The sequence below is a fragment of the Arachis hypogaea genome, chromosome 11 (assembly GCF_003086295.3).
Source record: "Arachis hypogaea cultivar Tifrunner chromosome 11, arahy.Tifrunner.gnm2.J5K5, whole genome shotgun sequence".
Lineage (NCBI taxonomy): Eukaryota > Viridiplantae > Streptophyta > Magnoliopsida > Fabales > Fabaceae > Arachis > Arachis hypogaea.
The window spans coordinates 137,299,370-137,443,548 of NC_092046.1; the positions used below are offsets into that span (position 1 = coordinate 137,299,370).

Sequence of the window (144,179 nt, forward strand, 5' to 3'; positions counted from 1 at the left end):
TAATTTTAGTCTTTTGATTAGTTGAATAAATAAAAAATTTACCTCTAAAATTATAGATTAGGTGCTGTGATATAAAATTTATTGAAATCCTTCAAAATTTTAAAATCTTAAATATAAAATTATAAGACTGCAAGGTTTTTTTTTTTTTTTTAATGTGATTATATACAAGTATATGTATATAGTCTATATAATCGGCATAATAATGTAATAATAATAATTCAGTTATGAAGAGGTTATGAAATATTTGATTATACAGCATGAAATGTAGAGAAAGCACAAAAAGAAAGCAAAGCAAATAAAGAAAAAGAATAGAACTAATGAAGGTTTATCAGTAATATAATGATTACAATAATATTTTTTTATTAATCATTTCTAGTATATACTCTTTATATACTACTAATACTCTATATAGATTAATTATTTCTAGAACTAAATACTCAATAATCAATTATGCTGGAAAAAAAATTCAACTATTCTTGGATTTTTTTTTTTTTTGAATTTTAATCAAATTTAACTTCTCTTATCTTTATATCTTTTTTCAAACTCAAAATTGGTTTAGAAATAAGGCTTTTTTTTTTTTATGAAACTAAAATTAGCGATATATTATAATTTTTGGTTTTTTTAAAATTATAAAAGGTACACAAATTGGAGGATTCGATTTTTGTACCTCAATTTTTTTTATTTTTTAACACAAATCGGATGGTTCGATTTCTGTATCTTTCATAAATTAGACGGTTCGATTTCTACTTCTCTAATTAAACGGTTTCACATTTAAGAGTAACACCCCAACCGTCCATATTTTAAAAAAATACCATTGCCATTCCAATATCAAAAACAAAAATGTAAGAATAACTCAAAATTTGACCTTAAACATAAAAAAAAATTGGAGCAGATAATGGAGTGAATCCTCAAAGTGGTCCTTGAGATTGATGTCGTGCACCAAAATCTTCCTTGAGATTTCAATTACACCAATTACGTCCCTGAGATTGGAAAAATTGCACCATATTAGGCCCTGATTCCTTTTCCGTTAACGATGCGCTAACGTGGCTTGATGACGTGGATCTTTGGTGACACGTGTCACCTCATGGTTTGGACACATATAATAGTATGATGATGTGTCAGTCAACGACACGTGCATGCTGATGTGGATGGTTATACCATGTGTCACAATGCTATTTTGACACGTGGCAGATTATGCCACATGTCACAATGTTATTTGTTCACGTGTTATCCACTGTCATCATTGCATAGGCACCAAATTAGTCCCTTAATTTGCATCAAATGACTCATTTTAGTCCTTGAAATTGAATATCGTGCACCAAATCGGTCCTTTTATCAGTTTGTTCTTATTTATTTTTTTGTAAATTTAAAACTCTCAATATTTTTTGATACACTAATTTTAATTTTATTTTTTATTATAATATTTTTTATAACAAATTTTTTAATTAATAATTTTAACTTGTATCATTAGAGCACATGTTAGCTAAATCTAAAATTTTATTATTACCTCTTGTATTTATTTGTATCTGTTTTTGGCCCAATTTGGGTAAACAATTTAATTAAGCTTCTTTTGAAAAAATAATTTAAACAATAAATGCTTATATTAAAAGTAACTTATAAATAAGTTATTTTGTGTTTGATTTTTTAGTTCTAAAAATGCTTATTTTAAGATAAGAGCGATAACAAGCTTTTTATTATGAGAGAAATCTTTTTTTTTTTTTTTAACTTCTCCATAAGCACTAAAATAACTTTTTAGAAAGTTGCAATTTGGTGTTGAAATTGTACCAGACATGAATACTATACATTTTTATAAATTAAAAGTAAAAAATAAGTAACTTATGAACCTATTCAAACGGGACTTTAATATTGTTCAAGCCATGGTTACAATAAGTGCTTATATTAATTAATAGTGTCATATACGAAAAGGCCGCCTAGTTAATAATTGATAGTATAAATCTATCTTATTAATTTAGTGAGAAGTCAATTATATAGGAATTGAACATCTTAAAACGGATGCGAATAATGAATTTATATTAGTTAACAAGTGCTTTATCAAGTATTCTTAAAATATTTATTAAGGTGTTAAATATTAAAAAGTTTGTATTAAAAAATATTATTATACTCTTAACTTACACTCTTTACTAAATTAATATTAATATTTTATATAATTCTTTTAATAAAATATTGTAGAAAAAAAAGTGTATAATTAAAACTAAAATTTTTAAAATATTTTATAAAAATACTTGTATTTAAATAATTTGTGAAAAGATAAAATTAAAATTAGTGTATTTAAATATATAAAAAAAATTGAATTTATAAAAAAAAGAGAACAAACTGATGAAGAGATTAATTTGGTGCGCGACATTCAATTTTTGGGACTAAAAGGAGTCATTTGATGTAAAGTAAGGGACTAATTAAATGCATATGTAATGATGACATAGTGGATAACATATGGACAAATAAAATTGTGACACGTGGCATAACCATCCACGTCAGCATGTCACGTGTCACTGACCGACATGTCATCATACCGTTATACGTGACCAAACCATGAGGTGACATGTGTCACCAAAGGTCCACCCCATCGAATCACGTCATTGCGTCGTTAACGAAAAATTGATCAGGGATTAATATTATGCAATTTTTTTAATCTCAAAAACATAATTAGTGCGATTAGAATCTCAAAGACAATTTTAATGCACGACATCAATATCAGAAACCACTTTAAGAATTTAATCGCAGATAATGACTTGGTCAACAAATCTGCTACTTGCTCTCATACCAACTATGATGCACGACACTGACATAGACACAGGACACGTCGATACGCGAATTTTAAAATCTTATAACACACGGGACATGCATACATATAAAATATAAGGTGTTTTTTTAGATAAATCGTAATAATATTTTAATAAATAATAATATATACTATATATAAATTTATTTAAAAAATATATATTAAGAATAAGACTGGACACGCTGACACATGATGATATTTAAGTGTGTCCAAGCGTGTCCGATGAAATTTTTTTATTTTTTATTAAGACACGGTTTGGACATAGCAGACACGCGTGTCGAACGAGTGTCGGTGAGTGTCGTGTCCGAAATATATCCGACACACGAACACGACAATTCAGCAAAATATCCGTACTTCATTGCATACCAAAGATTATAAAGTATTTGGTTCTGCAATATAAAAGCAGAGGAGGTAAAAAAAAACATATAGAGAAAAAGAATAAAACTATTTATGGTAGCAATAAAATGAATACAACACTTTTTCATTTCTAGTACTCTGTATATACTACTAATACTCTAATTAATTATTTTTAAAACTAAAGACTCAACAACCAATTATACAAGAAAAAAAACCTTAGCTATTTTTGGATTTTTTGTTTTGCCGAATTTTAATCTACTCTAACTTCTCTCATTTCTACAAATTTATGCTACAATTTCTTTAATTACAATTCTAAGCAAATTATGATTGTTTAACTAGCACATAATACAAAACATAATAATCAAAGCCTCGATCTGCTAATTAACTGCTTAGGATCAGGTTGAAAATGTATAATAAAAAATTGGGTTTTAATTTATAAAGAGGAATCGTAACACGCATTATAAATAATTGAACATAAGAATGTGTCACAAAAAATTTATAGATACTCCAGTTTTATATAGGCTTAATTATTTTATTTGTTTTCATAATTTTATTAAACTTTTAATTAAATTTTTATAATTTAAAATTTTTAATTGAATCTCTATCTTAAATAATAACTTTTAATTAAATTCCTTCATACTATTTTTTATTTTAAAAATACAAAATACTTTTGAAATGTTCATTTTTATTTATATTTGATATAAAATAAATTATAGAATATTCTAAAAATAAAATTTTAATATTATTAAGTTTTTTAAAATTTAATTTAATTATAAATTTTATCTGAAAATAATGTTAGATGGCTAGTGAATATTATTATTTTTTGTCAATACTTGGTTAGCAATAATTTATACTTATATTTATAAACGTTTTGCATATAAAAAAGCATATAATTTGCACATATATTTATCAAAATTTTATACACATAAATTAATACAGTTTATACCCACGTTTTTCAGAGTTTGTACACATAATTAGTAAAATTTATTTATTAAAAATAATTTAATGTTTGTGCTGGCTCACCAAAAATACCAAAAATTGTTGGTTTTCAAAATTTTTTTTATTTGTTTTAGAAACTGATTATAAACTTTTGAAGACCTAATAAAAAATTTAATAAAATTATAAAATTTAATAGAATAATTAAACCTCCTTTACAAAAATTAATGAAATGATAGTTATTATTAGCTGAAGAAACGAAAAACCATGCATTAAACTTAAAAAGACATTATTATTAATATATATTACATTAAGATGGTAGTATCATCACACAACACCACAAATAGAATTATATAAAGAGTGATGAGATTGAATTTTTTAAAATTTTTTATTTGAGAGTAAAATATGAGAAGGTATGGAAAAAAAATTAAAAGTTAAAAATTATATTTTACATCCTCAATTAAAAAAAAGAGAGAGAATTCATTTCTAAATTAAATCTTGCTCTATATAAATTTTATACTGGAATCCATTGAACCACGTTGCTATATATAAATTTTAATCATATCAAAAAATAAAGAAAAATATGTAGATTAGGGAAAAACAACAAAGAAATTGAAGAGCTAACCTGACGTAGAATTATCCACGACCATGAACAATGAAGGTTATATTTATACTACAATTATATATAATTTAAGGACTTGCCTACAGTATCAAAACACATCCATTCAGCGCAAAACATTTTATGAATCTTCTTCAAGGACTTGTCTCTAGTATCAGAACACGTCCATTCGATATAAAACATTTTATTTATTCAAGGACTTGCTTCCAGTATCAGAACACGTGTAATTAGGGTAAAATATTTCATGAACCTTTCAAGAACTTGCATTGTGTACATGAACTGGAGGCAATCTACACAATGCCAAAAGCAATATTGGCTCAGCATCAAGGTTTTACTTTTATCACCATGTACATATTGTTTCATACCAGATTTTTGTCATTGAACTTTGTTGTTCTTTCTAGATGATTCTTTCAGCACTAGAGTTTCAAATGCATTGGGAACTGGAAGTCCAAGAGAGGCACAAGTGGCGGATGTAGCTGCCATGACTCGTGCAGGCTCACAGACTCCTCTGGTGAACTCAATCATTTTTTGGTGCCAAAATATTTTAAAGTATGTTTTTAGCTATGAGCATGATTTGTTGGATTATGTTACAGATATGACTCCCTTAATATGTGTCTCTATTATATTAGACACCTTACATGGTACCTTTTCAGGTTGGCACTTTTTTTTTTCTCTTGTCATTATTATTCAATGAACAATTCATGTCTTTCTATGAAATATAACACGTGGTTATGTTAGTATATAGGCATTGTTAGAGGATGTGGTTGCCAGAAATTTGGAATATATGTAAACCTAGGAGCTTATTATGTTTTGGAAATTTCACTTGTTGTTATATTGGATTTTTGGATACAATTGAGAGGAAAAGGCTTGTGAATTAGAATAATGAGTGGTAACTTCTGCCAAAAAATTCTGCTTTCTCACATTACAAGAAGTACAAATTAGAAAAAATATGTTTGTCCTCATTCTCCTATTTCTTAGGGTCCGTTTAGTTGATTGGCTTCTTTTCTATTATTTAGAATATTTGGTTGAGTGGTTTCATGACATGATACCAGAGTTCTATATGCAAAGGGTCTAGAATTCGATCTTTGGTAAACTCTAAAAGTGAAAAAATAGCATAAGACAAAAAAAATAAAAGGAGAAAAGAAAGCCTATGAAAAAATCAAGCAAATCCAAAAGAGGCTTTTACTTGAGGGAAGTGTTAGAGATATAACCATTTATATTGCCTTCTTCTATTAGCTTAAATTTTTGGAATGAATGGTAACATGACAGAAAAAAATGAGAGCATTTTTCAAAATAAAATAGTAGAGGTCACTGATATTAAGAACAAGTTATTCAAAAACTCATGTTTGATTCCATTAGTTGTTGATAAAAATATTTTTTAATTGTTACTTCATGCTATATGTTTTTTTGTTTCTTTGCATTGATATAGTCCAACACACCACTTTAATTTCTTTCATTAAGTAATGTTCCTGGTCTCAAGAAATAATGTCAAGCAAACAAATCTAATTATATTTACAGAGTTGCATCTAAAGTCATGAAATTTTTAGTTGTCTGATAGTGCAGACAATAAAGGCAAAGAAAAGGGTGTTTGAAGGAAGATTTTCTATTGAACATGTATTAGCATGAGGGGTTGGATTGGAGCAAATAAAGTAAAATCCTTGAAGCTAAATCATTGTTCATTTGGCACTTAATAAATATTAAATGTTTGAGCTGATATTTGGTATAAACATTTGTTAGCAGAATTGTCATGTGTTAGGACAAAATATTTCATGAACCTTCTTCAAGGACTGCCTCTAATATCAGAACACCTGCACCAACCATGGTGGTCAGGTTGTAAAATTTGGAGTACTACCATTTCGCATTTTTCTGGTTGAAGTCGGCACCTGCATTGTATACATGATCACTGGAGGCAATATTTGTTGAAGTCGGAAAAATATTTCATGAACCTTCTTCAAGAACTTGCCTCCAGTATTAGAACACGTTCATTCAGTGTAAAACATTTCATTTCTTCAAGAACTTACCTCCAGTATCAAAACACGTGCATGCATTCAGGGCAAAACATTTCATGAACCTTATTCAAGGACTTGCCTCCAGTATCAGATCACGTCCATTCAACGTAAAACATTTCATTTCTTCAAGAACTTGCCTCTAGTATCAGAACATGTGCATTCAGTGCAAAACATTTCATGAACCTTTTTCAAGGACTTACCTTCAGTATCAGAACACGTGCATTCATGACAAAAATATTTTATGAACCTTCTGCAAGGACTTGCCTCTGGTATCAGAATACCTACACCAACCATGGCGGTCAGGTTGTGAAAAATGGAGTACTGCTATTTCACATTTTGCTGTTTGAAGTCAGCACCTGCATTGTGTACATGATCAGTGGATGCAATCTACACAATGCCAGAAGCAATTGTCTCAGCAGCACAGTTTTACTTTTATCATCATGTACATATTGTTTCATACCAGTTACAAATTTTTTTTCTTTTTGTTATTGAACTTTGTTGTTCTTTCTAGGTGATTCTTTTAGCACTAGAATTTCAAATGCATTGGGAGCTGGAACTCCAGGAGAGGCACGAGTGGCGGTCATAGCTGCCATGACTCTTGCAGGCTCACAGGATCTTTTGGTGAGCTCAATCATTTTTAGATGCCAAAATATTTTAAATTATATTTTTAGCTATGAGTAGGATGGTTAGATTATGTCACAGATATGCCTCCCTTAATATGTGTTTCTATTATATTAGACACCTTACATGGTACCCTTTTAGGTTGGCACTTTTCTTTTTCGTCTTAGCATTATTATTCAATGCATAATTCTTGTCTTTCTATGAAGTGTAATACTTAGTCATGTTAATATATAGGTATTGCTAGAAGATATGGTTGCCAGAAGTTAGGAACATATGTAAACCTTGTAGCTTATTATGTTTTGGGAATTCCACTTGCTGCTATATTAGGTTTTTAGGTACAGTTGAGAGAAAAAGACTTGTAGATTAGAAGAATGAGTGGTACTTTCTGCCAAACAATTCTTCTTTCTCTCATTAGAAGAAGTATAAATTAAAAAAAGTAGGTTTGTTCTCATTCTCCTAGTTCTTAGGATCTGTTTAGTTGATTGGCTTCTTTTCTATTATTTAGAATGTTTGGTTGAGTGGTTTCATGATATAATACCAGAACTTTATGTCCGAAAGATCTAGAATTCGATCTTTGGTAAACTTCAAAAGTGAAAAAATAGCATAAGACAAAAAAAAAATAAAAGGAAAAAAGAAAGCCTATGTAAAAAACAAGCAAATCCAAAAGAGGCTCTTACTTGAGAGAAGTGTTAAAGATATAACCATTCATATTGCCTTCTTCTATTAGCTTAAACTTTTAGGATAAATGGTATCATGATAGAAAAGAATGTGAGTATTTTTCAAAATAAAACAGTAGAGGTCACTGATATTAAAATCAAGTCATTCAAAAACTCATGTTTGATTCCATTAGTTATTGATAAAAATATTTTTTAATTGTTAGTTCATGTTATATGTTCTTTTGTTTCATTGCATTGATATAGTCCAACACACCACTTTAATTTCTTTCATTAAGCAATGTTTCTTGGTTTTAAGAAATGATGTCAAGCAAACAAATCTGATTATATTTGCAGAGTTGCATCTAAAGTTATGAAATTTTTGATTGTGTGATATTGCAAGCAATAAAGGCAAGAAAAAAAGTATTTGAAGGAAGATTTTCTGTGAAACATGCATTAGTGTGAAGGATTGGATTAGAGCAAATAGAATAAAATCATTGAAACTAAATCATTGTAACCAATATTAAATGTTTGAGCTGATATTTAGTATGAACATGTGTTAGCAAAATTGTCATGTGTTAGGATAAAATATTTCATGAACCTTCTTCAAGAACTTGCCTCTAGTATCAGAACACCCGCATCGACGTTAAGTTGTGAAAAGTGGAGTACTACTATTTCACATTTTGTTGGTTGAAGCCAGCACCTGGATTGTGTACATGATCACTGGAGGTAATAGTTGTTGAAGTCGGCAAAATATTTCATGAACTTTCTTCCAGGACTTGCCTCCAGTATCAGAACTTAGGGGTGTTCAAAACCGATGCAAACCAAACAAAACCGATCAATCGACCCGAAAAAACCGAAAACCGGATAAACCGAAAATTAAAAAACCGAAAAAATGATTTTTTGCTGTTTTTTGCGGTTCGGTTCGGTTTTCGGTTTTGTTAGTGAAAACCCTAACCAAACCGAACCGAACCGGTTTATTTAAAAACCCTAATATAAATAAGCGAAACCCCCCTTTCCCTTAGATGACCTAGCCGCCATTCACCGTAAAGCCCCTATTCCCTGACTCTCTCCACTCCCCATTCTCCACACTCTCTTCCCACCATTCACAAAGTCGCCGTCCTCTCAGCCCCTGGAATCGCGGATAGCACCTTCGCGGCGGCCCTTCCTCGTCGCGGTTCCATCTTCTCGGCGCGGTCCTCCCTCAGTCCCTCCCTTCCTCGGCGCGGCTCTTTTTCTCCCTCCGTTCGTCGTCCTCAATGCACTGCAGCCGCCGTCTCCTCTACGCCGTGTCTCTCTAGCCTCCTCGCACCAGGAGCCTTTGTCTTCCTCCACGCACTGGAGCCACCGTCTCCTCCACGCACAAGCAGGCGCCGTCGTCGTCCATGACATTGCCTCCAAGTTAGGTATTCAATTTCTGTTTTTATTATTCTGTTGGTCATTTTATTTTGTTGTGCTTCTGCCTCTGTTTTTCTATGATTCTATGTTTACATTTTTTATTTTTAATTCTATTTTATGATTCTGTTAGTGATTTTACTTTTTGTGCTTCTGCATCTATTTTTCTATGATTTTATTTTGGTTGCTCATTCTTTTGTTTTTCTATGATTTTGTTTTTACAAGTAATCATTAATTCTGTTTTTGTGATTTTGTGAATTGCGTAATTATGCAGTTTGTTGCTCACTGTGTCCTGCTCAGTGCTCAGCTTCACCACCGCCTCTGCCTCTGGTCTGCCTCTGTTTCGCCGTTGTCAATGATTTTAATACATGTTTTGATTTTTGATTGATGAAATTGCTATGGGTTGAATTCTGTTAATGTAAAATTAGGATTAGGTTTATGGTTTGAATTTTGTAATTGATAAATTTGGATCGAGTTAGATTCTAGGGTTTGTGAAATTGAGGCTAGGGTTTGTGAAATTGGGACATTTGTATCATAATAATGAATTTAGGGTTTGGTCTCTGTTAATATAGATAAAGCAGAAGCTAAAGTCTTCGTAGCTTATTTCAGACCTCAGATTTTGCTCTTCTATTTTGTTTCAACGGATTAGGTTGTTCTTTTTTTCATTAATGCCTATGAATCATGATGACGATGATACAAAATCTTCCATTGGGCTTATTTTGGGCCACCCATATGGGCCTTTTCTTCACTGTTGAATGTAGCCTAAGTTTCATATGTTTTTTTCATGCATTTTTGTTGGTTTAATTAAAAATTGCTTGAATATTTATCATTTCCCCAATTTATTATATATTTAGTACTATTAAACGTAGTTTTTTTTTATTTTTTTTTGTTTATTTAAAATCTTTTTGAATAATTAAAAAAACCGAATAAACCGAACCAAACCAAACCGAAATTAATTGGTTTGGTTTGGTTCGGATGGTCTCGGCAAAAAAACCGAACCAAACCGAACCACAGATTTAATAAACGATCGGATCGGATGGCTTTTTCCTAAATAATCGAACCAAACCGCACCGTGAACACCCCTATCAGAACTCATGTATTTAAGGCAAAATATTGATGATTCTTTTTCAAGAACTTACCTCCAGTATTAAAATACTCACATCAACTATAGCTTTTTTTCTTTGATCAAATTCCTTTTCCAAAATTTTTTATTAATGAATATAGCAATAAATTTAAGTTTCTATACTACTCCAATTTTAAAGATGATTGCATTGCGTTTCTTTTTATAGTAACAAGTTACTAGTACTTCAAATTTAATTAATATGTTCTTTTACTATTTGAGCAAATTACAACATAATTAAATCTTTTAATTAGTATATATTTATGCATGAATATATATTATTTAATTTATTTTTAATATATATTTTATATTTTAATATATTATTATATATAGTAACTGATTTATAACTAATATATATCATAGTTTATGTATTAATAAAATATTTCTGTGTGTAATTAATTGTCATTATTATTTAATAACTAGCTAAAGACTCGATTTAATTCCTCGATAAATTGAAAAATATACACGTTTATTTAAAAGTTAAACTATTAAATTAATTAAATATAGTGTATTGATATATTAGCATGGGATTAATGTAAATTGGGTAGAAGGGGATGAGGTCATGGAAGAGGGGCATCCGGGTTTATTTGTTGGGCATATGGAATGTAATGTGGCCCTAATTTATATAAAAAGTATTATAAAAGAAATTGATTTTTTATTTTCTTCTACGAGTTATTTAATGAGGGACAGAAGACAATTCCGAGCCTTGGTCGATTATGCACAAGGGAAGAAGATCAAAACTTTGACTACTATCGAATGATTCGAGACTTCGAGATAAAAGTGGCTCTAAAGCAGATGAAAAATGGTAGGGCAGTAGGACCTGATAATATCCCGATTGAGGTTTGGAAGGGTCTTGGAGAAAAAGGCATCAACTGGTTAACCATGTTTTTTAATGAGATTTTAAGGTCAAAGAAGATGCCTGATGAGAGGAGAAAGAGCACCTTGGTACCTATCTACAAGAATAAGGGGGATATACAAAGTTGCGGAAACTATAGAGGGATTAATCTTATGAGTCATACTATGAAGTTATGGGAAAGGGTGATAGAACGGAGGTTGAGAAAAGAGACACAAGTAACAGAGAACCAATTTGGATTTATGCCAGGCAGATCTACCACTGAAGCGATATACCTATTAAGAAGGATGATGGAGAGGTATCGTAATAATAAAAGGGATCTACATATGGTGTTTATTGATTTAGAAAAAGCGTATGATAGGGTGCCAAGGGAGGTCTTATGGAAGGTTTTAAAAAAGAGGAGAGTAAGGATCACATATATCCGGGCAATTAAAGACATGTATGATGGGGCCACAACTAGTGTGAAGACTCAAGGTGGTGTGACAGAGGAATTCCCTATTGGTATAGGATTACACCAGGGATCATCCTTAAGTCCATACCTTTTCACATTAGTCTTGGAAGTACTCACAGAGCACATCCAAGAGCCTGTGCCATGGTGCATGCTTTTTGCCGATGATATCGTCCTTATGGGAGAGTCAAGGGAAGACCTAAATAAGAAGTTGGAGTTATGGAGAGAAGCTCTAGAAGTGTATGGTCTGCGCATAAGCCGTAGCAAGACGGAATATATAGAATGTAAGTTCAGTCTAAGAAGGGAAAACCCCAATATAGAGGTGAAGATTGGAGAAAACATCCTACGAAAAGTTAAAAGTTTTAAGTATCTTGGGTGCATCATACAGGATAATGGAGAGATTGAACAGGATGTAAATCATAGGATCCAAGCAGGTTGGTCAAAATGGCGGAGCGCATCTGGTTTTATATGCGACAAAAAAGTGCCTTTAAAACTTAAAGGTAAATTCTATCGCACCGCTATAAGACCGGCTATGTTGTATGGTACGGAGTGTTGGGCGGCTAAAGGGGAGCACGAACATAAGCTGAGTGTGGCAGAGATAAAGATGTTGAGATGGATGAGTGGTCATACGCGATTGGATAAAATAAGAAATGAAGATATAAGGGAGAGAGTTGGAGTAGCACTCATTGTGGAAAAGATGGTTGAATCGCGTCTTAGGTGGTTTGGACATGTGAGACGAAGACCGATAGAACATCCAGTCAGGAGGGTGGATGAGATGGAAGATGGACAAAGGGCGAAAGGCAGAGGAAGACCTAAGAAGACCATCCATGAGGTGGTCAAACGAGATCTACATGTAAACGGTCTCTCTGTAGACATGATACATGACAGAGCACAATGTCGTCGTTTGATTCATGTAGCCGACCCCACTTAGTGGGATAAGGCTTTGTTGTTGTTGTTGTACTACAATTTAGAGGGGAAGAGTAAAAAAATGGATGAATCAACAATGAAGAAGAACAAGTGATCATCGCACTGGGCAATTGTATTATATATCATAAAGATTAAGTATAGAAAAGTTAATTTTTAATTAATTAATTTTAATTAGATATTTTTATTTTAAAATTATTTTTCAATTTTTATTTTTTTGGAGGATTAAAATTTAATATTTAAATTTAGGATTTAAAATCTAGAGTTTAAAATTTAGTTGATAGTAATAAAAAAATAGTTGGTTGTCTAGTTGAATCTATTATTAAATTATATTATACTAGATTAGAATATTAATCTCCATCCTTAGGCCAGTTTATTGATATTTTTAAATTCTCGAAACGTTATGGCACGCAATCCTGATATAAATTGGCTGAACTCGTTCTAGCATATTGTGAGAGCTATCGACTTCGAGGTTGGTTATAAATTGGCTGAACTCGTTCTAGCATATTGTGAGAGCTATCGACTTCGAGGTTGGTGCTATCTTTTGTAGTTCAAATTAATAATTGGTTGTCTTTTAATTAGTGAATAGACGGGATAGATGGAATGATATTTAAGGAACACAGAGTATATCAGTTGGCAAATATGGATTACAACATTTATAAGTAGTTAAGTTATAGTGAACTTTTTATTCATAGGAAAGGCTTGTTGATAACTTAGTTAGTAGAAGTTAAGTTTATTCATAGTGAAAATTTGATAAATATGTTAGTTAGCAAATAAGAATTCTAAGTGCTATTTTTTCTGATATTTATCTGGTGGTTATCTGAATTGCATATTATATTTTTTAGAATAAATCTGAACATGCTAAAGAAGTTAGTTTAAAGTCTTATATTTGTAACTTTTTTTTATCTTTAACCAAAGGCATCGCCTTTTATTGCCTAGGCGGGTTAGTCACACACTTACACCCTCAAATGCCATCGTCCCTTATCTGAGGGAAGCCGGGTTTGACGACACGGTGCATCTCAGAGACTTTGTCTTTGAATTTAATGTCAAAGGGTGAAAGAACGCTGGAGAAAAGATAGTTATTTGTTTTATTATTATTATTATTATTATTATTATTATTATTATTATTATTATTATTATGACGAAAAAAATTCTACACAACCAACATATATATGATCATTCAAAGCAATACATATGTATTTTTTTCTCTTGATTAATTATCTTAAATTTGAGCTCAAGGTATGAAATAATCAGTCTTGAAATAGCTATTTCCTTGAAAAGAAATTTCAAAGAAGTAGATGTGTATTACTTTTTTTCTATTAATTATCTTAAATTTAAGTTCACCAAGCTAAGAAATAATCAGTTTAGGAAAAGATATTTTTTTATAAAATAATTTAATGCTCCAATTTGATTATCTCCACCTTCTCTTCATTTTTTTTGAGTCCCTCTCTTTATAAATTCGTTTAAATTAAATTGTGATGCTAATTTGAATGTTGAAAATAAATATGCTAACTTTAGATGCATCATCTATAATTTGGATGGCCTTTAGTTAAAAGGATATACAAAAAAGGTTCAGAATGTTAGTATTTTTCGCACAAAAAATACATATAATTCTAAAAATATTAAAATAAAGAAACACATCCGACGTGTGTGCTTCATTTCTTCATGAAATGACTCAATATCCTCCTTTTCACGTTCTCAATATTTATTGTGTATAAAGTTATGACCCAATGACCCATATATATCATTCATTCACAGCTATAAAGTAAATATATTATCAAAGTGGTTGACAAGATTAAAAATTAAATAAAGTTGGAGACACATAGGTAGATTTACCTAATATGTCTCTCATAGTCCTTTTATAATAATTAACTCCATTTTCATAATTTCATTCCCACTTTAACTAATTTGTCCTTTTTTTCAAAAGGCTAATTAAAATACTAAGGTCTAATTAAGATATTGCTGCCAACGATTAACAAACATAGAGAACAACCTAATAAATTAAACTAAATGCTACTCATTATTGTTCTTATTATATTTACTAATTGAAAAAATATTTTATGAATCTTTTTCAAGGACTTGCTTCGAGTAACATTTAGGGTAAAAAATTTTATTTCTTCAAGAACTTGCCTTCAGTATCAGAACACATGCATTCAGGACAAAATATTTCATAACCCTTCTTCAAGGACTTGCCTCCAATATCAGAACACGTGCACCAACCATTTTGTGAACCTTCTTCAAGAACTTGTCTTCAGTATCAAAACACCCCGCATTAACTATGATGATCAGATTGTGGAAAGCGAAGTACCACCATTTCGCATTTTACTAGTTGAAGATAGTACCCACAACTAGAAAATGAATTAATACAGACAGATTTACAAACAGATTAAGTCTTTATTACAGAAAGATTTTTGGTTACCGACGAAATTATCGACGAATTTTGTCCCTTTGTAAAAGTCCCGTCGGAAATTATTTACCGACGAATTTTTTCCGTCGGAAAATTACTGACGGATTTTTACCAGTTACCGACAAATTTTTCCTCTGTAAATTCTTCATCCATTTCCCGAAGACAACAAACTTTCCGACGGATCAGATGGATTTTCCGACGGATTTTCCGTCTGTAATTTGCATCTTGGAAAACCATCTTACACTCTGATTCCTGATGAGCGGATAATTTATACGCTTTTTGGCATTGTTTTTACATAGTTTTCAGTATGTTTTAGTTAATTTTTAGTCTGTTTTTATTAGTTTTTAAATAAAAATCACATTTCTGGATTTTACTATGAATTTGTGTGCTTTTCTGTGATTTCAGGTAATTTCTGGCTTAAATTGAGGGATTTGAGCAAAAATCTGATTCAGATGCTGAAGAAGGATTGCAGATGCTGTTGGATTATGACCTCTCTGCACTCAAAATGGATTTTCTGGAGCTACAGAAACCCAATTGGCGCGCTCTCAATTGCGTTGGAAAGTAGACATCCAGGAATTTTCAGCAATATATAATAGTCCATACTTTGCCTGAGTTCTGATGACACAAACTGGTGTTCAAACACCAACTTTCTGCCCTATTCTGGAGTTAAACGCTAGAAACAGGCTACAACCTGGCGTTTAACTCCAAAAAGAGTCTCTACACATGAAAGCTCAATGCTCAGCCCAAGCACACACCAAGTGGGTCCGGAAGTGGATTTCTGCATCATTTACTTATCTTATGTAACCCTAGCTATTAGTTTAGTATAAAAACTACTTTTAGTGATTTATTTCACGTCTTTTGACCGATCTTTGATTAGTTTTATGCTATCTTAGACTTTCATAGGGCTGGCCATTCGGCCATGCCTGGACCATTATCACTTATGTATTTTCAACGGTGGAGTTTCTACACACCATAGATTAAGGTGTGGAGCTTTGCTGTTCCTCGAGTATTAATGCAAAGTACTATTGTTTTTCTATTCAATTCAAGCTTATTCCTATTCTAAGATATTCGCTTGCACTTCAACATGATGAATGTGATGATCTGTGACACTCATCACTATTCTCAACCTATGAACGCGTGCCTGACAACTACTTTCGTTCTACCTTAGACTGAGCGTTTATCTCTTAGCCTCCATTCCGAAAGATCGGAGTCTTCGTGGTATAAGCTAGAATTATTGGCGGTCATTCTTGAGATCCGAAAAGTCTAAACCTTGTCTGTGGTATTCTGAGTAGGATCCGGGATGGGATGACTGTGACGAACTTCAAAATCGCGAGTGTTGGGCGTAGTAACAGACGCAAAAGGATCACTGGATCCTATTCCAACATGATCGAGAACCGACAGATGATTAGCCGTGCGGTGACAGCGCATTTGGACCATTTTCACTGAGAGGACGGGAAGTAGCCATTGACAACGGTGATGCCCAACATACAGCTTGCCATGGAAAGGAGTATGAATGATTGAATGAAGGCAGTAGAAAAGCGGAGAGTCAGAAGGAACAAAACACCTCCATACGCTTATCTGAAATTCTCATCAATGAATTACATAAGTATCTCTATCCTATTTTATATTTTATTTATATTTAAATTATCAAAATTCCATAACAATTTAAATCTGCCTGACTGAGATTTACAAGATGACCATAGCTTGCTTCAAGCCGACAATCTCCGTGGGATTGACCCTTACTCACGTAAGGTTTATTACTTGGACGACCCAGTGCACTTGCTAGTTAGTTGTGCGAAGTTGTGAAGAAGAATTGAGATTATGATCGTGCGTACCAAGTTTTTGGTGCCATTGAGATCGCAATTTCGTACACCAGGTTTTTGGCGCCGTTTCCGGGGATTGTTCGAGTTTGGACAACTGATGGTTCATCTTGTTGCTCAGATTAGGTAATTTTATTTTATTTTTATTTTCGAAAAATTTCAAAAAAATTTTATTCTATTTTATTCTTCAGAATTTTTAAGAATGAATTCTAGAGTTTCATCATGATTTGTTGAAGCCTGGCTGGTTGTTGAGCCATGTCTAATTTTTAGACTGAGGCTTCCACTTATCATGGCAAGAGCCCTTGGACTCTCATCTAATCAGCTGTTGTATGTCTGATTTGTATGCTAAAGCTTGGCTGACCATTAGCCGTGTCTAGTGTTTTGGACCAAAGCTTTCACTGAAAGCTTGGCTGGCTAGTAAGCCATGTCTAATTCCTGGACCGGAGTTTTAGACTAACATTGCATGATTCATGGAATTCTTATTAGAAATTTTGAATTTTTTTATTTTTCTTTTCCTAATTAATTTTCGAAAATCCAAAAAAATTTAATAAAACCATAAAAACCAAAAATAATTCTGTGTTTTTGTTTGAGTCTTATGTCAAATTTTAAGTTTGGTGTCAATTACACGTTTTAATTTTCCTAAAAATTTTCGAAAAACTCATGCATGGTGTTCTTCATGATCTTCAAGTTGTTCTTGATGATCTTCCTTGTTTGATCTTTGCATTTTCATGTTTTATGTCTTTTCTTGTTTTTCATATGCATTTTTGAATTATTAGTGTCTAAGGTTTGAAAATTTCTAAGTTTGGTGTCTTGCATATTTTTCCTTTCTTAAAAATTTTCAAAAATAAGTTCTTGATGTTCATCTTGACATTCAAAGGGTTCTTGGTGTTCATCTTGACATTCAAAGTGTTCTTGCATGCATTGTGTGTTTTAATTCATAATTTTCATGTTTTAAGTCTTTTTGTTGTTTTTCTCTTTCTTCATTAAAAATTTAAAAATAAAAAATATATATTTCCCTTATTCTTCTCATAAATTTCGAATATTTGAGTTGACTTTTTTAAAATTTTTTAAAATTTAGTTGTTTCTTATGAGTCAAGTCAAATTTTCAATTTAAAAATCCTATCTTTTCAAAACTTTTTCAAAAATCAAATCTTTTTCATTTTTCTTAATATTTTCGAAAATTTTAAAAATGATTTTCAAAATCTTTTTCTTAATTTCATTTCATAATTTCAAAATCTTTACTAACAATTAATGTGATTGATTCAAAAATTTTAAAGTTTGTTACTTGCCTATTAAAAAAGGTTCAATCTTTAAATTCTAGAATCAATTCTTTTAGTTTCTTGTTAGTCAAGTAATCAACTTTAATTTTCAAAATCAAATCTTTTTAAATTTCTTTTTCAAAATAAATTTCAAATCATATCTTTTTCAAAATCTTTTCCAACTTCTTATCTTTTCAAAATTGATTTTCAAATCTTTTTCAATTAATCTTATCTTTTTGTTTGATTCTTATCTTTTTCAAACCTAACTAATTTTCTGTCTTTAATTTTCGAAAACTCCTCACCCTTTTTTCAAAATTCTTTTCATTAACTAATTGTTTTAAATTTTAATTTAATTCTATTTTCCTTCTTAATTTTCGAATACTAACTAATAATTAAAATAAAAACAAAAATATTTTCCTTTTATTTTTAATTTAAATTCGAATTCTCTCTCCCTCTCTCATCTCCTTCCATTTATTAATCTACTAACACTCCTCTCCCACTCAAAATTCGAACCCCCTCTTCTTCTCTGTGTTCAAATTTTTCTCATCTCCTTCTTCTATTCTTCTCTTCTTCTACTCACATAAAGGAATCTCTATACTGTGACATAGAGGATTCCATATTTTTTCTGTTCTCTTCTTTTTCATATGAGCAGGAACAAGGATAAGAATATTCTTGTTGAAGCTGACCCTGAACTTGAAAGGACTCTGAAGAGGAAGCTAAGGGAAGCGAAGGCACAACTCTCTGGAGAGGACCTGACAGAAATTTTCGAAAAAGAAGGAGATATGGCTGAACCCAACAACAATGGTGGAGATGCAAGGAAGATGCTTGGTGACTTTATTGCACCCTTTTCCAACTTCTATGGAAGAAGCATCTCACTTCCTGCAATTGGAGCAAACAACTTTGAGTTTAAGCCTCAATTGGTTTCTCTAATGCAGCAGAATTGCAAGTTTCATGGACTTCCAATGGAAGATCCTCATCAGTTTTTGGCTGAATTCTCGCAAATCTGTGACACTGTCAAGACCAATGGAGTTGATCCCGAGGTCTACAGGCTTCTGCTTTTCCCTTTTGCTGTAAGAGACAGAGCTAGAACATGGTTGGATTCACAACTCAAGGATAGCCTGAACTCTTGGGATAAGCTGGTCAGTGCTTTCCTTGCCAAATTCTTTCCACCTCAAAAGATGAGCAAGCTTAGAGTGGAAATCCAAACCTTCAGACAGAAGGAAGGAGAATCCCTCTATGAAGCTTGGGAAATATACAAGTAACTGATCAAAATGTGTCCTACTGACATGCTTCCAGAATGGAGCATCATAAGTATATTCTATGATGGTCTGTCTGAGTTGTCAAAAATGTCATTGGACCATTCTGCATGAGGATCTCTTCATGTGAAAACCCCTGCAGAAGCTCAGGAACTCATTGAAATGGTTGCAAATAACCAGTTCATGTACACCTCTGAGAGGAATCCTGTGAATAATGGGACGTCCTAGAAGAAGGGAGTTCTTGAAATTGATACTCTGAATGCCATATTAGCTCAGAACAAAATATTGACTCAACAAGTCAATATGATTTCTCAGAGTCTAAATGGATTGCAAGCTGCATCCAACAGTACTAAAGAAACATCTTCTGAAGAAGAAGCTTATGATCTTGAGAATCCTGCAATGGCAGAGGTGAATTACATGGGAGAACCCTATGGAAACACCTATAATCTTTCATGGAGAAATCACCCAAATTTCTCATAAAAGGATCAACAAAAGCCTAATCAAGGCTTTAACAATAATAATGGTGGAAGAAATAGGTTTAGCAATAGCAAGCCTTTTCCATCATCTTCTCAGCAACAGGCAGAAAATTCTGATCATAGTCATTCTGGCCTGGCAGCCATAGTCTCTGATCTATCCAAGATCACACTAAGTTTCATGAATGAAACAAGGTCCTCCATTAGAAATTTGGAGGCACAGGTGGGTCAGCTGAGTAAGAAGATTACTGAAACTCCTCCCAGTACTCTCCCAAGCAATACAGAAGAAAACCCCAAGAGAGAGTGCAAGGCCATAACCATGACCAACATGGCCGAATCTGGAGAGAGTGAGGAGGACGTGAATTCCAATAAGAAAAGCCTCATGGGACGTCCTCTGGACAGAAAGGAGTTCCCCTTTAAGGAACCAAAGGAATCTGAGGCTCATACAGAGACCATAGAGATTCCATTGAACTTCCTTCTACCATTCATGAGCTCGGATGAATACTCTTCCTCTGAAGAGGATGAAGACATCATTGAAGAGCAAGTTGCTAAGTATCTAGGAGCAATCATGAAGTTGAATGCCAGTTTATTTGGCAATGAGACTTGAGAGGATGAACCCCCCTTGTTCACCAATGAACTGAGTGCATTAATGAGGCAGACATTACCTCAGAAGAAATTGGATTCTGAAAAATTCTTTATACCTTGTACCATAGGCACCATGACCTTTGAGAAGGCTCTGTGTGACCTGGGGTCAGGGATAAACCTCATACCACTCTCTGTAATGGAGAAACTGGGAATCTTTGAGGTACAAGCTGCAAGAATCTCACTAGAGATGGCAGACAAATCAATGAAACAGGCTTATGGACTAGTAGAGGACGTGTTAGTAAAGGTTAAAGGCCTTTACATCCTTGCTGATTTCATAATCCTAGACACTGGGAAGGATGAGGATGAATCTATCATCCTTGGCAGATCCTTCCTAGCCACAGCACAAGCTGTGATTGATGTTGACAGAGGAGAGTTGGTCCTTCAGTTGAATGAGGACTACCTTGTATTTAAGACTCAAGGTTCTCCTTCTGTAACCATGGAGAGGAAGCATGAAAAGCTTCTCTCAATACAGAGTCAAACAAAACCCCTACATTCAAACTCTAAGTTTGGTGTTGAGAGGCCACAACATTACTCTGATTATCTGTGAGGCTCCATGAGAGCTCACTGTCAAGCTATTGACATTAAAGAAGCATTTGTTGGGAGGCAACCCAATGTTAATTAATTATATCTATTTATTTTCAATTGCTATTTTATGTTTTCTTTAGGTTGATGATCATGTGGAGTCACAAAAACAACTGAAAAATAAAAAACAGAATGAAAAATAGCATGAAAAACAGCTCATCCTGGAGGAAGAGCTTACTGGCATTTAAACGCCAGTAAGAAGCATCAAACTGGCGTTTAACACTAGAAAGAAGCATCAAGCTGGCGTTAAACGCCAAAAACAAGCATCAAACTAGCATTTAACGCCAGAACAGAGCATCTAAGTGGCGTTTAACGCCAAGAATGGGAGAAAAGCTGGCGTTAAACGCCATAAACAAGCAGCAACCTGGCGTTTAACGCCAGAAGTGCACTCTGAGGGCGTTCACACGCCTAAATGGAGCAGGGATGATAAATCCTTGACCCCTCAGGATCTGTGGGCCCCACAGGATCCCCACCTACCTCACCTCTTCTTCTCTCACCTTCACACCCTTTCATAATACTCTTCCCCAAATACCCTTCACCAATCACATCCATATCTTTTTCCTAAATACTCTTCACCACTCACATCCATCCACTCTTCCCCAAAAACCCCACTACCTCCAAATTCAAAAATCCTTTCCCTCCCAAACCCAACCCTAATACACGAAACCTAACCCCTCCCCCACCTCTATATAAACCCCTCAACACTACCCCATTTTCACACATTACAAACACTTCTTCCCCCCTTGTGGCCGAATACACACTTCCCCCTATCTCCTCCATTTTCTTCTTCTTCTACTACTTTCTTTCTTCTTTTGCTCGAGGACGAGCAAACATTTTAAGTTTGGTGTGGTAAAAGCGTTGCTTTTTATTTTTCCATAACCATTAAATGGCACCTAAGGCCAGAGAAACCTCAAGAAAGAGGAAAAGGAAGGCAATTGCTTCCACCTCTGAGTCATGGAAGATGGAGAGATTCATCTCAAAGATCCATCAAGACCACTTCTATGAAGTTGTGGCCAAGAAAAAGGTGATCCCTGAGGTCCCTTTTAAGCTCAAAAAGGGCGAGTATCCGGAGATCCGACAAGAGATTAGAAGAAGAGGATGGGAAGTTCTCTCTAATCCTATTCAACAAGTCGGAATCTTAATGGTTCAAGAGTTCTATGCAAACTCATGGATCACTAGAAACCACGATCAAAGTATGAACCCAAATCCAAAGAATTGGCTTACAATGGTTCGGGGGAAATACTTAGATTTCAGTCCGGAAAATGTAAGGTTGGCGTTCAACTTGCCAATGATGCAAGAAAACGCATGCCCCTACACTAGAAGGGTCAACTTTGATCAAAGGTTGGACCAAGTCCTCATGGACATATGTGTGGAAGGAGCTCAATGGAAAGCTGACTCAAGAAGCAAGCCGGTTCAATTGAGAAGACTGGACCTTAAGCCTGTAGCTAGAGGATGGTTAGAGTTCATCCAATGCTCTATCATTTCTACTAGCAACCGATCTGAAGTAACTGTGGATCGGGCCATCATGATCCATATTATCATGATTGGAGAAGAAGTGAAAGTTCATGAGATTATACCTCAAGAACTCTACAAGGTGGCTGACAAGTCCTCCACTTTGGCAAGGTTAGCTTTTCCTCACCTCATTTGCCACCTCTGCAATTCGGCTGGGATTGACATAGAGGGAGACATCCTCATTGAAGAGGACAAGCCCATCACTAAAAAAAGGATGGAGCAAACAAGAGAGCCCACTCATGGACCTCAACAAGAGCATGAGGAAATTCCTCATCATGAAATCTCTGAGATGCCTCAAGGGATGCACTTTTCTCCACAAAACTATTGGGAGCAAATCAGCACCTTCCTAGGAGAATTAAGTTCCAACATGGGACAACTAAGGATGGAGCACCAAGTGCACTCCATCATCCTCCATGAAATTAGAGAAGATCAAAGAGCTATGAGGGAGGAGCAACAAAGGCAAGGAAGAGACATAGAGGAGCTCAAGAACATCATTGGTTTTTCAAGAGGAAGAAGACGCCACCCTCACTAAGGTGGACCCGTTCCTTAATCTCCTTGTTCTTATTTTTCTGTTTTTGTTCTCTATGCTTTATTTTTATTTAAGTTTGTGTCTTTACTACATGATCATTAGTGTCTAGTGTCTATGCCTTAAGGCTATGAATGTCCTATGAATCCATCACCTTTCTTAAATGAAAACTGTTCTAAAAAAAATAAAAGAAGAAGAAGTACATGAATTTCGAATTCATCCTTGAGATTAGTTTAATTATATTGATGTGGTGGCAATACTTTTGTTTTCTGAATGAATGCTTGAACAGTGCATATTTTTGAATTTGTTATTTATGAATGTTAAAATTGTTGGCTCTTGAAAGAATAATGAAAAAGGAGAAATGTTATTGATTATCTGAAAAATCATAAAATTGATTCTTGAAACAAGAAAAAGCAGTGAAAAAGCAAAAGCTTGCGAAAAAAATGGCAAAAATAAAAAAAGAAAGAAAGAAAAAAAAAAGCAAGCAGAAAAATCCAAAAGCTCTTTAAACCAAAAGGCAAGAGCAAAAAGCCAGTAACCCTTTAAACCAAAAGGCAAGGGTAAAAAGGATCCAAGGCTTTGAGCATCAGTGGATAGGAGGGCCCAAAGGAATAAGATCCTGGCCTAAGCGGCTAAACCAAGCTGTCCCTAACCATGTGCTTGTGGTGTGAAGGTGTCAAGTGAAAAGCTTGAGACTGAGCGGTTAAAGTCATGATCCAAAGCAAAAAGAGTGTGCTTAAGAACCCTGGACACCTCTAATTGGGGACTCTAGCAAAGTTGAGTCACAATCTGAAAAGGTTCACCCAGTTATGTGTCTGTGGCATTTATGTATCCGGTGGTAATACTGGAAAACAAAGTGCTTAGGGCCACAGCCAAGACTCATAAAGTAGTTGTGTTCAAGAATCAACATACTGAACTAGGAGAATCAATAACACTATCTAAATTCTGAGTTCCTATAGATGTCAATCATTCTGAACTTCAAAGGATAAAGTGAGATGCCAAAACTGTTCAGAGGCAAAAAGCTACTAGTCCCGCTCATCTAATTGGAGCTAAGTTTCATTGATATTTTGGAATTTATAGTATATTCTCTTCTTTTTATCCTATTTGATTTTCAGTTGCTTGGGGACAAGCAACAATTTAAGTTTGGTGTTGTGATGAGCGGATAATTTATACGCTTTTTGGCATTGTTTTTACATAGTTTTCAGTATGTTTTAGTTAATTTTTAGTATATTTTTATTAGTTCTTAAATAAAAATCACATTTTTGGATTTTACTACGAGTTTTTGTGTTTTTCTATGATTTCAGGTAATTTCTGGCTGAAATTGAGGGACTTGAGCAAAAATCTGATTCAGAAGCTGAAGAAGGACTGCAGATGCTGTTGGATTCTGACCTCCATGCACTCAAAATGAATTTTCTGGAGCTACGGAAACCCAATTGGCGCGCTCTCAATTGCGTTAGAAAGTAGACATTCAGGGCTTTCCAGAAATATATAATAGTACATACTTTGCCCGAGTTTTAATGATGCAAACTGGTGTTCAAACGCCAACTTCCTGCCCTATTCTGGAGTTAAACACCAGAAACAGGTTGCAAATCAGAGTTAAATGCCAGAAACAGGCTACAACCTGGCGTTTAACTCCAAAAAGAGTCTCTACACATGAAAGCTCAATGCTCAGCCCAAGCACACACCAAGTGGGTCCGGAAGTGGATTTCTGCATCATTTACTTATCTTATGTAACCCTAGCTATTAGTTTAGTATAAAAACTACTTTTAGTGATTTATTTCACGTCTTTTGACCGATCTTTGATTAGTTTTATGCTATCTTAGACTTTCATGGGGGCTGGCCATTCGGCCATGCCTGGACCATTATCACTTATGTATTTTCAACGGTGGAGTTTCTACACACCATAGATTAAGGTGTGGAGCTCTGCTGTTCCTCGAGTATTAATGCAAAGTACTATTGTTTTTCTATTCAATTCAAGCTTATTCCTATTCTAAGATATTCGCTTGGACTTCAACATGATGAATCTGATGATCCGTGACACTCATCACTATTCTCAACCTATGAACGCGTGCCTGACAACCACTTCCGTTCTACCTTAGACTGAGCGTTTATCTCTTTGCCTCCATTCTGAAAGATCGGAGTCTTCGTGGTATAAGCTAGAATTATTGGCGGCCATTCTTGAGATCCGAAAAGTCTAGACCTTGTCTGTGGTATTCCGAGTAGGATCCGGAATGGGATGACTGTGACGAACTTCAAACTCGCAAGTGTTGGGCGTAGTGACAGACGCAAAAGGATCACTGGATCCTATTCAAACATGATCGAGAACCGACAGATGATTAGCCGTGCGGTGACAGCGCATTTGGACCATTTTCACTGAGAGGACAGGAAGTAGCCATTGACAACGGTGATGCCCAACATACAGCTTGCCATGGAAAGGAGTATGAATGATTGAATGAAGGCAGTAGGAAAGCAGAGAGTCAGAAGGAACAAAGCACCTCCATCCGCTTATCTGAAATTCTCATCAATGAATTACATAAGTATCTCTATCCTATTTTATATTTTATTTATATTTAAATTATCAAAATTTCATAACCATTTGAATCTGCCTGACTGAGATTTACAAGATGACCATAGCTTGCTTCAAGCCGACAATCTCCGTGAGATCGACCCTTACTCACGTAAGGTTTATTACTTGGACGACCCAGTGCACTTGCTGGTTAGTTGTGCGAAGTTGTGAAGAAGAATTGAGATTATGATCGTGCGTACCAAGTTTTTGGCGCCGTTGAGATCGCAATTTCGTGCACCAATTACAGACAGAAAATCCGTCTGTAAATCCGTCGGTAAGGTAAAATAATTTTTTTTAGATTTTTCTATTAAACCTGTTTTCATGCAAAATAAATATAAATTTAATAAATACAATTTTTTTTATCTATTTTGTATTCGAATATTTATAATATTTCAAAAAATAAACAAGTTCATCGTATTATCAAACTAAAAGAAAAGTACTATAAACAAACAAGTTAATATAATTAAAAATATAAACAAAATGTATTGATACATCAACTATAATAATAAATAACAACTATACATCAACAAAGTGTATTGATACATCAACTATAATTCAAAACCTAAACTCAATGTATTGTTCAACCATACTAAATTTATCATGTATTCAAAACATAAACTTTAATGTATTCTTCTGATAGAAGAGCGCCATTGTGAATCGACTCCTGAGCTGCCTTTGCAGCAGCTAACATTCTTGAAAATAATAGCCGTGTCTCCCTTGAGTAATGATCCTTTTCTTTCTCTTGGACTTTCTATGTTGCTATTGAATTCCTCAACAGTCCAATCCTCACTTTCAAAATCACCCTTCAGGACACACAGCTGGACCTTCAAGGAGGGACCATCTCTTGTAACTAGTTTTAGAGAAAAAGGAACAATCAATAACACTTTCTTTTCTTTCAAAAGCTCAAGTTTAAGTTTCTCAATATGAAAATACACAAACAAACAACTCACTTCAGCTAGAAACAGATAATAGATTAAATACTCACCACTTTTCGAATTGCAGGTTCCAAGATCAACACCATGTCATTGGTGGAACCACTATTGGAAAAAGGGCAAAGACGTTAAGAGGTGTAAAGTGCATAAAAGAAAGGTGAATCAAGAGAAGAGAGGTACCGGGTGTTTGGTAGTGCTGCTTTTTGTTTACAAAGAGGGAGCTGAAGGTCTCTTTCATCATTACCCTCATCATAAACTATACAAGATGGGACACTAGGAGAGACAAATAAAAGTTAGCACATCAGCAGAAAAGCTCACTCATACAGGAAGCCCAATAATGCAATCACACAGCAATATATTATCAAAATGAGCCAAATGTTAATGTTGACTTGAGATGAGAGTATGTCAAGAAGCAACAGCCAACTTAAAAAGAATATTAAGTAGAATTAAGAAAGATATGCAGCAGACACTGAAGGCAAGTAGATTGCCTGAGACCAACAGATAGCTATGTCATAACCTGCTGGAATTCCAGTAACACAAATCGTCAATCCGGAGAAAGGAAGGACCTTGTATGACTCCTGAGGAACAACACGATGCTCCTCTGAGCATTGCTTTAACTATTGGTTTCTTCACTATATTCAAATCCCACTGCAAGACACATAAAGGATATTTGTAAGACGTATATCATGAATATCCAAACCTCCACAAAGAGTGGATGAGGGATAATGGGTTTTTCAAATTTTATAAAAGAAGAATGGACATCCTGAATAATTATAATTGTCAAACAAGTTTTTGAAATGGCTATATTTCCACAATCAAGTAGACCCCTAGATTCGGTGTTTGAGATTTGAGAGGGAGTCAGATAGACCAATATTAAACATATGATCATAAAAATCTAGCTAGCTAATTAACCAATATTAGTAGATGTCATAATAATGTTGTCATGGAATTTAATTATACTAGAATAAGATTAATAATGAGATGACCTTGTAACTTGTATCATAGTTGCTACTTCCTTTGTTGTATTTATAAATTATAAGTAGGCTTAAATGTCAATGTTCCCTCACAGAAGCCATTGAATATTTGTCCACGCCCAGCTTCTTGTAAAAGCTGATCTTTTCCATGCAGCCTCTGAAATGAAAAATAATTAAAAGGGACTAATTATTTTATTTTATTTTGATTCATGGTAGCAATTTTGTTGTGTACTATATGGTGCATCTATATATGCATTATTTAGTTCTGCAAGAAAATGTATTAATTACAAATCCTATATTTTTAAGAATATAGTCTATATTTTAATGAGTTATGTTGACCACCAACTCCTTGTTGCTCTGCTCTTGCTCCGTCAGAGCTATGATGTAATCATAAGTGCTGATTCCCTAAGTAACTCAGCAATAACCATAACATTTGGCACAAAAAATGTACACTTAATGAGAATTACCAGAAAGATGAACTTGTAGAGGATTCAGAAAAGGGTACACAAATATCAGAATATTTTTCAATTAGCTTCCATCATTTTCTTTTTGCTTTCTTTTTTCCTCTTAATGCCTAATGTTTTACAAATGAAATAACACATTGAACCAGATTAATGATGTAGCAAGCAACTGCCAAGTTACCTTTTCAACAAGGAGGATGTGAAAGAAGAAAAGCTGTGCAACAGGCAAGGTAGCAATCATAGTCAGAATGGTACAAACAGACTGAAAACAAAAGAAATGAAATATATTTCGATTTCCGAACACGTAATAAAGTAATATGTTATAGCAGTATAATAGCCATGTACTAAGATAAGAGAAAGACAAGGCAGAATGCTTACCACCACAATGACAAAGGGATTAGAAACTACTTCCCAACTTGGAGGAGATGTCAGCAGAAAACTGCTTTCTCTCAACAAAACCATAGATAAGCACAAATATCCCAGTCAACCATTGATAAGAAATTAAAATTGTATCAAAATTATCATGAAAAAGAGATAGGGATAGAAATTAAATGATAAGATAAAACTCTTGTATTATTATTTGAACCATTCTCGAATGTGATTCCGTTAGCTTGTGTTAAAGTTGTAATTAACTAGTCCAAGGGGTTTCTACCTTTTTCATTGCATGACACTATTCATCTTTTGCTTTTGCTTTTTTTTTTTTTAATCTTATCTAAAAGTCTAAAACATTATTTTCTTCAATCAATAATGTGTAATAATCACTAACCACATTAATAACCAACCACCCCAAAATTCAAAATCCCTGAAAAAGTATTTTGGCCTGTAGATCAGAGTAAAGGCTAGAGCATATTATATATAGCAAATAACTATCGTGTGTTACTTTCAAAAACTCCTTTTATACGAAATGGGGAATTATTTATTTTCATAGATTAGGTTGTTAGCCCTTGAAGAAAGGATCGGATAATGTTTACAATACAAGAAGAATCATAGAGATCAGAGGGAAGGTCCCTAAAAAGTTTATGAACTATAAATATAAGAGTATTACATTGGAACAACTGAATTGTTAAAGAAAAGAAAAGAGACATTGGAAAGCTTATTACCTGATCGAAGTCCTTGTTTATAGTTTTTAGCATATGATCTGAGGGGTTTTGAAGAGCAGGACAAGGAAACCATTGGAAGCGAAAAACTACATACAAGATGATGTTCTTATGATAGTATTATAGAAATGATGGGCATTGAAAATATGAACTAGTTAGTTAGTTGGTTCTTAATTGTATATTAACCTGAATTGCAGCAGAAGCAGGTCCAAAGTAAACTGTTTTGCCAGCAGAGAGCAAACAGAGATTATCAAAGAATTGAAAAACTTCAGCACTAGGCTGATGGATTGATGCAATAACTGTCCTTTGAATGACATCTTTATGATCAAGGGATTTAATTCTTTTCATGACATAGTAAGAGGCAGCACTGTCAAGTCCCCTTGTTGGTTCATCAAGAAATAAGAGTGTTGAGGAGTCTTTTAAATACAAAGCAATTGTGATATCAAAAATGCTTTGCAAATCAGAATTTAACACATGCAAGCAATGAAAACAAATCTAATAAGCATCGACATTAATGAAAGACAAGAACTGATGGGAAGAGGAATTAGAAAGAACGTAGCGGTAAAACCTACCTTTAACTTTGTAAGAAAGCTCTTCGGAAATGAGGGCGCCAAGTAGTGGAAACAGAGTATATCTTCTTCTTAGCCTCTTCCTCACTACATAGTTAGCAGAAAACTCAAAAATCAAAACAGGAGGAAAGAAAAAAGAAGCAAATTAGGCATTGAGATTGAGAAAGAAGGACCTTCCAAGAACTTGAGCTAGTTGTTTCATATGCTATTTATATAAGCTTTCTCTTGATCCGATCTTGAATAATTCCATTAACCATATGAAATGAATAGTTTGATGAGGAAATAATTTTGCTACACTTGACCACCATTTCCCCACACACCAGGCCTGAAAAATAGCACATTACTGCATATGAAAATCATGTAAATATTTTAAAGCTCATACCTTCCAAGAAGAACCTCTGAATTTACAGCACCTAGAGCAAGCTGAAACAAAGAACACAGTTTATTAACATCAACTGATATTTGCCAAAGTAATCAGATTTATGAGATGGTTTACGATATTGATAGGGCACAAAATTATTGCTGTTAATCTCATTCTAATCAGTCACAGAGTAATTTCAATCTATGTACTTAGCAGATTGCATTTCATGAACTGGTATTTATAGTTCCTTCAAATGTAAAATTCAAACAACAAATCTTCCAATTCCTTTTTCCAATTTAAGACTATGGTAATCTCTCCATCTTACCTCAGAAGCAGAACGGCAGAAGGCACAATACATTATCTTCAACGCAAAACTTTTAGCCATAACAATTAATGGAGCTACTTTCAAAACCAAATTCGAACCTTGAAGAAGATTCAAGAACAAAAATCTAAACCATAAAACAAAAGTGGAATAGATCGAGTTTTAGATGCAACAATAACGTATGAACATTTGAATTCAACAAAAAAATATAGCTTAATAGCAATTCCAGAATCTAAAATAGATAAAGAGGTACATGTAGGTTTCAAATCTGGTGACACGATGACTCGACGAGGCTGTGAACGGCGAGGATGGATGGCGCGAGACAGAGAGAGACATAAGCTGAGAGGCGGCAGAGGGAGCTCGTGCAAGCGAGCAGTGACAGAAGGAGCTCGTGCGACGCGTGTGGCGACAAAGCAGAAACGACGGAGAAGTCACACTTGCCCTATTTTCAACTCGAATCAAAGAGAGAGGAGAAGAGCAAGCTTAAAGGAAGGATAGGAGAAGATGAACGGTGATTTGTGTTGAATAAAGTTTCATCATGGTGTGTTCCATCAGGGTTTAACTTATTTTAAATTTGCGAGGGATTTATTAGATGTTACAGAGGGATTTTGTTATCGGTGATAGTTTCAAATTTCAATTTCAATTTTATCGACAAAGTTACCGAGAAATGTTAAAATTTGTCGGTGAAAAAAATTTTTATTTTTTATAGATGAAAAATTTGTCGAAAATCTGTTGGTATTTTCGATAGTAAAATTCTGTCAGAAAAATTTGTCTGTAATCTGTTGTTTTCTAGTAGTGACCTGCATTGTGGACATGATTACTGGAGGCAATAGTCGTTGAAGTCGGCAAAACATTTTAAGAACCTTCTTCAAGAACTTGCCTCCAGTATCAGAACACGTACATTCAGGACAAAACATTTTATAAACCTTCTTCAAGAATTTGTCTCCAATATCAGAACACCCACACCAACCATGACCAATATACTACTTTTTTTTTTTTATTCTCTACATCATTGCTTTCCATCATTGCAACTCTCTCTTTCTTTTATCATATGCATATGCATGTCTTATGTATGTATATTTATATGTATAAATGAGTTGGTTTTAGATTCATGGTATCAAGAACTTTGTTTCTAATAATGTGAGTTTAATTTTGTCAATCTTTCACATTCATCATCTTTTTTGTGTCATTATGCTCATGAACATATTTACTTATATGATGTAGGGAGGGATTTACCTAGTAGGCAGTAGCTATATATATGAATCAACTTTAATTTGTTGCATGCATTATTTATTTGTTATGGAGTTAGGTTGTATACTAGCTAGCTAGCAATGAGACCCATTATATTTTACATTCATTATATTACATATTTGGCCAAACAAAATATGTATAAATCCATCATATGCTTAGGTCTAGCTAGATTTGTGTTACATATGCACATCTTCTTTCAAATATATTAATCTAATGATCATATTATCAAATACAAACATCTATTCACACACTAAAATTAGTCATATCATATATTTATGTATTATATATGTAATTTAATTCATTTTTAACACAAATTTTATATTTTGATGATTGATTTTTGTAACTAATTTTAATATATATTATTAATGATAACACTGAATTAATTAGTACTGACAGCTAGTTAGTTAGTATACTAGTCAATGTAACTACTATGACACCAGAATCTGTTATTGCTGTTAAAAGAGAGCTATCTCTTTTAGCTTTCTATAGGATATGTATATATAATATAGAGCAGTGTGCTGTATTAAAAAATGAATTGAAAATTGACTTTGTATTCATTCAATAAAATTCACTCTATTAGCATTCATTCTTTGAATCCTGCTTTACTGTTACTCTTTCTGTTTCATATTTTTTTGCTGTCCAAAAACTAGTGCTTCAACAATCTTTTTATGGTATCAAGAGCCTTGTTTTTGTACATGATTCATAGCTTCAAATGCTACTAATTTACATTCCTCGATATCTTCATCTTCCTCCTCATCATCCAATTCAACATTCAATCCACAATCATTTGACTATTCCATAAATGACAAACTCAGTAAACACAATCATAAGATTTGGCAACAACAAACTTCAGTTGAGATTAAAATCTATTAAATATAAAATTAAGCAATTAAAATCACAGTTGAAGATTACAAAAAAGCATGGTTGAGAATTGAGATGCACGAGATGAGACACAAAAATAAAAAAATTGTAATAAATATCGTCGCTATCGGGTATCGATACCCAGTCAATCGAGTAACAAGCGAAAGTACTCACCACTATACTACAACGACTTCTTGTTCCAAGCCCTTATTACAATTAATTTAACCGATTAACTCTTTACGATTGTTCGTGAGATCAAAACCCGGAGTGAGTAGTGTCTCCAACTCACCATTGTTGAAGGTGAGAGTAACATGGAAGCAGCCTTCTGTTCAACATTTTAGAGATCTTCTCGTGCTGGTGTGCTTCTATTTTCAATCTCTGATTTCTCAATTGATTGTTTTTATCAACGGCATCTTGCATGCATTTAGAAATGTATAAGTAAACAAGAATATCTCTGTTTTTGTGATTGTTTTAGTGTAATTATTGGGTAGCAAAAAATGATTCCGATGGCGAACTCCCACTGTTTTTAGCAACAATGGTTCTGTGGCAATGATAAAGCAAAAGTGAAGAAGAAAGCTTGAAACCCATTAGGACCCGGAATTTTAAAAGAATTCATGTGAAAAATAGCTGTTTTGACTTCCTACATAGTAATTGGAGCAGTAAGATCATTGTAAGCTTCCTCATTCAAAGAAAGAAGAGACACATCACCAAGGCAACCCAAATCAACATCATCCAAATAACAGAATAAGTTTTTGTGGAAAGACTCTGCTTCCTGACTCAAAACCTCCGGATCAGTTTTCCACACTTCATCCTTAAAAAAAAGGCCATAAATCTTATTATGCTTCATTCGCACAAGAGTTTGAACATAAAAAAAATCTTGTATTCCTATCCCCAAATCTTACCCACTGCTATCTGGACTTTTGGAACCATAGGAGCTCTTCTTGCACTAGAGTATTATTATAATCAACAAGCGATTGTTGCTCTTTCTGACACAAATAAATGCTATTCACCACTTTCAAATGCTTCTGCAAATAATTAATCTAGTGCTCTAATTCACATTTCTTAAAAAAAATATTACCAAACACCTTCGAGTTAAACTCTAAGAAATTTTTCTGCATTTTTAAAAACTTACCATGAATTTCTCTATTACCAAACCACCATGACAGGTTCACAATATCCTTATATCCAAGATAAATAGCCCAAATAACAACAAATCGAAAAGATCGATTCTCTTTAGACCGAGGACGCCCACCTATTTAAATATTTATATTCGTCTTGAATATTTATGCATTGTCCCAACTTTTGTTATCTATGAATATTTTAATTTTTTTTTCCATATCTATCGTGACCCATGAGTATGTACGGTCCCGTATTCAATTACGATTCGTTTCGGAACTTAATTAATTTATAATTTTTCTCTTAACATAAATTTATGGTGAATTCTACCATGTAGAGCATGGATTTTTTCTACATGTGTAGAATGATGCTGGCATTACTAAAACTTGACAAGTGTCTCTAGCAAGAGATCATTTCTGTCAAAAACAGTAAAACTAACAACTTGTGCAGACACTGTCCAACTTTCATCACGTCAGTGAATTGAGATTAACAATAGACAATTATCATAATGACACTGAGTGAGATTAAAGTTAATGATGGATTGTTATTGGGTGTTGGACTTAGTCACTGATGGACCTTGGATGTTTTTGCAATTAGGCTTGAAGACAATAGAATGAGAGTTTTTGGAATTTTATTGTGTGGGCTTAGGGTTATGGCCTCTAATATATAATTTGAACAATTTATCAACGAAATAAAATAAAAAAAACAAAACCAACAACCCAAAATCAAATCAGATTTGTAACCACTCAACATAAACATATACACTTGAACGGTCTATTTTTATTCCACTCTCATAGTGCTTCACCTTACTTCATCCTCTCAAAATTCATCTCCTCTTTATTGAATATTTTATTATTCCCAATTTTCCATATACACCAAATAACAGCGAAAAAAAAAATCATAATAAAATAAAAAAATCATCCATACTTCTTTCATGATTTTTCTCGGGATGCCTTACATTCGTATATATACAAAGATAAATACGTATATGAATAAAATATCAACATGTATATATCTTAATAACAAGTAAATATTTTTTTCGACAAATTATCAACGTGCATATAATGGTAGAGTAATAAAATAAATAACCCAGCCATATACATGTATATATATATATATATATATACTTTTAAATATAATAAAATATTAAATATTCATATATACATATCAATCAATCAACTTTAATTCTGTAGCACGCTTAATATACACCAACAAAAAAAAATAAAAAATCAGATTATGCCATCAAAACATGTCATACCTACTCTTTTTATTTTTATTATACTTTTTTCCCTGTTATTTGGTGTATATGGAAAATTAGGAATAATAAAATATTCAATAAAAAGGAGATGAACTTTGACAGGACGAAGCAAAGTTATGCGCTAGGGGAGAGGAATAAAAATAGAACAGTTCAACAACATTGAACAAAGTAGGTTTATATGTTTATGTTGAGTGGTTACAGATGTGATTTAATTTTGTGTCATTGGGTTGGTTTTGTTTTTTTTTTTTTTATTCGTTAGTAAATTGTCCAAATTATAATATTAGAGGCCATAAATCTTATTACAATTTTAATTTTTTTTTTGGCAAAATTACAACTTTAATTTTGCTTTCAAAAATTTCAAAACTGAATACTAAGCCCGCATAATAAAATTTCAAAAACTCTCCTTCTATTGTCTTCAAAGCCTTCTTGCAAAAACATCCAAGGCCCATCAATGACTAAGCCCAACACCCAATAACAATCCATCATTAACTTTAATTTCACTCATTATCCTTATGATAATTGTCTATTGTTAATCTTAATGAAAGTTGGACAGCGCCTGTACAAATTGTCATTTTTACTGTTTTTGACAGAAATGGTCTCTTAAGAGAGACACTTGTCAATTTTTAGTAATGCCACCATCATTCTACACATGTAGAAAAAATCCATGCTCTACATGGTAGAATTCACCTAAATTTATAATATGAAGATAAACAAATTAAATTGAACTCATCAATAAAATTTCAAACATAATTAAGTACCTCAAAAACATAATTAAATAGAAAAATAATTCTAAATTATTCACAATAATACATAACATATAAATAGGGAGGAGCAAATACTCACTTATCAATAAATGGTTTGCTAAGGTCCCTATCAAGATTCCCACGGCCTCTGAATGATTCTGAGCCCAGGCATGGATTAATGGATTAATGCATTGGACGTAGTATCAACTATTCATATTCATAATCAGTAGTATATATTGGCACATAGGACATATCTAGAATGTTTCTTTCTTTTTGGAGATTAGAAAATTGCAAACAAAACTTTGAACTTATGAAAACAATCAAATGCTCCAAAAAAAACACAGTTTAGTGTCTGCTGGTAGTTTTAGCATCAACTGCTATAACTCTTGCCTTCTGAGAACTAAAGTGGTGATCACCAGCTTGTAAAAAAGCCAGTCGAAACCTTCAATGAAGGACACAGATGATTGTTTTATGAGAATGAGACTAATGGCAGGACACAAACTCATGATGACAAAAATGAATGTTATATAGATTAAGAGCTAGATCATTTTCCAATAAAAAGAACCAAGAAATGCAGAGTACAAAACCATAGTCTTCTTTCTCTCTATCAAATCAAGTACCTTTACAAAGTTTTTAGTCCATACTTAAGACCCTTGGAACTTTAATATACGGCTCCTCATAGCTTGGAACAGCACCAATCATCGCATCCCTGTGAAGCACAGACCGAAAACCAACACATTTGAATCAATAGTTTTTCAACTATGTCCAATTGAAACATAATGATTAATGGATAACTTCATTTTCACCTGTGATCAAATGTTTCCGGGACATTGTCGCGCAAATTGTTTTCGGTCTCTGCAGATATCATTAGAAAAAACAAGTTTAAGAACTACCAATTATGAAGGCAAGCCAATGATCAATCCTATTTCCATTCCTAGTTTGCTCTCGTGTAAAAAGAACACATATCATGGAATGAAAAATTTATTGAGAACAGGAAAACACTCTTAAATGATTGAAAAGAAAAGGATGTATTATATGAACAGCATCAATCACTCCACCATGTAAAACTAGTTGAAAAATTTGGCTAAATGACATCAATAGCATCAAACTTGCAGTTCCAACAAATGAATGTAAAGTAGTAACTGCACACATGATAAATAATAGGACGCAATAGCATTATTCGACATATGTAGCCGACCTTATCTAGTTAGTGGGATAAAGTTTTGCTGCTATTGTCGTTTAATATTAAGCAGTAACAATTTATGATGGAATTGGAACCGGACAACTATAAGATATCCTTTTCATCATAAACTGTAAACATGCTTTTTACATTCTAAATTAAGTCGTATTTACTCTCCATGTCTTGAATTATTAAAAGGCAATAAATTTTATTTCATTTAGTAATTATTAGGATGCTTAAGAGAATCAATTAGGATAAACCATTTCTTAAGCTGCATTATGTTTTGCAATCTGGGTGGAAAAATGATCTTTAAATGCCAAATTCTTGTACTCGGTGGCAACACCTACTTTATCACTAGCGGATTTTAATCCGGCATCCATTTAACACTGAAAACTTCTATTTTTCACCATTGGATTAGATTTGGTGTTCAAAAACACCATATTTTTTGGTGTGCAAATATTGCAACTCATCAAAGTGAATGCTATCAAAGATAAGCATGTGAACACTAGTAGCTGAAAAGTAATGATGAAGGATATTGAGAACCTGCTCTAATGGAGGGCTCAACGCTTTGGAGATCAACATCATGAAGTTGCCCAAACCTGCAACACAAACCAGTTGCTCAATTCCTCCTTGGGTTTTAGCTATACCATAACTGAATGTTTTGTTCCGCACTTTGATGTTTTCAAAGAATTTAACACATAAGAAACATAGTTTAAAGAAAAGTAGCAAATTCTTTGGCTAAACCAATGAATTGTTGAACAACCAAATTTACAAACCCTCATAATTTGAATTCAAATGAGTTATATATACCAAAGATTAAGATTATCAATCAAACTAAATTCAAATTCCAACATACTAAAACCTAAATTCTAACCGATGTTATCATTGCTTTATCAACAATAGTAAGATTCCGGGAACATACTTACCAGTCAATCACCTGTTGAATCTTTGGAGCAAATTCTTCAATCTGCAAATAACAAACTAATAAAAAAAAATGCCAAACCCCAAAATAGTGAAACATAAAACACGTGATACCACAAAGAAAGAAAACAAACCTCATCTGGGGTGAGAGAAATTTGAGCTGTTTTTGCCAAACGAGACACATCTGGTGGTTGGAGAGAGGGACATGTGCTCTTAGATGAGAAGCTCCTGAACTTCAACAACTTCTCCTTCTTGTTATGAATGCTAAAGCTTAACCTCGGAGACCTCAAAAAGCTACCACAAAACACAGCATATGAATATGAAGCTCCCTTCACCATAGCACCAACGCCACCCATCTTCCTCCAAAATTCTCTAACCCCCTTGCTCTATCCTCAAAAGCTTCGAAACAACATCGGTTATCAAACTTTTCCAAAATTTTCATTTTAGTCCCTCGGGTAAAAGCCAAAATTACCCCTTTGGTCCTTATATAAATAGAAAATCTTTTTTATTTTCAAAAGGGCAACTTTTTTTATTTTTCTCAATTGTTGTTTGGTTTCCATTTGAAAAAACCGAAAAAGCTCTAATTTTTCTTGAGCTCCATCAAAAAGGGGATTGCAGGAAAGAGCATCATCGTTGCCATGTCGCGGCATAGATCCAGAAGATTAGAACTACCTCCGGCTCAAGAGGTACGATACCCATCAATCTTCTCTTTTCATTTTTGGGTCCAAACTGAACAAAAGTGAAAATCTCATCATAGTAATTTAGCCCTTTTCATGGTTTCATCTTGTGTAGTCTAAGTGAAACGAAAAGTTTTGTTTTTTATAATTCTAATGCTTATTGATTTTATATTGGTTTTGTTTCTTTAACAACAAAAATGGAAACTTTTGTTGTAACGCTTTTTCTGCTGCAGTACCCGATGTTGCATTTGGCTGAAAAATCATGTTTTTGGATGATTTTGATTTGCTTGAATCACAAACACATTGTTTTGATTTATTATTACTATTATTATATTAATTTTTATTTCTAGCGGGTATGGTTTTGTTGCTACTATATAAAAGGGAAACAGATTCTGCATAGCATGAGTTACGTTTTACTCATTTACTTCACTTTTGAATCGTTCTCTGGTTTTCTTAAGCCCTTTTATCTTCTTAGTTACTGTTGAATCCTGTGTTTGGTATTCCCCATTTCCTTCCCATTATCCTTGTTTGCACCATGGAGCAGTAGCAGTATTCTACAGTAGTGACAATTGCACACTCTTGACGTATTTTCATGCAAAACAATTGGATAAATAATACTGTGGTCCCATTGTGACTTCTTATTTGCATCTTTGGTTGTTCATATTACCTCACACAGTTTCTGCAAATGTCTCTGTTTTTTTAAGGGCTAGGTCTTCTTATAAGCATTGTGTTGCCTATGCTCTTCTTTTATTGTCATTTTTCTTTAAGGATTTTCCTATTTCTTATGCTGAAATGCAGAATATTGAAAAATTGGAGAAAGTTATAAATGAGGGCAACTGTTATGGAGCTTAACAAATGTACAAATCGATTAGTGCCAGGTTCATACAGTTTCTAACTTTTACTTATTAGTTATTACCACTAATTGTATTCGACTCTCTTTTAAACCACGAGTAATTAGTTTTGCAGTTGTTATTCTCTTTCGTTTTCAAGTGTATACTTTATAACAGTAGCTCATAAAGCAATCAGATAGCCAGTTCCTCATTGGTGTAGTTGATAGCCTAGAATAGCTAATCCTTTTCAGCTTAATGGAAGGAAGATTTTAACATCAGTAGGAGGCAATTCAGCAGAGATAGAACCATAAATTACTCTCCTTTCAAGAACTGGATAATGTAGTTTCATGTGGTGAACGCTTTTGCTATTTTTGGTGAATCATGAATTTGCTATTAGAGTTTGGAATATATTCTTATATGCCACTTTAGACTTTAGGGAGGAGAAAAGAAGGTAATTTTTGGTGCCGATAGGTAGGTTTAGTTGCTGGATTTTTCATGGATCTATAGTTTTTTCCCTGTTATGTCCCTTGTGTAACATAGTCTTTAATCTTTTAACTCTCTACGGTGCTTTGCTAGTCTTTTACTTGATGTTCTTCTTTCTTCTTTTTCTTTTTTGTATTGTTATTTTAGGATAGAACTTCCCTATGCTTATGTATTTTTGTTCTCCAATAAAACCTGTTGTTCTTCTAATATGTGGAGTGTACTTTTCTTATATCGTCCAAATAGATATGTGCTTGTTTAAGTCACAAGTGAATAATTTTGAGAAGTTTCATTACTTTGGTCTCCAACTCTCCACTAACTAATACATGTGCATCAATTTTAAGTTGTTAACATTGATGAAGAAAAAATGTTTTGCTGCAGATTTGTATCTGCTGAGAGGTATTCTGAAGCATTAGATATCCTACATTCAGGAGCTTGCCTTCAATTGACTCATGGGCAGGTTGTACATCTTCTATGTCAATGCCTTTCTAGATATACTTTTATGACCTTTATTTAGGAATATAGGATAACTATTATCTAGTTTCCTTGCAAGTGTATCAGACAAGTAGATGTTGATTGTGCATGACTGTTTCCTTTGTTGTGATGTTTGTGAGAGATTCTATGAGCTCATTTTTTTGTTTTTTCATTTTTGGTGTGGGAAAGGGAAAATGGTTGATGGAGGATCATCAGTCCTTTTATTTAGATTGATTGCTCTATTTAATTTTCACATATTTTAAAATCAGGAATCAAATTTTAATTTTTATGATGAATTGTTCTTCAATAATTTTTACATTTGACAAACGACAAAGCCTAATGCTCCATTTCTCTATATTTAAGGTTACATGCGGAGCAGAGCTTGCTTCAATGTATGTGGAGACCTTAGTGAAAGGGAAAATTCCTTATGATGAAAAAACACTTGGTGCGCTCTAATCTTGTCTTTTATCAGTGTTTTATTACTCTTTTGTGTCTATGTATGTCGAAATTTAAATCTCTCTCTCTCTCTCTCTAGTATTTAACCATGAAATCTGCTACTTATTACTGATGAATCTCAATGATAGATCTTGTCAAGAAAATCTATCAGGCATTTCCTCGGGTTCCACTGCCACAACACTTGTGGGATGTTGATGACGTGCAGCAGCTTTCTGAAGACATCGGAACGGCAAAGGCACGTGTTGAAGGCTGTTCCTCATTCTTAAAAGCTGCTATCAGGTGAGACTTCACAAAATAGAAATATCCAGCATATGTGCTGTTTAAGATTATCCCATATATAAAAATCACATGTTCCTTCTGAGTAATATTTTTGGCTTGCTTGGTATTGTATTCACTATTCAGATGGTCAGCCGAATATGGAGCAGATAGTAATGGATCTCCTGAACTGCACATTATGCTAGCCGAATACATATATTCGGAAAGTCCTGAGGCGGTATGTTTCAAAATGGTGCTTCAAGTGCTTGTTCATTGTCACTCCTCTTAAATCTAATGACCATACCTGTGTCTCTAGAGTTTGTTTCAAGCCCCTTTTGCTTTGCCAACATCTGTTTGAATTTTGTCTTGTGCATGATTTTTGGTGGGGGGAAACCCATGTCAGTGGAGATATGTAAAAGTTCTTTTAGTTTGAATATTTAAAAAATTAACGTGACACAAATAAACATTGATGATTTGGGATGATTTGGTTTACTGTCCGTCATAGAAATTTGGCAGATGTTATAATTAAAAAAGAAATTAGGTATAAGATGAGAGGAAGAAATATAAACTTCACCAATGTACTCTCAGTTTGTTTGAAGAAAGTATTTTTGGAACACAGTTTAGATAATAATAATGTAAATGCTCATTGCAGAGCAGATAAAGCGGTGGCTAATGTCTGAAAAGTAAGAAATGGTGGCTCGTTTTTAATTGGATTTTGAAATAAAATATAATTGACGGTTTTGGGGTTTAGATAGAATTCCTTTTTTCTGGAAGAGGGAAGCAGCTCCATTTTTATTCTTCTTTGGAGCCGATAGATCTATGAATTTCCATTCCGCCCTGGAAAGCTTCACTTACACTTGAATGAATATCAATAAACTTTTTAAATGCAGGATATAGGTAAAGTAACATATCATTTTACGAGAGGAAATGATCCAAAGAAGTTTGCTTCTACTCTGGTGAACTTTCTGGGCAAGGTACACACCTCCATGCCTTTTTTATTTTTTCTCCTTGTTGGGAGCTTCACAAATTCTGTTGAGACATGCAAACTTGCAAGCAATTTTGCACTTATCCTTTCTGGAAAAATTAAACATTCTTGGCATAAGCTTAGGAGGAAGGTTAAACTGATATGCTTTCCATAATATTATAGTGCTATCCTGGTGAAGATGATCTGGCGATTGCTCGAGTGGTTTTAAGGTAAAGGCACTAAGAAATTAATTCTCACTTAGGATTCCTTGCCTATGTGATCATTTTTCTCTCTCCCTTATGATACTTATACAACGTTTGCTTTTTGCATTGCAATTCTAGTCCGTAGATATTTTTTTTCCCTTTTCTTTTTATGATTATTTATTTATTTATTTTTTCTGTGGTTTCCTAATGCATGACAGGTATTTTGTCAAGGTAATTTGAGAGATGCCAACCTACTAGTTGAAGAGGTAAAGACACAAATCGAATCCACCGAGATCGAGTTCCCAAAGTCAGAGTTAATGCAGTTCATCACTTATCTTTTGCAAACGTAAGCTGCCTGTGATCCTTCATTGATTCATTGAGCAATTTGTGTTCTATGTTTAGAAATAATGAAGCATAGTTTCTATTGTAGTGTTTCATTGGTCATGCTACATGCGAACTTTTCTGAATTTTCGTAACTTTCTAATTTGGTGTAGGATGGAGAGAGATGCTTTGCCTCTTTTTAATATGTTGAGATAAAATTAATTATAAGTCAAGTATTGACAGGGAACCTGCATTCCATGAGGTCAGCTAACTCACAATACCAAGCCATTTTTAGTTTTATCATCTTTTGTTGTCGGCTAACTTGCATGATCCTCAAACACATTTAATATGTGTTCTATGAGTATGTGCAACCAGTGATCCTTACTTTTTTTTTTTTTTTAAATATAATGTTGATATTGTAAATAAAAGTGAGTGGTTGCGAATGATTTTGGACCACACATCCAATACACTCGAACTCATACTTATTGATCGTTTTTGTCTTGGCACGATGCTAGAATGCTGCAATTGACATGCAAAAATTGTGATTTAGATGCTAGATGACATTGCAGAGAAGTTTTTTGGAGTGCAGAGAAGGAATCCCATGGGGATGTTGGGAGATATATTCAAGGTGAGAGACACTACTCATCATACCTTTTGATAGTTCAAAACAAGCCACATTGGCACATGCAAAAGTACAAATATTTTAGTATAAATATCCTCTCAAATGAATTATAGAGTTCCATCTTAATTTCTTGTTTTGCAGTTGATGGGGTCTGCTGAATGAGTTACTCATTGTTGAAACACTGCCAGATAGGACAGCAACTTCTATTGAAAATTCTGATAATTATAACACCTTTATTTTCATTCTTTTTTAGGATAGAGCAATCCATCTCAGTAAACAAAAGCTGTGTGATCTCTTGATATAGTTTATTTTTGGTGAATTTATTGTGATTTATAAATACTAGATTCACAAATTTGCATAGTACTCATTTCAAGAGTTATTTGCTGTAAAAACTTCTACAGTGGAGATTGATTGCTTTTTATTATTCTTTCATTTCCATGTCACAGCAACAATTTTCTTCTCATAGCAACGTATTATGGCATTCTACTTCAGATTATGTGCTCTGGAAATAAATCAAAGTAGAACATCTCTTTCCAATATTCATCTTGCAATAAAGTAAGGCTTTGATTTGATCACTTTTTCAAAACTACTGTTATCCACATGTTTTGAGAAAGTTTATCTTGATACTAAAACAAAATTGTATCCTTCAATATATTATATTATGAATTTTGTGAATGACCCATTTCTAAATTCTATCATAATCAGGGATTCTTTTTCACCATAGACAAGCTCAGTGTTTATTGATGGCAAATCAGAATATACTCTTATTTAAATAGTCAACAACCTCCTAGGAAAGCATTTGCTCATGTAAAATGGAAACACCAATTAAAGCACAATACTAAAATTTCATAAATTGTACTACAGTATCATGAGTGGTATTATACTCTTATTACATTATACACAGTATACATAATCAGTTGAAATGCTTTGAGGAAGCTATGATATTAATCATCGATCAAAAAGACCACTCCATTATCTTTCTTGAAGCTGTGTGTGGTATGATCAATCACCTGTACATAGAATTAAGTCACATGAAAAATCTACCTTATGCATGAACAAAAAGATAAAATAAAACAATCAAACTTGGCTTCATTTCCCTCTAAATCTGGTGGCTAATCTCAAGCAGAAGTGAAGTCTCAGTTTTAGTGGAAATCCAAAAACTTACATTTGTATTGCTCAATTCCAGATTGTAGAAGTCCATTGCATCTTCTTTAAATATAGGGCCAGCAATATTTGGACATCATCAATGGCAGGAGGCGCGTACGAATGGCCACATCGTGATTGCACAATCTTCTTTCCGGTGTTATCCTTGAGTTCATCTGATTCAACAATGGATGGCTTAGCAACTCCAAGATACCAAGCATGGCCACCAATAGAACCAAGGCATTGTGTCACACTTGCATGATGTGTAATATTCGAAAACTTCAGCGGACGATTTTCGATATGCATGATGTAAAACCTGTTATATACAAAGTCATTTCAAGAAGTTGGAGCTCAAAATCACCCTCAAAGTCATTTCAAGAAGTTAACTAATCTATAGTTGAATAAAACCTCTAATAATACTCATAATCCAAGATTTGCACTTTATATATAGCTAATTAGGCAGACAGAAAAAGATCCAACCAGAATAAACAAGGAGCAAAAGGGTGTATGAAAAGGGAATTAGAATACTTGTGAGCTGATAAAAATTGAAGCTTGATTAGAGAGTAAAAAATTGGTGATGGTAAAGGGAAAGGTCCAACTGAGCATCATGGGGGCCGAACTCGTCGCCGTCCGGCGAAGCCTCAATGACCTGACCGTAGTCTTTGAAGGTCGACGGAGTTGCTTCGATTGGCTTCAGCGTCACCGCCTTCGTCTCCTCCATAGGAACTTCTGGTTTTCATTCGCTTTGTCTCCTTTTTTTTTTTTTTTTTTAAATATTTTAGAGGATAAAATGGAATATTCCTATGTACCACAGTTTTTTTTATAGAATATTAGTGTTTTGGAGAGTATTGTAACTTTATTAATAAATTGAATAAATAAAATAAGGGAAGCTCCTTCCCCGTTTAGCTCATCAGCACCATAAACCCTAATGCCATAAAGATGACTACCACCACCACCACCGACGCAGCCTCATCGGAAGCTCAGCTGCTGAAAACGGTGACCACCATCCTCACCAGCCACCGTGACCCCCACACCGCACTCAAACCCTTAATCCAAAATCTCACCCTCCCCACCGTGCTTTCCGTCCTCTCCTCCACCCAACTCCACCGCACCCACTCCGCCACCCTCCTCTCCTTCTTCCACATCCTCCGCCACTCTCCCCACCCTTCTCTCTCCTCCTCCCCTGAGCTCCTACTCGCCCTCCTTCCCGGCCTCCTCGTCCACCGCCGCTACTCCTCCGCCCGTTCCCTCCTCCTCAACTTCATCTCCTCCGACCACCCCCGCCACTCCCTCCACCAGCTCCTCCTCCGCCGCCCGCGTCTCCCGCAGCCACTCCTCGACACCTCCCTCTCCGCCTACGCCCTCTCCCACTACCCCGACCTCGCCTTCCAGCTCTTCAACAAGATGAAGCGCCTCCGCATTAAACCCAACCTCCTCACCTGTCACTCCCTCCTCTCCTCCCTCATCCGCCAGCACCCTCATTCCTCCCACTCCATTCACCTCTCCAAACAAGTCTTCAACGATTCCCTTAAGCTCGGTATAATCCCAAATACCACCACCTTCAACATCTTGATCCATGGTTCTTGTCTTGATAATAATTTTAATGATGCTCTTGGCTTCATGAACCAAATGTCTGATTTTGCTTGTTCTCCTGATAATATCACTTACAATACTATTCTTGATGCATTGTGTAGAAAGGGCCAATTGAGTAAGGTTAGGGAGGTTTTGCTAGAGATGAAAGGTAGCGGGGTTTCCCCAAATAGGAACACCTATAATATCTTGGTTAATGGCTATTGTAAGTTGAGGTGGTTGAAGGAGGCTGCTGAGGTTGTCGAGTTGATGAAAGCGAACGGCATGGTACCGGATATTTGGACTTATAATACAATCATGAGGGGTTTGTGCGACGAGGGGAAGGTCAAGGAGGCGATTAGCCTAAGGGATGAGATGGAGAGCCTGAGAGTGATGCCGGATGAGGTTACCTACAATACTCTGATTGACGGGTGTTTTCAGTGGAAGGGGAGTGTGGAAGCATTCAAGTTGGTTGAGGAAATGAAGGGAAAGGGAGTCAAGCCAAACGCGGTGACTCACAATATAATGGTGAAGTGGTATTGTAAGGAAGGTAAGATGGATGAAGCCGGCTGTGTCGTGGCGAAGATGGTGGAGAGTGGGTTTTCACCGGACTGTTTTACTTATAATACTATGATCAATGGTTATTGTAAGGCAGGAAATCTGGGAGAAGCTTTTAAGATGATGGATGAAATGGGGAGGAAAGGTTTAAAGATGGATACTTTTACTCTGAACACTATAGTGCACAAATTGTGCACGGAGAAGCTGCTCAAAGAGGCATACGAGTTGACTGTGAAGGCCGCAAAGCGAGGTTATATTCTCGATGAGGTAACCTATGGAACTCTAATCATGGGATACTTTAAAAATGAACAAACAAACAAAGCTCTGAAGCTTTGGGATGAGATGAAGGAGAAGGGGATCATTCCTAGTGTTGTCACTTATAACACTATAATTAGGGGGTTGTGCCATTCTTTAAAAACTGATCAGGCTGTAGATAAATTGAATGAGCTTCTAGATAAAGGTTTGGCCCCCGATGAAGCTACGTGTAACATAATTATTCATGGTTACTGCTGGGAGGGAGCAGTGGAGAAAGCATTCTTGTTCTATAACAGAATGGTTGAGAACTCATTCAAGCCGGATGTTATTACATGTAACATTCTTCTTCGAGGGCTTTGCAAACATGGTATGTTCGAGAAGGCCTTTAATTTATTTAACACATGGATCGTTAAAGGTAAGCCCGTTGATGCAGTTACGTACAACACGTTGATTTCCGTCCTTTGCAAAGAAGGGAAACTTGATGAAGCATTTGACCTCATGACTGAGATGGAGAAGAAAAAATTGGGGCCGGACCGATATACTTATACTGCCATCATTGGTGCACTTACTCATGCTGGGAGAACTGAGGAAGCAAAGAAATTCATGTCAAAACTCCTAGAGACAAGTCCAAATATGATAAGTGAAGACACTTCACAAATGCTTGGTTCAGGCAACATGGATTACTCAGAACAGATAAGTAATTTTTGTACTCAAGGGAAGTACAAAGAGGCAATGAAACTATTTCAAGAATCAGAGCAGAAAGGAGTTAGTTTGAATAAATCTGCGTATTTCAAGTTAATGGATGGGCTATTGAAGAGGCGAAAAAGCATATCGAAGGAATGTATTCTTATATGCCACTTTAGACTTTAGGGAGGAGAAAAGAAGGTAATTTTTGGTGCTGATAGGTAGATTGAGTTGCTGAAATTTTCATGGATCTATAGTTTTTTCCCTGTTATGTCCCTTGTGTAACATAGTCTTTAATTTTTTAACTCTCTACGGTGCTTCGCTAGTCTTTTGCTTGATGTTCTTCTTTCTTTTTTTCTTTTTTTGTATTGTTATTGATTCTTTTAGGATATAACTTCCCCTATGCTTATGTATTTTTATTCTCCAATAAAACCTGTTGTTCTTCTAATATGTGGAGTGTACTTTTCTTATATCGTCCAAATAGATATGTGCTTGTTTAAGTCACAAGTGAATAATTTTGAGAAGTTTCATTACTTTGGTCTCCAACTCTCCACTAACTAATACATGTGCATCAATTTTAAGTTGTTAACATTGATGAAGAAAAAATGTTTTGCTGCAGATATGTATCTGCTGAGAGGTATTCTGAAGCATTAGATATCCTACATTCAGGAGCTTGCCTTCAATTGACTCATGGGCAGGTTGTACATCTTCTATGTCAATGCCTTTCTAGATATACTTTTATGACCTTTATTTAGGAATATAGGATAACTATTATCTAGTTTCCTTGCAAGTGTATCAGACAAGTAGATGTTGATTGTGCATGACTGTTTCCTTTGTTGTGATGTTTGTGAGAGACTCTATGAGCTCATTTTTCTGTTTTTTCATTTTTGGTGTGGGAAAGGGAAAATGGTTGATGGAGGATCATGAGTCCTTTTATTTAGATTGATTGCTCTATTTAATTTTCACATATTTTAAAATCAGGAATCAAATTTTAATTTCTATGATGAATTGTTCTTCAATGATTTTTACATTTGACAAAAGACAGCCTAATGCTCCATTTCTCTATATTTAAGGTTACATGCGGAGCAGAGCTTGCTTCAATGTATGTGGAGACCTTAGTGAAAGGGAAAATTCCTTATGATGAAAAAACACTTGGTGCGCTCTAATCTTGTCTTTTATCAGTGTTTTATTGCTCTTGTGTCTATGTATGTCGAAATTTAAATGATTTTAAGGTCTCCCTTTGTCAGTGTAGAAAAGAAATATGCATACCTCTCTCTCTCAATATTTAACCATGAAATCTGCTACTTATTACTGATGAATCTCAATGATAGATCTTGTCAAGAAAATCTATCAGGCGTTTCCTCGGGTTCCACTGCCACAACACTTGTGGGATGTTGATGATGTGCAGCAGCTTTCTGAAGACATCGGAACGGCAAAGGCACGTGTTGAAGGCTGTTCCTCATTCTTAAAAGCTGCTATCAGGTGAGACTTCACAAAATAGAAATCTTATTAGTTCCTCATTTACTTCACCTTTGAATCGTTCTCTGGTTTTCTTAAGCCCTTTTATTTTCTTAGTTACTGTTGAATCCTGTGTTTGGTATTCTCCATTTCCTTCCCGTTATCCTTGTTTGCACCATGGAGCTGTAGCAGTATTCTACAGTAGTGACAATTGCACACTCTTGACGTATTTTCATGCAAAACAATTGGATAAATAATACTGTGGTCCCATTGTGACTTCTTATTTGCATCTTTGGTTGTTCATATTACCTCACACAGTTTCTGCAAATGTCTCTGTTTTTTTAAGGGCTAGGTCTTCTTATAAGCATTGTGTTGCCTATGCTCTTCTTTTATTGTCATTTTTCTTTAAGGATTTTCCTATTTCTTATGCTGAAATGCAGAATATTGAAAAATTGGAGAAAGTTATAAATGAGGGCAACTGTTATGGAGCTTAACAAATGTACAAATCGATTAGTGCCAGGTTCATACAGTTTCTAACTTTTACTTATTAGTTATTACCACTAATTGTATTCGACTCTCTTTTAAACCACGAGTAATTAGTTTTGCAGTTGTTATTCTCTTTCGTTTTCAAGTGTATACTTTATAACAGTAGCTCATAAAGCAATCAGATAGCCAGTTCCTCATTGGTGTAGTTGATAGCCTAGAATAGCTAATCCTTTTCAGCTTAATGGAAGGAAGATTTTAACATCAGTAGGAGGCAATTCAGCAGAGATAGAACCATAAATTACTCTCCTTTCAAGAACTGGATAATGTAGTTTCATGTGGTGAACGCTTTTGCTATTTTTGGTGAATCATGAATTTGCTATTAGAGTTTGGAATATATTCTTATATGCCACTTTAGACTTTAGGGAGGAGAAAAGAAGGTAATTTTTGGTGCCGATAGGTAGGTTTAGTTGCTGGATTTTTCATGGATCTATAGTTTTTTCCCTGTTATGTCCCTTGTGTAACATAGTCTTTAATCTTTTAACTCTCTACGGTGCTTTGCTAGTCTTTTACTTGATGTTCTTCTTTCTTCTTTTTCTTTTTTGTATTGTTATTTTAGGATAGAACTTCCCTATGCTTATGTATTTTTGTTCTCCAATAAAACCTGTTGTTCTTCTAATATGTGGAGTGTACTTTTCTTATATCGTCCAAATAGATATGTGCTTGTTTAAGTCACAAGTGAATAATTTTGAGAAGTTTCATTACTTTGGTCTCCAACTCTCCACTAACTAATACATGTGCATCAATTTTAAGTTGTTAACATTGATGAAGAAAAAATGTTTTGCTGCAGATTTGTATCTGCTGAGAGGTATTCTGAAGCATTAGATATCCTACATTCAGGAGCTTGCCTTCAATTGACTCATGGGCAGGTTGTACATCTTCTATGTCAATGCCTTTCTAGATATACTTTTATGACCTTTATTTAGGAATATAGGATAACTATTATCTAGTTTCCTTGCAAGTGTATCAGACAAGTAGATGTTGATTGTGCATGACTGTTTCCTTTGTTGTGATGTTTGTGAGAGATTCTATGAGCTCATTTTTTTGTTTTTTCATTTTTGGTGTGGGAAAGGGAAAATGGTTGATGGAGGATCATCAGTCCTTTTATTTAGATTGATTGCTCTATTTAATTTTCACATATTTTAAAATCAGGAATCAAATTTTAATTTTTATGATGAATTGTTCTTCAATAATTTTTACATTTGACAAACGACAAAGCCTAATGCTCCATTTCTCTATATTTAAGGTTACATGCGGAGCAGAGCTTGCTTCAATGTATGTGGAGACCTTAGTGAAAGGGAAAATTCCTTATGATGAAAAAACACTTGGTGCGCTCTAATCTTGTCTTTTATCAGTGTTTTATTACTCTTTTGTGTCTATGTATGTCGAAATTTAAATCTCTCTCTCTCTCTCTCTCTAGTATTTAACCATGAAATCTGCTACTTATTACTGATGAATCTCAATGATAGATCTTGTCAAGAAAATCTATCAGGCATTTCCTCGGGTTCCACTGCCACAACACTTGTGGGATGTTGATGACGTGCAGCAGCTTTCTGAAGACATCGGAACGGCAAAGGCACGTGTTGAAGGCTGTTCCTCATTCTTAAAAGCTGCTATCAGGTGAGACTTCACAAAATAGAAATATCCAGCATATGTGCTGTTTAAGATTATCCCATATATAAAAATCACATGTTCCTTCTGAGTAATATTTTTGGCTTGCTTGGTATTGTATTCACTATTCAGATGGTCAGCCGAATATGGAGCAGATAGTAATGGATCTCCTGAACTGCACATTATGCTAGCCGAATACATATATTCGGAAAGTCCTGAGGCGGTATGTTTCAAAATGGTGCTTCAAGTGCTTGTTCATTGTCACTCCTCTTAAATCTAATGACCATACCTGTGTCTCTAGAGTTTGTTTCAAGCCCCTTTTGCTTTGCCAACATCTGTTTGAATTTTGTCTTGTGCATGATTTTTGGTGGGGGGAAACCCATGTCAGTGGAGATATGTAAAAGTTCTTTTAGTTTGAATATTTAAAAAATTAACGTGACACAAATAAACATTGATGATTTGGGATGATTTGGTTTACTGTCCGTCATAGAAATTTGGCAGATGTTATAATTAAAAAAGAAATTAGGTATAAGATGAGAGGAAGAAATATAAACTTCACCAATGTACTCTCAGTTTGTTTGAAGAAAGTATTTTTGGAACACAGTTTAGATAATAATAATGTAAATGCTCATTGCAGAGCAGATAAAGCGGTGGCTAATGTCTGAAAAGTAAGAAATGGTGGCTCGTTTTTAATTGGATTTTGAAATAAAATATAATTGACGGTTTTGGGGTTTAGATAGAATTCCTTTTTTCTGGAAGAGGGAAGCAGCTCCATTTTTATTCTTCTTTGGAGCCGATAGATCTATGAATTTCCATTCCGCCCTGGAAAGCTTCACTTACACTTGAATGAATATCAATAAACTTTTTAAATGCAGGATATAGGTAAAGTAACATATCATTTTACGAGAGGAAATGATCCAAAGAAGTTTGCTTCTACTCTGGTGAACTTTCTGGGCAAGGTACACACCTCCATGCCTTTTTTATTTTTTCTCCTTGTTGGGAGCTTCACAAATTCTGTTGAGACATGCAAACTTGCAAGCAATTTTGCACTTATCCTTTCTGGAAAAATTAAACATTCTTGGCATAAGCTTAGGAGGAAGGTTAAACTGATATGCTTTCCATAATATTATAGTGCTATCCTGGTGAAGATGATCTGGCGATTGCTCGAGTGGTTTTAAGGTAAAGGCACTAAGAAATTAATTCTCACTTAGGATTCCTTGCCTATGTGATCATTTTTCTCTCTCCCTTATGATACTTATACAACGTTTGCTTTTTGCATTGCAATTCTAGTCCGTAGATATTTTTTTTCCCTTTTCTTTTTATGATTATTTATTTATTTATTTTTTCTGTGGTTTCCTAATGCATGACAGGTATTTTGTCAAGGTAATTTGAGAGATGCCAACCTACTAGTTGAAGAGGTAAAGACACAAATCGAATCCACCGAGATCGAGTTCCCAAAGTCAGAGTTAATGCAGTTCATCACTTATCTTTTGCAAACGTAAGCTGCCTGTGATCCTTCATTGATTCATTGAGCAATTTGTGTTCTATGTTTAGAAATAATGAAGCATAGTTTCTATTGTAGTGTTTCATTGGTCATGCTACATGCGAACTTTTCTGAATTTTCGTAACTTTCTAATTTGGTGTAGGATGGAGAGAGATGCTTTGCCTCTTTTTAATATGTTGAGATAAAATTAATTATAAGTCAAGTATTGACAGGGAACCTGCATTCCATGAGGTCAGCTAACTCACAATACCAAGCCATTTTTAGTTTTATCATCTTTTGTTGTCGGCTAACTTGCATGATCCTCAAACACATTTAATATGTGTTCTATGAGTATGTGCAACCAGTGATCCTTACTTTTTTTTTTTTTTTAAATATAATGTTGATATTGTAAATAAAAGTGAGTGGTTGCGAATGATTTTGGACCACACATCCAATACACTCGAACTCATACTTATTGATCGTTTTTGTCTTGGCACGATGCTAGAATGCTGCAATTGACATGCAAAAATTGTGATTTAGATGCTAGATGACATTGCAGAGAAGTTTTTTGGAGTGCAGAGAAGGAATCCCATGGGGATGTTGGGAGATATATTCAAGGTGAGAGACACTACTCATCATACCTTTTGATAGTTCAAAACAAGCCACATTGGCACATGCAAAAGTACAAATATTTTAGTATAAATATCCTCTCAAATGAATTATAGAGTTCCATCTTAATTTCTTGTTTTGCAGTTGATGGGGTCTGCTGAATGAGTTACTCATTGTTGAAACACTGCCAGATAGGACAGCAACTTCTATTGAAAATTCTGATAATTATAACACCTTTATTTTCATTCTTTTTTAGGATAGAGCAATCCATCTCAGTAAACAAAAGCTGTGTGATCTCTTGATATAGTTTATTTTTGGTGAATTTATTGTGATTTATAAATACTAGATTCACAAATTTGCATAGTACTCATTTCAAGAGTTATTTGCTGTAAAAACTTCTACAGTGGAGATTGATTGCTTTTTATTATTCTTTCATTTCCATGTCACAGCAACAATTTTCTTCTCATAGCAACGTATTATGGCATTCTACTTCAGATTATGTGCTCTGGAAATAAATCAAAGTAGAACATCTCTTTCCAATATTCATCTTGCAATAAAGTAAGGCTTTGATTTGATCACTTTTTCAAAACTACTGTTATCCACATGTTTTGAGAAAGTTTATCTTGATACTAAAACAAAATTGTATCCTTCAATATATTATATTATGAATTTTGTGAATGACCCATTTCTAAATTCTATCATAATCAGGGATTCTTTTTCACCATAGACAAGCTCAGTGTTTATTGATGGCAAATCAGAATATACTCTTATTTAAATAGTCAACAACCTCCTAGGAAAGCATTTGCTCATGTAAAATGGAAACACCAATTAAAGCACAATACTAAAATTTCATAAATTGTACTACAGTATCATGAGTGGTATTATACTCTTATTACATTATACACAGTATACATAATCAGTTGAAATGCTTTGAGGAAGCTATGATATTAATCATCGATCAAAAAGACCACTCCATTATCTTTCTTGAAGCTGTGTGTGGTATGATCAATCACCTGTACATAGAATTAAGTCACATGAAAAATCTACCTTATGCATGAACAAAAAGATAAAATAAAACAATCAAACTTGGCTTCATTTCCCTCTAAATCTGGTGGCTAATCTCAAGCAGAAGTGAAGTCTCAGTTTTAGTGGAAATCCAAAAACTTACATTTGTATTGCTCAATTCCAGATTGTAGAAGTCCATTGCATCTTCTTTAAATATAGGGCCAGCAATATTTGGACATCATCAATGGCAGGAGGCGCGTACGAATGGCCACATCGTGATTGCACAATCTTCTTTCCGGTGTTATCCTTGAGTTCATCTGATTCAACAATGGATGGCTTAGCAACTCCAAGATACCAAGCATGGCCACCAATAGAACCAAGGCATTGTGTCACACTTGCATGATGTGTAATATTCGAAAACTTCAGCGGACGATTTTCGATATGCATGATGTAAAACCTGTTATATACAAAGTCATTTCAAGAAGTTGGAGCTCAAAATCACCCTCAAAGTCATTTCAAGAAGTTAACTAATCTATAGTTGAATAAAACCTCTAATAATACTCATAATCCAAGATTTGCACTTTATATATAGCTAATTAGGCAGACAGAAAAAGATCCAACCAGAATAAACAAGGAGCAAAAGGGTGTATGAAAAGGGAATTAGAATACTTGTGAGCTGATAAAAATTGAAGCTTGATTAGAGAGTAAAAAATTGGTGATGGTAAAGGGAAAGGTCCAACTGAGCATCATGGGGGCCGAACTCGTCGCCGTCCGGCGAAGCCTCAATGACCTGACCGTAGTCTTTGAAGGTCGACGGAGTTGCTTCGATTGGCTTCAGCGTCACCGCCTTCGTCTCCTCCATAGGAACTTCTGGTTTTCATTCGCTTTGTCTCCTTTTTTTTTTTTTTTTTTTAATATTTTAGAGGATAAAATGGAATATTCCTATGTACCACAGTTTTTTTTATAGAATATTAGTTCTAAACAAATTTTAAACTTTTATTTTTGATATAAAAATTTTAAATGTTTTGGAGATTATTGTAACTTTATTAATAATAATAGAGTTTAATTTCGACACACGAACATCATAAAATATTTACGAAATTAATATAAAAAAGATTTATTTTTATTAATGTAATGTTAGATGATTAAATGTATAGTACATCGAAATTAAGTTCATAATAATAAATATTATTTTTTTAGAATATTTTTAATCAATTTTTAATTGAACATTTTAGTTTTCCACAGATTTTAATTTTTAAATTTGCTTTTTAAATTTTTATTATACTTAGCAAATTAGTCTCACATCATACTGTTCGACTACATGCTGAAAATAAAAAGTAAATTTTTAGAATGGTCTCTAAGATTTAGATCATTATCTAATGTGGTATTCGAGATCCTAATTTCACCATTGTAGCCTCCAGATATAGTTTTAGACACTACAGTAGTTCCTAGACATCTTTTCAATAATAACTCAACTACTGCAGCGCTAACGTGGTATCATCTTGCCACGCTAGATTATTGTCGAGTCTACTTGCCAACTTATAAACAAGCTTTGTTGCATTCTGTTCCAACGTCCTGGAAACACTGAACGGTGTCACGGTTGATGGAACTGGAACGAGTTTGATCTTCCATGCTAAGATCACTCCAAAACTTGCTCCACCACCATCTTTAATTGCCCAGAAAAGATCTTTTTCCATGGGCTTCCCTGTCAAGAAACCTACTGATGGTTACCAGTGACTAAGAGAAAGAGAGGATTGAATCTTGACCTCCTTTTCTATTGAATATTACTTTTGTTTTATTAAAAGAACTTAAGAGATATTTTTGCTTTTGTCTCCTATTGAAGTAAGAGACTCCACTTTTTGTCTCCTAAATTTACAAAAACAGAAATAGAGAAAGGAAGAAATAGTGACACCCAGATGTATCCTAATTCAGCTACTCAGTGCAATGTAGCCTACATCCAGTCTCTATCATAATTATGATGGAATTTCACTATCTTTTTCACAAGATTACAAACACTAATAATTTCCTAGGATCTACCCAATCTTATCTGAGACAAATTTAAATTCTAACCCAATGTGAATTTGACTAGGACTCAACCTAGCTTTCTAACCCAATCAAGTTCAAACTCAATGCTGTCTTTTTCTCCAATCCTTAGAGCTTGCAGCGGCTTGGTCAGAAGAGAGAAAGAACTTCGATTCTGTTGCATGCAACCTACCCATTCTCTCTCATCATTTTACTTCAAGTTCCTTCAATCTTGACCGTAGATTGTTTTTTTGACCCCAAATTTGGATTTGGTCCGTGGATGAGCTTCTAATCATCTTTAACTCTAGTGTCTCCATGGTTGCTTGATTTGACCTTGAAGCTTGGTATTCTTCACAGTTCCTTAGTGTAGCACAAATGGAGAAAGAAGCCTTTTGATGTTCTCTAATCGAATGAGACTAGCTTCTTGCTTGTAGCCTTTCTTTAAGCTTGGATTTGAAAACCACCTTTTTGTTATTCACCACAACCTAGCTTCTACCGTTTCTATTTTCTTCTCTCTTCCTTGTTGAGTGAGTGATGTGACCAATGAAGAGAGAAAAGAGAGAAGATTTGGCTTTCGGTGGAAGCTTCAAGAAAATTAATTGAAATGAATTTTGAGTTTAAGTTTCTGAAAATTGACCTAGTGACGTGTGTGGCTTTGGCTTTGTGATCACCGAATGGACTTTGGATGATTTGGGCCATCTTTCTTTTTTTTTTTCTCTTATTTGGTTCAGAGGCTTGTTATAGGGCTTGGTTTAGTTATAATGGACCAAAGTTTGTATTTGTGTGGGTTTGATGATTTGTTCCTTGGACCATGTTTATTGACTTTAGTTTTCTGCATATTAAACCAACCAAATTACACAAATAATTGATAATTACCTAATAATGTTTGTTCATCACTTTAATCAAATATTAGTTTTTCAAATTCAATACCTACCATTCACATTAATTATGTAAGCATCGATTATGTTATCAGTAGAGAATTCATATTTTCGAATCAAGAATCCATAACCACCTGTTGAATTGTCCTCAAACTCCTACAATAGTGTATACATCTGCTATAACAGCTAGAATTTTAGTTTTGGTACGAATGCTATAGTAAAGTTCACCAACAGTTGCACCAACTTGAATCCATGCTACTTTATTCTCTATCTCCATTCGAATCTTTTTATAGTTTATGAAATTAATGATAACAAATGGAACTTGAAAGACGTAGGAGAGGCTCTCATAGTCGTGGCCGCCACTCCAAATTCAAATCTGCAAGCCATGGAGTTGGGAATAGATTACAGTAGCTTAAACATTGGAAGGTTGCAAGAGTACAGTGTCACGATAATAAGGGATTTGGGAGTATTATATTATAAAAATCTGAGATTCTAAATGAAGAATTGAAGTATTGAAGAGTAAGATAAGTTGATTTTGGTATAAATAAGTTTGGATAGTGATATGGAGTTGTTATGGTATAAATATTGAAGGAGAAGAAGATAAAATTATCATTTTTGAAGATTTGAGAAGTTAGGGTTAAATATAAAGGGAGTGACCAAGTTAGGTATAAATTGAAATCATACTAGCTAAGTTAGCTGTTAGACCCTCTAGCATGGCAAGGTGATGCTATGTATGCCCAAGACCACTATAGTGTCCGAAGTTATATATGAGAGACTATAATAATAAAATTGGGATTTCAAAGACAACAATGGACAATAGTTTGAATCTCAAGAATCGCTATAAAATTTTACTCTAAAAATAAATTTTTAAAATTTTAGAATTTTTATGTGTTTATTAAATAACAATAATAATAAAGATTAATTTATTTATTATTTTATCAAAATTTGATCTGAAATTAATATATATAACAAAATAAAATATTAAAAACTAATTTGACAATTAAAATTTGTTGAATATTAAGTTGTCTAACTAAAAAATATTTGAAATTGGAGTTGAAATATTAGTGCTAATCTTTTATTGAAATTTAATATAAAAATAAAATAATTTTAATGTATTGTTAATATAAAATAATTTTATACATATATCTAATTACATGATATAATGTTAGTAAAAATAATCATATTTTATATTACATTGTTGGCATGATTATTCAAGAGATAACAGCGAACATCACGAGACAATTTTATATCTAAATTAAGCTAAAATATTAATGCCTAACTAAATAGAAATTATAAAATTGATTTAATAACTTTTTTGGGTGAACATTTGATTTAATAATTAAAACTTGATAAAATGTAGATGGTTAAATTATACTGTATTTATTTAAGATATACAGTAATAAAATAAAAAATAATTAAATTGAATAAATAAAATAAGGGAAGCAGCTCCTTCACCGTTTAGCTGATTACCACCCTGAACTCTAATGCGATAAAAATGACCACCACCACCGACGCAGCCTCATTGAAAGCTCAGCTGCTGAAAACGGTGACCACCATCCTCACCAGCCGCCGTGACCCCCACACCGCGCTCAAACCCTTAATCCAAAATCTCACCCTCCCCACGGTACTTTCCGTCCTCTCCTCCACCCAACTCCACTGCACCCACTCCGCCACCCTCCTCTCCTTCTTCCACATCTTCCGCCACTCTCCCCACCCTTCTCTCTCCTCCTCCTCTGAGCCCTCCTACCCGGCCTCCTCGTCCACCGCCGCTACTCCTCCGCCCACTCCCTCCTCCTCAACTTCGTCTCCTCCGACCACCCTCACCACTCCCTCCACCAGCTCCTCCTCCGCCGCCCCCGCCTGCCGTAACCACTCCTCGACACCTCCCTCTCCGCCAACGCCCTCTCCGACCACCCCGACCTCGCCTTCTAGCTCTTTAACAAGATGAAGCGCCTCCGCATTAAACCCAACCTCCTCACCTACCATTCCCTCCTCTCCTCCCTCGTCTGCCGCCACCCTCATTCCTCCCACTCCATTCACCTCTCCAAACAAGTCTTCAACGATTCCCTTAAGCTCGGTATAACCCCAAATACCACCACCTTCAACATCTTGATCCATGGTTCTTTTCTTGATAATAATTTTAATGATGCTCTTAGCTTCATGAACCAAATGACTGATTTTGCTTGTTCTCCTGATAATATCACTTACAATACTATTCTTGATGCATTGTGTAGGAAGGGCCAATTGAGTAAGGTTAGGGAGGTTTTGCTAGAGATGAAAGGTAGCGAGGTTTCCCCAAATAGGAACACCTATAATATCTTAGTTCATGGCTTTTGTAAGTTGAGATGGTTGAAGGAGACTGTCGAGGTTGTCCAGTTGATGAGAGCGAACGACATGGTACCGGATATTTGGACTTATAATATACAATCATGAGGGGTTTGTGCGACGAGGGGAAGGTCAAGGAGGCGATTAGCCTAAGGGATGAGATGGAGAGCCTGAGGGTGATGCCGAATGAGGTTACCTACAATACTCTGATTGACGGGTGTTTTCAATGGCGGGGGTGTGTGGAGTCATTCAAGTTGGTTGAGGAAATGAAGGGAAAGGGAGTCAAGACAAACGCGATGACTCACAATATAATGGTGAAGTGGTATTGCAAGGAAGGTAAGATGGATGAAGCCGGCTGTGTCGTGGCAAAGATGGTGGGGAGTGGGTTTTTACCGGACTGTTTTACTTATAATACTATGATCAATGGTTATTGTAAAGCAGGAAATCTGGGAGAAGCTTTTAGGATGATGGATGAAATGGGGAGGAAAGGTTTAAAGATGGATACTTTTACTTTGAACACTATAGTGCACAAATTGTGCACGGAGAAGATGCTCAAAGAGGCATACGAGTTGACTGTGAAGGCTGCAAAGCGAGGTTATATTCTCGATGAGGTAACCTATGGAACTCTAATCATGGGATACTTTAAAAATGAACAAACAAACAAAGCTCTGAAGCTTTGGGATGAGATGAAGGAGAAGAGGATCATTCCTAGTGTTGTCACTTATAACACTATAATTAGGGGGTAGTGCCATTCTTTAAAAACTGATCAGGCTATAAATAAATTGAATGAGCTTTTAGATAAAGGTTTGGCCCCCGATGAAGCTACGTGTAACATAATTATTCATGGTTACTGCTGGGAGGGAGCAGTGGAGAAAGCATTCTTGTTCTATAACAGAATGGTTGAGAACTCATTCAAGCCGGATGTTATTATATGTAACATTCTTCTTCGAGGGCTTTGCAAACATGGTATGTTCGAGAACACATGGATCATTAAAGGTAGGTACAACACGTTGATTTCCGTCCTTTGCAAAGAAGGGAAACTTGATGAAGCATTTGACCTCATGACTGAGATGGAGAAGAAAAAATTAGGGCCGGACCGATATACTTATATTGCCTTCATTGGTGCACTTACTCATGCTGGGAGAACTGAGGAAGCAAACAAATTCATGTCAAAACTCCTAGAGACAGGTCCAAATATGATAAGTGAAGATACTTCACAAATTCTTGGTGCAGGCGACAAGGATTACTCAGAACAGATAAGTAATTTTTGTACTCAAGGGAAGTACAAAGAGGCAATGAAACTATTTCAAGAATCAGAGCAGAAAGGAGTTAGTTTGAATAAATCTGCGTGTTTCAAGTTAATGGATGGGCTATTGAAGAGGCGAAAAAGCATATCGAAGGCCTCTTTATCAGATTGACACAATAAATTCAAATTGGCATTTGGATTCCTGATATTCATGATGTTGAACCCATTTTATTGGTGGTTTTGCTGTGATGACGATCCAAAATTTCATGTAAGTATCCAATTTTCCAACATTATATTAGATTTTATGGCGTTTGTAAACTGTGACTGTGTAATCAATATTTTTTTCCCTGGTAATTATTATGGATGGTATCCATAGTTAAAGGTTAGAGAAAGTTATTCATGTCCTCAAGAGATGTTTTATATGCTTTATTATCTGCACGAACAGAGTGTTACTTTAATAGAAATTATAGATCTATTCTCACACTGCAATCCATTATGCAACAGACATGTTAGGAGTCTGAACAGAGTCCACTTGTTTTTTATTGTTTTAAATGATAATAATAGCAAACTACCATTTGGAATAAGGTGCGTTCTGTTTTAGCAGGGTTTCTTGAAGGATCAGAAGATCCTTGGTTCTTATCCAATCTGTTGCCTACCCAGCATGGTCCGTGTACTGAATTTCACGGTTTTTGTTCATAAATACAATCGTCAATCCATATGATTTTATTTTGTGTAGCCACAAAAATACTGTATTTTGCTTTTCATGTTCGACTGGATCATTTATTTGTAGGGCGTCTTCTATATGGTTGACTTAATTTTTCTATTTTTTAACATGGCGTCTGTCACGGTTTTACTTTTCGTTTTTTCGTTAAATCTTGCTTCTCCTTGTGGTAGGATTTAGGGTGCCTCTAATTTGAGCGAAAGTAATTCTTTTACCGTGAACTTTCTCATTCTTAGAATATCATCCTATTCGTCTTCTCTGTGATTGTCATGAGCTCTGAAAAAAATACACTACTTGATTCCTACATCATTGTTGTGGTTGCACCAGTACGACTGGATTTACCAAATGTCTAGATTAGGGCCAACTTCCTTTGTGGACTTGTGGTGGCACTCTAATCGGCAGATTGTGTATGAATTTGTAACAGAACAGAAAAGAGAGAGATTTGTTTGAATGTATAACACCCTGAACTTTTTATTGGAAGATAGTTAAGAATTTTGGAGAGAAATGTGATAGTGGATTTAGATTTAGGAGGAAAAAGGGTGTCTTGGAGACTTTCTCACTGATTGTCAATACAATAAGAAGATTATATCCCCTCCTCCCCCTTTTTCCTCCTATCCAAATTAAAATGCGAAGCTTCTAAATGGATTGGATTACTGTCAATGTAAAAATATAAGATAAATTTGCCTTCACAATTACATTTTGGATCTCTGGCTAGTAGACTTCCTAAGTTTTAACCATGTCAGGAACTGTAGCATTGTTAGTGTCAGAAGTTTTGAAAATGTTCTGTTTGGATTCATGCCATTAAGTGATCTTAAGATGATTAAACACAAAATGTTCAAGGAAAAAAAAACTCAACAAAAAAAAATTCTCTTCATTACTTAGTCTTAATTAGTGAATAAGCATGTTAAAGTGTATTTTTTATTCGAGTATCCTAATTATTTCATTTAGTTGTAGGATAACAGGTTTGGGTTGCCTACAATGAATCTGCATGGCTTTTATGCAATACTGTGGACAACTCCATCAACATCTGTCGGGTTAGTTCTCATGATTTTTTTTCCGCTTATTGCTTGGTGATTAGAACCAGACATCATTTGTGTTTTTTTCCTTCTTCGGTAGGGGCTGGGGGGCTGGGGGTAAGGGAAAAAATCACACTTAATCACTTTAGTTTTTTTTTTCAAGTATACTCTGAGTCTCTGATATGGGGATATCAAAAGTTGGTTCTTCCTCCAAAAGTAATGTATTATGTATGGTTAAAGAGATGCATTGTCTCTCTCCATCTTTCATATGGCTTTTTCTTTTCAGTGTTTATGAAATCAAGGTCTCTCCTGCAAAAGTAAATGTGTTTTTAAAAGGTTGCATCCTTTTATCTTCAATCTTTCTTATAGTTTTCTCTCTTTTTTTGTTTCCACCTCACTTTTTATTACTGAACCCAAAAAAAAAAATGAATTCTATCCAAGGAGTGAAAATAAGCTAGGTTATCTTAAACAGGCCTTTTGATTTCAAATAGTTGGCTTAGGCCTTGCCTATATGCTTAATATAGTGCCTTTTTTAAAGCCTAGAGTGATCATTTTTAAGATCAGGTATAAAAGTCATTTAAAAGATCTAGGACCTTCAAATTTAACTTTCTAAATCAAATAAATAATGCATTATATATGAGTATAAGAATACTAATATAATATGCATTATTTAGTTATACAAGTTGGCATGCAAAAGCCTAAAAAAGGCTTTGACGCTTTGTAGAAAGTGGTCACCTTGGTGTCTAACATGTTTTATAAATGAATTAGGATCTAGTCCAAACTAGGACAAGGACCTATTTGAGTGCATGGACCAAACTATAGGACAATCCCTGTCAGCATTCATATGAAAAAAAGGTTATGTCTTTTGTTTTTTATGATCTTTAGGACCATGTCTCAGTAAATAATAATTGTATTTTTGGGCCTTTTATAATAATTTGATCAGTAAAAACCTTTTATAGTTGAAGATCTTCATTTTCTTTTAGTTCTTTCTGACAATTATGTATTTGAGTTGTGCACTAAAAGTTGAGACTGCTCCAACCTTGAGTTGCATAATAATGCATAACCAACAATTCTGGCAATTTACTCTGGCAAATGACAGTAATTTACTGTTTGAATCAGCGCTACCGCTTGGTCCTACGTCGCTTGGCAGCTGTTCCAGATTCCTCTGTCTAGCTACCTTGTTTAGTATGGTGACAAGGAAGTGTATACAACTTGTATATTTTGAAGTTTAATTTTTTTTTTTGGGAAAATACTTTCTCTGTTGAGAAGTTAGTTGGATATGGTACAGCAGCAGATAATTTTATCGCCGCCACTGCCCACCGATCACTTTGCCATAAGGGTTAGCAGAAGCATCAAGGGTCATCTTATCCAATGTTGTACTACCAATTTACTGATCATAGTTTGCCTAGAACTTTAATAATTTTGAACAGTAGGCCAGAAAGCAAATTAAGGGTCCTTGTTTGTGTTTATGAGGTGACATAGCAATGGTGGTTATGAGCTAAAAGGCAAGTAAGGTCCATCTTGTTTTGTCCTTGAAAATATGACCATAGATTTTGGTATTTACTTCCATTGATATTCATAGGGTAAAGCACAAGAACACAACCAATGAGTAATAACTCAAATGGCATAGTCTCCCCATACTCAATTAAGAGGTTGTGGGTTCGAGTCTCCTATCATTGGTAAAAAAAAAGCACAAGAACACAGAATGAAGAGGTTATATATGATTATGTGAAAGATCAAAGAATTCCATCTTTGTAATTTATGCATCATGATCTGTACTTCATTCTTGCTACATATGCTCAATTAAGAGCATTAAGTTTCGAGTTAATAATCAATTTCGTCTCTGAAAGACACTTCGATCTCCATTTTCGTTCCCGAAAGTCAAAATTAATAAAAAACGTCCTCAAAAGATACCTGAGTTGATCACGTTCGTCCTTCCGTCATTTCCATAGCTGAGATGGCAAACGTCCGCTTACGTGGCCCATTAACTGCCAAGGTGGCAAACGCCAGGCTGTAGCATATTGTTGATGACTAGATAAGTCTTGTTTAAGATGTCAAATTAGTTCTTGGAATGGATAAACCCTAATCCCAATCTGAACGATAAATACATCGACGTGATCACTTTTAGTGGTAGTAGAGGTAAGTAGGAGTTGTAATCCCTGGCTGGCTGAGTGGATGGAGATAGGAAATGGTGGTTGTGGTGGTGGTTTGTCACATGCATCGCACGACAGTCATGGATCTAGTGCTTCGATGCGAAGGAGGAGGGTGAATTCTCATGATGGATCATGTTTCTGTGGGCTGAAGACTGTGATTAAGAAATTTGGGACAACAAAGAATCCGAATAGATTGTTCCATGCATGTCCAAGGTACTGGGTGAGTGATGGTAAAAGAAGTTAAAGCTTTTTCATGTTGTTCTATGCTGTTGGGTGTTGTCTGATTTTTTTGTTTACTCCTTTCTGAAATTGCAGAAGGGCAATCACTGCAATTATTTTAAGTGGGTTGATGATGATGAATTTGAAGCAGTGGATGTATGTGGTACAAAGAAAGATGCAGGAGCTGATATGGAGGTTGAATGTGACTATGATGAATGGAGGGTGAAGGTGGCATAGAAGTTGGGCAGCTTGGAAGCTGAAGTTAGAGCTTTGAAACTGCTAATGGTTTTGTTGTTTGTAGTAGTTGTGATACTTTGTTGTTTGTTCTGTACTTCTAAATAAACCCATTTATCCTCTATGAACATGTAATGGTGTATTGAATTTGTTGACTTGAATGGGAGTAGTTATTTGAAGTTGGAAGCAATTCCCTGTTAAATGTGGATAATTTTATAAAATTTGGCAATTAATTTTGTGTCTCTATTTGTATGAATTATGTTGAGGCATAAACAAAATGAACAAACTAAGTAATCTTAGTAGTAACGTGTCATTGAAGGCTAATTGTCACATTGTCTTAACAGAGAAATACCAGAATAAAGTTATAAGATTCTTAACAGACAAATACATTGTCTGTAGACTAAATTAGCATACAAAAATGCAACAAACAGAATGTTGTGTCATACACAAAATGAGTCAACCATAACACATTCCTAACAAATCAAACTTTGTCATCAGTCTTCCTTGGAGCCTTGAAGCCTGGAGTAGGCACAAAGGTCATGAAGTTGGCCAGCCGTTTAGCAGTTCCAGAACTTGTCCCCTTAATGGTCTCAGCAGAAACAACCACAAATCCAGTTGCAATATGCTTAGGGAAGGACGTTAATCTTGCTTTTCTTTTGATCACTTGCAACTTAGGTGGCCTAGCTATCAATTGATCCTGTATAATCCAGTACCAAATGAGTTTATTAGATGATTAGGCAAATGTGAAATTTTTTAGGAGTGAGGAGTGATGATATTACTTATAGGGTATCTTGGGTTGGTGGGATGCATTCGGATTCGCTGCTGTCAATCTCTGATTCAGAGTGGGTGGGTGATGGAAGTGAAGGCAAAGGTGCCTCTGCTTCTGTTCCATTATCAGTATCAGTAGGGGCAGCATTTAATTCAGGTTCAGCACCTTCTGTAGCAAGGGTAACAACTGTCAGTTGTAGCTGCATTTGTTTGGCATGTTCCTCAGCATCCACAACCTTTTTCTTTGTGCAACCTCTTTTGTTGTGTCCAACCTCACCACAGTACATGCACCGGATTGGGTTGTATTTTCTTTTCATTTTTGTCTTTGACCCACTCGGTTGTTCTTCTTTGTCCCTTCTTCGCTTCTTTGTAGGCCTTCCAGGTTTAGGCTTCACTGGGGGTTTTCACCGGACTGTTTTACTTATAATACTATGATCAATGGTTATTGTAAAGCAGGAAATCTAGGAGAAGCTTTTAAGATGATGGATGAAATGGGGAGGAAAGGTTTAAAGATGGATACTTTTACTCTGAACACTATAGTGCACAAATTGTGCACGGAGAAGCTGCTCAAAGAGGCATATGAGTTGACTGTGAAGGCCGCAATCTCGATGAGGTAACCTATGGAACTCTAATCATGTGATACTTTAAACATGAACAAACAAACAAAGCTCTGAAGCTTTGGGATGAGATGAAGGAGAAGGGGATCATTCCTAGTGTTGTCACTTATAACACTATAATTAGGAGGTTGTGCCATTCTTTAAAAAATGATCAGGCTGTAGATAAATTGAATGAGCTTTTAGATAAAGGTTTGGCCCCCGATGAAGCTACGTGTAACATAATTATTCATGGTTACTGCTGGGAGGGAGCAGTGGAGAAAGCATTCTTGTGGTAGGATTTAGGGTGCCTCTAATTTGAACGAAGAAAATTCTTTTACCGTGAACTTTCTCATTCTTAGAATATCATCCTATTCGTCTTCTCTGTTATTGTCATGAGCTCTGAAAAAAATACACTACTTGATTCCTACATCAATGTTGTGGTTGCACCAGTTTGAATGGATTTACCAGATGTCTAGATTAGGGCCAACTTCCTTTGTGGACTTGTGGTGGCACTCTAATCGGCAGATTGTGTATAAATTTGTAACAGAACAGAAAAGAGAGAGATTTGTTTGAATGTATTAACACCCTGAACTGTTTATTGGAAGATAGTTCAGAGTTTTGGAGAGAAATGTGATAGTGGATTTAGATTTAGGAGGAAAAAGGGTGTCTTCTTGGAGACTTTCTCACTGATTGTCAATACAATAAGAAGATGGTAGTTATGGTTCTAATGTGCTGAAAATAGTAGTATGTATGTAGTTTATGTGTTTTCATGGTGCGACAGGGATTGGGGTTATTGTGCCTTCCTAGTTGATGGCAATTTTAATTATCATTTGTTATTTGCAGATGGGTCTCATTACTATTGTGTGTCACCATGGGGGTTCTTTTGTGACGAGTGAAGACAATGTCGTCTCATACACTAAGGACCATGTTTCAAACATTCCGAAACTTGACCCTGATCGGCTAGACGTGTTTTTCCTCAGGGAGTACTACAAAAAGCTTGAGTATGATAAGGTGGAATACTATTAGTGGCTGGTTCCAAACAGACCCTTAGAAACTGGTATAAGAAAACTAAATTCTGATGCTGAGCTCCTGGAGATGTGCTTCCATGCTAAAGGAAACCACGGAGAGGTGCATGTGTACTATGAGCATGGGGTATCTATTCCAAATTATTTGGAAGAAACAGCATCCAAAAAGGGTAAAGAGGTGGTGGTTGAAGTCCCTACCCAACCAATTTTATTGAGAACAGAACCAAGCTCCAGGGCCATTCCTCCACACCTAGTTCCAAACCCATGTATCAACCAACCTAAAACTACTGAACCCACCCAGCAGCCAACCTCTACCATTTCGAACCCAATTTCTATGGCTGCTACCCCTGCCCCACCCAACCAAAATATGAACCATATTCAAGTACCAGCTCCAACCACCAATTCAACCCTAATTCCCAAATGTACTCCAACCCGGTGCTTAAGTCAAAACCAAGTAAGATTTTCCAACCCAAATGGCCTTCAAAGAATGAGACATAGAAGAAAGGGGTTGCTTCAGAAAAAACTGTAAAGAAAGGTGTTGCTGCGAAAATAATTATAAATAAAGGTGATGCAAGAACAACACTGAATAGGAGATATATAACCAGGGCATTAGCTAAAGGTCATGTGACAAGACATACAACTAAAGGGAAGGGAAAGCAAGTTGAGACAGTTGTGTTATCAGAATCTAAATCCTCGGACAGTTATGAAAGTGCAGAGGATAATGCTTATAAGCCCGGGGCTGAAGAGAGTTCCAGTGATGAGGAGATTACCAATACAATTCTAATAGATAAAAGGAAAGAGGTTAACAAGAAACATCTTAAAAAAGTTAAAGTTAGTAAATTGAGGAAGGAGATACTCCAAGTTGATGATGGTTTGGTGCCTGAGGATGATTCGGGTGAAGATGATGAGTTATTTTTTGGACCAATAGCAGACCCTAGTCTTAATGTTGGTGGTTATGATGCTCATGATGAATATCATGATGATTCAGATGGGGTAGATTCTTGGCATTCGAAAGAAATGAAGACACCTCCTAACTCAGAGGATGAATTTGGTGAAGTTGAGAATGACGAAGCGTTCCCTGTTTTCAGAGAAGGCACAAGATTCGGGGAACTCCGCCTAGAAGTAGGGATGAAATTCAATACGAAGCTGGATTTTAAGGAGGCTGTGAGGGAGTATTGCATATAGCAAGGTAGGAGAGTTTGGTTCAAGAAAAATGATAACGTAAGGTGCCAGGCTTTATGTAAAGGTGAGGTAATTATCAATGGACGAGAAAATCCGCTGGTAAACAGTTACTGGCGAGGTTTATACCATTAGATTTATTCCACCGCTAAACCCGATGCCCGATGGTAAATAGGTTACCGGCAAATTTTTTTTGTAAATCCGACGGTACTCAGCGTTTTTCTTGTAGTGATCGTAGCCTTGTTGTCTCCTCAATCTGTCAATGCTGCAACTTGTTAGAGGAAGATATGTTTCATTGCTTTAGGGATTGCACAAAAGTCCTGCTAGTTTGGATCGGAATCATTTGGGTTTTGGTTAGACGGTAGCTGATCTTGGTAGGAATTTTTATAGCTGGATCGAATATAATACGCATGCTCGGGAGTTTCTTTTCTCGATCGGCGGCTTTATGGTGAATTTGGCGTGACCGTAATAATGACGTTTTTAATACTGATAATTCCTGAAATACTTCATAGGTGGTTCATTTAATAAAGCACAAAGCAAAGGATTATAATTCCAATTCTTCTCTCTTTTTCTGGATTTCTCCCCTTGCCTCCATGATTAAACTTAATTATGATGCTAGTGTCTTAGAATGTCGACATGTGACTGATTTTGGGTGTATTTTTTGAGATTACTTGGAAAATTTGATCAAGGACTGCTCTGGCATGCTTCCAGAGCAGGGTGACATTGTTTGGTGCAAATTGTAGGCCATCTTGTGTGGCCTTTGTTTGGCTTGGAATTGTGGTTTCAAAGATCATCAAATCCAAAATATGTGGATAGCTGAAACATGTGTAATATGAAAGCAGATTGAGATAATGGCATATCAACATGGCAGTTGATTAATTAGTTGAAATGGGACATTGCAACATGCATGGGTCTGTATCCATATATGTAAGTGCTATCCAACCGTTATTATTATTATTTTATTTATTTATTTATTTTTCACTGACATATACGCTGCATATATAGTTCTGGAATGGCACTTTAGCATTCACATATACCCATCACTGCTTTTTTCTGACATAGACAAAAAAAGTTGCGAGTGAAAATTTTAACGAAAATAATTCATCACTTTATGATGAGATAACAAACACATGCATCTATTAGTTGCATGTGTTAAGTAATAAGTACATACTTTTTATTCAATTCATTGTAGCTTTTGTTTTTGTGTGCTAACCAGTTGCACACTGAATTTTTTATTTCTTTTTTTTTAATTTATGTGCTATTATTATTTCATGATCAGATACAATAAAGTCAAAAATTTAGAATTGTCTTATTTTATATTTATTTACATAATATTAGATATAATAAATATATAATTTAGATATTATATATATATATAAAATTATAGATGTTAAATTAAATAAAATAATTTTATATTATTAATTTTCTAAAATTTCTGCAATAAAGTATGTGGTCTTCAATTCTTTTCAATGTCCAATAATCTCTTGAAGTTTCTCAGTAATTAATAAAGGAGCTAAGCTAGCACACCTAATTAAAACAAAAATGTGTTAGTAAGTTAAGTATTTTCTCAGGCGTAAGAGGTAATAATAATTGTTAAAATAGTTTATAAGAAATAAATTTATATAGGTCTTTTTAAAGCTTGGAAAAATAATTAACCTATGATGATTGGTGCTAAACCTAGCCATACAATATTTTACAGACCAAAAATAAAAAATAAAAATCTTGATTAGGCACAAATAACTTCCCTAATCAGTGACTAGTTCTCCTCTGATTTGGGCATCGGAAGGGACTAATTTGATTAAACTTTACTCCAAACTTTACAACCACATACCCTTTAAATTTAGATATAGCTTTTACCCGTTCTTAGTTAGTAACGAACTTTGGCTTTTCTTTTCTTTCTAAAAGCTTTGTAAAATGAAACTTTGTACTGTTATTCACAATTAGAAATTATACAAGTGCTAACACTTAAATGAAAAAGTGAAACTATATCTAACAGGGAAAAAAATAGTAGGTAGTTTGAATCGATTTTGAAAAAATAAAACTAATTCAATCCGAAATATAATTTGTTGTGATTTGAATTTGGATTAATTTATTTTATTCTTAAAAAATAAATTTTAAGATTTTATTATTAAAAATAAAAATAATTTAATGGAATAAAATAAATAAATACATCTCATTTTATATTCACACAAAATGTTCGTTAAATAATAATATTAATAATGAATATGATAAAAATATAATAAATTAAATATATTATAAATAAAATCTTAAATTTAATAATAAAATAATAATATTATATCACATGTATGATTTTGATTGAATTGAACCGATTTTAAAAAATAAATTTAAAATTATATTTAATTTATACCGTTTAATTTATTAAAAATATAATTCGATCAAATTTAAATTAATTTTTTTTATTATTTTTATTTAGATTAAATTAAATAGACAATTTTATTTGGATAAATTTAAATTCAAACAACCCTAGAATAAAAAAAAGAGAGGCATAGTGTAAACCCCAGTTAAATTAGTAGATAATTAGTCAATAAATTAGTTTTTAATAAGGAGGATTAGAAACGTAAATATTATATTAAATTAGGGTAGAGCTCATCGAAACGAGAATTTTGACACTAATTTCGAATAAATCAGTCCAAAATTAAACCGAACGGGCCGAACCGGTTGAACCGGACCCAAATCGGGCCGTGGGCCCAACCGGACCAGCCCTTTAAGTAAACCCACGTTCTTCTTCTCTCCATTGTTGGCAACGTCGAAGAGCATCAGGGAGAGGAAAGAAAGAACGTCAAATCGTTACGCTAACTTCCAACTCCCGTAACTTCTCCGTCCGAGCTCCAATCGCCGCACTGTTTGCGGCCACGCGTTCACCGCGTCGAACTCTACGTTTCTACCAGAATAATTTTACTGGTAACTTGTTTAATCACTCTCAGTCTCATCTTCCCCCAATTTTCGAATTTTAAGTGGGAATATTGAATTTCTTTGATTTCTGATGTTTTAGGATCCAATTAGCTTGAGAAAAACGTTCACTCTTACTTATGTGAAGCATAGGTAAGGTGAGGATACGATAATTCTATTTTATTTTTATTAAATTTAAGTTTTGAGAATTAAATTGGATATATATATGTGTTATGATGTGTATTAGGTTGTGAATAAATAATTGGAGCTTGAAATTGTGAATACTGGAACTTGGAGGAAGCGGATTAGTTGAGGTTTTGAGGGCTGTGTTCTTTTAGGAAAATTGTCTTGAAATAATACTTGGGAATCGGCTAAGGTATGGTTTAGGTTTCTTGCATTTAATATATAATGTTCTGTGAAAACTTAGGCTAGATGACAATTGGATAAGTTGGAATGCAGATGTATGTTTAATGTTTAGTAATTTGTCGATGAATATATTTGGTTGAAGTTTATTGGATAATTAGTTTTTAATTTTGGATGATGAATGTTGTTATGTTAATTTGGAGAGAATTATGGTTGAATGTTATTGTTGATTAACTAATGATTTGGTGAATTATTGATTTGAGGTATAACTATTGTGGAGGTTGTTGTGATAACGAGGTATTTTGTGTTAAAAGCCTAGGATTTGTGAACTATCATCTTTAGTTGAATTTTGGTTGTTGGATTTGAATATTGTATGAGTTTAATCGTTGATCTGAGGTAGATTTATTGTGGTGGTTGTTATGATGATGAGGAATGGTATGTTGAATTGAAAAGAAAGCAGGTTTGGACCCGAAAAGGGTGGCAAAGTCCGAGTTTTAGAGGAGATGCTACCGAAATTCTATAAAAATTAGAGATTTAGTTTATATGATTATTTATAAAGATTTAAGATTCAAAGGTTATATGGTTTGATTTTGAGTTATTAAGAAAATGAGCATGTTTTAAGTTTGATTCATTTGGAAAAGAATGGATTATGTTTTGAATTGGAACTATTGATGGACGGAATGAGAGATGTGATAATGAAGGATAATGATTGAATATGATTGACGTATAATGATGAATGAGATGCGATTGAGAATGATGTGGATGTTGATGAATTTTAATTGAATTATTTATATGGCTTATGAATTTGAATAATCTGAGATACGAGATTCCCTGGATTAAGTGCCGTGGCTTGCCACCATGTGTACCAGGTTGAAAACTCGATACTCTGTTGACCCTACGACGTAAGTGTGACCGGGAACTATATAAATTCCCGGGAATGTTACCCCCATTGAGCAATATTGATTATTTGAGAAAAATCTATGCATAGACTCTTGGGGATGCACGTCGGGGGACCGTCTAAGGACAATTCAGACTTGTCGGGTTGGCTGGATAACTGACAGATGAGCCTCATCAGCCATAGGACAGGCATGCATCATATGCATATTACTTGAATTATTTGCTTGTGCTTTAATTGGGTGTGCCTATCTGTATTTGCCATGCTAAATGTGTATTTGTTACCTGCAGTAGTTGTAACCTTCTTGTGTTTGCCTTTATCTGTCTATTTGTCTGTGAAAATGCATGATGGAGTTGGAGGTATGGAGGAATGGCAGTATAGGACTTAGATTTAATGTTAAGTTAAGTTAGGATTAAATATTTTTAGGAAACCACCTTTTATGGCTTCTGTTTAATATTTTAAGCTCTATAATCTGAGTGTCGGCGTTCTAGGATTGCCTCTGGCATTCCCAGGACCTTATATATTATGTGTGTGGCACCTTTACCATACTGAGAACCTCCAGTTCTCATTCCATATTATGTTGTTGTTTTTCAGATGCAGGTCGAGAGGCTTCTCGTTAGGCGTCTGGACTCTTGAAGCAGAGTGGTTACAGGGTTATTTTGTCATGCTATGATGTATATATATATATGTACTTTTGGGTTTTGGATATGTATGTATATATGTGTAAATATTCTCCAGTCAGTCTTGACTTCGCAGGCTGAGTTAGGAGCTTGTTATTTTGTATCTTTGGCACCCTATTCCTACTTCTGTTATCTTATGTTTGACAGTTACAGTTTTCTTAGCACGCAAGTTAACTCGTTCCTTGAGCGTTGCGCTTTTATCTCGCGATTTTTATTTCCCCTATTCTTCAAGGCTCCTAGCATATTATAATTCTTCTGCTATTATATGTACTCATTTTATTTTAGAGGTCGTAGTACCACACCACCTTCGTTTTACGACTTAAGCATAAGGCTTAGTGTGGTAGGGTGTTACATTATGGTATCAGAGCAGTTCGTTCCTATAGAGCCTGAAAGACGGACTGATTGTACTTCTGTGCATTCTCTGTATATGTGTGTATGTGCTATTAGGATATCTGATTGATATATGTGGCATAAACGTTTGTGAGCATGCATTTGGAACTTAAAGCATTAGACCTGCGATATTGAGACTGATCAACTTAATATCACTTGTTTGGTGTGTATAGGGACCAGATGTCGACTCGCGGACGCGGTCGCGGGCGAGGTAGAGGTAGGACAGGTACCGTTACTCCTGCCCCTATAGGGACTGATCCAGTAGACTTTATGGCTGTCCTGGGAAATATGGCTGCAGCTATGCAGGCAACAGCTGAGGCACTGGGTAACCAGATGAATCAGGGTAATCATGGGAACAATACTGATGAGGACGGTCCTATGACGCTTGCTACGTTTCTGAAAGTTCACCCTCCAACCTTTAGGGGAACCTCAAATCCCACTGATGCAGATAATTGGATTCAGGCTATGGAAAGGGCGCTACAGGCACAACAGGTTCCTGAAGAGCAATGGGTTGAATTTAGAACTTATCAGTTGCAAGGTGAAGCTCAGTATTGGTGGCAGGGAACCCGACGTATTCTGCAGCCTGATGGTGCTGTAATTCCTTGGGAGGTCTTCCGGACAGAGTTCTATAAGAAATACTTTCCTAATTCAGCCAGAAATGCCAAGGAACTTGAACTGATCCAGTTAAAGCAGGGACAGATGACTATTGCTGAGTATACTAGCAAATTTGAGGAGTTATGTCACTTTTCTCGTATCTGTCAAGGTGCGCCTGAAGATTTTGCTGAATGGAAGTGTATTAAATATGAGGGAGGTCTTCGGAGCGATATTCTGAGCTTCGTTGCCCCAATGGAGATCAGGGTGTTTTCTGAATTGGTGAATAAGAGTAGGGTGGCTGAGGATTGTGTGAGGAAGGCGGCAGCAGAGAAAGGGAGTTTGAGGATGCCTTTTCAGAGGCTTTCAGGGAGGAATTTTGCCCCGAGAGGTAGGAATTTCAAGCGTGGAGGTTTTGTTCCACAGCAGAATCAGAGTCAAGGTAATTACAGAAGGCCGAATACTAATGCTAGTCAAGGAAAAAGGTTTGGGAAGCAGCCACAGCAGGATCTGAATTGTCAGAAGTGCGGAAAGTATCATCCTGGAGTTCCGTGCAGACTAGGACTTGGAGTGTGCTATTCCTGTGGACAGCCCGGGCATATAGCCAGTAATTGCCTGGAGAAGAAGAACTATGAGACTGGTAGGGTGCAGCAGCCGGGGAGAGTATACACCACTTCTACCATAGGTGCTGAGGGATCTGAGACACTGATTAGAGGTAATTGTGAAATGGCTGGTAAAATCTTCAATGCTTTATTTGATTCAGGAGCAAGTCATTCATTTATTGCATTTGAAAAGGCCCATGAATTAGGATTGAGAATGGTGGTTTTAGATTATGATTTGAAAGTATATAATGCTACTCATGAAGCTATGGTGACTAGGATAGGATGTCCACAAGTTCCCTTTCGAGTACAACAGCGTGAATTTGTGCATGATTTGATTTGTTTGCCTATGACTGGTCTTGATCTCATATTGGGATTGAATTGGTTATCCAAGAATCATGTTTTGCTTGATTGTTCTGAGAAGTCAGTACAGTTTATGCCAGAAGGGTCAGAAGCACCGGTTGTGGTGAATAGTTACTATTTGAATTCTATGATAGTAAACTGTTCTGGAACTGAGTGTCAGGGTATTATGTTATTAACTGCGGGAGTATCAGGTGATGATCAGAGTTTAGAGCAGATTCCCATTGTATGTGAATTTTCAGATGTGTTTCCAGATGATATTAATGAATTTCCACCTAATCGGGAAGTTGAATTCGCAATTGAGTTGGTGCCTGGAGCCGGTCCGATTTCAATTACTCCTTATAGGATGTCACCTTTAGAAATGGCTGAACTGAAAGCTCAGCTGGAAGATCTGTTGGGTAAGCATTTTATCCGACCAAGTGTTTTTCCGTGGGGAGCGCCAGTGTTACTGGTAAAGAAAAAGGATGGGAGTATGCGGCTGTGTGTCGATTATCGGCAATTGAATAAGATCACTGTGAAGAATAAATATCCGTTGCCTAGAATTGACAATCTAATGGATCAGTTACAAGGTGCTGGTGTGTTTTCTAAAATTGATTTGCAATCTGGTTATCATTAGATAAGGGTTAGAGACGAGGATATCCGAAAACTGCTTTCAGGACGCGTTATGGTCATTATGAGTATACAGTGATGTCTTTTGGGTTAACTAATTCCCCGGCAGTATTTATGGATTATATGAACAGGATTTTCCGACCGTATCTGGACAAGTTTGTTATTGTCTTCATTGATGACATTCTTGTTTATTCTAAGACTGAAGAGGAGCATGCTGATCATTTGCGAACTGTGCTGCAAATTCTGAGAGACAGGAAGTTGTATGCTAAGTTATCTAAATGTGAGTTCTGGAAGAGTGAAGTGAAGTTTCTCGGCCACGTGGTGAGTAAGCAGGGAATAGCTATGGATCCTGCTAAGGTGGAAGCAGTGATGAATTGGGAGAGACCAACTTCAGTGACAGAGATCAGGAGTTTCCTAGGTTTGGCGGGGTATTATCGCAGATTCATTAAAGGATTTTCACAGCTCGCCTTACCTTTAACTAAGTTGACTAGGAAGGATACGCCTTTTATCTGGACTCCGGAATGTGAAGAGAGTTTCCAAGCATTGAAGCACAGGTTGACTACTGCACCTGTATTGGTATTACCTGAACCAAGTGAACCGTTTGAAGTGTATTATGATGCATCTCTGAAAGGGTTGGGGTGTGTTCTGATGCAGCACCAGAATGTTGTAGCATACGCTTCACGGCAGTTAAGGCCACATGAGATGAACTACCCGACACATGATTTAGAACTTGCTGCTGTTGTGTTTGCTTTAAAGATTTGGAGGCACTACCTCTATGGCGTTAAGTTTCATGTTTTCTCAGACCATAAGAGTTTGAAGTATCTTTTTGAGCAGAAAGAGTTGAATATGCGTCAGAGGAGGTGGATGGAGCTTTTGAAAGATTATGATTTTGAATTGAATTATCATCTAGGAAAAGCGAACGTTGTGGCGGACGCTTTGAGTCAGAAGTCTTTATATGCAGCTTGGATGATGCTACGGGAGGAAGAGTTACTGAAGGCATTCCAAGGTTTGAATTTGGGAGTTAGAGAAGAATCTGGAATCCTGTGTTTGAGTCAGTTGCAAATTTCTAGTGATTTTAAATCAGAACTTCTGAAGGCTCATCGAGACAGTGAAGCGTTACGTAAGGTATTACCAGCAGTCGAACAGGGGAAATAGTGGAGAGTGTCAGAAGGACAGGATGGTTTGTGGAGGTTCAAGAACCGGATTGTTGTGCCAGATATTGGAGACCTGCGACAGAGAATCTTGAAGGAAGCTCATAAGAGCGGGTTTTCAATCCATCCAGCGAGCACTAAAATGTACCAAGATTTGAAAGCGATGTTCTGGTGGCCAGGTATGAAGAATGATGTGGCATTACATGTATCTAAATGTTTAACGTGTCAGAAGGTCAAGATTGAGCATCAAAGACCATCAGGGACCCTTCAGCCTTTGGAGATTCCACAATGGAAATGGGAGAGTATTGCAATGGATTTTGTGATAGGTTTGCCTAGAACCCGGTCTGGTTATGACGCTATTTGGGTGGTTGTGGATCGACTGACAAAATCAGCTCACTTTCTTCCTATCCGAATAAGTTGCACAATGGAGGAATAGGCTCGAATGTATATCAAAGAGATTGTCAGATTACATGGTGTGCCTTCTACTATTATATCTGATAGAGATCCCCGTTTTACATCAAGGTTTTGGGGAGCTTTTCAGCGTGCATTTGGGACTCAGTTAAGCTTGAGTACTGCGTATCACCCTCAGACAGATGGTCAGTCAGAGAGAACTATTCAAACCTTGGAGGATATGCTAAGGGCTTGTGTTTTAGACCAGCCGGCGGGCTGGGATCGGTATATGCCATTAGTAGAGTTTGCTTATAATAATAGCTATCATGCGAGCATTGGAATGGCTCCATATGAGGCTTTGTATGGCAGGAAATGTCAATCTCCGTTGTGTTGGTATGAAACTGGAGAAAGGAGTTTATTAGGGCCTGATGTGATAGCTGAAACGACTGAATAGATAAAGAAGATTCGTAGTCGAATGCTTATAGCCCAAAGCCGCCAAAAGAGCTATGCTGACCAGAGGCGAAAGCCTTTGGAATTCAAAGAAGGAGAACATGCCTTTTTGAAAGTTACACCAACCACTGGAGTGGGAAGAGCTATTAAGACTAAGAAACTAAATCCCCGTTATATTGGACCGTTTGAGATCCTGAAGAGAATTGGGCCAGTGGCTTATAGAATTGCCTTACCGCCGTATCTTTTGAATTTGCACGATGTGTTTCATGTATCGCAGCTTCGGAAGTATACTCCTGACGCAAGTCATGTTCTGGAACCAGAACCAATCCAAGTAAGAGAAGATCTAACACTTCCAGTAATTCCAGTGAGAATTGATGATACTAATATTAAACGATTACGCGGAAAGGAAGTATCATTGGTAAAAGTAGCTTGGAGTCGAGCTGGTATCGAGGAACATACCTGGGAGCACGAATCAGATATGCAAAAAGACTATCCACATCTCTTTTCAGGTAACTAGATTTAAATTTTGAGGGCAAAATTCTTTATTAGGTGGGTAGGATGTAAACCCCGGTTAAATTAGTAGATAATTAGTCAATAAATTAGTTTTTAATAAGGAGGATTAGAAACGTAAATATTATATTAAATTAGGGTAGAGCTCATCGAAACGAGAATTTTGACACTAATTTCGAAGAAATCGGTCCAAGATTGGACCGAACGGGCCGAACTGGTTGAACCAGACCCAAACCGGGCCGTGGGCCCAACCGGACCAGCCCTTTAAGTAAACCCACGTTCTTCTTCTCCCCATTGTTGGCAACGTCGAAGAGCATCAGGGAGAGGAAAGAAAGAACGTCAAATCGTTACGCTAACTTCCAACTCCCGTAACTTCTCCGTCCGAGCTCCAATCGCCGCACCGTTTGCGGCCACGTGTTCACCGCGTCGAGCTCTACGTTTCTATCGGAACAATTTTACTGGTAACTTGTTTAATCACTCTCAGTCTCATCTTCCCCCAATTTTCGAATTTTAAGTGGGAATATTGAATTTCTTTGATTTCTGATGTTTTAGGATCCAATTAGCTTGAGAAAAACGTTCACTCTTGCTTATGTGAAGCTTGGGTAAGGTGAGGATACAATAATTCTATTTTATTTTTATTAAATTTGAGCTTTGAATATTTAATTGGATATATATGTGTTATGAATGTGCATTAGGTTGTGAATAAATAATTGGAGCTTGAAATTGTGAATACTGGAACTTGGAGGAAGCGGATTAGTTGAGGTTTTGAGGGCTGTGTTCTTTTAAGAAAATTGTCTTGAAATAATACTTGGGAATCGGCTAAGGTATGGTTTAGGTTTCTTGCATTTAATATATAATGTTCTGTGAAAACTTAGGCTAGATGACCATTGGATAAATTGGAATGCAGATGTATGTTTAATGTTTAGTAATTTGTCGATGAATATATTTGGTTGAAGTTTATTGGATAATTAGTTTTTAATTTTGGATGATGAATGTTGTTATGTTAATTTGGAGAGAATTATGGTTGAATATTATTGTTGATTAACTAATAATTTGGTGAATTATTGATTTGAGGTATAACTATTGTGGAGGTTGTTGTGATAATGAGGTATTTTGTGTTAAAAGCCTAGGATTTGTGAACTATGATACTTAGTTGAATTTTGGTTGTTGGATTTGAATATTGTATGAGTTTAATCGTTGATCTGAGGTAGATTTATTGTGGCGGTTGTTATGATGATGAGGAAGGGTATGTTGAATTGAAAAGAAAGCAGGTTTGGACCCGAAAAGGGTGGCAAAGTCCGAGTTTTAGAGGAGATGTTGTCGAAATTCTATAAAAATTAGAAATTTAGTTTATATGTTTATTTATAAAGATTTAAGATTCAAAGGTTATATGGTTTGATTTTGAGTTATTAAGAAAATGAGCATGTTTTAAGTTTGATTCATTTGGAAAAGAATGGATTATGTTTTGAATTGGAACTATTGATGGACGGAATGAGAGATGTGATAATGAAGGATAATGATTGAATATGATTGACGTATAATGATGAATGAGATGCGATTGAGAATGATGTGGATGTTGATGAATTTTAATTGAATTATTTATATGGCTTATGAATTTGAATAATCTGAGATACGAGATTCCCTGGATTAAGTGCCGTGGCTTGCCACCATGTGTACCAGGTTGAAAACTCGATACTCTGTTGACCCTACGACGTAAGTATGACCGGGCACTATATAAATTCCCAGGAATGTTACCCCCATTGAGCAATATTGATTATTTGAGAAAAATTTATGCATAGACTCTTGGGGATGCACGTCGGGGGACCGTCTAAGGACAATTCAGACTTGTCGGGTTGGCTGGATAACCGACAGATGAGCCTCATCAGCCATAGGACAGGCATGCATCATATGCATATTACTTGAATTAATTGCTTGTGCTTTAATTGGGTGTGCCTATCTGTATTTGCCATGCTAAATGTGTATTTGTTACCTGTAGTAGTTGTAACCTTCTTGTGTTTGCCTTTATCTGTCTGTTTGTCTGTGAAAATGCATGATGGAGTTGGAGGTATGGAGGAATGGCAGTATAGGACTTAGATTTAAGGTTAAGTTAAGTTAGGATTAAATATTTTTAGGAAACCACCTTTTATGGCTTTTGTTTAATATTTTAAGCTCTATAATCTGAGTGTCGGCGTTCTAGGATTGCCTCTGGCATTCCCAGGACCTTATATATTATGTGTGTGGCACCTTTACCATACTGAGAACCTCCGGTTCTCATTCCATATTATGTTGTTGTTTTTCAGATGCAGGTCGAGAGGCTTCTCGTTAGGCGTCTGGACTCTTGAAGCGGAGTGGTTACAGGGTTATTTTGTCATGCTATGATGTATATATATATGTACTTTTGGGTTTTGGATATGTATGTTTATATGTGTAAATATTCTCCGGCCAGTCTTGACTTCGCAGGCTGAGTTAGGAGCTTGTTATTTTGTATCTTTGGCACTCTATTCCTACTTCTGTTATCTTATGTTTGACAGTTACAGTTTTCTTAGCACGCAAGTTAACTCGTTCCTTGAGCGTTGCGCTTTTATCTCGCGATTTTTATTTCCCCTATTCTTCAAGGCTCCTATCATATTATAATTCTTCTACTATTATATGTACTCATTTTATTTTAGAGGTCGTAGTACCACACCACCTTCGTTTTACGACTTAAGCGTAAGGCTTAGTGTGGTAGGGTGTTACACATAGCGTGTGATGAATGTGAGTGTGAGTGTGAGCAAGTCAGCTAGTCCAACTAAGCAACAACGCGTGGACCATGTTTTTCTATGCTAAACCCATAAATATATCATATATTGGAATCCAGTTTTCTTGCAATATTGGTGTCATATATATGCTCAGTCCAATTAAAGTGGCTCTTATGTTCAAGGAAGAACTTGGAAATCGCATCACAATGTTCCTTCTTATGGTGACTAAATCAGTTATGGCAGCACTTCTTATTCCTCCAAATAAGTTAAGTTTGAAAATAATAATGAGAGCTAGCTACTTGCTTGATTTTATGCAAAGATGAAGTATATGGAGTCAATGGAGTATATGTATAATATGTACAATGAGAATTTAGGAAATATTTGATTCGGTAGGATATCAGATGTTTATTATTCTTGGTATTCGGATGGTTATTCTGAATAATATAGGTGTATTGTGTTTGAGAAATTAGTAGTATTTTATTCTGGATATTCATTTTTTAACTTATATTGGGCCAAATAAACAACCCATTGTACACATTATACAGATATTCTATTGGCTCCTTAGCAAGATTGTTATGCAAATTCATTGAAAACACATATGCACGTTTAATTTGATTTATATATAGAAGTATTTATAAGGATCTATATTTTAAAGATAAAATATATTTTTATTTTTAAAATTTGTCAAAATTTAAAAATATCACAAAATTTTATTTTATTTTAATTTTATCTTAAAAATTTTTCAATTTACATCAAATATACTATTGATAACTAAATTTTCAAAAAAGTTAAAATTAATATAGTAATAACACTTGACAATTAGGAGCTAATTATTTGTGTCGAAAATTATTCTTACAAAATTATTGCTAAATTGATTCTAAAGTTTTTTTTAAAGTTAGCGATTAGAGGTATATTTAATACAAATTAAAAAATTTTAAAATAAAATTAAAACAAAATAAAAGTTAAAACTTAATAATACTTTTAACAAATTTTAAAAATAAAATTAAAAGTATATTTTATCCCATTTTCAATGAATTTTTATACAACTTTTAAAGAGTGAATAAGTGATGATATACATACTATAATTAATCAACCTAAGTGTACAACTAAATTATAATTTTAAGTATATAAAAATCACTAGCCAATCTCGATACAAAATTATGTACTTGACATTTGATAGATTTTTTTAGGATATATCTAATTTGAGCATATGTTAAGATAATAAATTATTTTTTTTAAAAAATACCAAAAATTTAAGTTTTTAATACTTTATTTTTTATTTATTAAAAAAATTTAAAATATTATATTAATATAATAATCTTGTGTTTAGAACACATGTTATTTAAACTTTTTTTTTATTAAATCAGTGTTAACTCATCAATTACAAATTTAATTATTCTATCATGATAAATTATTTATTATTCTAGTAGTTAATTATTTAATTTAAAAATTATATAAATTAATATAAAAATATGTAATTGATTTAATAGTTAATTTTTAGTGTACTATAAGTTTTTTTTTATACCTTACAAAATTCAGAAATTAATAACAGAATTTTTTTTATAGTACGAAAATTTGGAGGATTTATCATTCCTTTTAAACATTATTGTAAGTGGAGTATATGAAAGTTGAATGATTAAGTATTATTTTGTATTTTTCAACAAAAGTCTTCATGAGCTAGTTGTTCCTGATTTTTGTTTTTTTGGTGTCTTTAATATCCGTTCTTACTGATTAATTGCGCGTATGATCTCGCTGCTGCATTAATTATTTGCGGATTATTACGAATTTGAATGTCGTCTCATCACACACACAGAGTATATATACATGTCATGATCCTATTGATCCATTAGATAATTAATTGAGGAATGTTGGTTTGTCTAACTTAATAATATAATATAATACTTCATCGTACTTTTAAGTCATCCATGCATGATACACTCATACACATGATGTTGAAATTAAATTCGCATCATATAGAGTTGGTACGGTGTTGCTCTATTAATTATAGTGACGCTTCTGCTTCAAAAAGTGTTTTATATATATTAAGTTCTAGATAATTTAGACAATAAAGCAAAAACTATATAATACGTCATTTGACGTCTTAGGCATAATAATAATACTAATAATATTTTTATCAGACTTTGATATGTATAATTTTTTTTTTGAGTAATAATAAATTTAATTTATCATCTTTTTAAACTAAATTAATAATTATGTTTGATTTTTTTTATTAAAATACACTAGCAAATTATTAGTATTGAATAAAATAAAATAGATATATATCGTACATTAAAAATTAAACCCATAGTATTAATAATATGATTATTCTATTAATATTATATATTATCACAAGATTAGAATTAATGAATATTTAGCAATATAAAAATGTAAATTTTTTGTCTATTATTAAAATTTAATTATTTACATAGTATAACTAATAATTAAAGAATGATGATTTATAATAAACTTCAAGAGTTGTTTGTATATATATATATAGTCATATACAATTATTTAAATTGAAATATATATAAATTTATAAATATAAACATCATAGTATTGTAAAAAATTGACTAACTTTTTGTAAAGCACTTGTTAGTCAGCATTGTTGATTTGATGTCACTTCTCATAGTCTTTTATAGTGTAATTTTTATAGTTTGTTTTTTAACAAATTTGAGTGTTTTTACATAATAATAATAATAATAATAATAATAATAATAATAATAATAATAATAATAATAATAATAAAAGGGAAAATATTACTGTTTTGAATATTAAGGATGTTGTCTAGTAGTAATGCATTTATCAAAAGGAAGTGTTTGTCTAATAGGGGGAGACAGTTTCTTCTCTTGTAGGTTAGGTTAGAACTTAATTAAGAATCGTAATCATTACTACGGTATTAATGAAGTTAGTTGGATTAATGTTTACAAATTTCTTGCTATAGAGTAGTTCAATTATTTGAAACTTAGAAGAGGTTTATCACATAAAAAGTCCACACGGGAAGATTTTATTAATTTTCATAAAAGTGTTCTTTACACTAAAATTCGTATAGCTAAGCTAAAAGTCTAGAAGATTGTTCTTGAGCATGTTTCAAATAATCTTCATCGAAAATATTTAGTAATCAAAGAAAATCAGCCAAAAACAACCATAACTTACTTTATTTAGTATTTATTAATTGTTGTGACAATTAATAAATATTAAATAAAGCAAGTTCTGATTATTTTTTTTGTCTCTCTAACATTATCGAATTTTCGTCTTATATTGGATTCATTCATTTATTAGCATAATGTTAAACTATGTGTTTGGTCAAAACAGAGATTACACTTGAGTCAAACGAACATAAAAAAAAGCAATTGATAATAGTATTATGAGGGTTACATTAAACTGGATTGTATTTGAGCTTGAATATAAGGCCCAAACTCTTAGGGAGGTGGTTTTCAACTTGGTCTGCGTTAGACAGCCGTCGTCCGAGTTGTTTGTGGGAAAATGGGAATGGTACCTACAAAACACTCCGATACCTAAGTCAGTAAGGGTCTTAGTAGATTTAAGTGTATTAGAACTTAAATATACATAAGGGTGTCAATGTATTTATCCACCAAAGGGGAGTTGTCACCCTGTAGCGTTTTGTCCGACCTCTTAGGAGGTCGGTTATATGGTAGATATCCTTTGAACTTTTATGCGCTTTTAGATCTTATTTATGTTTTGAGTCAGGTATAAACAAATAGTATTTAGAATTATAAATAACTATAGTCCTCACGTTCCTGTTAAGAAATTTTTGTGAGATTTTACTGATAAAAATTAGCCATAAATAACTATCACTACTAGAAAATTAATTGTTACAGACAGATATTTCTGACGGATTTTATCCCACGGAAATACAGACGGAATTTCAGAGGAATTTTTTGTCGAAAAATAAAAAAATGAATTAGCATAAATTACAGACGGAAAAAAAATCCGTCTATAATTCTGTCGAAAAAATTAATTTTTTCCGTAAAAAATGGTTACAGACGGAAAAATCCGTCTATAATTAAATAGACAAAACGCTGCATTTATTAAATTATTATAGACGAATTTTCCGTCTGTAATTTAAAATTTCTGTCAAAAATATTAGAATAAAGATGTGAAGATCACGGTCATACCTCTTCATTTCACACCACACTTTTGCGATTCCACACTCATTCCTCTGAATGCTTCGTCGGCGGCGCTATCAGCTTTTGCACCGCCGGCTCACCGAACCTCCATTGCACTCAACTTCCATCAGCCTTGCTCACATTGCTCCCTTCCGTCGCACTCCTTCCCGGTTCTTCTTCGTCGCAGCCCTTCCGTCGGCCTTGCTCGCATCGCTCCTTTTCGAACCCTAATGTGCGTTTCTCTCTTCGATCTCGCCACTAGTGCTTGCTCTTTTCTGCGTGTTGCTGTGTTTCTCTCTTCGATCTTGCCTCAGCTGTGCAGTTAACCCTAATCTCCTTTCTCTTTCATTGCTGTTTTCTTTCTTTCAATACCATCTCTAACTCTAATTATATTATCCTATGTTCCATCACTATGATTCTATTTCCTATTCTATGATAAGAACTTGTAACTGTTATAGTTTTTTATTGTGTTCTTATAAACTTGTTCGTGAAATCAAGGTTCCTGAATGCATTTGACTAGTTTCATTTTTATTGCTGAGGAAGAGGAGGAGGTATGCATATGCATTTTCTGTTGTCATATATGTTTCATGCAAAACTGTTTGAAATTTTAAAATTTTATGTTGATAAGAGATTGTGCTTTGTTTGAATCTGCAGGTTTACTCTGATTTTGATGAATTATTTTCTGCAATCGAAGCTTTTTTGACCTAAAATTCATGGTAGGTCATTGCTTTCAACTTGCTTTGTCTGTCCTACAAACCAAGGCAGAGGCAGAAATTGACAAAGCCAGAAAAGTTATATCTGAAAAAGATGCAGAGTTGCACGATGCTGAAGAAAGTCTTACGGGTCTCAAAGAGGTATTGCATCTGCGTGGTTCATGATTTTTAATATACAAATATTTGGAGCATCTCTCGTCTCCTCTTGGTGTACTGTTTAGCTTGTACGTGTTAACAGTGTTCACTATGAATATTAGAAAATTGGAGAGTATTAATTGGGAAATTATAAATTGTTCCCTAAACTCATGGTTGTAAACAAAGTCTTAAGGAGCACAACATAAGACCACTGGATCCCCGGTATTGGTGTAATTAAAATATTCTTGCAGGTGGTGGAAAACCGGTGAGTTTTCGATAAAGATCCCTTATGCAAGAGAAAGAGTGGTTGAAGCATATTTTTGACCATTAGCCATATCCTGTGATCCAAAATATAGCACTGCAAGAATGTTGATGACCAAATTGGTTGTATGCATCTCTTTTCTTGATGATACTTATGATGCCTATGGCACACTCCAAGAACTTGAGCTCTTCACACAGGCAATCCAAAGGTTGATTTATTACATCTAAAAATAATCTACATAATTAATTTATTGTAGCAATTCCTATATATTATTCAAACTCATGTATGTGTAACTCGTTTACTATGCAATTTTTATCTATCTAATTTTCCTTCTTTTTTATTTTTCCTCAGGTGGGATATTAGTCTCATTAAATCTCTTCCGGAATGCATGAAAGCCGTATTTAATACAATTTTAGAAATGTGGGATGAAATGGAGTCAGTGACTTCAAAGGATGAAATTTCAGGTTTGGTGTTGCAACATATTAAACAAGAGATACCCCACTATTTGAATTAATGGACACAATAATGATGAATGGTTTCTGTACAGATGAAGTTCCAATTTTGGAACCTAATTAAGCAACCTTATTGTATATTTTGACTTAATTAGAGGACAATAGTTGATGTATCAATACACATTGTTGATGTATGGTTGTTACTTGTTATTATAATTGATGTATCAACACTTTGTTTATATTTTGAATTATATTGACTTGTTTGTTTATAGTACTTTTCTTTTAGTTTAATAATACAATGAATTTGTTTATTTTTTGAAATATTATAAATATTCGAATACAAATTAGATAAAAATTTGTATTAAATTTATATTTATTTTGTATGAAAACAAGTTTTTTTTGTAATTGGAAAAATAAAAATAATTATTTTACTTTACCGACGGATTTACAAACGGATTTTCTGTCTGTAATTAGAGTGTGAGATGATTTTCCAAGGTTCAAATTACAGATGGAAAATCTGTCGGAAAATCCGTCTGTAATTACAGACGAAAAATCTGTCGAAAAATCCGTCTGTAATTACAGACGAAAAATCCGTCTGAAAATCCGTCTATAATTACAGATGGAAAATCCGTCGGAAAGTTCGTCGACCTCAAGAAATCGATGGAGAATTTACAGAGAAAAAATCCGTCGGTAACTGGTAAAAATCCGTCGGTAATTTTCTGACGGAAAAAAAAATCCGTCGATAAATAATTTCTGACGGGGCTTTTACAGAGGGACAAAATTCGTCGGTAATTTCGTCGGTAACCAAAAATCCGTCTGTAATAAAGACTAAATCTGTCTGTAAATCTGTCTGTATTAATCCATTTTCTAATTGTGTATTTATTTGTCTTTATCTAATACTTAAAATGATTAAATAAGTAATTTTATAATATAATACAAAAATTTTCATAACAAAAAATTTAAAATTTGATTTTTGATACTTTATGATCTTCAAATAATTTTAATGTAAGGCCAAAAAATATGCTTAATTCACACTTCAAGTCTTTCTATAAAAAAAATTACGTAAAATAATATTATATAATATATTTTTTTATGGACTTCTACCTGACAGATTATTAAGTCTTCGAAAATTAATTTCAAAATTTCTCCGACTATATATATATACGTAAATCAATATGTATTTCTAGAATAATCGAAAGGTAGAGCTTAAAGAATATGGAATAATACAAGTTGAAGTAGTGCATGATGAGTAGAGATCAGACTACGTTTGGGAATGAACTGAATTAAAGCCTTGAAGTGTGGATTGTGAAAAGACTGAATTATTTATGAAGATGAAGCTAAGTAAGGCTTAAAGACAACAATGAATATGGAATAATAATATTATAAATAATAATACTAGTGAGGAGATAATTAAGTACTCTCAAATAATTACCAATGATTCTTTACTTCAAAATTCATGTTATAGATAGACGACTTATATTTTCTCCAATTTATTGAGAGAAAAAAGTGCAAAAACTATTATATCAATAGATACTATGTTAAATAATGTCACAATTTTTTGGGGTTTGATATATGATTTACTACTTTAACTATTTTAAAAATAAGGCCGTCACGAAGTCAATTCTTTTTGCAGTTTAAGTTGATTGAAAGAAATAAATAAATAATTATATTTTTAACGTATTTTTTTATGTAATAATTTTTTTATGTGTAAATTTTTGCATTGATTTTTTTTAATTTATCTTATATTAAATTTTTTTTGAATTTAACAAAAATTGAACTCTAAATTTTTTTTCATAGAAATTCTAAAATTATGTGATAAAATCAATTTTTTCTAAAACTTAAGTTTATATATAAAAAAAATACATGAATTATATATATATATATATATATATATGTTACACAAGGAGTATTTAAAATTGATTCAGACCAAATAAAACCAAAAAAACCAAAAAATTATGTTTTGCTATTCTTTCTACAGTTCGATTCAGTTTTTTATTCTGACATTAAAAATTCTAATCGAACCGAACCGGTTCACCTAAAAACGTAACAAAACCATTAACCCAACCCCCCCCCCCCCCAATCAAATAACCTAACTTTCTAAACCTAGCGCAGATGAAGAACCCCCCCTGGGACCTCCCACCAGTGCTGAACCCCTTCCTCCTAGCACCTCTTAGTGTCGAACACCTTCCTCCCAACACCGTTGTCCTCCACAGTCCACAACACTGTCACTAAGTCGTCGGACAACACCCTTGCCGAAAGGACCCTCGCGGACAGCACCCATAATACCGTTTTCATCTTCGCGGGCAGCACCCACATCACCGTCTCCTCCACATGCCATCTCTCTCAACGTACCAGGAGGCAGGAGCTGTTATCGTCTTCGCGCATAGCAGCTACCGAGTTAGATATAGAGCCTCCAAGTCAAGTATTTTCAATTTCTGTTCAATTTATTTGTTTAGTGTATTTGTTCAATATATTTGTTGTTGATTGTTGTTCATTGTTCAATATATTTGTTGTTGATTTTTTAAAATTGCTAGTATTTTTTATTTTGTTTGAATTTCTGCTTATGTTTTTCTATTATTCATTCAGTGTATTTGCTCAATATATTTGTTGTTGATTTTTAAAATTGCTAGTAATTTATTTTGTTATATTTCTGCTTCTATTTTTTAATTATTTGTTCAATATATTTGTTATTGATTTTTTTAAAATTGCTAGTAATTTTATTTTGTTGTTCAATGTATTTATTTATGCAGTTTGATATCAGTTCAACTGAGAATATAGACGACACTGCTGGAGGAGCAATAGGAGCGGTTGTTACTACAACAACAACAACAACAAAAACAAAGTGTTGTCCCACTAAGTGGGTCGGCTACATGAATCAAACGGTGCCATTGTGCTCTGTCATGTATCATGTCTACAGAGAGACCGTTTACATGTACATCTCGTTTGACCACCTCATGGATGGTCTTCTTAGGTCTTCCTCTGTCTTTCGCTCCTTGTCCATCTTCCATCTCATCTACCCTTCTGACTGGATGTTCTATCGGTCTTCTTCTCACATGTCCAAACCACCTGAGACGCGATTAAACCATCTTTTCCACAATTATTGCTACTCCAACTCTCTCCCTTATATCTTCATTCCTTGTTTTATCCAATCGCATATGACCACTCATCCATCTCAACATCTTCATCTCTGCCACACTCAGCTTATGTTCATGCTCTCCGTACCATAAAGCATAGCCGGTCTTATAGCGGTGCGATAGAATTTACCTTTAAGTTTTAAAGGCACTTTTTTGTCGCATATAAAACCAGATGCACTCCGCCATTTTGACCAACCTGCTTGGATCCTATGATTTACATCCTGTTCAATCTCTCCATTATCCTGTATAATGCACCCAAGATACTTAAAACTTTTAGCTTTTCGTAGAATTTTTCTCTAATCTTCACCTCTATATTAGGATTTTTCCTTCTCTGACTGAACTTACATTCCATATATTCCGTCTTGCTACGGCTTATGTGCAGACCATACGCTTCTAAAGCTTCTCTCCATAACTCCAACTTCTTATTTAGGTCTTCCCTTGACTCTCCCATAAGGACGATATCATCGGCAAAAAGCATGCACCATGGCACAGGCTCTTGGATGTGCTCTGTGAGTACTTCCAAGACTAATGTGAAAAGTTATGGGCTTAAGGATGATCCCTGGTGTAATCCTATACCAATAGGAAATTCCTCTGTCACACCACCTTGAGTCTTCACACTAGTTGTGGCCCATCATACATGTCTTTAATTGCACGAATATATGCGATCATTACCCTTCTCTTTTCTAAAACTTTCCATAAGACCTCCTTTAGTACCCTATCATACGCTTTTTCCAAATCAATAAACACTATATGTAGATCCCTTTTATTACTACGATACCTCTCCATCATCCTTCTTATAAGATATACTGCTTCAGTGGTAGATCTGCTTGGCATGAATCCAAATTGGTTCTTTGTTACTTGTGTCTCTTTTCTCAATAGGAGCGGTTGTTACTCTTCCGAATAAATCTGCAAGCATTAGATTTTCAAATGTATTGTCTGTTGCGGCAGCTCCTCGTAGAAACACAAGGAAGCTTGCTAATAGAGGCCAAGAAAAGAGGCGGGCTGTTGAAAAAGCTCCTGTTGATGATACCACTGAAACTGAGACCGACAAAGGTAAGAGAAAGCCTTATAGACCTAGGTCTTGGATATGGGACCACATTACTAAAGATGAAACTAGTAATCCACAGTATCCTAGAGCTAAATGTAATTGGTGTGGGTCTAGTTATGCTTGTGATACACATAAAAATGGTACCAGTAACATGAAAAACTACTTGTTGTCACAATGCAAAAAAATTTCGAAGGAGGTACATTTTCTGCTATGTCTTCTGATATTGATCTTTGTAGACAAGCCCTTGTTAGAATGATTATTGTGGACGAATTGCCTTTTCGCATGTTGAGGGAGAGAATTTTCGTTATTATATGAGTTGTTTGCAACCCAAGGTTCTAATTCCTGGAAGGATCATAGTTGCTAGGAATTATTGGAAGCTTTATTTGAATGAAAAAACTAAGTTAACGTCTATTTTTAATCAACCAAATCAAAATATTTGTTTGGCAGCTAATTATTGGTCATCTGTGCAAAACTTAAACTATCTTGCCTTAACTGCTCATTACATTGATGCTAATTGAAAATTGCAAAAAAGAATTTTGAATCTTTGTGCTATCAAGAATCACAAAGGGTAAACAATTGATAAGAAGATTGAGAAATGTTTGTTGAAATGAGAGATATTGCAAAATTTTTCTATAACTGTTGATAATGCTTAGTTCAAATGATGCTGCTATTTCTTACTTGAAAAGTAGAATGGAGGATTAGAACTCACATCCACTGAAAGGAGAATTTTCGCATGTTAGATGTTGTGCTCATATTTTAATTCCTATTATGAATGATGGATTGAGAGAAATGCATGATTAAATTTTAAAGATTAGGAATGCAGTTACGCATGTGCATGCACTACTAGATCATACTGAGAGGTTTAAGGCCATGATTAAAGAAGCTAGAATTAAGAAAAAAGGCACTGTGCATTTAAATGTTCCTACTAATACCATATAGAATTCTACCTTTTTAATGTTTGAAAGTGCTTTGAAGTTTCAAAAGGCATTTAAAAAATTAGGGGAGAGAAATTCAGAATATACTATGATGGCACTACAAGAAAATGAAGCATTTGTAACAAAAAATTTGTATCAAATTTAAAATTGTTACAAATTATGGTTTTTTCGTAACAATAATTAGTTATTATTACAAAATAAGAATATTTTGTAACAATAGGAAAATTTTTTACAAAACATTTTAATATTTTGTAATAACGTGATTTCTTTTGTTACAAATTATGTTGGCTTTCGTATCAAATTGTTGTTTTGTTGCAAAATGTTATAATATTTTGTAACAAAAGATTATATTATTGCAAAAATTAAAAATATTTTGTAATAAAATATCTTTTTGTTTCAAAAGCTTTAAATATTTTGTAACAAAAAATTAATTTGTCACAAAATACAATAATTTTGTAACAAGTTATTTATTTGTCACAAAATTCAAATATTTTTTGTAACTAATAAAAAATTTTGTTTTAACATATTAAATATAAGACTTCAAATTTTTTAAAATTAACATAATGAGTTATTTATGATTTATTATATTTATTTAAGATTTTATATTCAAACATTTATTTTACTAAAAGTATTTAAGTCAAATTAATGATACTTCTAATATTTATGCACAATTTTTATTATAATTAGATATTTTATAAATTGAAATTAAAGTTTCGGAGGTAGAAAAATATGAGAAGTTATATCATTTAAATTAAATAATTAATATCGATTTTAAACTATATTCTATAAAAATGTCATTAATATGTTTATTTTACAAATTAAATTAGAAATAATTAATTGAACTTAGCAATATAATGATAAATAATGTTCCTAAATATTTTTAACGGAGTATATTTGATTTTAAAATTATTCTACCATTCAATTTTATCAAAATATCTTTTCAAATCTATCTATATTCTTTTATAAAATCCCTAATTTTTTAACCCTAATTCCCAACTTGGAACCCTAATTCTAAATTCCTAATCAGAAACCTAATTTCCTCTTTCCCCAGCCCTGAAGCACGCAACCCCCACCTCCTTTCTTCCTAAACACTAACACACAAACAAAAGAAAGAAACGCAGAAATGGAAAGGGAGAACAGAGAGCTTGGAATCGGAGACGAGGGAGCCGCACTCTGTGCCGTCCAGCTTGCCGCCGCCGCATCTCGCCTGTGCCGTTATCCATGTCCATCGCCGTGCAGCCGTTGCTAACTCGCCTTGCCATCGCAGGTTGTTGTCGTTGATGTCCAGCTGCTCGCCACGCCGTCGACGTCGTCGGGAAGAGAAGGATGCACGTGAAGGAGGAGCACGACCTGCTGCGAGAGGCCGTGCGTTGTGGCTGTCGCTGAAGCCCGCCATCATCGTCGCAGTTGATGAAGCCACTAACGTTGCCACTGTTCGCCGCTGGAAGGGGATTTCGTGACCGCCATTTCTGTCACTGCCGACGAGCACGAAGGGAGAGATAGGAGTTCATAGAGAAGAGAGACGTAACAGGGAAGACAAGGGCTCATAACACTGCCGCTGTTGCTGGAGACGGAGGCTGCGGTTGAGCTACACGCCACTTCCATCAAAGGAAGCTACTGCTACTGTGTGTACAGAGAAGAGGAGTGTTGCGAGAATCAGGGGAAGAAGACGCTGTTCCGCCGCTGCTTCTGGTTTCTGAAATCTGAGAAAATGCCACTGTCGCTGCTATTTGTTGGGTTCAAGATCGTTGCTGCTGTTCTTGCTCTGTTCTGCCTCTGCTTCTAGTTTCATAGTTGCTGGAGCCTTTGCCGCTGGGAACCAATATTGGAGCTGCCTAGAACCATTTTGGTTGCTACCCAGGAAACAAAACGGGTGTTGGAACTGCTAACGGAGCTGCTGTGTTTGGCGATTTTCGTGAGTTTCGACATCGAGGTAGGGGATTTATTTTTAAAGTTAAACGTTTTTAATTTTAGAATGCCTATAAAGTTATTCAGATAATTGCAAATAGTTAATAATGATTAAGGGTTGATTAATTGATGTGAATTATTTGAAACATGTTTGAGAATAGTTAGTTGGAGTGATTATTCTGATTTATTATTAGAATTGAATGTGGTTGTGATTACGCTGAATTGTAATTAAAATTAGATGCAGTTGTGAATTGTATTTTGAATTATTGATTATTGTGATGAATTGGCTGAGATTCTGATCTTCAATGATTTATTTTGAATTGTTTGATATTGAATTGGAAATTTGATATATTGGAATGGCGGTAAAATGGATTTGTGATGGGTTGGAATTGGTTGAAATGTGGTTGCAAATGGTGATTCATTTAATGTTACTTGTTAAATTGAAATATGATGAGTTAATTATTGAATGAAATGTATTTCAGAAACGTTAGTTGTGATTATTCTGAGTTATGATTGAAGTTGGATGCGGATGTGAATTGAGTTTAGGTTATGGCTGGGATATTAACCGGCTTCGTTGCCGTGAGTAGTTAACTGATGAGATTTACTTTGGTTTGAAGCTGCGATTGTTATTGGTTTTCTAATTATTTTAGAATTGTTAGAAATTTCAATTTTAGTCGATTATGCCAAGTTGGTTATTATTGTTGAATTATGTTTAATTAGAGTTGATTTTGAGGACGGTTAAAGGATTGAAGGTTGACTACTAAACTATTTTCTTAAAATATGATCTTTAGAATAAAATGGTAACTTTGCTAATAACTAAATTACTTTAAGAATAACTAGAAATATGAAAAAGTTTGTGTTTCAAATACTAGTTATGAATTCTTGAAGCTGAACTAGTTTACTTTTAAAGAATGGTTTATGGAAACTCTGATTTTAATTAATGTTAGGATATTGGTTGTTAAACTAATTTATGATGAGATGATTATTGAGATTCTGTTGTTGTGATAACTGCTGATAAAAGAGCTGGAGATTTGTTGAGAAAGAAGGAACCCGTAAGGATGGCTAAATCCGAGTTTTAGGGGAGGTGCTGCCGGAATTTTGTAAAATTTGAGGTTTTACTTGAAAAAAGTTATTTTAGAAGATTTGGATTTGGAAAGTTATATTATTTAAGTTTTATCTATTGATTAAAGTATTATGTATCGGCTGAATTTATCATCCACCAAAGCCTGATTGATATGAAGAGTTCTATGCTTGGGTTATGAATTCAGCTACTAAGTCTTATGAAGCTGAGGTTTATATTTCTTCATTTTTCATTTAATAATTACTATTGAATTGGATTATGAAGCTGCTATTGTTGAATTGAATTGAAGTTTTGGGAATTTTTCTTTTTTTTTTCTATGGTATGATTGCAAAGTACAAGTCACAAGTCTTAAGTAAAAAGTTATTATACTTCGTTAGCTATGTGATTATTATACTTCGTTAGCTACATTTTGAATTTTCTCATTAAAACAATTGATTATTTGAACCTTGAATGTTTGGCCTAAAATTTGGAAAGTATTTATTATCGACTTTGCATGATATATTTTTTTTGTGTTAAGAAAAGAAAAAGAAACAAGAAAGGTAAAGGAAACTCTTAATTAGAAGATTTTGGTGGAAATTGTGTTTTGTAGAGATTGTTTGACAATTGATATTTATGTAAATTTAATGACTTTGTTCACTAAGTTGTGATTGAATTGTGATTAATTAGCCCAAGTTTATATATTGAATGTTAATTCTTGATAATTTGCATTCTTGATTGGCTAGTTTTGAACTTTGAGAATAAATTTTTAAAGAATTAGTTAATTTTAACTTGTAAGTTTTAACTTAATTTTTACTCGGATGAAGATAGTGTTATGTGTTATTTTTTAATTTTGATTTTCATTGTTTATATTTGTAGGGATACAAAATTGATGACAATATGATAGACTTTATATTGACAGAAATATGCCAGAAGAGTCAAGAATTATAAATTCGATATGATATAATTTTATGTTAGGAAAAAGTTGTGTTTAGTTAAATTTGTAGAACTTATTTTATTGTAAAAGAATCTTAATGACATGTAAGATATTTTAATTATCTATATGATTATATATCATATAAATGTTGAGTTAGTGGAATTAGAAAATTAATTGATATATCAATTATTTAATTAAATATTTTAAAATGAGCTTTCTATTTTTTGTAACTAAAAGAAAGAAAATGTTACAAAATCAAGTTACATTTTGTAACAAAATTTTATGATAGGAAAAATTAGATTTTCACCAAAAATATTTTGAAGATCAAAATTTGTTACCATTTTTGTAACGACTTCTGGTTTTTTGTATCAGAAAAATTTGTTACAAAATATCACTTTGAATTGTAACAGTTCCATTTTTTGTTACAAAAACTTTTTGTAACGGGACATACTGCAACGACATCTTTTTTTGTTACAAAATCCTTTTATTTCAAAATTTCGATTTTTTGTAACAATTTTTTTGCTACAAATATTGCTTTTTCTTGTAGTGTGGCTGGCGAGATCCCTGAGTCTGATCGAGAATTGGGAGAATGCAAGATATTTTGTCAAGTTTTTAAAAATATTTTATAATATAACTGACAAAGTTTTTGGTTCAACATTTGTTACACATATTCTCAACATTTTAATGATTTTTGTAAAATATTGTCTATATTTAAGCATTGGATGAAAAGTTTAGATCTAGTGCTTCAAATATGGCTGAGAAAGTGAAGTCCAAGTATGATAAGTATTGGAGAAATATAAAAAAATACAAGTATGATCATTTTTATTGCAGTGGCTTTTGATCCTAGGTATAAGCTTCAGTTGATGAAGTGGAGCTTTGAGAAATTGTATGAAAAAGATGCTGATTTTTTTACTTCAAAGGTGAAGGAGACGATTTTCTAGATGTTTGATAGATATAGGTTGTTTGGTGGGATTAGTAACTATCAAAGATCTATTCGTTAAGATCCTCCTGAAATTTACAAGAGCTTGATGCAAATGAAATTTTTTTTGCTATGGAATTTGAGAAGGAAATGCAATTCAATTAGAGAGTTAACAAGAATGAGGTGTATTTATATCTTATGGAGGTCTTAGAGAAGAGTGGCGTGCAATTTGACATCTTAAACTGGTGAAAAATAAATTCCACTAAATATTCAATTCTTGAGCAGATTGCAAGAAATGTTTTAGTCATGCCGGTTTTCGCAGTAGTTTCAGAATCGACATTTAGTATTGGAGGAAGGGTGTTGAATAATTATCGAAGTTCTCTAATTTCGATGATAGCTAAAGCATTAATTTATACGCAAAATTGACTCCAAAATTTGTTCTTGAGGAGCTCATTGAGAATTTGGAGAAGTTGAAATTAGGTAAGCTCAAGTTTCGATTGATAATTTTTTATTATTTATTTTGTAGAAGTTGCACCTACTCCTGATCCGAATAAAAAAGATTCTAGTGTTGAGTCTAATTGAGTACATCTTGTCATGGTATGAATTAGTCTCTTTAATATTAGAATGTATAATTAGATTAGAATGTTTTTTTACTGGTGCTATATTATTATTATTATTAGAGTATTTATCCAAATCTGTCTTCAAGGATTTAAAAGCGGTTATTTTAGTCCTAAAAAAATTAATATATAGATCAATTTCCAAGATTTTACTCCGGCAGATAAATCAGTCCCAAGTTTATTTTCTGTTAGAGTAATTACCCAAATCAGTCTTCAAGAATTTTAAAAGCGGACATTTTATTCCTAAAAACAATTAATACACAGATTAATCTCGAACGTTTTTCTCTGTCAGACATAACAGTCTCCTGTCCATTTTACTTTTACTATATGTCAACCTTTATTATTATTAACTTAGCTTTGTGCATGTCAACGATGACACTAGCATATTAATACACTTTTTTTGTTAGAAACAAGTAAGGTAAATAATGATGCTTTGAAATCTAAATTACAACATTTTCTTTTAAAATAAACATATCTTTTAAAATAAGACATCTTTTAATTATATTAAATACAAAAATATTAAATAGTTTCAACCTTAAATTTTTTGTAGAATAATCTCTGATGATGATAATAATAATAATAATAATAATAATAATAATAATAATAATAATAATAATAATTATTATTATTATTATTATTATTATTATTATTATTATTAAGTGAATATATATATATATATATATATATATATATATATATACTTTTTATATTATAAATACATACATAAAAATTTAATGAATAAATTTATTATTATTTTTGTCCAAAAGATATAAAAAATTATGGTAGTATTATTGTGTAATTAATAATAATAATAATAATAATAATAATAATAATAATTTTATTCTATTCTTTTTTGAGGGAGGACTGTTATGTATGATGAAAAAAATGTTGGGATTGATCTGTGTATTAATTTTTTTGGAGACTAAAATGTCTGCTTTTAAAATTCTTGGAGATTGATCTGGATAATTATTCTGCCAAAAAATGAACTGGAGACTGATTTGTCTGCCGGAGTAAAACTTTGGGGATATTTTTGTATATTAATTTTTCTTGAGAACTAAAATGTCGACTTTTAAAATTCTTGGAGACTAATTTGGGTAATTAGTAATTACTCTTATTATTATTATTATGTAACTGCCTTTTGATTTCAGGTTGGTTACGTTGCTTAAAGAAGTTTCATTATTTTTTTGAGGTAGGCATCAAAGTAGTCCCTGAAGTTGTCCTCGAGGATCAAAGTAATCCCTGAAGTTAAAAATTTGTCTGGGTCATCCCTGAAGTTGATCTCCGGTACTCATAGTGGTCCTTCCGATGAATTTCGTCCACCTGGCGCAACCGGAAAGCTGAGCTGGCGTCGTTGGTGACACGTTAGCAGCCCAACGGCTAGCTGACGTGGCCTAGTAAACGTTTTGGAGTCAATTTGGTCCCTAATTTCAGTTTAAAAACCCTAACCCCCAAATTGACTCTGTTCTCCTTTCTTCTCCGTTGCACACGCTTTTCTCGTCTTCTATCCGTTCCTCTCCATCGCACCAGAGGTGAGTCTTCAGTGTTGTCTTCATCATCAAACACCAGTGTTGATGGCTAGCACAAGCAACGCAGCTGGGAGCTCCAACTGTAACGACCCAATTTCTAGTACGTCATGATCATACTAGAAACTGAGCGCTACCAACTTGTCTTCCTAATTATTATCTATTATTTATCATATGAGCCTGATTCGTTGTTAAAAACGTAGTTAATTTGCGAGGTACTTTTTTTTTTTTTGAAAACATTTGGATTAATAGACGAAATCATTCATAAGCAATTCACAACTGATAACAGATAAAACAGTTATAAACAACCATACATAAATATATCACAAGCGGTTGATATCATTCCGTGATCCAGCCTTTATTAGAGTATAGCCTTTTAGTTAGAACACCCCTAGATATAGCTAAATAATATCTATATACATATATATACATACAACATCCCAGGTCCTGACCTGTTCAAGAAGTCCCTAAGCTGGCGCCCAGGCTAGCCTAGACTCTATACTCACCTAGTCCCTCTAAACTACTAAAGCGAGGGAAAGTACGCTCTAAGTCTTCAAAACTCAAGTCAGATGGAACGTCACCAAAAGGTAGAACATCATCTGCTACTCCTCTACACGATCATATGTCATCAAAGAGCATCTCTCAAGTACTTCATCGAGTGGCCACATAACAGCAACATCGTACAGAGGACTTTGGTTAAAGTTTGTAGATAAGCAGGGTGTAGATGTTGGCTGGTCTCACAGTATTTACATATAAATAGAAACGGAGTTCACTCTAGACTCAGCAGACTACCTAGAGCGGAATCTTTTTTGCGAACGGTCGTCAGTGAACTACAGAAGGGTACTCATGCTTCCATCTGAAGGGGGAAGGGAGAGAGAAGGGGTAAGAACTGGGGAGTTCTTAGTAGGGTCGGGGTTATTAGTTAAGTTCATTAATTTGGGGTCGATTAGCAGACAAATAACATAATATAGCGAAGCAGTAAATAGAAAATAAAGATAGAAAGAGAAAGTAGAGACAACAGAAAGCAGAACACAAACAAAAGAATTCAAGAAAATAAAACACAGAAATAGCATGCAAGCAGACAAACATAAAGAAATAGACCACACTCAGAAAGGAATGCAACAGAGAATGATGTGCAGACAAGAATGATGCATGTCTAGCCCTAGTGCAGGTAATGAGCTCATCTGTCGGTTACTAACCCGCTCCCGACGTTATCCAGCAACCTCTGTCTGGATAAGGCTTTCCTATTGGCTATACCCCTGTGTACAGGAAATAACCCCTCTGCCACCACAGGGTCCACTGCACGCAGGAAATAACACATCTGCCACTGCAGGGATGTATGCCGACACACCTTCTGTATACAGAAAATAACCCCTCTGCCACTACAGAAATGGAACAGGTTGTCACGGTACTTCTGTAGCAGGAAATAACCCCTCTGCCTTACAGAAATAAAATATGGATCTGTACCGCAGGAAAGCGTTCTCAGTGATCACACCATTATCTATCTGACTGCCTCTCTGCAGCAGATGATTATACAAGTATATCTGGAGTTGCCTTAACGCAACAAATGAATAAACACATCTCTTGGGCCTACAGAAATAACACCTCTGTAAGTGAACTTCGGCTTACAGAAATAGCGCCCCTGTAAGTGAACTTCGGCTTACAGGTATCACAACTCTCTGTAGGTAAACTTCGGCCTACAGGAGCAACACCCTGAGATACACAATTGATATTCACTGCAGGTGAACTTTGGCCTACAGGAATAACAACTCACTGTAGGTGAACTTGGGCCTACAGGACCTCTAGGGCCAATGGAAAAGCAGCAGATGAACATCCAACCGAACATCATGCTACAAGGCTTAACTCTTTATTCTTATACTCTTCTCTTTATATCTCTTTACTCTGTTCTGGTTTCTCTTTTCTCTGTATCTCTCTACTCTGCTCTAATTTCTCTATTTAACGTATGTATTTAAAGCTTATGTAAATTTCGGTATGAATAGTTAGTCTGTCCCAAGTATAGGTTCATTAAGTCTATACTGAAACAGTTTAACTTTTCATATAATACCTAACCCTAGTCGTGACTCAAGTACTAACTAAGTTGCCCTAGTTCGTTCACTAGTCTGTGTCTGTTTTTCTGTCGTTAAAACTTTACAGACTTTTCTTTGGTTTTTATCTTTTCTTTAACTTTTTATCTTTCCTTTATCTTTGCCTCACTAATATGTTCTTACCACTCCCTAAGTGTTTTATGAAGGTAATTATGAGATTCTGAGCTTAAAGTTGTCTTTCTAAAGCTTTTACAGAAAACTGCCTTTTCTGCATTATTTTATTATTTTTATTAAAATATTATTTTTAATTAAATATTATTATTTAATATTTTATTATTATTTATTATTTTATTATTAAATTTTCGAAAATTAACTTTACTTTAACCTTTAACCTTTAAAATTCACTTTTTACCACCCGTAACTTTTAATATTTCTACTTTTACCACCCTAACTTTCAAAAATTACCATATAACCCCTCAAACACCAAATTAATTACTTCCTTGCCCTTTTATGAATCAAAAAGGTGTTCTTCATTGTTCTTCACCACACTCAAAGTGTTCTTCATGTTCTTCACAAATTCTTCAGATTCTTTCTCTGTTTTTACCCGTTTTTCAGTCTTTTCAGCAACCGATTTTTACCAAAATTCAAAATAAAATTGCAGCCACTAAAACCCCATCTTTTCTACATAATTTTAACACAAATTGAACCCCAATTTAAGGTCTAGGGTTCGTTTTTCCAGCAGCCATGAAGAACACAAATTCAAAGTTGAATATCATCAAATTTCATCAAATTTTCACCAAAATTTCAACAAGAATTACTCATATAAACAATCAATTTCAAGCATAACCAAACCATATCATAATCACACAACTCAAACACAATCAATCAAGATTAAATTCGTCAATCCCTACCTGGTTTTGCTGCTCCTAATTTGGTTAAACTTTCAGGTGGTCCTTAAGCACTTTTTCCTCCTAAATCACATCAAGAACAACTTTAAATCCAAAAACTCTCAACTGATCAAATCTCACTCAGTATGTTAGGAAGAGATATCTCACCTTAGACTTGCTGGAAATTCACGTTTCTTGGCCCTCAAGTCAAGTTAAGCATGATTCCTAAGGAAGAACATCAAGAAAACACATGTTTTGCATGGTTTTCCTTGAAAACCGAATTTAAATGAGAAAGGTACAGCCATCTAACCTTATTTCCAGCCTTGATAAGTTACATGGTTATGTAGAGGAAGAAGAGAGGATCATTTTGGTGAAATCGGAGTTTTGATTTGAGTTTTGGTTCAGAAGAAATCAAGCTTTGAAGATTAAGTGTTCATGAAGTTTTCTCTCTTTTCTCTCCTTTCAATTTCGGCCAAAATGATGAAATGAGACAGCCTTGGAGGTCTTGGGGGTGTAAGGTGAGTTGTGATTGGTTGGCTTGGAGGTGGGTTAAAATAATATTAAAATATCTCAGGTGTACAACTACTAAAACTAGATGTATCAGAACACTTGTAAAAACATCTCTAAAAATTATTTTCTGAGCTACTAGCATAAATGACACTAGTAACATATTTATTATGAGAATAAAACATGAATAATGAGGCCTTAGCATTGCTAAAGTCACCAGAGAGTGCTGGTGCTAAGCTGCACCAGTAAACCGTAAACCTGGTTAAACCGATTTTTTGGTTTTAACAAAAACAGACCAGGTAACCTTATAATATCATTCAAGCATGTTTTAATACTAATATAATGATAATATTATACTATTATCTCTCTTATCTCATGAATCGAGTTCGGTTCGTCAAACAGAGACTCTTTACGAAAAATCGAATCAAAACTCCTAACCGATACGGTTCAAAAACAAGGTTCTTCGCGATTGCATTATCGAGCTTGCCTCAGAGGAGGTTCTAAATTAAGGATGACATAATGATAATGAGGATTGAGATGCTTGATGATATATCAGAGGTGTTCCCTTTATTGATCTTTCAGAGAAATCCGTGTATTCAGAAACGATCTCGCGTACTCGAAAATCGGGGTTGTTACACCAACAACCCAAGATCATTTGGAAGCATCATGAGGAGGATGAATAGAAACAGAGATGCACGTCTGCCAGAATGGTGTGCATGCGGGGCGAGACCGGTGCTGCGATGGTCAGCGACGGATTCTAATCCAGGGAGACCGTTCGTGGGTTGCCCAAACTACAATGTAAGTGCTTGATGCTGTTCCTTGTGGTAAATCTAGAGGTTGGTTGATTCACTTTCCTGGGTTTAGACTACAGGTAAGAGGTGGTGTGGGTTGTTTCTTTGGGTGGACAAAATTCTGGAAGAAGATGCGGTGACATGTGATGGTAGAAGAAGCTCCTCAAACGACAATGAAGAATGGAAGATGAAGATTTTTTGGAAACTTGGAAGACTAGAGTCTGAAGTTAGAGTTCTGAAAATGGGGGGGGGGGATTTTCTTGTTTACATGTATGCTGTTACTGCTAGTTACAGTTGTTGTGCTTGTCTTAAGATTGGATAGGCAGCAGAGTCAATTGTATTTAGCCAAAAACTAAGTGAAATGTGATATGCATATGTTGTTCTGTTCATGTAATTTCACTTGTCATTTTGGTTGAAAAGAATGCAGATTAAACTGTTACATGACTGTCCAAGAGTAATTTGGAATCTGAATAAAGTAGAGGTTATATGTATAAATAACTGTACCTACAGGACTAATGGAATCCTCTAATTTTTTAATTGTAATGGCATATTAGAGAACAACAAAAAGAAAATATGGCACAGCTCAAGTTCAATGAGGCCATAATAATCCATAATCATATATTAATGCAGTAAACATATACAAAATAGGCAAGGAAGAGCCAGGGCAATATTGTGCAAGTCTGTCAGCAGTTCTCAACATATTGAGAACACAAGTTTTGAACAAAAAAAATCCCCAACACTTGGGTTCTAAATGCAGAAAGCACACTGCTTCATCAAAATAGTTAAACAAAAAAATGTTCTCCTAAACATAATAAACCTAGTCTTCATTTTTTGTTTTCTGGTGGTCTGAATCCAGGATTCGGAACAAACTTCATGAAGTTAAAAAGTCTTGTTACGGTCCCCTGTGATGCACCTTGCATAGGATGAGACGGAGGAAGAGTTGTGGGCTGAGTGGTTGCTGGTGGGGTGGGAGCAGTTTGGGTGGTTGCTGCTTGAGAGCTGCTTCCTGGAGTTGCCTTTTCTTGTTTGGATGACTTCCTTTTGGGAGGCAGTTTTGGTGGCCTCACAGGAGGAGGCAAGACCTATTAGTGAAAACATGTATAATAGTTAGTAATAGTGGAAAAGAACATGCACATAATAAGATTGAATGTGATTTAATTTTCTGAACCTCTTGAGAGTCATCGATTTGTGATAATGGTGGTTGACTGGCTTCAAGTTGAATTTCGGTGGGGGATTCTGGGACAACGCTGGCTTCACCACCATTAGCAGCTGGAGGTTGGACAGCAGCAGCCCCTGCAGCAGCAGCAGCAGCAGCCACCTCATCAGCAGCTCTCTTTTCGCAGTTTCTCTTGGTGTGTCCCGATTCACCACAATAACGACAGTGACCTTTTTGATAGATTCTTTTCATCTTCTTGCTCTACTTTTTACCCCCACTTGGCTCCTCATCTGCATCCTTTCTTCTTTTTTTCGTAAGTGGACCTGGTTTCTTTTTAAATTTAGGTGCTTGTGGTCTGTTATGTGGTGACTTTTCCCATAGGGCTTGACCTGGAATTGGATTGATATGGAAGGTATATGTGTTATTATATGCCTCCATTGTCAACCACTGGTGACAAAACTCATCTAGTCTTCTACCAACCCTTGCCAATGCAGCACAAGCATGCACACACGGCATCCCTAAATAACATTATCATAAGTCCAAAGATTACCAATATTAAGCCAATAGTCAAGAAAAAAAATAACAAAGGAAGAAACTAGTAAAAGTATCTCACCACTCAATTGCCAAAAACCACATGTGCAGAGCCTCTTTCCCAGATCAACAACCATGTTAGTCGGCCACCCGTGAACCTCGAATTTCTCGTACTCAGAGTCACCAGACCACATCGGGACCCAACTCTTTAACTCCTTCCTTATTTTTTCCAATCTGCTGCGCTGTATAGGTGGTAGAATACCAGTGTTGGAATTAAGCTTCACTTTGTTCCTAGCGATTGACCTCATTGCATACAGTTTGACTTCCTCTAACAGTGTAATGATAGGTTTGGCTCTAGCTTCTTTGATCCTTGAGTTGAAGACTTCACAAGCATTGTTGTAGATATTGTCTATTTTAGGTGCGTTGCTGAAGAAAGCCCGGCTCCAAGAGTCTCTAGGCCACTTGTTCAAATACTCCCAAGCTTTCTTGTTAACCCTCTCAATTTTTTTTATACTCTCTAGGAACCCATCTTGGCTGGTGCACCTTGCACACTCCCATAGCAACCCTCTCAGATGGAGATCTTTCCACTGCTTATTGAAGTTCTTCCATAAGTGCCACACACAGAATCTGTGATGGACACCAGGAAAAACTTCCTTAACAGCATGGATTAGGCCCTGATTTCAAAAAAGAAAATAGTGACATACAAGTTATCGAGCATCAAACTGATCCCTTTAGTTTTATAAGTGACATAAATTTGGTCCCCTAAGTTTTATAAGTGACATAAACTTAGTCCCTAAATTTTTATAAGTGACATCAATTTAGTCCCTGTTCGTTGCAGTACATATCAGTTCAATATATATATACCAGTTCATCCAGCAGTAGTCCATCTATCTAGGCAAAGCATTTGTACATTATAGCAAAATTATACAACAACACAGCAGTTCATTACAATACAGCAGTTCAGCAGTTCAACATATGTAAAACAAAATTATACAACAACAAAACAACAAAAACATGGACCAGCCTATACAAATTATATCAGAGCAGCCTATACAAATTATGTACTCTATGCAATTACTCATGTTAATATCAGAGCAGCCTATACAAATTATACAACAACAAAATTTAAATAAAAAAATGGATAAAACGTACCTTCTGCATATCTGAAATGAAACAGAGCTTGTGTTGCTTATAATCTCCCAAGTCTTGATGAAGTAATTCCAAGAACCACCTCCAGTTTTCAGTATTTTCAATAGGGACAATTGCATATGCAATCACATATATGTGATTGTTTGCATCTTGTCCAATTGCAGACAAGATCTGGCCACCATGCTGGGTCTTCAGAAAAGCTCTATCCAACCCTATGAGCGGTCTGCAGCCAGCCAAAAATCCCTTCTTACAGGCATCCAAGCAGATGTACATCTATTCAAATATTGGTTCATCATCAGAGTTGGGCTGAGGGATAACTCCAACTGTGACAATAGAGCCTGGGTTACTCCTAAGCAGTGTCAGCCCATAATCCCTTACCATCCCATACTGGGCAGCAGCATCACCATACACAACAGCCCTAGCATCTCCTAAGGCCCTAGTCAGTGAACACTTGCTTAGTTCCAAGTCACATTTTGTCTTAAAATACTGAGCAGCCTCACAGTGTCTTAAGTTAGGATATTTTCGTAGCTTCTTTACCAATTTCCCCGCCAGCCACTTCCTATTAGCCAATCTATTTTTGGTTTCCCTTGCACAAGTGTGATCATCATTGAATGTCTTGATCTGCCAGTAATTGTTCTCAGTGTTGTTAGCAGCATAGACAAGCCATCCACAATTCTCATCCTTACACACTGCTCTCATCCTTACATTATCATTCTTTTTAAACCAAATCCTCCGACCCTCCTGTATACAATATTCACGCACAGCCTCTTTGAACTCCATCTTTGTAGTAAATATCATTCCAACAGCAAGCCTAAGCTCCCCAAACCTACCCCCATCTCTGAACACAGGGAAAACCTCATCCAAATCAACCTCCTCCAATTCATCCTCAGAATTTGGAGGAGTCTTCAGTTCTTCTGAGTGCCATGAGTCTCCACCATCAGATTCCTCATAACCTTCATCTTGGGCATCATCATATGTTCCCATGGACCCGAACCTAGGAATTGGTCCAAAAAAATGTGCATCATCCTTAGAGCCTGAGTCAGCACACACGGGACCATCATCCTCAACCATTACATCCCTCTTTTGTTTAAAAGTTTTCTTAGCTTTCCTGGTTCTCTCCTTCACATTTGTCTTTTTCTTTCCTGCTAATCTCTCCACACCCACATCTTCCTCACTAGACATTAAATCACCATCAGGCCCATATGGTTCATCCTCCTCACAACCATCACTCGCTTCACTATCTGAGGAATCCTCTGAACTAGACAATGCAACATGTTCTGTTTGGGGCTGTTTTCATTTACCATTACCTCTTACACTAGCTCCACTGGCAGCTGCTCTTGTTAATGGCCTCCTTCCACATGGTTTTGGTGCTGCAGATTTTACATTCCTAGTCCCTCTCCTTGGTACAGCAGACTTCTTGGTCTCTTTTGATTTCGAACATGGTTTAGGTATTTCAGTTGGTAGCGACATTTTTTTGGGTGGGTTTTTCGGCTTCGTTTTACTGGGTTGAGTCACTATTTTTGGGGGGTGGATTGGGGTTTGGCATATGAGTTGCAGTGGGGTGGTGGTGTATTTTTTTGCTGGTTTACCAACAGTAATTGAAATAGGTGGAAGCGTTGTAGTTGAGTCTGGTTTTTCGGTGGGAATAGTGCTGTGAATTGGTGCAGAGGTTGTAGTAGATGCTGCTGTGGTGGGAATTGGCTCTGCATTATCATTGGTGGTGGGATTTGGGGTGGGATTCAAATCCTGTATCACCAAGACCTCCTTCCCTTTAGATGAAACTGCCTCTGCTTCCTCAATGTAAAGAGGTTCTGAGACTCCATGTTCATAGTAAACATGAACAACCCTCTTGTTCTGCTGACCAAGGTAGCACATCTCCATCAGCTCCTTGTCATTTGTTAGAGCCCTTAGACCATTTTGCAATGGCCTATTAAGAACCAACCACCATGTTTGAGTGACCTTGTCATATCCAAGATCCTTGTGGTAGTCTCAGACAAAGAAGACGTCCAGTTTGTCTGTATCAACTCCTGGCAACTCAGAGACATCTCCACCATTGTAAGTCACACCTCCATCATCTGTGATGAATGATCCTCCATGGTGAAATAGGATGGTAAGCAAATCATCACCCATCTGCAATTTAAAATTTTTTTATCTTATATCAGCCTCCCTAAACTTCAACCACATTACCAACTTACTACCTCCATAACTAAAACTACAGCAGCAGTAAACCCTTGGACAAAAAAACAAGTTTCCGTCTTAACAAAAACCCCCTTACTTAGCCTAGCCACTAAGAAACCTCCTCCCGATCAAACCCTAGCCAATACCTCAAAACACAAGCATGCATTCCAACACAAAACACTCCAAGAAAACATTTTTTCCCCTTCTGAAGAATAGATTAACAACAAAATTCAAAAAACAGAGCTTCACCACACATTTAAATTTTTTTGCGTACCTTTATCAGAGAAACCCGTCTTCACAACTCTCTGCCTGATGCAGATGATGAAGGCGATCCTCTGGAGCTTACGTTCTCCACCCAAATACGCTCTGGTGAAGGCAACAGCACTGGCGCCACTGAAGAGGGTAACGGAGAAGAAGAGAGCTCTACTTTGTGTTGTGTTTGTGTGTTTGAGTGTGGGAGACGAGACGTTAGTGAAACGTTGAGGGTGGGGTTTTTTTTTCGCATAAAACGACAACATTTTATGTCTTTTTTGGCGCCACCCAACAAACAACGTCGTTTTGGCCTGCTAACGTGTCACCAACGACGCCAGCTCAGCTTTCCGGTTGCGCCAGGTGGACGAAATTCACCGGAAAGACCACTATGAGTACCGGAGATCAACTTCAGGGACGATCCAGACAAATTTTTAACTTCAGGGATTACTTTGATCCTCGAGGACAACTTCAGGGACCACTTTGATGCCTACCACTTATTTTGTTAGAGAGGACACCAAAATATGACTATTTGTTGTTGAAAATTTATTTTTATTTTTTATTGTATTGACTATTAAACTTTAAACTTTTTTAATTGTTGTATTTTAATTTCTTTTTTCGTTGAATTTCATTGGATCAAGACTTTTGTTAGTTACTGCATATTTGTATTCTATGATTTTAATGTTATGACTTTGTAAAATAGTATGATAGATTTTTCTTTAAATTGATTAAAAAAACTTAACAAACCGAACCAAATCAAACTAATTTCAATGAGTTTGGTTTGGTTCGAACGGTTTCGATAAAAAAAAATGTACCAAACCGAACTGCAGTTTAATTCTCTACAAGAAAAAGCGTATTTTTTGACGGCAAAAATTGACGGCTATTTCTGCCGTCGATAATTTTCGACGGCTTGATGTCGATATTACTAAAAAAAATTAAAAATAAAAATATTAAAATCGACGGCCTATTCGTTGATATTTTTATAATGTATTAATTTATTTCCCTATTATCGTCATGGTAAAGGCGAACCAGAAGTCGAAAATAAAATCGACGAATATGGTGTCTATTTTATTATTTTAAATATCGACAACCTTGCCGTCGATAAATTTGAACGGTCTAGATTACTCTCTAAAATGAAATGGATGGTCTAAATTTAATCTATATAATAGACGCCAAATCTATATAATAGACGCCATATGTGTTGTTTTTTTTAATATTAAAATCGACGAATATAGCGTCTATTTTATTATTTAAAATATCGACACCTTTGCCGTAGATAAATTTGAACGGTCTTGATTACTTTCTAAAATGGAGTGGACGGTGTCAATTTAATCTATAAAATAGACATTATGTATGTTGTTTTTTTTAATTAAAATCGACAAATATGCGGTCGATTTTTATCACTAAAAACATATGTTCTCGCGTCCACTCCCGCTTCCAAATTCAGAAACGCAAACTTCCCCAAATTCAAGCTAGGTATTCTTTGGTTGACTTCCTTTCTCTTCACCACCGCCTCCGTCCGACACCACCACCGGCGACCACCATCGCCTACCCTCTCTTTCTTCCTTCTTCTCTTTCTTCCCCATTTCTCCATTTCTTCGTTCCTGCGTGCGACATCCCTGTTCGTGGAGTCACCCTCTGTCCGCGTCTTCAAGCACCGACAAGCAACCACCAGCGGCGGCGACTTCTGTGCCACCGCAACATCACCACCACCCCACCGCCTCTCCATTCTTCTTCCTCCTTTCATCAATGTAGGTTCCCTTTCCCTGTTTCCTGTCTTTCTTTTCTTTATTTTCACTGCTTTTTAATTCTGTTTTTAGAAATTTCGATTAGGCTTAGGTTTGTTAAAACTTGTGTTTCTAGACTGAAATTGTTGTTGACTGTATCTTTCTGAAATTACTGGGTTGAATGCTGCTTAGATTGAACTGAAATTTACTGTTTTGAACTCTGCACACCACATGTTCGGAGAAATGCCTGCTGCTTTGTAAAAATAAAAAGTAATACTGTTAATGCTAACTTCACAACTTCCTCGTGACTGGATCAGCATTACTCAATGTCACAGCATTACTATTTATTTGTTAAGTAGTAGTGAGTGTGGTAGCTAATAGGATAGCTAGCAATAATGAAGTAATGACAAAAAGAGGTTTCACTACTTATATTCACTACTAATAGGATAGCTAATAGGATAACTAGCAATATACTTATGTGATTTCTAATTCTCTCTTTTCTTTTTTTCTAAACAAAAATAGTATTTATATTTTTATAATAATAAAATTAAATATTTCAGTACATGTCCATTGCTATTGCCATTGCCATATTTTAAAAAAAAGTAGTACTTGTCTCAGTCTCAGGCCTTCCTTTTTAGTTTTGCTTCTATTCTTTACACTTCATTTATTTTACCTTTCCTTTCTTTTCCAATTGCTTTCCCTTTATTTTATTTCTGACATGCTTTCTATTGTGTGCCCATATAGGCCAACACCATGCATTCACAAGATAAGAGAGATTATTTGACAGGAGACCTTAACACAATTTCACTTATATCACCTCTTCTCACATTAGATTCACTCTATCCACCTCTTCATATCCATCTCTAGATTTAATTTTATTTGAATCAAGATAACATACTTTATGCACTTATATATAAGTTAATCTATTTACCTTGATCAATTATATAATGTGTTTCTTTAATTTATTTTTTCATTGTAAACTTGAGCTATCTGTAGGTAATAAGTTGCTTATCCGTTTTCAATTATTTTTGGCTTTTCAGGTTTTGATTGAACAGTTGACATCTTCTCTTCTGAACAATTTGCTTTTCTTGATTTATTATGGATTAGTTATTGAAGGTTAGCCCTTCCTATATACCTAATTAACTTGCATCTTTTTAGAAAATTGGCTATGGTAAAAGACTAATAAAGTTAAAGCCATTATTGTTCATGTCAGAATAAATAAATAAATAAATAATTGTTATTGGTGAGTACTTTGTTTTGTTGTGATTATAATATTTTCATTGCAAGCAGAAACAACTTCTTTCATTTTGATGATTGATTATATATCAATAAAACGTCCCACACATTAAATATCACACATCCTATAAAAAGTTCATTTATTTTTTCGATTTTTTCCTATAAAGTTTATATATGAAAGTTACATGGTATCCTATAGTTGGACTACTCATGAACTTGCTGCATTACTTTCCTTGATTGTTAGAAAATTGGAAGATGAAATTTTAAATCACTGAACTGTAGTGTTATTTATTATCCATCTGAGTGGTTTTACTTACTAAAATAGAAAAAGAAAAATTAATACACATCAGCATGATATCAAAAGACTAATAGATTGAACCAATGGATAGCTTCAAGTGCTATTTTTATTAATTAGAACTATAAATGCTGATCTTATATAATTTATCTCTATCAGCCCTTTTTCCCTTGGCATGATTGTAACTTGTCAGAATTTTCTTTATTTTCTTTTTCTTATTTTGTAAAATCCCCCAAAGCTAAGCAATAAACAAAATAGCCAATAAAATCATCATCCCTGCTTGCCTAACCTTAGCCATAACTCACTTTGTGTTTTCTTCTTATTTGTTATATTGATTATAGTGGGGTCTCTTTTATTCAGTACTACAAGGGTTGTATTTTTTTTTATTTTATTTTAATTTATATTTTAATTTTCTCCAATGTATTGGGGATTCCTTTGCCAACATCCTATGTCCAACATACTAGGACATTGTAAGAAGTGTGCAGTTAAATTTCATGGTTAGATATGTGACTATGATTAAAGACTTATTATATATATGTATTGGGAATTTTTTGGGATTTCTTGGACTGTAGTTCAATTCCAATCCCATGAAATTAGGTATGTATGTTTTGTTTTAGTTACATAATTATATAATTATAATACATAGCTTAATTTGATTCTGTGGTGATGTGAAGTGATGAGTGAGTGATGTGCAACTTTTAATTGTGATACATATTGTTGGCTAACTCCAAAGTGTGTTCCACTTCTTGTCAATTTGTTGTGTCCTCTAAGAAAGCTTTCGCAGTCTTCTGCATTTCTTTCACATTTTAGCCACACAAATGCTGTAAGCAATATGGGCATTCTAAACAATAGAGGCATGCCAACTGAAAGTGAGAACCAACCAAGAGAGTGCGCGATGATAAGACTAGTTCAAATGAAATGTTATGTCGTGGCTCGAGTTTTGATTTTTATTAAAGAAAAATCTGCTTCTGCTATATTCTTTACCCAATTTCACTCATTTGTGGTATTTTACTACTAACTGATGACACTACTAGCTAATTTTACTTTAATTGCATTTTACTTTAACTAGTATGGATAATAACTTGCTTATTTTAATGTGTACAGGATATGGTTGGTAGAGATGGAAATCGCGATCGTAGCCGTGACCGTGGCCGTGGTCGTGGCCGAGGCCGAAAGGGGAGGCCTAGGCTTTCTAATGGTCAGCTCCTTGACTTGCATGCGGATCCAACACAAGATACATACCTATATATATAACTGACACTTTTTTACCAACACAAGATACATACCTATATATATAAATAAATAAATTAGTATAATTTGTATTTATATTATACAGAATTTGAATATAAATTGATAAAATAAATATGTATTTGCATGCAGTATACATAGAAAGGACACAGTAGATAGCCTGCTTTATAATTCCTACTAATTATTAGATATTAGATTTAGAAAAAAAATAAAAATAAATAAGTGTTTTCATTGTGTCGTTTACCTGGTAATTGGTATGTGAAAATATGTAAATATGATTGAATTGGTTATTTAGTTATGCTTTGGTAAGCCTTAATCAATAGAGAGTGAAATCCGTTCTTAATAATGATCTTGATCTAGTTTCTTCTTTAATTGATGCATTATGTAGAATCATTCGCTTGGAAGACAATCACGTATGGATGAGTTTTTTGAGCACACTCATACTCGCAAAGAGGATAGGACTCAATGGGTTGATGAACACTCCCAAAAGACAAAGGTAACTTATCTTTATTAATTGTAACTTTTTTGTTATCTAATTGTTATGCATTATTAATACTTATAGTAGTTTATCAATCATTTCTCCTTATTGTAGGATATATTTCAAGAGCGTATGTTTCAGGCTGAGCAAGAGCGGCAGGCTGCTATAGAGGCCGGTGTAATTAATCCACCGCCTGTCTCTGAGGAAAGCATATGGATTGAGACAGTGGGTTGAAAACGAAGAGGTAGGGTATATGGCATGGGTAAGGTAAGGGACTCTTCCATGGTGCGGCCTAGAGTTGATGGGCCAACCACGACCACCAGCGCTGATGTTTTGGATCTTAGAGAACGAATCATAATACTCAATAGGGAAGTTGAACAACATGCCGCTAAATATAGAGAGCTTGAAGACTGCTACCAAAGGGAGAAAAGAGAGTGACAACAGACTGTTGAATCCTTGCGTGAGGATCTCAACACTAGTAACTCACAGATGGATCAATTTAGTCATCAGTTGAGCAGTTTGACTGAGTATGTGAGAGCCATGGGTCTTAGTAGTTCTGGATCATGTGTTCCCCCACCTCCTCCTTTTACTTTCCCAAGCTCTCAGAAAAGCACAGCCCCAGCCCCAGGTAGAAAACTCCCACCTATTCTGCAGCGACCAGGACAACCACAGAGTTCTCAAAGGGAGGATGATTCTGACGATTTTGATGACTCAGATGATTATTTAGACGAGTATGAGTAGGTTATTTAATTACTTTACTTTGAATATTTTGTATTATTAGTAGATTGCAATTAAAACGAATATAAGTCTAAGTTTAGTTATTTATCTTGTCTTGAGTCTTTATGTTAGAGGGTTATTTATTATTTTGATAACTTTGTAAACTCATTATCTAATATTTAGTATAAATTTTATTTTTATATTTAAAAGTTTATTTGTCTTGTTATCTAATATTCTGTTTAAATTTTATTTTTATATTTAAAAGTTTATTTGTATTAACGGTTTACTATTTTTCAAATAGAAAAAAAATAAAACATATAACTATTAAAATCGACGGCAAAGTTGTCGCTTTTAAAAGTTAAAATAGACAAATCTAAATAATTAAATCGACGGCAACGGTGTCGATTTTATTCAAGCACATATTGACGGCCTTGACGTCGATTTTATTAAACATATTATAGATAAAAGTGGTGTTGATTTTATTGAGTTAAATATCGACACAAAGGCTGTCGATTTTATTGAATCAATTATCGACAAAGAGGACGTCGATTTTAAATAATAATATCGACGGCAACGATGTCGATTTTATTAAGAATGTAAAATTCTCACACCCATATTATAGACGGAACGAACGTCGATTTTATTAAATTATTATCGACGGCCATTAAAGCCGTCGATTTTATTAGCATTTTGAAAAATCGAGAAGCTTTATAGCGACCAACTGCGCCGTCTATTTTACCGTCGAATTTCAATATTATCGACGGATAGGCCGTCGATTTGGCCGTCGATTTTAACGACGTTTCTTATAGTGATTAAACAATTAGATCGGATGATTTTTTCAAAAAAATCGAACCAAACTGCACCGCGAACACCCCCTATATTACACGATGTCAAAGTAGAGAACAATATATAAAAAGTTTAATTACTCGATTTCTATAATTTTACTAAATTTACAATTAAGTCTTTATTTATATATATATTAATTAAATTCTTACATTATTTTTAGTTTTGTAATTAAATTTTGTGTCAAAAATATTAAAATTAATAAAATATTTTTTTCAAAAAATACATAGTAAAAAATTTGATTAAATTTTTATTTGTAGATATTTTCAGTTTACAAAAAAATAATGTATTAGCTCTAATATTTTTTATATGAATAAAAATCTAATTATAAAATTAAAAATAATATAAAAATTTAAATAAAAAAATAATATAAAAAATTAATAGAATAATTAATCCAATTACAGTCAAACTTATATATATATATATATTAACAAAAACGATAAAATAATAATAATAATAATAATAATAATAATAATAATAATAATAATAATAATAATAATAATAATAATAATAATAATAATAATAATAATAAAGCTAATTGGGTATGCGTGCCTTGCTACTTTAAATTTTCTCTTTTTTCCAATTGTACAAAATTAAAACAATTAAAAGCGTTGTTTTCTTTTAACACAAAGTTGAGTGGCTGCCCACAAAAGAGGTCCTACTAAAAGTATTTTACTCTATGTTGTAAAATAACTAAATAAATAAATAAAAAAAGGTAACAAACATAAAATAAATAAATATAATTAAATAACAATATTAACCATAATTATTATCTCAATATAAAAGAGATTATACTTATATATTTGTATATATGGATTAACGTATGAAAGAAAGAGAGAAAAAATTTTGTATATAATATAAAGAGAGAGAAGTATTTGATTGCAACGTAAGAAAGAGATAATTTATTTCTTATTGCTTGCTTGTGTATTATGGTTCAGACATGTGCCCCTATTTATACATGTACGAGGGGTTTATTTTCAACATTTATTTATGTTCATTCTCTCTTGAGAATGTGAACTCTACATGGGAATGGACATCCACGTCCCATTCTTATCACAACACTCCCCCTTGGATGCTCATTTAAGAATATACCTCATTAAAACCTTACTAAAGAAAACCCAATGGGAAAAACTTTAGTGAAGGAAAAAGAGTACAATATTCTTTGTGATGGAGACTGCCTCATTAAAAACCTTGTCAAGAAAAACCCAATGGGAAAAAACCTGAACAAGAAAAAAAGAGTACAGTCTCCCCCTCTTGCCAACATCATTTAATATCTCGAGATCGGCGCATCCCAATCTCATGTACCAATTTTTCAAAGGAGGATTTTGGGAGTGACTTTGTGAATAAACCTGCCAGATTGTCACTTGAACGGATTTGTTGGACATCAATTGTCCCTTGATTTTGAAGATCATGAGTGAAGAAGAATTTGGGAGAAATATGCTTTGTTCTATCACCTTTGATGTATTCGCCTTTAAGTTGAGCAATACATGCTATATTATCTTCAAACAGGACAGTTGGGGCTATCTTTTGATCAATCAGCCCACATGATGATAGAATATATTGAATCAAACTTCTCAGCCAAAAACACTCGCGACTAGCTTCATGAATCGCTAGTATTTCAGCATGATTAGAGGAGGTTGCTGCTATTGTCTGTTTCGTGGACCTCCATGATATAGCTGTACCACCATATGTGAACAGGTATCCTGTTTGAGATCTCCCTTTGTGTGGATCAGACAAGTATCCAGCATCTGCATAGCCAACTAGTTCTGTCTTGGATCCATAGGGATAAAACAATCCCATATCAACTGTTCCATGAAGATATCGAAAGATTTGTTTAATTCCACTCCAATGTCTTCTGGTTGGAGAGGAACTATATCTTGCTAGTAAATTCACAGCAAATGATATATCGGGTCTTGTATTATTAGCAAGATACATTAGTGCTCCAATGGCACTAAGATATGGTACTTCAGGACCAAGGATATCTTCATTTTCTTCCTTAGGACGGAATTGATCATTTTCCACATCCAAAGATCTTACGATCATTGGAGTACTCAAGGGATGTGACTTATCTATATAAAATCTTTTCAATATCTTTTCTGTGTATGTCGCTTGATGAATAAAGATCCCATTTTTTATATGCTCGATCTGCAGGCCGAGACAAAATTTAGTTCTTCTAAGATCTTTCATCTCAAACTCTTCTTTTAGAGTTTTTATAATTGTTGGAATCTCTTCAGGAGTCCCAATGATATTTAAATCATCAACGTACACAGTAATTATAATGAACCCAGATGTAGTTTTCTTTATGAAAACACATGGGCAAATATCATCATTCTTGAATCCGTTTTTGGCCAGATACTCAGTAAGACGATTATACCACATTCGTCCGGATTGCTTTAGACCATATAAAGATCTTTGCAATTTGACTGAGTATAATCCTTGCAAATATTCATTGGATGGTTTAGATATCTTTAATCCTTCAGGGACTTTCATATAGATATCACGATCTAATGAGCCGTATAAATAGGCTGTTACATCCATTAAATGCATATGCAGTTTATGATATGCAGATAAACTGACCAAATAACGCAATGTTATCGCATCCACTACAGGGGAATACGTTTCTTCATAATCTATACCGGGCCTTTGTGAAAAACCTTGTGCCACAAGTCGGGCTTTATAGCGCACAACTTCATTTTTCTCATTTCGCTTTCTCACAAATACCCACCGGTATCCAACAGATTTTACATCTTCTGGTGTACGGACTATAGGTCCGAAGACTTCACGTTTTGCAAGTGAGTCCAATTCAGCCTTCATGGCTTCTTTCCATTTTGGCCAATCATCCCTTTGTCGACATTCTTCGACTGATCTTGGCTCAAGATCCTTACTTTCATGCATGATATTCAATGCCACATTATATGCAAATATTTCATTGACAATTGTCTTATTTCGGTTCCATTTCTTTCTTGTAAAGACATAATTTATCAAGATTTTGTCATTTTCACAATTTTCAGGTACCTGAATGTCTTCTGACGTTAAAATTATATCAGAATTTTGGACAACTGCAGGTGTCTTTGCTATGTCTTTTTCAACAGGAATAGTATTTACCTCTTTTCTCTTTCGAGGATTTTTATCTTTGGAACTGACAGGCCTGCCACGCTTCTGGCGTGTATTTGCTTCAGTGGCTATTTGTCCTACTGGGACATCAATTCGAATTGGGGCATTTTCTGCCCTGCCACGCTTCTGGCGTGAATTTGCTTCTATGGCTACTTGTCCTACTGGGACATCAATTCGAATTGGGGCATTTTCCGCTGGTATATAAGATTTGGTTATCCTCTTTGTATCGAAAAATGCATCAGGCAATTCATTTGCTATTCTTTGCAAATATATAATCTTTTGAACTTCTAGTTCACATTGCCCTGATCGAGGATCTAAATGCATCAACGATGATGCATTCCAATTAAGTTCCTTTCCAGGAAGCTTATTCTCTCCCCCTAATGTTGGAAATTTTGATTCATCAAAATGACAATCAGTAAACCGGGTTTTAAATACATCTCCAGTTTGTATCTCAAGATACCTCACTATAGAGGGAGAATCATATCCAACATATATCCCCAATTTTCTTTGGGGTCCCATTTTGGTGCGATTAGGTGGTGCAATGGGAACATATATCGCACACCCAAATATTCTTAAATGGGAAACATTTGGCTGCTGGCCAAAAGCTAATTGCATAGGAGAGAACTGATGGTAACTCGTTGGCCTCAAACGAATAAGTGCTGCGGCATGTAAAATAGCATGCCCCCAAACCGAGGTTGGGAGATTTATTCTCATAAGCAAGGGTCTAGCAATTAATTGGAGGTGCTTAATAAGTGATTCTGCTAATCCATTTTGTGTGTGAACATAAGCTACTGGATGTTCAACACTTATTCCATTAGCCATACAATAAGCATCAAAAGCTTGGGAAGTAAATTCACCAGCATTATCAAGACGAATTGCTTTGATTGGATTTTCTGGAAATTGTGCTTTTAATCGAATTATTTGAGCCAGTAATCTCATAAACGCCAGGTTGCGAGAAGACAATAAGCACACATGTGACCATCTCGAAGATGCGTCTATCAGGACCATAAAATATCTAAAAGATCCACATGGTGGATGAATAGGCCCACATATATCGCCTTGAATCCTTTCTAGGAATTCAGGGGACTAAAATCCAATCTTTACTGGTGATGGTCTTAAGATTAACTTCCCTTGAGAACATGCAGCACAACAAAATTCACTAGTTTTAAGAATCTTCTGGTTCTTTAGTGAATGTCCATGAGAGTTTTCAATAATTCTCCTCATCATGGGTATTCCCGAATGACCCAATCTATCATGCCAAGTTATGAATTCATTTGGGCTAGTAAACTTCTGGTTTACAGTGGCATGTGATTCAATTGCACTAATCTTAGTATAATACAATCCAGATGAAAGTGAGGGTAACTTTTCTAATATAACCTTTTTATTTAAATCATGAGTTGTGATACATAAATACTCATGATTTTCCTCATTCATTGTTTCAATATGATATCCATTTCGGTGAATATCTTTGAAACTCAACAAGTTCCTCAAGGACTTGGTAGATAATAGTGCATTATTTATTATGAATTTTGTTCCTCCAGGAAACAAAATTATAGCTCTTCCGGAGCCTTCTATCACATTGCCCGAGCCAATAATAGTATTAACATATTCTTCTTTTGGCATAAGATGGGTAAAATATATAGTACTTTTAAGAATAGTGTGCGAACTTGCACTATCCGCAAGGCAAATATCTTCAGAATATGTCCTTGCCATTTTTCTTCAAAAACAAATAATGATAATAATAAAATGAGTAAAAGTACATGCACAGTAAAATTATTCACATGAATACTTAACAAACACATACACATATCAAACTATTCAATCATTGATCAAATAACCAATATTTCCTTTAGGGTCCTCAAAGAAATCAGATACATCATAATGAGTGGTGGAATTTTCAGCATCATTTGAAACGAAATTCGACTCTTTTTCCTTGTCATCCTTTTTCAAAGATGCCTGATAAAGATCGACTAGGTGCCTTGGGGTACGACAGGTACGTGACCAATGGCCCTTTCCACCACAACAGAAATACTTATCCTCTGTTGATTTATTCTGCCCGATATTTCTTTCTTTATCCCACTTCTGGTGAGATCCTCTCTTTTGAATATGATTCCTTTTCCTTCCATAATTTTTCTTGTTATTAAAACCTTGCCATTTACCTCTTCTGGGGTAATTTGCCGCATTTACTTCAGGAAATGGGGCGGCGCCAGCTGGGCGCGCTTCATGATTTTTCAAGAGCAACTCATTGTTGCGTTCAGCAACAAGAAGGCAAGAAATTAACTCAGAATATTTTTTAAACCCTTTTTCTCGATACTGCTGCTGCAGGAGCACATTCGAGGCATGGAAAGTTGAGAAAGTTTTCTCCAACATATCATGATCAGTTATCTTTTCCCCACATAATTTCATTCGTGAGGTGATATGAAACATTGCAGAATTATATTCATTTATGGATTTAAAATCTTGTAGACGCAAGTGCGTCCATTCATATCGAACTTGAGGAAGTATCACCGTTTTCTGATGATTATACCTTTCTTCAAGGTCTTTCCAAAGATCTGCAGGATCTTTTAATGTGAGGTATTCATTTTTCAAACCTTCGTCAAGATGACGACGGAGAAAAATCATGGCTTTGCCTTTATCCTTCTGGAATGTATTATTTTCAGCTTCAATGGTATCTTCAAGATCCATTGAATCAAGATGGATTTCAACATCTATATCCATGATAAATAATTATTTCCAAATATATCAAGAGCATTATATTCAAGATGAAAGAGTTTCAACATAATAAAAATTTGTTACCTGAAGTCTTCCTAAAATTTGATCAGAGTCTCGTGCTGATAACGTGTTGTAAAATAACTAAATAAATAAATAAGAAAGAGGTAACAAACATAAAATAAAGAAATATAATTAGATAACAATATTAACCATAATTACTATCTCGATATAAAAAAGATGATACTTATATATTTGTATATATGGATTAACGTATGAAAGAAAGAGAGGAAGAATTTTGTATATAATATAAATAGAGAGAAATATTTGATTGCAACGTAAGAAAGAGAGAATTTATTTCTTATTGATTATTTGTGTATTATAATTCAGATATGTGTCCCTATTTATACATGTATGAGGGCTTTATTTTCAACATTCATTTATATTCATTCTCTCTTGAGAATGTAAACTCTACATAGGAATGGGCATCCACATCCTATTCTTATCACAACACCCTATTTATTTTTATGAACCATAATTGATTATATATCACATAAATTTTTTTAAATATTTTAAAAATATTAGTATTTTAGTCATTTTAACTATTAACTGTAGTTATATATATATATATATATATATTAAAATTTAACGGCTAAAATAATTAAAATACCTATTTTTAGAATATTTAAAAAAATTATATTATATATATATAAATAGGGTGCTATATATATATATTAGGCAGAGTAGGTCATTGTCAAAGGAATGGCACATATAGCATAGGGTTGTAGTTGATAAAAGAATATCGATGTCTCTTACGTGGCGGCATTTACAACTGTATACTCATATGACGTGGCCAATACAGTTGTCTTCCTATGTCTATATATGTGTATGTTATTAGGTATTTTATGGCAACTAACTTATTACCACTCCTGCCATTTCTATTCTTCCATCAAATAAACTAAAGAAAAAGTTTATAATCAACAATTTTATTAAATTTTAACCAATATATAATTAGTAAAAAATAAATAAATAATTTTATATTATTATATAAAATTTTATATTATTAAAAATATTATTAATAATTATTTAATGATTACAAATTACAAAAATTATTAACTCTTTAGCATTCGTCTAAACTAAATTCTATGTAGAATTTAAATACTATAGTCTTGCGCTTTTTAATTTTAATACCGAAGATGAAAGTGTGTTTTGTTGGATCACACACAAAAAGTGTATCACAAAATTATGAAAAAAAAATTTAAAATTTTAAAATTAAATTTATATTTATAATTTTTTATTTTTTTTTAAATTACAAATCTAAAAGTTAAATTTGTGTATTAATAAAATAAATTTTATTATAAAATCCGATCCTCAAATTTTTTATTTCTATATAAAAAAAATATTCAACTTATCCATACCAATAAATAAAACTTTATATTAATCTATTTCAAACAAAAATTAGCCGTAGTCTTGTAGTAGTGATCCTAATAATTAGGGGTATTCAAATCCAAACCGATCTAAATTAAACCGTTCATTTAATCCGATCTAAACCGAAAATCGATTAAAACCGTATTTGATTGGATTCTATTTTTTGCAAACCGCTAGATTTTGGATCGGATTTCGGATCTACTTTTCATAACCGATCCAATCCAATCCAAACAGCACAATGTGCTATAATATTATTATTTTATTATTATATTTACAATTATACTTATAACATGTTCAATTTGTTATACATTTTTCTATTATTCATGTATTATTATTATTTAATAAATATTTTATGTTCAAAATGTTATTTATTTATTTATTTTAACTAACCTATAATTTTATTTCTATTATTATGTTATCTTTAGTTTTTTAAGATATTGTTAAAACTTGTTATGTCATTGTTGATTATTTAAAATTTGATATTGAGACTTGTTATATGTATTTAATTTTTTTTATTTAAAAAACCGCAAATCCAAACCGATCCAAACCGCTTGTAATCGGATCGGATCGGATCGGATTTCTAAAAAAAATTCATCCAATCCAAACCGCACCACACATAAATTAAGCGTTCGGATCGGATGACTTTTTCTCTTAAAACCGAACCAAATCGCACCGCGAATACCCCTAATCCTAATATATAATGGGATTAGAAATCAGTTTAACTTATATAAATTTTTTAAAACAATTTTGCATTATATATTTATTAAAATATTAGTAGTTTTAAATTTAAAATTTATTTACTATCCTGACTATTTTATATTATTAATTAATTAATATTATACATATTTAACAAATAAATAATAGATTAATATAATTGACACTAAATAAAAGAATATATAAATTATAATTAAATCTTAAGTGGATCAACCGTAGATTATAGATGTATCTTGTTTCATTTGAGGAGATTGAGTTGGTCAATTCTACTCTGTCAAAAAACGGTTAATAAATAAAAAAATATTTATAAAAAAATACTTGATAAAAATTACAAGATAATAAAAAATTAAATTAAAAATATAAAAAAAATTAATTTTTTGTTCTTATGTAAAAAAAAAAGACAGGCGTCCATCAGCTCACTTCCACTAGCCTGTCAAAGCCCGATAATTAAGTGGGACTAAATTTGGTGGACTTTTAATTTTTTCGAGCTAAATTTTTAAGTCTGGCTCACCTTTTTTTTGGAATAATAATAATAATAATAATATATTTAAATTTTCTCTTAATCTTGATATTTTTTGTTCTATTGTCAGTCATATATTTACTATATATTTACTATATATATGCAAATATTACCACGTGCATATTTTTCCAAACAATTCCTCTATACTTTCTCTTTTCCAAAATGGAACGAAACCCTAGACGGTATTTTGTTTTATTGTCTTCTCTAACAACCCAACACTTATTTATGGGTCCCTTATTAGAACACTAGAAAAAAAGTTTAGCTTTGAGAAATTTATATCGAGCTATCTAGCTAGCTAGCTAGGAGGTACATATATAATGGTTAGAATTTAGTACATATATAATGGTTATAATATTATTCATTTAAATGAGTAAATTTTGCCTTTAAAATTAAGTCCGTTTAAATTTCGGACTAAACAGGTTAAATTCGATTAACTTAAAAAAAAAATGATAGGTTAAACGAGCTAGCCTGCGAGCTAAACGGATGGTCCGTTTATTTTTTATACATTAAAAAATAAGTATTTTTTAGCCGGTATTCCTTTTGATCCGATCCGAAAATTCGACCCATCAACTAAAAAAAGTTTATTTTTTAAAAGATTTTTTACCTAAAAATGATATTTTTTGTCAAAATATTTTTTAAAAAATAAAATAAAAAAATAAATAGAATGGCCCGTTTAACCCATCGGACTGACTATAAACGGTTAAGATTAAAAAATTATGGTCCGTAAATAAAGCGGATTTAAACGGACCAACTCATTTAACCCGCGAATTTAACGGATCGAACCTAAATGGACTGGATTAGCCCGTTTGACCGCCCTAGAACTTAGAACAATTCCGCATTATTTAAGATTCCCAGATGAATAAATGTGTTTTCGTCATTTTATCTTTCTTTCTATTTGTTTTTTCATCAAATGAAATTGGACATTAATTTATGCATTCTATAAAGATTAAAGAAGTGACTTATATTTTTAAGCTGGGGAAAAAATATATTCTCTACACTATATATAACACTACTATACCAGACTTATGAGAAAAACATATTCGTTATACTTTGGAAGGATACTATACTAGACTTCACGTAATAATGAAACCATGTTTAAAAAGAGCCTCTAATATATAATAATTGGGAGAAAATATTAATAAGAGCCTGGCCTTCAAATTTTACAACAAATTTTAATTAAATAAAATATTGATAAATTATTAACATTGATTACTTAAATAAAATTTGGTGGCTAATTTTGGTAGATTATTTTATCTTTATGTTTGATTGAAGAAAATTAATTGACTGAAGTGGATCAATTAAATATTTTAATTAACTAAAAAATTGAATATTAGATATATAATTATTTGTATGTCTTTCTTTTATTAGTTTAAAGTTTTGAAAGAAGTAGCCAATGAGTAATAGTTCAAATGGCATAGTCTCTTCATATTCAATTAAGAAGTTGCGGGTTTGAGTCTCTTATCTTTGGTAAAAAAAAAATTTAAAAGAAGTAATTTTATGATATGATATTAAAATTTTTATGATTAAAAAGTCTAGAATTCGATTTTTGTTTGATAAAAAAAAAATAGTATAAGATAAAAACAAAAAAAAAGAAATAATATTTATGTAAAAATTTAAACAAACCTAAAAAATAATTCTATTGTTTGAGGGAGTATATTATATATATATATATATATAGCTTATGATTTTGAAAGAGTGATGACAAAAAATAATTAGAGAGAAATTGATGAAACTAAAATCCTTAATTGATTTTGACTTCTCCGAAAATATCCAAGTGAGATCGACTATAGACTAAAATTAGTGTTATTACATTTTTATTCACACTTCAATTTTGTGATGAGAAATGTTAGGAATAATATTTTTATTAATATTAATTAATATTTTATTTTTATATTATTAAAATTTAGAGTTAATAATTTAAAAATTAAAATTAATTATATAAATAAAAAAATTATTGACCAAATATTGATTAATAAAATAATAAAAATTGTTGGTCATAACATTACTCTTTTGTGATTTAATCGTATCCCGCTAGCTGAATAATGAAATATGCAAATAACGTGAACAACAGGTCGCATTTTAGATTCATTAACCATCTAATTTCATTTTCACCCTAAATCCACCACTTTTATCTAATTTCACTTTGACCTAATTATACCCCTCTTCTAACCTAAACCCCTTTTCACTGCAACCAGCTGTCCATCACCTACCCCGGCACGTAGTCCCCTTCGCCGGCGAGAAAGCTCCCAAGCACTGTCGTCTCCTGCTGTCACCAACCCTGAGTGCAAGTGAGCCGTTTCGTATTAAGAACAAACATCCCATTCGCATTACGAACAAACATTCTATTTGCATGAAAAATAAACATCCGCATACGCGATGGAGGACGAAACTAGGTTGCTTGCAATGGCGCGATGGAGGCGTGATAGAGGATGAAGCTGGGCTGCTTGCAGCGGCACGATGGAGGCGCGACGAGGCTGGGCTGCGTGCAGTGGTTCGGACGCACAAGGAAGCCAGAATGCGTGCAGTGGTTCGCGAGAGATGGCGGGGGGTTGTGGGGATTAGGGGTGGCACTACAAGAAAAACGTTAAGAACCGTCGGATTTAGCGTCAAACATTAGCGGCAAGTTTTTCGTCAGATTTACCATTGGAATTGACAATGAATTCGTCATCCTAAAATATTACTATCGGAGTTGATGTTCCGACGGTAACGTCGACTGTAAAAATTGGAGGAAAAAAACTAAATTTTGGCACGCCAGCTACCGTCAGATTACCGGCGAGTAAATTCGACGCTGAACCTTGTTTAGTGAAACGCTGTATTTTGATCACATGCATATTGTTACCGTCGGATTATTCTGCCGGTAAATTCGACGGTAATCGTGCCTTAAATTTGAACCGCATACCCTCTTCCCTTCATTTTGAAATTGGTTTCTCTCTCTACTTTTTCTCTACTCTCTCTCTAACCTCTCACCCTTCAGCCAGTCTTTCCATCCCCCTGTTGCCACTGCAAAGACCATCGCCGCCGCTGCTGCTCTAACCGCCACTGCTGCCCTGCCCTGCCGCCGCTAGAAAGACCGCCGCTGCCGCTGATTGAAACGCCCTTTCTCTGTCCTTTGTTCCCCCCCCCCCCCGTTGCTGCCCTACCGTCGCTGCTCGAACCGCCCATTTTTGTTCCAGGTTTTCTCTCTTCTCTCCTCTAATTAGTTTAATTAGATTGATTTCTGTTTTAGTTGATTTTAGGTGATTAGGGATTTTCATTGAATTAGTTTTCATTGATTTTAGGTAGATTAATTTCTGTTGTAAATTATTTTAGGTGGTTAGATTAGGATAATTTAGTTAGATTGATAGGTTCTTATCTCTGCTCAATGTGTTTGAGATTATTATATGAGATTGTCAATTCTTGTTGCTGGGATTATTTGAATTGATCTGAATCATTAATTCTGTATTTTACTGTTAATTTGGCTGAAGAATTGTTGCTGAATTTGTTTGAGTAGTGCTTAACAGTTTTGATGATTCGCTAGTTGTTGTTGCTTTGTTAGGAAATTACTATTTTAATGCTTATTTTGCTTATTTATATTACTACTGGTTTATGCTGGCTAATTACAGCATTTTGCCGTATGCATTGCTAGTGATGTTTCATCATGTTATTTTGTGCTTTCTTGAGTTTGCATAGGATAAAATTTTTTATTGTTAGAATGCTTTGAAAGTTAGAATGTTTTGAAAAATTGTTAACAAAGTTAGAATGCTTTGAGAGTTAGAATGCTTTGTTAGAATAAAGTTAGAATGGTTTGAAAGTCTAATTTAATTATTTTGAAACTAAAACACTATGTAATTCCTTTTCTTTTTTTGATTTACTAAACTAAACCACATTTTGAATCATTTGTTATTTCTTGAGTTTCTTCTTATATTATTATTTGTTGGTATTTGTTATGTTATTAATATGTTATTAAGATATTCGCTGTACAGACATGACGACAGGCAGCAGAGGTAGGTCAAGTGGGACACGTGGTCATGGTAGAGGGCGGGCTGCACCAAATCCCCCAAGATTGCCCAGTCATTGCCCTCTACCCCGGCTATCCCGTCAATCTTTGTGATGTCACAGGAGGGTCCATCGGACCAGAAATTTACCATGGTCCCAAACCTAAACTAGGTTCCTCCTTCTGCTATGTCATCCGACTGAGGATTTGGCCCGATGGCATGTAGTCATGAGTACAATTTTTTAAAATTAAGTTTGTTACTGTGCGGTTTGTTCTCTGACAAGTTTGTACCGAACCCTAATGCTTACATGCAAGAGATATCCGAGGTCATTAAGTCCATGTACGACCACCCATGGCCGACCTACACGTAGATTCCAGCAGAGACCAGAGAGCGCTGGTTTCAGAAGTGGGCGGTAAGAACCCAATTTGGTTAGAATTGATTTATTGTATTTCAACTGTGTTTAATTTCAATTAACTAATGTTGGTGAATCACTTTTTGTAGTTAAGATTCATACGGGATACGGAGCATAACCTCATGATTTGAAAGATCTACGACCACTGGGCAACCAAACTTTTTCAGCAGATGATGAGTGATGTTCGTCAGGGAAAAGATCACCTGACCTCGTGGATCCATCCAAACATCAAGCATGACCTGGAGGCTCATATTAGAGATAACGAGGGGTTCAAGCGTCGACGTTTGATGAACATCGCAAACAGGACTTTGCCCAGGCCGTCGAGGTATACGGGTGGGTCGGTGACCTTCATGAAGATGAAGACGAGAGTGGTAAGAATTTTGGCATTATTTTATTTTATAGTAGTTACTTGAATTAGTTAGTAGAGGTTACAGTGTTTACTTTCCTTTTTCATTATCAAGTGACCCAATTTAGTTAGTAGAGTTTGGGGTGTTTAATTTTCAGTTTTAGTGGGTTAAGGTGGTTAGGATAGGTTAGAATAGGTTAGATTAGTCTCTGAGATTGCTGGAAAATGTTGGATTATTTAACCGTACGCTGATTCCTGTTGTTGAAATTGTTTGGAAAATACTTGACTGTAAAAATAATGATGTTAATTTGGTTTGGATGGAACTCTTCAAGGGTGGCTACATCCGAATTTCAGGAGAGACTTTGTCGACATTTTTATAAAATTTTCATTTAAATCAAAAATTAAAATTATGTTTTTGAAATTAGAATAGAGATTTTTTGCTTCATATATATTTGTTTGTCATTGTTTAATGTGTTCGTTTATTTTATTGTTTGGTTGATATATTAATTTGTAGTCTAAGTCATTGGATCATGAGACGACACTGTCACATACCTTCAAGTATACCCATACTTTTAAGGAAAACAAGGAGAAATTTGCTGACGAGCAGTCAGTGGCTCATTATGTGAGTTTAAATTAATCCTAAATTTCAGCTTTATTTGGTTTAAAGTCAATTATTTAACTGTTATCCTAATCACAACTAACTTGTATGACGCAGGAGGAGTATCAGCAGAGGTTGGAGGCCGCGACCTAGCAATCTCAGCCGCCTGGTGGAGCCGACAAAGTCGGCTCCGAGACCTCAGTCGTGGATCCCGACAGAATTTGGCGCGAGACCACCTTTGAACCCCACAAAAATCGCCGTTTCGAGTTGGGCTCGTTCTTTGCCAGTGGCCTCTGCTCTTTCGTGTTGATGGCTTCCTCTGCCTCTGCCACCAGCCCTGCTAATCCCCAGGAAGTTATCGACCTGAGGGAGGAGGTGAAGAAGCTAATATTGGAGCTGCATCAGCAGCAGAAGCTGTTTGAGCAGAGGTATCGAGAGATTCTTGCACGCGTTGCCGCTAACTCAGACCTGACGGAGAAGCTGGAGTAGCTCGAGCGGCTACGACAGCAGATGAAGGAGTACAACCAGCAGATGCACGCTGGAGGCAGTAGTGCTGCTGCTTCTAGCGGAGTTACTGGTGGGGCACTCACGGCAACACCTACTCTGCCGACGACGATGATTATCAGGATTTGTTGGGGTTAGGGTTTTATGCATTTTTCTTTGTTTAGAGTACATTACTCTATTCTCTGACATTTTATTATATTCATACATTTATTTTTAATAAAATAATTCGTTGATTTCTGCTAATTTTAGATTTTTGATAATAATTTCGTTAACAAGAGTTTTAATTTGATTTTACTGTTAGTTGTGGTTAAACTGTGCTAAAACAAAATAAAAAATAAAAATCCTACCGTCGGATCAAGTTTTGGTACCATTTGAAGCGAAATGACGCCAAAATTACCGTCGGATTAATCTGACGGTAATCATCAACCCATACTTGACAATCCATTGAAAACACCGACGAAAAATCCGACAGTAAGGGGTTTCTAGCGCCGTTTATACCGTCAACTATAGAACGACGGTAAATTCGACGGTAATGTACATAACGACGAATTTATTTTAATAATCCGACGGTAAATTCTACAATAACCAGCATTTTTCTTGTAGTGTGGGATGTGATATAGATGTGAGAAGAAGAGTTTGTGATTGTTAAAAATTAAATTCAAAATAAGAATTATATCTAATTAATTCAAAATTTAATTTTTAAAATTAAAATTAATTTTTTTAATTTATTATTTACGTTGTAAAAAAGAAAACGTTATTCTCCTATCTTTTTCTTTTTCTTTGTGAGTATATACAATCAACTCTACTTTAAGTTGAGAATTGATTTTTTGTAAATCAAGCATTCTTATATTATTATTGACATATATATATATATATATATATATATATATATATATATATATATTAGTTTGTATTCTCATCAGATTGTGTTTAGCATATCTATAGCTATAGATATGGTGTTTCTAAATTTTTGTGCTGTATAATATCACTACATTCTTTTTATTTAAGCTTTATATATATTATATGATACATAAAAAATAAATAATAAACTATTGTATATAGTGATAAATTTAGAAATTTTGACAATAGAAACAATATATATAATATAATAATCATTTTTGTAATAAAATTATTATGTATATATAAAAATCAGTTATTAAATTATTTATTAAATATTATATATTTGTGTATAAATATATATTATTTAATTTATTTTTAATGTATATTTTATATTTTAATATATATTTTTATTGGTATTTTTTTTATATACATAGAGCATGATTATTATTATTATTATAATTATATTTTGTTATTATAAAATATGATTAATCTTTAAAAGATCTAATTTACAAATTAAAATACTAAAATAGTAATTTAAATAATAACATATAATTTAGAATTTTATTTTTTAGGTTTTATATTTTAAAAAAATTGAGTAATTTTTTCTTAACAATATAATTGAATCTTTCTATATATATCACTAAATAATTATTTAAAAATTTATTTCTTTCATAATTAAAAGTCAACTCTTACCGATATTTATAGTTGAAAAAGTTCTTTCAATTAATGCAGTTACTAAAATAATTATTATAGCCAAAAGTATCAAACATGATTCTTATTATAGTTGTTAGAGATATAATCATTCTATTTATGTATCTTTTATTATTAAATTAAATTAAAAAAATAAATTTATGATATAATATTAAAATTATTATGACTGAAAAATTTAGAATTTAATTATTAAAGAAAATGTGTTGGATATATAACAATTTATACATCTATTTCTATCAACACGGACGCGCTCCCACCAAAATGAACTAAGCTTTAAAAATTAGTGATTATGAAGTTCAATTATAAATACATTATTATCAATGGATTATGATTACCGCACACCACAAACGCACATTTCAAATGTGCATGGCAACGGTCAAAAATTGTTGTCGTAGATTGAAAAACTGTTCCTAAAATTTTAGGCAACGGTTTGATAATGGTTTTTGACTTGTAGTATATACGGCCGTTGTCAATGCTCAAAGGCAACGGTTTTTTACCTAAGGCAACGGTAACAAGAAAACCGTTGCCTTAGTTACTGACATAGACAACGGTTTTAAAAGAAAATTTTAAACAACGGTTTTGAACCGTTACTCAATAAGCAACGATTTTAAACCATTCTCTTTCATGATGCAACGGTTTAAAACCATATATAACTAGATAGGCAACGGTTTTAAACTGTTGTAGCTTTATTATTCACAAAGCCAACGGTTTTAAAACGTTACTGTTCGTGTCATTTTTTGGCAACAATTTTAATACCATTGCCATTTTGTAGTCGTCTAAGACAATGGTTTTAAAGCGTTACCGTTGATGTCATTTTTTGGCAATGGTTTTGATACCATTTCCATTTTGTAATCGTCTTTGACAACGGTTTTAATATCATTGCCTTATGTGACTTCTGACAACGGTTTTTTATAATATATAATTCTTTATTTACAATAGTTTTCTCATGAATGAAATTAGTTCCAATTTTTTTTTTAATTTAGTGTCAATAAATAATCTAAACTATTTGAATCGAATTACTATAGAAAAAATAATTAAACATTTTCCATCAAATTTGACTTATAAAAATTATTGTAAGATCCACAATTACATTATATCATCATTTTTCAAAATACAATAAATGTCTTTTTGCTTATACTTTTCAGTTTTCACAATCTAAGCAGGACTACTTAAGTTATGCAGTATTATCTGTATGCTAATTCTCTAAATAATACTAACTCTAGCACAGATGTTGAAATCGACATGGTTAATATTCTTGTATCTTAACATATTACAAAATCATTCAAATCAAAATTGAAGTTAATAAGGGATGAAACTTTCATGGAAAGAACCAACATGTCAATTTTATACCATCTCCTTCTGAGGAACATAAAAGTCAGATAAGATAGAATATTGCACGTGAGCCAATATCCTTCATTGGCTTTGAAATTATTTGCAGCATCTACAAAATAAAAAACATATTTATCAATGATCAATTTGTGCTAAGCACTTATAGTTAAGCTACAAAATAACAAGTGGCTCTAGCAATCTGATGAACCCATGGAAATAAAAAATAAACAAATAAACAAATTATTGCTGGCAAACACCAAGACAGGAAGAAACTATATACACCACGTAACAGCTTGCGCTGCATTTTTACATGAAATTAATACAAAAAAATTACAGTGGAGTGAAGCTAACTTGAAGATACTCAAATATAGTGCTGAAAGAAAGCTTTAACAAGAGACCACTATCCACTGCCTGCAATAGTATGATATTGTATTAAGGCTACACTTGCTAACAAAGACAAAATGGAATTAGATGGAAAAAAAATAATGAAATGACAAAATCTTAACTATAGATCATACAGCATGATGATCCACGATAGCAGTCTTCGCTGCTTTAGAATAAACCTCACGAACTGAAGTATATATATAATAGCATTCAGCAAAATACAGAAATAAGAAGAAATAAAGTGGGCATGCAAAATAACATCATTACAAAATATCCAATTATCATTTTGAGTGGTCTTCATCTAAAGACAAGGTTAAAAAGCAAAGAAAATTGCATTATATGATGAAATTATATATATGATGGAATTTTGTCAGCCTATAGTGATCAAGATAAAAATTAAGAATCATCTAGAGGAAGAAGAGGAAAAAAAATCTTACAAGGCAGTTAACATCATTGTTTCATACAACTAACGACCTACATGATCAAGTCTTTTATTTAAGTTTATGCAAATTCTAATGTGAAGCATTGCTAGTAGAGTTATTGGTATCATTTTATTTATATTCTTTTCCTTCCCTTTTTTAATGGTACAAGAAGAGGATGAAGCACAAACCAAAGACCTTGAATATTTAATCCTTCGGTGGCCTCAAAGCAATCAAGTAAGGGATCATCAGGGATCTACAGAATGACTGAAAAATTTCTCTGAACAAGAGTTACAGGTAGTAAGCAACAACACACAAAAAACAAACATAAAAAAAGGATATACAGAAAAATTCACCTACGATACAAGAAGATCACAACATATCGCGCCTTCAGAAAATACCTACACTCAACATAACCAGCAACATAGTATTCATTCCCCTCTAAGAGATCACCAAACAAATATCCAAGAAAAAGTTTCATTGACAAGAACAAGAACAAGAGCAAGTGCAAGAACAAATACTCAGTGGATGTGGCTCCCCTATGACCTGAACTAAAGTTGTCAACATAGCGAACGCACCGCTGCTCCAATGGAGCGGTGGTGCCACCATAAGTCACACAAACAATTCTCTTATCCATCCCATTTTCTGTGAAGGCAAGAACAACAACAAAAATCCACCACACATTATGCAGGGCAAGCATAAAAACTATTTTAAAACTCAGATTTCAAGATAACAATTCAGTAATCAAACTTCAATATAATCCATCAAGCAAACCAACTTATAACAACCAATTCAGCATAATCAAATACAATTAGAATTCTCTGCAATTCCAAACAATCAAAAAAATTGGTAACAGTCACAGCCTCAAACCAAAATCAAAACTAATTTCGATCATAACTCAGAGTAATCACCCTTCACAATCGCATCTAATTCCAATCATAACTCAGAATAATCACAATAGCTAACCCTTCTCAAACACATTTCAAGTCATTCACATCAATTAATTGATTCTTAACCACTATTAACCATTTGCAATTATCCAATTAACTTTGTAGGCATTCTAAAATTAAAACTATTAAACTTTGAAAATAAATCCCCTACCTCAGAGTGTCGAACTAGCAGGAATTAATTGTGACAAACCCCTCTTTCTTAATCCATGGCAACAGCAGCAATATTTCCGATCACTTTCCAGCAGTAGCAGTGGCACCGGAGCAGGAAAAAGGCAGGGCAGTTCGGACCAACGGCTCCAGCAATCTCCTCTGAGGAGTTTTGTCCCTTTCTCCATCACTGTTTTGTATCGCAGTGAACTATTAGTAGCAGAGGCCTCGATTGGTAACAGCGGCGAGTTTCAACAGTTGAGGATTGAATGAAGTTACAGCGGCAAGGAAGACGGCCATGACAGCAGCAGCAACCCCCTTTCTGCGGTGACGGCAATAGAAGCTTCGCTGGCGGTGAGTGTGGCGGATTGGAAGAATATGGTGGTATTGGCGGCTCAGGGGAAGGCAGAACGGTGATAGCGATCATGGCTCCAGTGAAGGTGACGTCTTCTTCTACTCCTCGTCGCGGTCCTTGGCTCGCGTCTCCCTCATCTCCATCTGGGGCTTCCCTCAGCGATATGCAGAACTGACGACGACTCAGATAGCAGCGGTGACCTTGAAGCACGACGGCGACGAGGCGTTGGCGGCGGGACAGCTCCGTCGCAGCCTCTGTCTCCCTCTCACGCATGTCGTTCTCTTCCTCACATCCGACTTTCTCTCGGTCACCCCTCTACCTTCACCTGACGATGACAACGACGACCGCAGAACCCTTCCCGGCGCCATCCCCTCCCTCGCTTCTCCTTCCTCTTCTTTTCCATTTCCCCCTCGAGCTCCCCCTGTTTCTCATTTCTTCCCTTTTCTTTCCTTCTGTGTGTGTGCGTTGTGTTTGATTTAGGGCACAAATGGGAAAATTTGGGATATTAGGTTTAAATTAAGAATTTTTAGAATTAAGGAAAAATAGTCACAAGTAATATAATAATTTTTATAAAATATTTAAAATCAAATAACAATTTAGGATTTGAATATAATATTGTAAAGATTATTTTTGGAGTATATAAAATTTTATTTACTAATATATCATTTACTTTAAATAATTTTTTAATTTAAATTATAAAATGAACATACTAATTATATTTTATAAAATATAGTTTTAACCCGAAATATCAATTATTTAGATTATACGATATAGTTTTTTATTATTTTTTTATTACCAAAATTTTAATTTTAATTTGTATAAAATAATTAATTATAATAAAAATTGTACATAACTATTAATTGTCTTAAATTTAAGTATTTATAAAAATCAATATAATCATTTCTAACAAATTAATCTTTAAGAGTTTAATTTAATAAAATAAATCGTAATTTATTCATAATACAAATTTCTTAAATTAAATTACCTAACACTTCCATTACTGAATTTTAATTTGAAATTACATGAAATAACCAATTATAAAGATTATATAAGATTATTAATTAACTTAACTCCATATATTAATAAAACTAATTTAATTACTCCTAAAAGATTAGTTTATAAAAATAAGGAGTTCAAAATAAAATAAGTCACAATTTATTTATATAATTATTTGAAATTATTTTTGTTGGTATTGTTTAATTTGTATAATTATTTAAATAATATTAGAAAATTATTGTTTCATAAACAATTGTTGTAATGGTTGTAAAACCGTTCTTTAAAATAGTCAAAGAGAACGGTTTTATTTTGTTACTATAGCGTAATGAAAAATTGAACTTCAACAGCAACACTGTAAAAACCGTTGTCTAAGACCATCTAATAGAATGGTTTTAAAGTATAGCATTTTGGCAACGGTTTTTATGCGTTTCTTTTGTACAATTATTTAAACAACAATAAAAAAATCGTTGCTTAAATACAAATCATGGTAACGGTTATAAAACCGTTCTTTAAAATAATCAAAGAGAACGATTTTAATTTGTTGCTATAAAATAATAAAAAATTGAATTCAACAGTAACACTATAAAAAATCGTTGCCTAAACCTATCTAAGAGAATGATTTTAAGACGTTATAAAATTTAGCGTTGCTAAAGACCATATTTATTGTAGTGCATTTTAACTTTTCAAAAAGAGACATAGTCCTAAACCCTAAAAACTATATAGGGCAATGCAGTAACTACCATGCATGTTCCCTCCCTTTAATTCTTATCTTTTAATTACTATAATCCATACGAAAAATAAAAAGTAATATACAATGTGCAGCCTTTATTTCCAGCCAATTGCACTGTTTCCGTGTCACAATAGTGTATGTCCTGCAAAGTTTCAATATATGCACATGCATGCATGAAAATTTTGATACTATGTATTATTATTACGAATGGGAAACCAAATTAAAAGAACTACTATTAATGGCATCATGTTTTTGAAAATGCCAAAATTCAACACTGTTGTGGTAAGTGAAGACTAAACCGATCATTTTATTTGAACTATATAAATTGATTAATTATTTAAGAGTAGATTGAAAGCTACATGGATGATCATCTATATCCAATAATAACAACTAATTTAAGGGTTTTAAGAGATGAACATGCATTGCAAGCTAAGAAGCAAAGGGTTGAACGAATCATAATGATATATCACGTTTATAATGTATTTAATTTGCCTTTCGAAAAATTGGAGAAGAAGCTAATTAATTAAGCAGCATATATATATATATATATATATATATATATATATATGTGTGTATCTATGGATGACACGTGATTTTTAGAGCGACACCTTAGCTTAGCTTAGCTTGCTGAGAGTTGAGTCACGTGTCCTACATATATATATATGTTTATACTTTATATTATTCGCGATTAGATAAGATTGATACCCTGTACAATAATGTATAGTAATAGTTTACACGTGTTATCTTGACTTTAAAATTTCATGTTCTGCATGTATAGTATGTATATGTGTTGCACACTCGTAGTAGACCATAACTAACATTGTTATTTTGGATAAATTATAATTTTCGTCTTCGATATTTAAGTTAAATTTTAATTTTATTTTTAATATCATATTTAAGTTTTAAGATATTTTAAATAAATTTAATATTATTTTACAGTTAAATTTTAACATAAGTAATAATTAACATATTGAAAAATTAAAAAACTTTTTTCTATCTAAAAATATTAATGATTTATTGTTAAAATTTAAAATTTTGTAAAAAAAAAAAGAAAATAATCAGTTATATAAAAATTTTAATTATATTTTTTTAACATAAAAAAATAAGAATATATGACTTAATTAATAATATTTTTAATATTCACATTATTTACTCTGAAAAGAGATCTGGTAGGTTTTTGTAAGAGAGAGAGAGGAGAGAGAATATTCGAGAAGAGAAGATATTTGTGATTGAATGCCCAATGAATTTTACATCAGAATTTGGTTTATATACAGCTTTGATAAGCCTCTCCTTTACAACAGACTTGACTTCACTTCCAGCGTGACACTACTCACTAATAGACTTCTAATTTGTCTAACTAACTCCAACTTAACACTTTTGACTACTACTTACTCTCTATACTTTCATCCCCCCTTAAACGAAGGCATTGAACATCTTTAATCCTGAGTTTGCTTCGAAAGTCAAAGAACTTTGTGGAGGAAACTGCTTTGGTCATTATGTCTGCAATTTGAACATCACCAGGGATGTGTTTCACTGCAATTCTGCCAGTTGCAACATGATCACGAACAAATGCCAAGTCAACTTCAAAGTGCTTTGATCTAGAATGCCAAACCAGGTTGGCAGACAGGAGCACAACGCCAGAGTTGTCACAATACACTTTTGGAGTTGGACCTGTGATGTGAATTTCACGCATAAGCTTTGTCAGCCATAGCAATTCTGCTACAACAGCCGCAATACCTCTATATTCCGCCTCTGTGCTTGATCTAGAGACACAGTGTTGTTTCTTAGAGGACCAAGAGACAAGATTTCTCCCCATATACACACAATAACCAGCAATAGACTTCCTATCTTCAATATCTGAAGCCCAGTCTAAATCAGTGTACCCAGTAAGAGACAGGTCAGAGCACCTCTGTAAATGCAAGCCCAAGGAAGTGGTTCCTTGTAAATACCTTAATATCCGTTTCACTGCCTTCCAATATGATTCCCTTGGTGACTGCATAAATTGACACACTTTATGGACCGAGAAAGCCAATTCGAGTCTGGTGATAGTGACATATTGCAGACTCCCCACTATAGAGCGGTACAAGCCAGCGTCGCCAAACAAGTTGCCATCTCCCGAGGTCAATTTCAGATTAGATGTCATGGGAGTAGGAGAAGGTTTACATCCATTCATTTTCACCCTCTTCAACAAATCATTGATGTACTTTGTCTGGGAAAGAACAAGACCACCAGTGGTAGTCTTGATGACCTCGATTCCCAAGAAATAAGATAGTTCACCCATGTCTTTAAGAGAAAATTTGCTATTAAGCTTTGCTGTGATGTCCCGAATTGTTACTGAAGAGGTTCCAGTGATGATAATGTCGTCAACGTACACCAGTAAAAAGGTAGTGGACTCAGAGGAGTGCCTGACAAATAGCGATACATTAGACTTGGTGGGGGTGAATCCCAACTCATGCAGTGCACTAGAGAGCTTAGTGAACCAAGCTCTTGGCGCTTGTTTGAGCCCATATAGTGATCTGGTGAGTCTACAAACCACATTTGAGCCTCCAATTTCAAATCCTTGAGGCTGCCTCATGTAAACTTCTTCATGAAGGTCGCCATTTAGGAACGCATTGTTGACATCAAGCTGCCTAATGCTCCAGCCTTTTGATAGTGCCAGTGTCAAAACCAGTCTTATTGTTGCCGGTTTAATCACTGGGCTAAAGATTTCTTTGAAATCAATTCCATCCCACTAACTGCACCCTAAAGCAATCAGCCTTGCTTTATATTTGTTAACTGAGTCATCCGCATTGTATTTGACTCGAAATACCCATTTGCTACCAATAGCATTTCGGTTCTGTGGCAATTCTTCAAGTATCCATGTATTGTTTCTCATTAGTGTTGTATACTCTTCTGTCATTGCTTGTCTCCACTTGGGGTCACTCAATGCTTCTCTTGCTGATATCGGTTCAAGGCTCTTTTGAGTGTTTGCTTGAAAGGCCTTCGATTTTCTGATGCCATTTTTCGATCTCGTAATCATGTGATGGCTATTTGATGGAGGTTCCTGTTGGTGTAAGGGTGAGGGGTCAATGCCAGGTTGCATTAAGGATTGAGAGTGGTCAATGGATAAACTAGTGTTAAGTGATGGTGACGGTGAGGGAGTAGGGTGGGTAATAAGAGAGTTGGGAGCAAGGTTTGTTGGTTGGGAAGGTGGAAGGCACACAGTGAAAGGTGGTAGCTAGTTTGGGAGAACAGGAATGGAAGGCAATAGGTGTGGGTAGGAGATTTCTCCTTTAGTGGTGGAGATGGTAGTGAACCCATGGGATCCATCTTTGAAGGGAATAAATCTTCTTGGAACTGTACATTTCTTGTAACAAGAACCTTTCCTGTTTTTGATAAGCATTTGAATTCCTTATAATGAATTGCTGGACCAAGATACACACAGGGCTCAGATCTGAACTGCAATTTATTAGTATTGTAGGGTCTGGTGTGGGGATAGCAGAGGCAACCGAATACTCTGAGCATGGACAAAGAGGGACTCTTTCTAAATAGTTTTTCAAAAGGAGACCTGAACTGAAAAACTAGTATGGGAAGCAAGTTTATGAGCTGAGTAGCTATAGTGAAAGCATCTCCCCAATACTTGATAGGCACACTGGCTTCAGCTAGTAATGATAAACCCATTGTAGTAATGTGTTTATGTTTCCTTTCGGCAACACCATTCTGTTGATGAATATATGGACAAGAAAAACGATGCAAGATACCTTCTTGTTTGAGGTAATTAGACAAAGCAATATACTCCTTTGCATTATCCGATTGTATACATTTAATCTTTGCATTAAGTTGGAGCTCAACCATTTTCTTAAATTCAACAAAAACTTACTGCAATTGTGACCTATTGTGCAACAAATAAATCGATGTAAATTTAGAATAGGCATCTATAAAATGAACATAATATCGGGCTCCTTTTATTTCAGAAATGGGTGCTAGACCCCAAATGTCTGTATACAAAAGTTCTAAAGGGAAATGAATTATTGTTTCTGACTTAGGAAAGGGAAGCTGTTGTGCTTTTCCCATACAACAAGCATTACACAATGAGTTTGAAGCTGTGAAAGAAATTTGGTAACTTCTAAGAATTCGATCAGAAGAGGGGTGTCCTAGTCTAAGGTGCCAAAGCTTGAAATTTGACAGTCCAGTCACTGTTGCAGCATAAGCAGCTGATGAGTGTACTTTATTTGTGACGGCAGGTCCAAAGGAGTACATTCCAGCTTTAACTGTTCCTTGGAGAAGTGTCTCCTTAGAATCCTGAGATTTCACTAGACACGTGTGAGGGTGAAACTCAACCCTGACATTATTATCATATACAAATTTATGTACACTCAACAAATTCTTTTTGATATCTGGTATATGCAGTAGTTTTTGCAATTTAAAAGTGGAATTAGAAGAAAATAGTTTGATTAATGAGCTTCCAACTTTAGTAATTGACAAAGAATTTCCATTACCTATAATAACCTGTTCATTTCCATTGTAGTTGCTGTATTCAGACACATTTGATGGATCTGGAGTCATGTGGTGTGTTGCTCCTGAGTCCGGGTACCGATTTGAATCATAAACTGTAGATGGAGCAGCTGCCATTGCAACATTTGTCTGAGCATTGTGTCCACTGTTCTGGCTTACATACTCTTTATTGAACCTGTGCCAACATTTCCGTGCTGAGTGCCCTCGTCTTTCACACACTTGACACACTAATCTGAAGAATTGGCCTCTTCCTCTTCCAGAACTTTAGTTGAATCCACTTGTTCTGCCTCTGCCTCATAGAGCATAGCTACCTCTTGACTGAAAACCTCTTCCATTTTCTCTTTCATATCCTCTTCCATTATAGTTGTCAGGTCTTGTGTAATTGTCAGTTCTTCTTTAAGTTGCTGTATGAGTCAGATTTGCTTGAATTGAGCCTTTCTTGAATTTCTCAAACCATTGTTATTGTGTGAGTAACAACGCTTCCAGCACTCCTACTGAGATTGGATTGTCTCTAGCATTTATCGAGGTAATGAACAAACAGTACTCTTCTGTTAATCCAGCAAGAATGGCTTTAACATGATCAGCTTCATCCACAGGATCTCCAACAGAGATCAATGAATCTACAATTTTCTTGATTTCAAGAAGATAATCATTGATGAAACCTTCCTTCTTTGTATCACTCAGCTTGCTTCTGAGTTGTCTAATCTTGGCTTTAGTTTGCGAAGCAAAGAACATCTCCAATCTCTTCCAGATCTGATGTGAATATGTGCAGCCTACCATTCGTGCAGTGAATGATGAATTTATTGAAGCTAAAAGCCAAGATTTTAATAAAGCATCTTGCCTTTTTCAAGCCCTAAATTCTGCAGTGCTCTTTCCTCTTTTTTCATCTTCAATCGAGTTGGTATGTTGTCTCCTTTGATGTGATTGATGAGATCATGACCTTCAATCATTGCTTTAGCTTGCTCCCTCCATGGCAAGAAGTTTTCTTCATCTAACTTAATTGCAATCGGATTTGAAAAGCTGTGTATCACTTCTATGCTGTTTTCATTTGTTTCTGGTTCCGCTATTTCGGCGCCCTAGGCTCTAGATACCATGAAAAGAGATCTGGTAGGTTCTTGAGTGAGTGAGAGAGTGAGAGAGAGAGAGAGAGAGAAAAAGAGAGAGAAGATATTTGTGATTGAATGCCCAATGAATTTTACACCAGAATTTGGTTTATATATAGTTGTGATAAGCCTCTCTTTTACAACAGACTTGACTTCACTCCCAGCGTGGCACTACTCACTAACAGGCTTTTAACTTGTCTAACTAACTCCAACTTAACGCTTTTGACTACTACTTACTCTCTATACTTTCACACTCTATTCATTATTCGTATCGAATTTTACTATACGATATATAGTATTAAATTTGATAAAAACATTTTTGAATTAAAATAGAATATTTGAGATATTAAAAACTAAATTATAATTTAACTCAAACATTAAAAATAAAAATGATAATTTACCTTTTTTATTTTGTCATGCTTTATCCTAATAATGGAGATAAAATAATTAGCAAAAGTCAATTATTATGATTTTTAAAAATAAATTGAAATCAGAATGTCTCCCGCCCCCTTCTATCTAGACCACCGGTAGTTAGGATTTATTAGACTAATTAATAACAATAATGTTAGGTGACTAAATTATTTGATAATTAAATTGGTTTCAATAACTTAAAAATTTTAGTTAAAAAAAGAAAAATAAAGAGAGATTTTAAAAAATATTTAATTAAATTTAATTACAAAAATAATTTATTCAATTAAAATTTCTTAATTAATAAATCCGATTCGATTGAATATAATTAACTCAATAATAATACAGTAATATATAATAAATCTAAAAAACAACATCAATTCAATTATCTAATTTAAAAATCAGCCAACAATTGAAAATAGATGTATATCAAAAAAATATCCAAAAAATTAAAAATAATAAAAATATCTAAAATTTAAATAAAAAAATTTAAAAATAAAATAAAATTAAATTAATTTAAATATATAATTTATAATTTAAAATTTAGAATTTATTCTAAATTTAGAATTTAGTATTTAAAATGATCGAAAACAACCGGATGACTACTAACATTGATAGGTAGTAGTTGATCCGTGATATGTTACTAGTGGTGATGGGTGAAATTCACTATTGAGAGAAAGAAAAAAAAAAAAGGAAAAAGAATAAAAGAATAATCTCAAAAGAAAATAGTGATTGATTAAATTTATTTATTTATTGGCTGAAATATTTTTTTTATTTCAAGTTGGGCTTAAAACATACTAAATAGCATGAAATTAAAGACTTAGTGATGAGATCATATTCATGCAATGTGATAGCACATGCTTCACATCAATTTATTATTTATTTTTAAAAATTCTCACTTCTCGAAGAGTTTATGTTTTTAGATTTAAATTTTAAATTTAATATTTGATATTATTTAGAGTTTAAAATTTATGATAAAAAAATTTAAGAAAATTTTAGGGTTAACAGTTTTTAATATTTGTTGTCATTATTTGACCAACACAAATACTAGATTATTTTTAATAAATAAATTCTATTAATTTATGTATATGTATAAATTCTAAAAAATATAAATACAATGTAAATTCTGATAAATATAAGTACAAATTATATATTTCTTATGTGCAAAATTCTATAAATATGAGTGTATATTATTGTTGATCAAATTTAAATAATCTCAAAAAATTATTTAATATTGACTAAAAAATAATTATTTTCCTAATTTAATAACTTAGTATATATTTACATACCTACCTCTATAATTGAACATTGAGCATGTATCCTTATAAGCTAAGACACCACAAAATAAAACATATAACATGTAAACAAATATACAAGAACAACGTTGAATAATATTGAATCCTCAAAATAATGGTTTATGAAAACTAATTACAAAGGAAAAACAAAGGACTGTCCTGAATTACATATATTTGAAGTTATTAAATTTTGTGGTCCAAAAAATAATGAAATTAATTAACAGCTAATTAATAATATTATATTGCAATATTGCATGTACCTGGTACCTACCCTTTCAGAGTGTGATATTCCAATTTCCACATTACTTTACTATTTACTAAAAAAGCCAAAAGCATATGAAATGTATGACCTTTTTTTTTCAAAATATGGTAACGGAGCATTTTATTTCCTTTTTATTTGATATATGCAAGTAATTAAATGATAGAACACTAATTTAGAATTTCAAATTTCCTTCTACTAAGGGATGACAAAAACAAAATATTAGTCTATATAAAATTATACTATTGCGCATGTGGAATCAGATTATTATAATTTATAACAAGTTAACAACTCAAATTAGACAAACATGTGCATTCATCACTATGATTTAATGAAAAGTAGTTTGAACTTACAAATCAATAAAGCTTAGATTCTAATAATAATAATTCCTCTAATATTCACTTTACATTTTTCTTTTTCACATAGTGTTCATTAATTGAAATTTGGGACAATGCAACTATATATGAGAAAAATAAGCAATGGTTTTGGACTTTGATATGTCTATTCCTTAAAAAGATACAACACAATGTCCTAAAATTATTGTAAAATGTAACCATTATTAAGTAACAAACAAAAAACAAGGCCACATGA

The 144,179-nt window shown here is 34.0% G+C and overlaps 4 protein-coding genes, 4 long non-coding RNA genes and 5 pseudogenes across 21 annotated transcripts; 7 read left to right on the forward strand and 6 right to left on the reverse strand.

Annotated features, from left to right (window-relative positions):
- The first annotated feature begins 9,015 nt into the window (after positions 1–9,015).
- LOC112722867 (uncharacterized) lies at positions 9,016–10,005 on the forward strand. The gene is made up of 2 exons (XR_003162927.3): positions 9,016–9,401; positions 9,665–10,005. It is a non-coding gene; the product is annotated as an uncharacterized lncRNA (long non-coding RNA).
- A 16,218-nt stretch (positions 10,006–26,223) lies between these two features.
- Positions 26,224–31,040, reverse strand: LOC112722868 (uncharacterized). Of its 10 annotated transcripts, XR_011867912.1 has the most exons (14): positions 30,751–31,035; positions 30,501–30,624; positions 30,197–30,237; positions 29,988–30,139; positions 29,818–29,901; positions 29,432–29,624; positions 29,249–29,334; positions 28,527–28,587; positions 28,330–28,362; positions 27,700–27,844; positions 27,280–27,361; positions 26,894–26,986; positions 26,767–26,818; positions 26,224–26,631 (listed from the first exon to the last, which is right to left on the reverse strand). It is a non-coding gene; the product is annotated as an uncharacterized lncRNA (long non-coding RNA). The 10 variants fall into 10 exon arrangements; XR_011867908.1 differs by having other exon boundaries at positions 26,894–27,361; positions 28,330–28,410; positions 29,432–29,463; XR_011867907.1 differs by having other exon boundaries at positions 26,894–27,361; positions 29,432–29,696.
- A 1,654-nt stretch (positions 31,041–32,694) lies between these two features.
- On the reverse strand, positions 32,695–38,357 carry LOC112722872 (glutamyl-tRNA(Gln) amidotransferase subunit C, chloroplastic/mitochondrial). 4 transcript variants are annotated; one of them, XR_011867916.1, is made up of 7 exons: positions 37,962–38,357; positions 37,833–37,873; positions 37,450–37,505; positions 36,533–36,581; positions 36,347–36,435; positions 35,827–35,884; positions 32,695–33,022 (listed from the first exon to the last, which is right to left on the reverse strand). XR_011867916.1 is itself a non-coding variant. In XM_025774052.3 (6 exons), exons 1-5 carry the CDS (start codon positions 38,181–38,183, stop codon positions 36,360–36,362), a joined length of 444 nt encoding a protein of 147 aa, XP_025629837.1. In that variant the 5' UTR covers positions 38,184–38,357; the 3' UTR covers positions 35,734–35,884; positions 36,347–36,359. The 4 variants fall into 4 exon arrangements, 3 of the variants coding, with proteins under 3 accessions (XP_025629837.1, XP_025629838.1, XP_025629839.1); XM_025774052.3 differs by lacking the exon at positions 32,695–33,022 and having other exon boundaries at positions 35,734–35,884; XM_025774053.3 differs by lacking the exon at positions 32,695–33,022 and having other exon boundaries at positions 35,734–36,168.
- Positions 38,358–38,465: 108 nt separating this feature from the next.
- On the forward strand, positions 38,466–43,552 carry LOC112722873 (protein GET4-like; annotated as a pseudogene).
- Positions 43,553–43,934: 382 nt separating this feature from the next.
- LOC112722870 (uncharacterized) lies at positions 43,935–45,058 on the reverse strand (annotated as a pseudogene).
- Positions 45,059–45,191: 133 nt separating this feature from the next.
- On the forward strand, positions 45,192–47,766 carry LOC112722869 (uncharacterized). Its single transcript, XM_025774051.3, has one exon. The coding sequence runs from the start codon at positions 45,192–45,194 to the stop codon at positions 47,502–47,504; it is 2,313 nt and encodes a 770-aa protein (XP_025629836.1). The 3' UTR covers positions 47,505–47,766.
- LOC112722874 (protein GET4-like) lies at positions 47,358–53,468 on the forward strand (annotated as a pseudogene).
- Positions 53,469–53,850: 382 nt separating this feature from the next.
- LOC112722871 (uncharacterized) lies at positions 53,851–54,963 on the reverse strand (annotated as a pseudogene).
- A 3,954-nt stretch (positions 54,964–58,917) lies between these two features.
- Positions 58,918–60,670, forward strand: LOC112721929 (uncharacterized; annotated as a pseudogene).
- Positions 60,671–71,163: 10,493 nt separating this feature from the next.
- LOC112724086 (uncharacterized) lies at positions 71,164–75,813 on the forward strand. Its single transcript, XM_072206156.1, has 6 exons — positions 71,164–71,331; positions 71,423–71,472; positions 71,567–71,695; positions 73,172–75,193; positions 75,392–75,504; positions 75,760–75,813. Exons 4-6 carry the CDS (start codon positions 73,828–73,830, stop codon positions 75,811–75,813), a joined length of 1,533 nt encoding a protein of 510 aa, XP_072062257.1. The 5' UTR covers positions 71,164–71,331; positions 71,423–71,472; positions 71,567–71,695; positions 73,172–73,827.
- A 2,787-nt stretch (positions 75,814–78,600) lies between these two features.
- LOC112724087 (uncharacterized) lies at positions 78,601–80,852 on the forward strand. Its single transcript, XR_011867917.1, has 4 exons — positions 78,601–78,768; positions 78,860–78,914; positions 79,003–79,131; positions 80,608–80,852. It is a non-coding gene; the product is annotated as an uncharacterized lncRNA (long non-coding RNA).
- Positions 80,853–104,459: 23,607 nt separating this feature from the next.
- Positions 104,460–106,151, reverse strand: LOC140176230 (uncharacterized). Its single transcript, XM_072206157.1, has 4 exons — positions 106,008–106,151; positions 105,594–105,620; positions 104,812–105,403; positions 104,460–104,716 (listed from the first exon to the last, which is right to left on the reverse strand). Exons 1-4 carry the CDS (start codon positions 106,149–106,151, stop codon positions 104,460–104,462), a joined length of 1,020 nt encoding a protein of 339 aa, XP_072062258.1.
- Positions 106,152–132,161: 26,010 nt separating this feature from the next.
- On the reverse strand, positions 132,162–134,788 carry LOC140176414 (uncharacterized). 2 transcript variants are annotated; one of them, XR_011867918.1, is made up of 6 exons: positions 133,953–134,788; positions 133,373–133,496; positions 133,208–133,252; positions 133,050–133,131; positions 132,555–132,619; positions 132,162–132,459 (listed from the first exon to the last, which is right to left on the reverse strand). It is a non-coding gene; the product is annotated as an uncharacterized lncRNA (long non-coding RNA). The 2 variants fall into 2 exon arrangements; XR_011867919.1 differs by having other exon boundaries at positions 133,043–133,131.
- Between the last annotated feature and the right edge of the window lie 9,391 nt (positions 134,789–144,179).

Coding starts and splice junctions, on each gene's coding strand:
- LOC112722872 (XM_025774052.3), bottom strand. CDS start 38,183: ATGGGTGGCGTTGGTGCTATGGTGAAGGGAGCTTCATATTCATATGCT. Junction 36,582..37,449: donor TGAGCCCTCCATTAGAGCAG/GTTCTCAATATC, acceptor TGATATCTGCAG/AGACCGAAAACAATTTGCGC. Junction 36,436..36,532: donor CCGGAAACATTTGATCACAG/GTGAAAATGAAG, acceptor TGTGCTTCACAG/GGATGCGATGATTGGTGCTG.
- LOC112722869 (XM_025774051.3), top strand. CDS start 45,192: ATGACTACCACCACCACCACCGACGCAGCCTCATCGGAAGCTCAGCTG.
- LOC112724086 (XM_072206156.1), top strand. CDS start 73,828: ATGTCGACTCGCGGACGCGGTCGCGGGCGAGGTAGAGGTAGGACAGGT. Junction 75,194..75,391: donor GATTTGTTTGCCTATGACTG/GTCTTGATCTCA, acceptor CGGGAGTATCAG/GTGATGATCAGAGTTTAGAG. Junction 75,505..75,759: donor TTGAATTCGCAATTGAGTTG/GTGCCTGGAGCC, acceptor CTAATGGATCAG/TTACAAGGTGCTGGTGTGTT.
- LOC140176230 (XM_072206157.1), bottom strand. CDS start 106,151: ATGTACATCTGCTTGGATGCCTGTAAGAAGGGATTTTTGGCTGGCTGC. Junction 105,404..105,593: donor GACTACTGCTGGATGAACTG/GTATATATATAT, acceptor TTTTGAAATCAG/GGCCTAATCCATGCTGTTAA. Junction 104,717..104,811: donor TGGTTTTTGGCAATTGAGTG/GTGAGATACTTT, acceptor AATGTTATTTAG/GGATGCCGTGTGTGCATGCT.